This window comes from Fringilla coelebs (assembly GCF_963513975.1).
Source record: "Fringilla coelebs genome assembly, chromosome: 1".
In the NCBI taxonomy this organism is placed as follows: domain Eukaryota; kingdom Metazoa; phylum Chordata; class Aves; order Passeriformes; family Fringillidae; genus Fringilla; species Fringilla coelebs.
Genome location: NC_140028.1, coordinates 152,250,253 through 152,377,714, shown reverse-complemented (window position 1 = coordinate 152,377,714; position 127,462 = coordinate 152,250,253). Strand labels below are relative to the sequence as shown.

Here is a 127,462-nt window from a genome sequence, read left to right as displayed (position 1 = left end):
TGCTTTTCCCAGCACAGAACTTTCACCTGGAGAAAAGGATCGTTTGGGATGATTGGCTGAAGGTTCTTAGGAACATCTGAGGATCTGTTGGGTGTTTGGGAAGAGTGGAATCCAAAGGCAGCCGTGCTGGCTGTGGGATGTTTGTGGCTTCCCCTGTTCCGTACCCGCCGCGGGGTGGGATGAGGGGGGACGTGCAGGGTTGGTTTTTTGGGATGAGCTGTTTTTACAGCTCATAATGTTGGGATTGTGCTGCTTGGAGAGGTTTGATCAGAGCCCCGTGAGTCCTCAGGCTCAGCCTTACTTTTCCTGGGAATTATTCACTGGGTGCTTTGGGTGGGAAGGGACCCTAAGGATCATCTCATTCCACCCCTGCCATGGCAGGGACACCTTCCACTGTCCCAGGCTGCTCCAAGCCTGGCCTTGGACACTTCCAGGGATGCTGCTGAGCTGGAGCTCCAGGCTGGCTGGAGAAGGTGGATGCTGAGCTGGGAGCCGAACGATGGCGTGTCCGTGCTGATGGCTTTGACTGGAATTTCCCTGTAGGAAAGGAACTCTGGCTCACTTTTACCTCGTGGGTCACTCTCCGTGTCCACTTGTCAACCAGAGCTCGCATTCCTGGGAGCTTCGGTGTCCAGCAGAACCAGGTCTCCTTGACTCTTTGGATGCTTAAATGTGGAACAACCCAATTCCCAGAGCTCAGAGCTGCCACCACATTCCACATGGAGCTTCTCCATGGAGCTGCGCATGCCAGCGTGGACCTGCTTAGAATCCCAGACTGGTTTGGGTTGGAAGGGACCTCAAAACCCACCCAATGCCACCCCTGCCATGGGCAAGGACACCTCCCACTGTCCCAGGCTGCTCCAAGCCCCAGTGTCCAGTCTGGCCTGGGACACTGCCAGGGATCCAGGGGCAGCCACAGTTTCTCTGGACAAGCTGTTCCTGATGGACATGGATGGATGTTTGTATCCTGCTGTGAGCAGAAGCCACTTCATCTCTTGGTGCTGCTGTTTCCTGGAAGAAGATTCCAAGATTGTCCCCATCCTGAGGGTGCAGGAACCTCTTGGACCAGCGACATCTCTGTGACAGAACGGAATTCAGACTCCAAGGATTTCTTTTCCTCATGCCCTTCTGTCATTATGGAAACTCCATTTATCCATCTGCTTCTGGAGACCTCCCCAGCAGGAATTCAGCTCCCTTTTGGGGGAAGAAGCTTTTCCAGCCATCCTGGTGATCCTGGTGGGGCTTGCTGGGTGGTTTGGAAGGTTGGGATTTAGGATCAGAGTATGGAATATTCCATTGGTTTTGTTAATGTGACCCCATATGGATTCAGACAGTCTGGAACTCCAGGTTTTTGGTTGTGGCTGTTCCCAAGGATTTTTTTTTAATGTTCATTGGAACTGTAGAATCTCTCAGGCCTGTTCCATGTTGGTGTCACTTTGGGATGGTATTTTCTGGGAGTCTGGATTCTATTTTCTGCCTTTCCCTAAGGAAAACCATCCATGAGGTTGGTTCCCTCAGCACAAGCTCCTGGCAAAAGTGCTGTGGTTAAACACCCACATTTGGGTCCTGAAGCACTTTCCAATCCACCTGGGAGATGCTGAGGGGAGGGAAAGGCTGAGTTTTCCACCTGCATTTCCCTTGGAATGCTCCTCCCCTTTATTAAGGAGATTAATGATGGTCCCAGGGGTGTGGGATGGGGAGAGGGAGAAACTTGACTCTCATTTCCTGAGTGTATCCATGGATTTTCCAGCTTTAATGTGTCTGGAAAGTTGGATTATTTAAGGAAAATTCACTTTATATGTTTGGCTTTGGGAGCCTGAATGGGGAATTAGGGATCCTGACTTGGGACATTTCCAGGAATGGGGCAGCTGGAGCTTCTTGGGGCAGCCTGTTCCCAGATCTGCTGGAATTTTGGATATGCTTTGTTTGGATATTTAGAAGGGAAGAGAGGATTTATTGACACCTGTTTTTAATAGGCATTTTTCCTTCCAGAATTTTATAACTCCTCAAGGAAAAGTCTTGAGGACATCCAAGTGTGGCTCTGGTTGATGGAATGTTACTAGAACAGGTTATTTTCTTTTTCCTTGATTTTTTCCCTGACTTTTCCCATTTTTTGGAGGCAAACTTCCCTAGAAATGCTCCCTCCCTGCAGCTTCAACTCTCCTGTGAGCTTCAGTTTTTTGGGATCCACCCCAGAGGCTGCAGTCCCTGGGAAAGATGTGGAGCTGGACATCAAATTCAGGAGAATATGAGCTAGGAGTCAAAATCTGATCCCAAAATATTGATGTAAGGAAGAGGCTGGATCAGGAAGGAGCTGGAGCTCCTTGTGGAGCCTCATTTCCAGTGGATTCCCTCTGGATTGCTGCAAGATATTACAGCTTCCCCAGCATCTTTGTAATTCCATTTTTCCCTTCCTGTTTGAAATGCACCAGTGGAAGTTTTCCAGCTGGAAATCCAAAGTGTGTCATTCCCAGGTAGCAGGAAATAATTATAATAATTTCCAGCTTTTTGCAGCTGGAAATCCACCAGGGAAAATCTCCAGAGCCTGGTGCTTGGTGTTCTCCTGCACAACCCATTCCCAGTTTGGAATTTTATGGCAAATTTCTGGTGTAAAGGAGCATGAAAGGGATTTATTCTCTCCTGTGGAATTGAGAGCAATTCCCAAGGTGTCCCTGCTCCTGCTGGGCAAAATCCCAGGACATTAGCCTTCAGCTATAATTAGGTAAGAAATAAATCCTTGGATAATTTCTATTTATTTCTATTTATTTTTATTTATTTCTATTTACTTCCATTTATTTCTATCAAGGGAGTGACTCTGAGCTCAGCCAGGGCCTTGTAACGTTCTGGTTTATATTTTTTGGCTTGCAGGTTGCAGCTGCTCCCCTTTGGAATGGGATTTTAGGGTCACCTCATGATTGGGAATTGCCTTCCTGTTAAATTTGGGATGAGTTTGGGCTCAGAATGGGATATTTGGGCCTTTGATCTGGTGAATTTGGGGAATATTTGGTGTTGCACGTGTGTGGAGTAGGAGGTGTGGCACTAAAATTTCGTGGTTTTGCCTCAGTGGGACTCTTGGCTCGGAGGGGACAGGATGGCTTCTATGATTGGGGATGTTGGGAGTGGGTGCCAGCATCCATCTGTGTCCCAAAGAGAGAATTCCTTGTTTTCCAGGCATTTTGGGAGACAAAGGTGCCGTGCAGTGCCTGGGGGGTGATGTCATTCAGGCTCCGTAAAATCCCAGTTGGAATTTGCTGCCCCATTCAGGGAAAATCCCCCGGGATGGGATGGGGATACCTGATAGGTCAGGGAGGTGATGGAGGGCTGGAAATCCCTGGATTTCCCGGGACAGCAGCAAGTGCTGGGTGCTGGGGGCCATTCCTAAACCCTCCCCCTCTGAGGGAGGGGCTTGCTTTGCTGCTCCACCAGTTCTTTCCCTGATTTTTAGCACAAATCCCAAATTCTTTGCTCAGCTCAGGTGGAGCCTCAGCACCTCTGCATGTCCAGGTGCTGGGAATGAGTCCCAATCCCTTGGAATGAATTCTCATCCTTGGGAATCAGTCCCTGGTAGCAGCAATTGTAAGTAAACTGGGATTTTCCTGATTATTTCTTTTATTTTAAAATTCAGAAATTCCTCAAGTTTTCAGGTTCTAGGACTCCCTCCTGAAATCCTTTCCTGCTCAAACCCCTTTAAACTCAAATTGAGGAATTTACAAAGAGCAAATTAAAAAAAGCAACTTGAACATTGGACCTTTATCTGGGCACAGATAATTTTGGGATTTGAGCAAAATGATAAAAATTGGGGATTTTCCACCTACTATTCCCACTAATTTAATTTTCAGTCCTGGAAGTGGCTTTGTAGTGGTAGGGGAAATGTTTTGGTGGTGGAACTGAGCCTGAGCTTTAAATCTGGCCTAACTTTGGCTTTAGGACACTTTTAATTTGAATCAGGAATTGTTAATTTGGGGGGAAAATCTAGAATGAAATGATGCCCTTGGCTGTTCTGATCCCAGGAATGTCCCACACCTGTGTCCGAAGTTAACATAGAATTTTGGATGTAGTGTGGATTTGGGGGGGTCTTTGTACAGTTGGGTTTTAATGTGGATTTGGGGGGTTCTTTGTACAGCTGGGTTTGAATGTGGATTTAGGGGGTTCAGTTCCTGCCTGTCCATCCCTCCCGTGGCATTCCACAGGGAGAGATCCATGGGAACCCACCCTGGAGGAGCTGAGCTGCATTTGTGTGTGGATCCAGGCTCATCCTTCCCTCTGCACCCTGGATGGACTCAGGGATGTGCCCAGATTTTGGGATTTCAGTTGGGAAAATGCACTTCCAGCTCCCTTTTCCCTTTTTGTGGGATTTTTCCTTGGAAGGCTCTTTGTGCCCCAGGAGGGATTTGGGGCAGTGATTACCTGGGAAGTGGCCATGTGATTTATGGGAAGGTGCTGACTCCCAAAGCTGCTGCTGGAATCTCCTTCCCTGCTCGAAGAGGAGGAGGGGAAAGTTTTCCAAGAGCCATGCTTTGAATTCCAGTGGGGATTTGTGCCTCTATTTTGGGTCCCATCCCACTTCCACCCCCATCCTCATCCTCACCCTTCCATCCTCCTCCTCTCCCTCCCTGTGCCAGGTGAATGCCTTTCCCCTCTTCCATGGGAGCAGTTTCTTTTTCCCGATTCCCGTCAGGATTTCAAGTGGAATTTCTTCCTTAGGTGTGCCCTGAGCAGAAAGGGAAAAGCAGGATTTGGGGGGAGTTTGGGAATTCTCAGGCAGTGGGGGAAGGAGCAGAGAAACTGGATAGTTTTTTCTTTACTGAATTTTTTTCCTAGAGCCCATCTTGACTTCTCGAAAATCCTAGAATAATAGAATAATTCCATTATGGAATAAATCCTAGATAAATTAAGGAATAATTAATAAATGAAGTCACTTGGCCTCTTCTCATTTTTATAAATGAAGGGATAAATCCCTATTTTCAATATTTCAATATGTATTTTCAGTCTTTCCCTGGAATATCCAATCCTCCCTGTTCTTTCCTGTTCCAGCACAGGAGAAACAATGTCACTTCCCTTGCTCCAAACTTCCAGCTCCAAACCCTCAGTGGGAATGTCTAAACTAGGAAATGGGGATTTTGGGGAACAGCACAGCAGGATTTGGGGATTTTGGGAGGTACCTTGACCTCATTTTCCAGGAAACTCAGCTTGGATTCCACCTCGTGGTTAAATAATATTTTTTTCCAGAGATTTTTCCTCTTCATGTGAGTGCTTCTGCCTATCAATTTTCCATGTTTTTTGGTTTTTTTTGGGAAGGAGCAGGATTCCCTGGTACCTTTTCAGCTTTTTTTCCTGCTCTCCATTCTCCATTTGCAGTGTGGTGTTTTTGGGATATTAAAAGCCCAGGGCTCTGCACAAAAGCCTTCCCAGGAATTCCTCCCAATATTCCATTAATATTCCATTAAACACAGGGACAGCTGCACTTCTGTCCTTGGTTTTTATCCCACCTTAGGGATTCATAAACAGAGGAGCAAAGGCACTTCAGGCCTGGGAGTGTTCCAGCAATTCCTTCAGTCTGGAGGATGGAAATTGAGGGGAAAATTGGGATAGACATGTGGAAGGAATTCCTGGCTGTGTGGGGAGTGAGGCACTGGAGCAGTTTTCCCAGAGAAACTGGGGATGCTCCGTCCCTGGAGGTGTCCAAGGGCTGGGAACAGCCTGGGGAAGTGGAAGGAGCTCCTGGCAGGGCTGGGAATGGGATGAGCTTGAGGAGGGTCCCTTCCATTCTGGAATTCTGGGATTCTGTTCATGAGAGCAGCAGAGAGGGAATTTCCTCCCCAGCTTCCAGGGAATTGCATTCCCAGCGGAAACCCATGGGTGCAGCTCTCCATCAGCATCCAGGAAAAATGGTAAAAAATTCCTTTTGGGCTTCAGGATCCTGTTGAAATCCCAAATTTCCATCTGAAATTTGGTTTGGTGTTGTTGCCTTCCAGTTTCCTTTGCCCTGCTGTGGATGAGGGTGATGATCCATGGAATTCCAGCTGCATCCAGGATATTTCTGGCTAACCCAGCCTGAACAAAACAGGTTAAATCCCAATTTCCTGAGCTGAGCTTCCCTTTCTTTGGACATTGTGGTGGCTTTCAGATGGATCTCTGTGAATTCCTGAGCTGAATTCCTGCTGGGAATGGGCCTTTTCAGCTCCCAGGGCTGTTAGGCTGCTGATACTTAGATAAGAAAAGCCCCAAGCTTCCAGATTTTCCTCTTTTAAAGGGAAGAAAAGAAAAAAACCTCAGGATTTAGGGGAGATGAGGCTCCTAAAGTTTTGTCTTTTAGACTTTAGAAGCCTGAGGGCATTTTTCTGGCTCCTTTTGCATAAGGAAAACCAGGATAAAATTCCAATTATTGTGTGGGTTGCACTTAAAAAAGAGAAAAATCTTCAGCTCAACCTGTTGAAGCACCAAGAAATGCTGGAGCTGCTGAACTCTGGAATTAAAATAAAATTTTACTTTTTATCACCATTCCTGTGACAAAATTGGGATGTTTCCATCAGGAGAGAAGCTGATAAAGTTTAAATAGGAAAAGTTTTGGTCAAAATATATGTAAGGAGAATTCCATGTAAGGAATTTTGGTGGAAATGTGGCCTCAGATAAATAATTTTGGTTGAAATGTGAGTTGATAGAAATGTGACCCATGTAAAGGATTTTGATATAAATGTGGTTCTGTAGCCTTAGAAAAGCTTTTCCTGGGATTTAATTGGTGTTTAATTTTTGTTTTTTAACAAAATTAGTGCATCAAGCTGCTGGAACCAGATCAAAGGTGGCAAAGCTTCCTGGTGGTGGGGTTATTTTTTTGTTCTTTGGTTGAACTTTGTGGTTCTTTAGGTTATTTTTAAAATTTATTCAGCACTTCTTGGGGCATTCAGTTTAATTTTGGGTTTTACCAACTCTTTTCTCCTGAGTTTCCCAGGAAGGAGCCACAAAAGTGCAGGAATTCCGTGCTCACTTTCAGCCCAGTTGTATTTTTGGTGCCTGCAGGGAGCAAGGTGCAGCTGAGGGAATTGTTCCAAACCTGTGGAGCTGGAATAGTGCTGGAGAAGCCCTGGGTGATGTGTTGGGGTGGATCCTGAGCTTGGAGCAGGGGGATTTTATGTAACTTCATCCCAGCGTGGGAGGAATTTGGCACAAGGCTCCAGAGGGAACGGCAGTGCCTTCCCTAATTCTGGAATTCTATTTTTATGGGTTTTTGTTTTTTTTTTTTTTTTTTAATATGGGGAGGAGGAAGAGGCTGGGAAGGAAATGGGGTTCATAACCCTGCTTTTAGGAAGGTCAGCACCTTTTCTTTTAATTGATGGAATCTCAGAATCCCAAATGGTTTGGGTGGGAATGGGATCATCCTGTCCCACCCAGGGACACCTTCCACTATCCCAGGTTACTCCAAGCCCTGTCCAGCCTGGCCTTGGACACTTCCAGGCATAGGGATCACCTGTTTACTCTCTTTTTCCTGCGGGATTTTTCTGGATTGGAAGGATCCTGACTCTCTTTTCTCCTTATCATTAATTATCCTTGTTATTAACTATAAATACAAAATTTAATTACCTCTCTCCCAATATACAGCTGATTAAAGATGGATTTTTATGTATAAAGATAGTTATTTTTGCCTTAGAACCCTCAACTTCTACCTGGTGGTCGTCATTCTCTGCTGCATCTGCTTAGGAAGTCTGGAAAATCTTCCTGGAATCTCTGAGGTTGGGACAGGTCCTTAAATCACCAAACGCGAGGTTTTTGTTGAGTGTTGACCCCACAAAACTTCAAACCCAAACCTGAAAGTCCCAAACTCCTCTCTTGGTGATCCTGAAATTGAAAGCTCCTTTTGGGCCTTAATTCCAGTGGGAGTGGTGCCCTTGGAGAGCTCCTGCACCTGTGGGGTTTGGAATTCCTGCCTCCTCCTGCCTGGGGTTTCCTTGATGCAATCCAACCCCCTTGGTGCTGCTCCGGGAATAATTTATGGTCTTTTAACAAGCTGGATCAATTGGATGGGAACCTTTGGAGGGGCAGGAGAGTATTCCTGAGGGGAAGGTTCTTCCCAGCCCTTCCCTTTGCTCCCAGTTCCCAGCTGGGGATGGTTTCAGTAGGGACCTGGGTGGTTCTTGTGCCGTCACCGCGTCCACGTTGCTCTGAAACGAAAATTTTTACTTTTTCTTCCAAAATTGGGTATTTCTCATTGAGCTGATGCTTGAGGTGGAATCTGTGAACTTATCTGTGGGGAATCTTTGGCTTTGTCACCACAACAGTGCTGAATAAAAGCCGGTGAAATGTAGGAGAATTCCAGCTCTGGGCTATGTCGGAGTGCTGGAGAGGGTTTGGGATCTGTGGTAGATCCATGACAGAGGAACTGTTGATGTCTTGGCTGAGGTTGGGTGTTGGTAGGGCCAAAACATTCCCTGACACTCTCCAGGGGATTGAGCAAAGCAAGGAGAGGGAGACGTGCTCCTGTTCCTTCTCCTTCCCTGAGGAGAAATGACTTCGCTGTGGGATCAGAGCAGAGAACTTGGGAAGAGTGGAAAGCTGGGAAAACCCAGCTTTCCTGTTGCCTCAGCATGGAGAATGATCCTAATTAATTCATTTTCAAGCTGCCAAAATTGGGATTAATTATGCAAATGGCCAGGGCAGATGCACAGCAGTCAGACCTTCATTAATATCTTAAATTTCTGTCAATGAGAGGCAGAAACTTTCAATTATTCAGGAAAGTATTCAAATGGAAAGAATCCCAAATCCACCTTTTTAATTCACATTTTTGAGGCTTTTATTCCTGCAGCATGTTGAAATAACTGGAGACACCACCAAGCCAGCAGTTCTCTCCAAAAAGGTTTGCTCTGTCCTGATCCATGTGGGTTTTCCAGGGAATTTTGGGGCGTCCCAACTGTGCCGTGCTCCCCTCAGAGCTGGGTTTGTGTCCAGGTGCTGTCGGTGTTTCCCTCACTCCATGTCCCAAGTCCTTCCCATTCCAAATCCAGATGTCCAATGTTCCATTTCTTGTTCCTACCTGCTGTTCACACCTTCTTTTCCTGTTTTTTTTCCATGTTTCCCCGGCTGGATTGCAATAGAGAAGAAGAAAATGAGGTGAGTAAAACCAATTCCAACATTCCTGGATCTCCTGTGAACCCAGCTTGGGTCAGTTTGATCAAGGCATTCCATGAATCCAGAGCCACTGAGGGGCTGGGTAAAGCAAATGGGTGCTTTTGTGGGATCCCTCTGGTTCACTTTGGGAAGGAGGGGCAATAATTCCCATTGAATTTGGGAAGGTGGGGCAATAATTCCCATTGAATTTGGGAAGGAGGGGCAATAATTCCCATTGAATTTGGGAAGGAGGGGCAGTAATTCTCATTGAATTTGGGAGGGAAAGGCAATAATTCTCATTAAATTTGGGGAGGAAGGGCAGTAATTCCCATTAAATTTGGGGAGGAAGGGCAGTAATTCCCATTAAATTTGGGAAGGAGGGGCAGTAATTTCCATTGAATTTGGAAATGAGGGACAGTAATTCTCATTAAATTTGGAAATGAGGGGTAATAATTCTCATTAAATTTGGGGAGGAAGGGCAGTAATTCTCATTAAATTTGGGAAGAAAGGGCAGTAATTCCAGTACCACTCGTGCCACAAGCACACAGGAGGTGATGGCACAGCTTGGTGTGGGTTGGTGCTGATTATTTAAAGACTTAATTTGTAAAAATAATGAGCTTTGCTGCCTGTGAGTCAATGAATTTGTTGGGAGAAGAGAAAACTTGGAGGCCTGGGATAGATTTTAATCTGGCTTTGGAATGAGGGCTGGTAACCATTTTGGATGTGCTTTTTTTTTTCCATTTTGGGTAATGTTCCCTCTCTGTAAAACAGGAGAGGAAGGAGAGTTCCTCTCCTCCTGGAGAGCTTTTCACTAATTCCCACCTGTTACATTTACCACGTTACCTGTGGAGTGTGTTTCAAATTCTGGGAATCGTGTTTTGTTCAAGTTGCTGTTATTTAAGGAAAAAAATCCCTGGAAGGGTGAACTCATGAGGGGAAATATCCTGGAATGTGTCAGCTCTGCTGAGCTGGCTGTGGGAAGGGGAGGAATGGAAATGTGGCAGCTCTTTTTTGCCTGCAGATCCCATATTTGGGAAAAGGTGGATCTTTCCAAAGCCCCTTATTCCCTTTATTTTGGAGCTGTTGTGCTTGAAATTAGAAGGATTTTGATCAAAGCATTGACACTTAAAATAATGGCATCAAAGAGGTAGCAAGAAGGAAAACTCTGAAATGCTGATTCCCTGAATTTCCCTGAGTAGTATTTTTATCTATATATTTCTTAATTTATTATTACTTATTTATAGTTGATATGATTAAAAAATCCTATCCTTGATAAGAATTTGGGTTCAGACCTGTGGAGATCCTTCAGGGTGTGGTTGGAGAGGAATCTGCTCCCTTCTCTTGTCTCAGGTTGGAGTAAAAAAATTGGGAATTTCTGGTTGTAAGGATGACAGTTGATCCAGGAATTCCCCACAATGCTGTTCCCTCACTCTTCAAGAGGCTGAACTCCTACAGGAGGATGGTCTCAGTAGGGTTCATTTTGTCCTTCATTCTCCCATGAATTAATGTGGATTAATCCCAGGATCACTTGTGATGTGTGGATTCTCTGGAAAACAGGGATGGCATTTCCAGCAGGACTTTGTGGAGATGGTTGTGAGTTGTGGTGAGAGGAGCTCATTTCAGAGCTGGAGAATCTCCTTTTTTCCAAAGTCAGTGTTTTGGGTTCCCTTTTAGCCATGAAACTCCTTTAAAGTCGTCCCTGAAATGTCCCCTCATAAAAACCATGGATTTCAAGGAAATGCTTTGGGTTTTGCTCCCAGTTTTCCCACAGTGAAGGGAATTTGCTGCTGCAGATCCGGAGTGATGCTGGGTTGGGTCACCAGGATGAGTCATGGATAGACCATTAACAGGTGCTCACAATGAAACCCCCAGAGAGTTGAAAAAGAGCAGTTTTTGGGATATGTGATGTCCCAGGGTGCAGAAAACAGGATTTCCAATCCACCAATGTCTCATTTAATCATTTACTCTGGTGCCTTGATCCTGGGCAGCTCCACGTTGTTTTCCATGAGTTAAAGGATAACAAAATCCTTAATAATTCACAGAGGGCTGCAGGAAACGGCTGCTCCTGCCAAAAATGTGCTCATGGCACAGCTACAGCAGCAAAACCCTGCTCTGGACAATTTGGAAATGACTCTTTCCATTGAAATTAGGGTTAACACAGAAAATGTAATATCCAGAGCAGCTGTGGCTGCCCCTGGATCCCTGGAAGTGTCCAAGGCCAGGTTGGACAGGGCTTGGAGCAACCTGAGATAGTGGAAGGTGTTCCCTGCCATGGCAGGATTGAAGCAGGATAATCCTGAGGGTCCCTTCAACCCAAACCATTCTGGAATTCCATGATTCTGATGCAATTTGGATTTTTGGGGCTGTTGACAACAAAGCCCTTTTCCCACTTTATCTTCTCCAGGATTTTATTTCTGGGGCACAGATGAGCTCTGAGATTTAAAACAGAGGGAGAAATGCCCAAGTGGGTGAATATAGGGTGCTGTGTGCTCTGAAAATTCCTGGGTTTGGGCTTGGAAGGTGCTAAACAAGCTCCTGGGCTGGGGGCAGCCAGAAGCTCCTGGTGGGAAAGACATGGAGCTTGGAGCAGTTGGTTGATCCAGAGATGGCAGATTCATCATGCACCACTGGGTCCTGATGGGAATTCTTGGGGAGTTGTTGATTAATGCTGGTCTAGGCCTGAGCCTGGGAACTTGCAGGAATTAGTGATGACCAGGATGAAGTCTGTTGGGGGGAGGTGGGAAAGGATGGGGTTTAAATTCCTGATGTAATTGTTGGTCTGGTTTATGCTGGGACCAAATTCCAGAATCCCAGACTGGTTTAGGTGGGAAGGGACCCTCAGGATCATCCAGTGCCACCCCTGCCATAGCAGGGACACCTTCCACTGTCCCAGGCTGCTCCCAGCCCCAGTGTCCAACCTGGCCTTGGGCACTGCCAGGGATCCAGGGGCAGCCCCAGCTGCTCTGGGAATTCCATCCCAGTCCTTCCCCACCCTCCCAGCCAGGAATTCCTAATTTCCAGTACCCATCCATCCCTGCCCTCTGGCAGTGGGAGCCATTCCCTGTGTCCTGTCCCTCCATCCCTTGTCCCCAGTCCCTCTCCAGCTCTCCTGGAGCCCCTTCAAGCCCTGCCAGGGGCTCTGAGCTCTCCCTGGAGCCTTTTCCAGTACTGGAAGTCTGCATCCAGGTGAATTCACATAAACAAATGCACTTTAAACTTAAAACCCAGGATCTTTTGTAGCATGGGACCACAGAAACAGCATAAAAAAGCAGATTTTTGCCCTCAATTAACTTTGTAAGCCGAACTCTATTTTTTAAAAATAAGAATTAAATGATAAAAGGACTTTGAGCTTGGTCATTAATAAGTCAGATAAAAAGCCTCAGCCCAAACCTCAGAGGAGGCTTAGTTTCAAGCTGGAGAAGTCTGAGGAATTGATTTTTTTCAGGACAGAGCCAAGCAATAAAGACAGACCCAGAGTATGCATTTCTCTTTTATCATCATGAAAAATTCACCAGGTGAAAGAAAATGCTGCAGAACTGAGTTCAAACCCCCCAAAATCCAATTCCTCCAACTCCATCTTATTTTTCTTCCACAGGGCAAACCTGAAACGGTGCCGAGAGCTGGTTTTATCAAAGGCCCAGTGTTCAAAGGCGTCGCCTCGAGCCGCTTTTTGCCCAAAGGCACCAAAACCAAGGTTAACCTTGAGGAGCAGGGAAGACAAAAAGTGTCTTTCAGCTTTAGTTTAACCAAGAAAACTTTACCCAATCGATTCCTGACTGCTCTGGGAAACGAGAAACAAAATGAAACTCCCACCCCTCCGGCGGTTCCCCTTCCGACTGATTTTAACCCCAAAAATAAACTGGACCTGGGGGACACCGCCAGTTCAGCCGAGGAATCTTCACCTCCAAAACCGAAGGTAGAATTGGGGAAGATTCATTTTAAAAAACATTTGCTGAACGTCACGGCAAAGCCACCCCCGGCTCCGGCGGCACTGGTGACGGAACCGGTGGCCTTGGCCGTGGATTTCCCCCCCACGCCGCCGCCTCCCCCGCCCCCGCCGCCACCGCCGGGCTCACCGATGCCGGTTCCCGGAGCCACGGCCCCGCCGCCGCCGCCGGTGACACCGATGCCGGCGCTGCTGCTGTCGCCGCCCGGCGAAGCCGAGGCTCCCGTGCCGAGGGAGCCGAGCCAGGCGCTGCCCAGGGAGGCCTCGGAACCAGACGCCAAGCAGGATCCGGCGTCGCGCGGCTCGGAGGAACGCGGGACTCAACCCGCGCCCGAGCAGACGGAGATAACCCCGCCGAAGGAAGATTCCCATATTGGGAAGGAGGATGAGGTTTCCGACGGCTCGAAGGGTGCTCCCGCGTGCTCCCGGAGGCAGGGGGCCAAGAGGAAGTTCTCCCAGTCGGACGGCGCGCCGCAGGGCTCCGAGTCCGACGAGGATTCCGTGAGGACCTCCTCCAGCCAGCGGTCGCACGAACAGAAGATCTCCAGCACGGAAAAGGAGAGAGATTCCAGACGGAGCTCCGCGTCCCTCCGCGGTGATGACCAGGGCAAGTCCTCGTCGCGCTCCAGGTCGGACAGGGATGAGAAGTACTCGAGCTATTCCAAATCGGAGAGAGACTCGCGGTACTCGTCCTCCCGCTCCCGCTCGGACAGAGAGAGGAGGCGAAGCCGGTCTCATTCCCGTTCCCGCTCCGATCGCAGCTCCCGAACCAGCTCCTCCTACTCGAGGTCGGAGCGCTCGCATTACTACGACTCCGACCGCCGGTACCACCGGAGCTCCCCGTACCGGGAACGGTCGCGCTATTCCCGGTCGTACGCGGACAGCCGGGCGCGGGAGAGCTCGGACTCGGAGGATGAGTACAGGAGGACACATTCCAGGTCCAGCGACTCCAGGCGTACGTCCTCCCATTCCTCCTCCTCCTACAGAGACTCGAGATCCTCTTACTCCAAGTCGGACAGGGACAGCAAAGTGGAGTCGTCTCACGCCGACGTGGACAGGCGAGGGAGGTCGTCTTCGAAAGTGGATCGAGATTCCAAAAGGACTTCTGAAAGTGAAGTATCCAAAAGGTGCTCTCCCCTCGATGAACTGGGCTATCGGAAGGGGACATCCCATTCCAAGCCCGACAGTAATGTGAATTCCTCCCGCTATAAATCCACCCCTTCCAAGGCCCCCGCACCAAAGCCTGATAAATATAAGAGTTCTTTCTGTTGTACAGAATCGATCGAAGAAATCAAGTCCAAGTCTAATTCTCTAGATTTAGAGACCTCTTGTGTAAAGAGCAATGAGATCAGGGTGTCCAGTGTGAAAAAGTTGGAAAGGGAAAAGACGCTTTCTCCGTTAAATCAGTTCAACGATTCTCCCGCTTTGCCAAAGGCTGATGAGTCCAAGACAGGTTTGGCAAACTCAAAATCCGAGGAACTTTCAGCAAACGAAGGCCATGACAGTGTTAAGGAGCAAGAAGTGTTCTTAAAGGCAAAGCACGATCCCTTAAGAGTGTGTTTCCCCACGGAATCGAGCATGAACGGCTCCCCGGAGGGTCAGGATGAGGGTCTGGCAACCTCCAGTGCCTGCAAAGCAGAGGATGTCGCTGCATCCTCTGACCACGGCCCGGGTCCGTCGGAAGCATCGCCTGCCATCAAGACCAGCCCGTCATATCCGTTGCCATCCAATGGGTTTGAGATCATGGATGTGTCCCAAGAACAAGAGCTGGATGATTCCCGGGTCCAGTCCAGCGAGTGCAACAGCCTGTTCCAGGAAGCGGAGGCTCCGGAGCCGCAGCAGCCAGAGGAAGCCACCCCTCTCCCTGCCGTGAATGTAGATCCCACCAACACTGTCCTTAAGAAGCTGGACGAGGAGGTGACTCCGTGTGACAAAACCAAAGAACCTGTTTTTTGCTACATTTCCGATGATGCCACCCCTGGTTTGTACCACTCGGAAGTGGAAATCGAAGCGGAACCTGCGGATTTGAAAGTGACATCCGAGACTTTCCTGGACGTGCAGGTGGAGCCGCAGACGGTGACGTGTGATTATGAGAGCATGGAGGATTCCCATTCCAAGTCTGCTGGGGAGGATGAACACGGCCCTCCTTCCCATAAAATCAGCCTGGCAGCAGAAAGCTCGAGTAGGGATTCCTCCCAGGATGGCTGTTCCCAGAGGCTCCAGTCGGATCATCCCATGCCAGAGGAAAGTGTCTCTTCCAAATGGGATGTGCCCCCGCCAGGTGTGTGCCAAGAGCCGCTCCAGCATTCAGAAGCCGAAGAGATGCTGGAGTTGGATGCTCAGCACGTTGATCTTGGCTCAGCAAAAGGCAAGTTGTCGTTCCAGAATGAACATTCCTACTATTCGGAAGTGCCGCTGGAACACCGCGGCAGAGAGGTCGTGGAAGAAAGTGCTGTTTCCACCGAGGGAGCTGAGCTGGATGAGCTGAGCGTTCAGTGTCCTGGTGTATCGGTCGAGAGGGATGAGGGCAGCAAGCCCTTGGTGGCCTCTGCTTGTCCAGACGCTTTGTATCCCTCCTCTGATGTCATCGTCACTGCAGAGGACACGGAGATGGTGACCCAAGCCCCAACGTGCGACAGCAGCGGCAACGCCTCGGAATTCATTCCTGCCGGCCACGACGATTATTCCGACACGGGGGACAGTGACAGCGAGGGGGGCAGCGAGGACAGCGACACGGAGGACTCGGATTCTGATGACGGGACGCCGCGGAAGAGGCTCCAGTCGGTCGTGGTGGTTCCCAAGAACTCCACCATAGCCATGGAGGAGAACAGCCCGGGCTCCTCCCGGAGCAACCGGCGCTTCTCCGACCACTGGGACGATGATCGGCCCGAGCCCAGCAGGCCCTACTATGAGGAGAGGCCAGAAAATATGGGGAGTAAAGGTGGTCCCCAGGTGGAGAGCAGGTGTTCTCCCAGAGGGATGGAGAAGAGTCCGGCGACCTCCACGGAGCTGAGCAGGAAGGAGCTGGAGGAGCTGCGGGCGGATCCGTGCCAGGCCCAGAGCGACGGCGTGGACAGCACGAGCCAGGCGGACCTGACGGCCGATTGCCACGGCAAAGCCGGCACGGAGGAGAGGATGGTGCTGCCGGACGCGGTGGCCATGGGGAGGCCCATGGGCCGGCCGGAGGAGCAGCCCTTCTGTGTCCCGGAGAGTTTGGAAAGCACCGACGCATCCCGGCACCAGATGAGCTCTTCCAAGCCTGACAGCCGGCAAGGGCAGGGCGGGTTGAACCAGTCCGGCCTCGGAGACTACTCCAGGCTGGACAAAGGTTTCCGTGCCCCGGAGGAGATGGGTGCTGCGGGCTGGGACTTCTCCCAGCCAGAGAAACCCAGCAGCACCTACCAGCAGCCGGACAGCAGCTTTGGGATGTACTCGGGCTACGTTTACCAGCCAGGACCGGGAGCCTATCCCAGCTCCCAGAGCTACTGGCAAGGCAACGGTTACTGGGACGCGAGGGCAGCCAGCAGAGCCGCCGGGGTCAGCTACGAACGCGTCCAAGGGCAGGTGCCGGATTCCCTCACGGAAGATCACGAGGAGTATGAAGAGGATGAGCGTTGGGATGAGGAGTGCAAGCCCCTCTTTCCCAGCCCCTCTGGAAAATCCCAGGTGGCCGGGCAGAAGGAGAAAGGCTCGGTGCAGGCGCACGAGATCAGCAGCAATTCCACCAAGGAGCCGGTGCCGGGCGGGGAGAAGAAGGACGAGGGGAAAGCTTTGGAGAAAAACGACGTGAAGGAACGAGGCCCACCGAAAAAGAGGCGGCCGGAGTTGGAGAGTGACTCTGAGAGCGATGGGGACTCCGGGGAGAAGAGGAAGGGGAAGCTGGAGGGGGAGCAGGTGGAGCCAGCGCCGCAGGATTCCTCCATGGTGGGCAGGTTGTGCATCATGGATGACTTCAGGGACCCCCAGCGCTGGAAGGAGTTTGCCAAGCAGGGAAAGATGCCCTGTTACTTCGACCTCATCGAGGAGAACGTCTACTTGACAGAGAGGTAACTGCTGCTTTATCCTTGTTTTAATTCCTGGGAGCAAGTTTAGGATTTAGCTTCTATTTGGCTCCAGGCTGGTTGGGTTTTTATGGCCAAATTGGTGTCCTTTGGAGGGAGGGGCAGGGATGTTGCATTCTCCACATTTGGCAAAGCCACCCCAGGCGCTTTTCTCCTAAAGAGAATCGCCCAGTTTGCCCCAGACAGTCCCAAGTGCTGAGAAGAGTTGGAAAATGGGAGGATCAGAGGGAAAGGTTGATTTATTTATACCCCTTTTTATAGCTTTACCAGATCCTGCCTGTTTAATGTCCTCAAATGCCAGCTCGGTCCCTTTCTGTTGGCACAGGGAATTCTGTCTGGGTGTGGAAAAGCTTTAGGACAAACGAGGCGCTTTTCCAAAGGCTTTGGTTACTTCCATGTCTTCCTTTATCATCTCAGAGGAGCTTTTTAAAATTTAATGGCTATAATTTGATTTTTTTTTCTTACAGTTTTTTTGCCTTGTTGGGATCTGTGCTCCAGAGCATTCCCCACATCCTTCATGGAAGTTAAAATATGAATTAGTGGATGCCCTGCTTTTAGTCTGCCTCTGATTTTCTCCTCTTTCTCATCCTCTCACTTGACAGCAAAGCAGAAGCTGATGTAACCAAACCCTCCAATTTGCCTGATTAAAATATGGGTGTCCAAATAACCATAGGGAGGAGAAAGGGAAAACAGCTAAACATCCTGGGAATTCTCTTTAAGAAATCACTTTGTCATCACAAAGTCATCACCAAGCCCAGTGTCCTTGGGTGTTCTTTCCTCTAGGGTTATCGATCCATATGTCGAGACATTTATTTTCCGTTTTTTCCAAAAACCACTGATCAGGATTGAGGAGGAGTTTCTCCACCTGGCTGCTGTCTCACCTGTATTTCCATGCCTTGGCTTCCCCAGGAAGAAGAACAAATCCCACCGGGATATCAAGCGGATGCTGTGCGAGTGTCCCCCTCTGTCCAAGGAGGAGCGGGCGCAGGGCGAGGTGGCCTGTGGAGAGGATTGTCTCAATCGCCTGCTCATGATCGAGTGGTGAGCTGGGGTCCATGGATCGGCCTGCAGGTGTCCTGGGAATCCCTCAGATAACTTGGGAATTCCTGGGAGGTGGCAGCGATGTGTCTGTGCTGGTCTGGAGTGACCTTTGGAGCTGCCAGCAGAAGCTGTGGCTGCTCCATCCCTGGAAGGTTTCAGGGGTTGGGTGGGGCTCGGAGCAGCCCGGGACAGTGGGAGGTGTCCCTGCCCATGGCAGGGGTGTGGAATGAGGTGGTCCTTGGGGTCCCTTCCCAACCAAACCATTCCATGATTCCATGATTTAAATCTTTGGGTGATCTGCAGGGCATCAGCCCTCACATCCTCCTGGATCTCCTTTTCCCAGAGCCTCTCCAGCCTACGGCTGGTGTCTCCTTCTCCCTCTGGAAGAAGTTTGCTGCTCCATGGGAGCTGGAGGCAGGGACAGGGTGCTTGGTGGGATTCCCCCCTGGCACGAGGATTGTGGGAGGATTGGAATTACCTGGCAGAATCCCAATTTTTGCTCTTATCTCATAGGCCAGGCGTAGGACAGGAGGAATATCTTGAAGAAATAACCCCCAGAACAAGGGGAGAAGAGCCCAGTTCTCCCCACTGGGATGCCCTGATACAGAAATGCAGCGGGATCAGCATTCCAAATGTTTTTATCTTTCCAGAAATAAACGATCTGCCTTTGCACGCTGACGGTCACGTGGTGGTGCTTTTTATAGCAAACCACATTCGAGGGTTTCACACGGAATTTCTCGTGATTATTTGGGATTTATTTCCCATCTGAGCCCTTCCTGTTGGTGCTGTTTTCCTGCTGGGAATTGATTTGCTCCCTTCCCTTCCCTCAGCTCCTCCCGGTGTCCAAACGGTGACTACTGCTCCAACCGGCGCTTCCAGAAGAAGCAGCACGCGGATGTGGAGGTGATCCTGACTGAGAAGAAGGGCTGGGGGCTCAGAGCTGCCAAGGACCTGCCATCGTAAGCCTTCCCTCTTCCCACAGCCTTTTCCCACCCTCTCACTCCTCCTGAAGGGAAAAGGGTCTGTGGGGTCTGGATTTCCCTGACAGGAGATGGGCTGAGGTTCTTCCAGCTCGTCCTCGTCCCTGCTGGGTGTCCCTCTTCCTCTTTGGCCTCTGCCCATCTATTGTTTGATCTCCCACTCTGGTTTTGCTCTTCCTGGTTTTCCATGGCTTATTCTTGGGATGAATCTGCCTCCCCTTTCCCTGTCCCTATTTCACTCCAGTTGTGTCCATCCTTCTCTTCCCATCTCTGCAAAACTTCTCTTCCTGAGTCCTCCTCCTCTTCCTCCCCTTTGGACAATAAGAGGATCCAGAGGGGATCTTTCCTCCTGTTGTTAATTCAGGATTGTAATTCCAAGTGCTGGGTTAGGTGAGGCTGGGACAGGAGAGCAGTGAGGACACTGAAATCTCCTGAGGCACAAGGGAGGATCAGGATGGGGAGACCAGGATGAGGTTTACTGGGAGAAGGGAACATCCTGGAGCATGTCCAGGGAAGGGAACAGAGCTGGGAAGGGGCTGGAGAATCCCTGAGGAGCTGGGCAGGGGCTCAGCCTGAAGCAAAGGAGGCTCAGGGGGCCCTTGTGGCTCTGCACAGCTCCTGGCAGGAGGGGACAGCCGGGGGGTCGGGCTGTGCTCCAGGGAACAGGGACAGGAGCAGAGGGAACGGCCTCAGGCTGGGCCAGGGCAGGTTTGGGTGGATATTGAGAAAATTCCTCCTGAAAAGTGTTTTCCAGCCCAGGGCAGCAGTGGCTGCCCCTGGATCCCTGGAAGTGTCCAAGGCCAGATTGGACAGGGCTGGGAGCACCCTGGGATAGTGGAAGGTGTCCCTGCCCATGGAATGGTGTTGGAATGGGACAAGCTCAAAGTTCCCTTCCAACCCAAGCCATCCTGTAATTCTACGAATATATTGAATTTATAGAACAAACCCTGCTCCAAGGGGAGCTTCATCCTTCTGTCACCTTCCCATGTGACAGGATAAAATCCCAAATTAATCAGAATTCCCTGAGATTAAGGCACATCATCCTTGCTACAGCACCAGGATGGCCAGGCTGGGAGTCGTGCTCAGAGAATCCACCTGAACAGGGATTATTTTGTGTTTATTAGTGGGTTTTTTGCTAAGAGAATTGATGTTTTTCCCTCTTGCAGCAACACTTTTGTCTTGGAATACTGTGGGGAGGTGCTGGATCACAAGGAATTCAAGGCTCGGGTGAAGGAATATGCCCGGAACAAGAACATCCACTACTATTTCATGGCCCTGAAGAATGATGAGGTGAGCAGTGGGGCTGCTGGGATGGGATTGCTTTGGGAAAGGCTGGATTTAGCTATCACAGCACCAGCTCCTGGGGAATCCATGGAGCAACATCCTGAATCCATTGGGAATGTTTTCCTGAGGAAAGGAAACCTCAAACCTCAGGATTTTAAACCCATTGCTCAGTTACAGCAAAATTCTGGCAGCTTAAATATATCCCAGTGTCCTTAGGGAGGGAAAAGTGTCTTTCCAAAGGAGAAGATGGAGCATGGCTCATTGTTCCATGGGAGAGAAGTTTGGGAACATGCTCCAAGCCAAACTTGCCCTTTTTGGGTGCCCAAATATACCAAAAATCCACATTTCCTTTCACAGTGAACTCCATGAAATTGGGATGTTTAAATCTGGCAGAGTCCCTCTGTGCAGGATTGCCACTGGAATATTTATATATGGGATAAACTTAATTATTTATGGCTGCTTCAGCTCTGAGGGATGTGGAGCTGTTCTCTCTGACTGAGAACAAGGGGGATAAATAGAAATTCCATCTCTTATTCTCCTTGTGTCTCCTGTCAGGACTTTTTGGGTCTGGGGAGCTTGAGAGGAAAGGAGCTAAAAATACTCAGAGTGGTTTTTCCTGGGTGTTTTTCCTCCTAAAATAAGGATTTTTGAGATTGTTGTGTGATTTTAAGTGTCACAAAGGAGCATTTCCAGCTATAAAAGGAGTTTGTATTTCTGGGATGATTTTTCCCTTGGTTTCTGAGGTGTGTGAGAGAAAAATTCACTGTCCCAACCCCTCTGGCTATATCAGAAACAAAATCCAGGATGTGCATCCAGCTGGAGAACTCTGGAAAATGAGGACCCAGTTACCTAAGTGCTCTTTGGGGGGATTTAATATCCTAACAAATCCCAATCTCTAAAATAAAGCTGGGGAATATGAAATAAAAAGTGGGAAAGGAGTTGATTCCCACATGGGTGTGTTTGCAGCTTTTCCCATCCCAAGGAATGAGCCTTTTCCCTGATTTCTTGTCCCTTTTCAGATCATCGATGCCACCCAGAAAGGAAACTGCTCCCGCTTCATGAACCACAGCTGTGAGCCAAACTGTGAGACCCAAAAGGTAAAATGCTGGATCAAATCCAGCAGCTCCTCCCTCTGGAGAGCTCACACTGAAACATTTTCCTTCTTTATTTTGGGGATTTTCGTTGCTGTTGTATCAGTGACACGAAAACACCTGGATTTCACCTGGGCATTTGCCTGGTTTTAAACTCCCCAGTGCTTTTCCAAGGATTGGGGTGTTCAGGGAAAGCAAACCTGGAGCTGAGGCTGGAATAACTCCTGGCATCCTTTTCCCACAGTGGACTGTGAATGGGCAGCTGCGGGTTGGGTTTTTCACCACCAAGCTGGTCCCGTCGGGCTCGGAGCTGACCTTTGATTACCAGTTCCAGAGATATGGGTATGTCCCTTTCCTGGCCCAGCAATTCCTGCTCTTCCCCTCTCCCTCTGCCACTGCTCCTACTCCATTCCTTTCCCAGGTAATTCCCTTCCCTGCTTCTTCCTGTGTGATTATTGATTAAACTTTGCAATATTCCTCGAGAATTCCTGTTCTTCCCTTCCCACTCCTGTTTTATGGCTTTGCTGTAAAACCCCCTGGATAACTCATCCCCTCTTCCTGGCCTAATCCAGGGCTGCAGGGAAAGCTCCAGCCTGGAATTGGGATCCCTTTGCTAAACCTGAGCCTCAGATTCCTCCATTACTCTTTGGTGAAGTATAACTTGAGGAACATTCCTTCCTTTTCCTTCTGGATCCTTCTCCAGGCCCTTCCTGTAAGCAGGAATGAGTTTTAAGTTGCATTTGAAGATTATTCCTCATCCATAGAAATTCCTGGAATTGAGCTTCCCTGCTTCTTACCACTGCAGGGCTGCGTTCCTCCAGTGGGTTCCACATATTTAAAATAAAACCCTACCATTTTCCCAAGAAATTGTGGAATGGAGTTTAAAATGGATGGTGTGTCAAGTGGGAAATACAGAGGCTTGGTAGAAATATTCCTTTGGAATATATTTATTGCATTTATTGTATTTATTGTATTTATTATATGTATTGTATTTATTATCCATAGCTGAACATCCAAAACAAATTTTCCCATGTGGATTTTGCTGCTTCCATGAATGCTGAGCTCATTCTTTATCCTATTTTGAGCTCTAAAATTCAATGTATGAGCTATAAAATGCTATGAAATGCCAGCTTTTCCTAATGGATGTATAATCCTGAGGCTAAATTCCTTAGGAAAATTAGGATGTTGATGGCAGTGTGGGATAAGAAGTTGTCAGCCCCACCAGCTCCACCTTTTCCTCTCTGATTCCTGGTTCTTGACCTGTGGAGAGCCTGGAAGTGAGGCAGGCTTGTCTTTCCAGCTGCCACAGCTGGGGATCAAGATTGGAATAAAGATTGCATTTGGGTTTTCAGAGGCTTTTCCATGCAGAGCCATTCCCATTCCAGCTTTGGAGGGTGCAGAGCTGGCTGTGGCTGGGGTTGGGCTGTTGTTGAACCTGCCTTTGTGTCCCCCAACAGCAAAGAGGCCCAGAAATGTTTTTGTGGCTCCTCCAACTGCCGAGGGTACCTGGGGGGGGAGAACAGGGTCAGCATCCGCGCGGCCGGGGGCAAGATGAAGAAGGAGCGCTCCCGCAAGAAGGACTCGGTGAGTTGGAGGATTGAGCCTCTGGCACTGAGCCCAGGCGTTCCCCAGCGCTGCCAAAACCACCCACGTCCCCAAGTGCCACATCCACGTGGCTTTAAATCCCTCCAGGAGCGGGGATTCCCCCTCCACCAGCCCTTTCCATGAAGGAATTTCCCCACTCTCTGATCTGAGCCTCCTCTGGCGCAGCTTGAGGTCGTTCCCTCTCATCCCATCACTGTTCCTTTGGGAGAAGTTTTCTCCTGATGACCTCAGGGTTCAGTGTCATCAGAGGTTGGACTGATGATCTTGGGGGTCTTTTCCAACTCCATTGATTTTATTTCACAAGGTCCCTCAAGATTTGTGTTTTCTTGGATCTTCAGTTAAATCCAATTTCCTTTCTCCTGGTTATTTAAAGTCACCAGAGAGTGCCTTTCCCAGGTCCAGTATTTACTCATCCATAACTAAACCCCACCATAAATTTCATTTAAAAATGTGGGTTGCTTTCCATGATTTTTAAACATTGATGAAAGATGAACAAGATTGGCTTTGCCATTTAGGGCATCACCTGGAATTTGGCAGCTCCAAGGGCAGAGCTTCACCATTTCCAGGTTGCAAGGTGGAATTTTAGAGACAACACATGGAATTGCAGGGAAGGGTTCATGCCATGTGGAAAAAGTGCAGAGAATCCAGAGCAAGAGGAATTTTTTTTTTTTTTATTAAATCTTCTGCAAGAACCTGCACAGGCTCTTCTTTAATTCCTACAAATTGTAATTATTCCAATCTTTGAAGGGACAAACCTATATTCCTATGGAGAAGATTTATTCCTAATTCTTTTGGGAAGTTTAAAAATGCCAGTTTCATTTTAATGTGCTGTATCAGAGAGGGAGGAAACCAAAAAATAATTCCTAAATCATTTATAAAGAGTGAGTAAGCTAAAAAATAATTCCTAAATCATTTATAGGGTGTTTTAAAACACTAATTAGTTGCTAAATGAGAGGGTGATATTTCAGTGTCCGTGTGCAGAGGGAATCTCTGGTTGTAAGGATTATAAATCTGTTGTAGTTTATAATCCATTAATCATTACAAATTTATAGAGAATTTATACAACTCAGAATATAAAGAATAAGTTTTACCTGCAATTGAAGATAATTTCTTAGTTTGTTTTCCTGCATGAAAAGATAAACTCAGGTCCGGGAGGGTGTTGGTGCAGCCACCTGGAATTTCCAGCAGAGCTGCAAGGTTTTCCTTAGGGAAAAGGGAGCTTGGAGTCAGGGAATTGCCTGGCCTGAGCCTGAGGGTGTTTTGCTTGGCTGTGCAGGTGGATGGGGAGCTGGAGGCGCTGCTGGAGAACGGGGAGGGTCTCTCTGATAAAAACCAGGTGCTGAGCTTGTCCCGGCTCATGGTGCGCATCGAAACCCTGGAGCAGAAACTCACCTGCCTCAAACTCATCCAGGTGAGGAGCGGCCCGGGAAGGGGAGGGATCCACCTCCTGTTCCAGTGACATCCTCAGAGGAACAGGGGGAGTGTGGGAGGCAGGTCCTGCCCTTTTTGCTGCATCCCAAGCTCAGCTGAGCAGCTCCAGGATCCATTGTCCTTCAGTTTTGTTCCCCAGTATGAGCTGTAGTGGTTGGAGCGGTCCTGCTGCTGGATCCCTGCTCCAATCCCAGCAGTTCCAGCCACTCAAATCAGCTTGGGCCTGCTCAGCTGCCAAGTTCTGGCTCTGTCGTGGCTTTGACCATGATCCCAGTAGAGCAGTTTTCCATGTTTTTGCCTGGAAGTGTCTGACTGTTCCCACATCTGGCTCTCCAGAACACGCACTCGCAGTCCTGCCTCAAGTCCTTCCTGGAGTGCCACGGCTTGTCCCTGCTCTGGATCTGGATGACGGAGCTGGGCGATGGCAGAGGAAGCACGGCCAACAACCTGAAGCTGCAGCTGGAGGTCAGTGATTCCCTGGCACTGGGAGCTCTCACGGAATCCTCGAGGTGGCAAAAGCCCTTTAGGATCGAGTCCAACCGTTCCCCAGCACTGCTGAGGCCACCACTCACCCTTGTCCCCAAGTGCCACATCCAGAGGGCCCTTAAATCCCACCAGGAATGGTGACTCCAGCCTCTGCCAGGGCTGGCCAGCCCTTTTTGGGGAAAAGGGTTTTGGCAGCTTTGCTCAATGCTCGAGATCATGAGGATTTTCTTTTCCTTCTCTTTTTTAAAATAAAAATCTGTGCCAGGTGTTCATGGAAAACAACCTCAGGTGCCTCAGAACTACAGGCCTGAAAGTTCTGCCCTCAGGCAGATCCTTAATACATGGAAGGAATTTGCTCCTGTGGTTTTCCTTAGATTCCTGACATAGATTCCATGAGCCAGACTTGAAGGTTGTTGCTGTTGCTGTTTATTCCGTGCTGAAGCACAGGGAGTTTGAGATCCTGACAGTCCGAAGTGGAGCTGGAATGTTTCAGTTTTCCATAAACAATTTGGGATTGGATGCCCAAAGGCTTCTGGAAGTTCATGGTCATTGTGTCCAAGCTGTGCCCGATCCCCACCTTGTCCCCAGCCCAGAGCACTGAGTGCCACCTCCAGGTGTTCCTGGGACACCTCCAGGGATGGGCACTCACAGCCTCCCTGGGCAGCCCCTGCCAATGTTTACCAACCCTTTCCATGAAAATACTCTTTCCAAAATCCATCACCCATGACCTGTGACCATCATTTAATTGATGAGTTCAGATATTTAGATTTTAGATCTTGGGATATTGGGAAGGAATTCTTGGAAAGATTTAGATCAGTGGTTAAGAAAGAATTAATTCCTCCTGTGAAGGTGATGAGGTCCTGGCACAGGTTGTCCAGAGAGGTTGTGGACATCTCATCCCTGGAAGTGTCCAAGGCCGGGTTGGACAGGGCTTGAAGCAACCTGGGGTAGTGGAAGGTGCCACTGCCCATGGCAAGGAGAACTGAATGAGCTTTAAGGTCCTTTCCCACCCAAACCAGGATTTTATGGTCACCTTGATAATTCCAGAGTTAATTCCTCCTGAGAAAAGTGAATTATTCCAGCTTGGACACAGCTTTAAATCCTGCTGGCTCTGACAACGCCCTGCTTGTCCTTGCCCTTAGATCATGAAGACCCTGGAGCTGCTGCCCATCCCCACCAAGAACATGCTGGAGGAGAGCAAGGTGCTGCCCATCATCCAGCGCTGGGCTCAGACCAAGACGGCGGTGCCGCAGCTCAGCGAGGGCGACGGCTACTCCAGCGAGAACACGTCCCGGGCACACACCCCCCTCAACACCCCGGAGCTCTCGGCCAAGCAGGGCGTGGAGGGGGACACGGACACCCCCAAGAAGTTGGTGTTCCGCAGGCTGAAGATCATCAGTGAGAACAGCATGGACAGCGCCATCTCGGACACCACCAGCGAGCTGGAAGGGAAGGAGGGCAAGGAGGACCTGGACCAGCTGGAGGCTGCCCCAATGGAGGTGGCAGAGGAGCAGCAGCAGCAGCAGCAGCAGCAGCAGGAGATCAAAACTGCTGTGGAGGCGCCGGTGGAGAGCAGCAAATCTCAGCCTGCAGAGCTGGAAGCCGAGCCTGAGGCAGAGGTGAAGGAGAGCAATGGAGCGAAGCTGGAGGAGCCCATGGCCATGGAGACACCATCACAGGATGAGGAGGAAGGAGTTTCTGATGTGGAGAGTGAAAGGAGCCAGGAGCAGACAGATAAAATTGTGGATGTGAGCGACTTGGCCACCAGGCTGCTCGACAGCTGGAAGGAGCTCAAGGTAAGAGGCAGCTCTGTGCAGCTCCAGCACCTGGAGCTAAGGAAAACCTGGATTTGGTGGGGGTGTGGTGCAAATGGGGCTGGTTTGACGTCCTTTGGTTAATATTTGGTAACTAAATGGCCTTTTCCACACAAAAATAGCTTTCTGTATAAATCCTCTGGTGGCAGCTGCCCTGGGTGTGACCTGAGAAATGTCCAGGTGCTGGTGAAACCAGCAGCACGCAAGGACACCTCGGTCATCCCCTTAGACTTCCAGGGAAAGGGCGGCTCTGAGGGATTGAGACTCCTATGAGCATTTTGGGTGGAAGTGGCCCACATCCCTCAATGTGGAAACAGATGGATGGACTGTCTGCTCCTGAATTCCATCCTTGGAAGTGTTCAAGGCTACTCCTAAATGGCCCATCCCTGGAAATGTCCAAGGTTGGACAGGGCTTGGAGCAGCCTGGGATAGTGGAAGGTGTCCCTGCCCATGACAGGGAGTGGAATTGGATGATCCTTGAGGTTCCCCCCAACCCGACCATTCTGGGATTCTCTGAACTGAGTTATCCCAACATTCCCAGCTTTTCCTGTCCTTTCAACCTCTGCTTTTGATCTGCACCGTGTGGAGCCTCCAGAGAAGGGTCTGTTGGCCATGCCAAGTTCTCTCAAAGGCAGTGTTGGATCATCCCCTGGGTGTTCACAGTTGGAAGTGCCCAGATTTGGGTGTTATTTGGGACTTCAGTGGTTTCACTCCCATCAAAGTCTTCTGGAGCAGAAAACCTCTTCAAGAGAAGGGCTTGGTGGCTCCCTCTGTCCAGGGAATCATGTCCCTGTCCCATAGGTGGCCAATGGGATCTGCAGCCACCACCAGCTTTTTGGTGGGATGTAGGATGACATTCCAGTAACTGTTCTAAATTAAAAGAGGAAAGATTTAGCTCAGTGGTTAAGAAAGAATTAATTCCTCCTGTGGGGTGGGCAGGCCCTGGCACAGGGTGCCCAGAGCAGCTGTGGCTGTCCCTGGATCCCTGGCAGTGTCCAAGGCCAGGCTGGAGCTTGGGGCACCCTGGGACACTGGAAGGTGTCCCTGCCTGTGGCAGGGGGTGGCACTGGATGTCCTTTAAGGTCCCTCCCCATCCACACCATTCCATGGCTCTGTGGATCTCGCTCTCCACTCAACACTTCAGCCATTCCTTGGGTTTCTTTAGATCTTTGGAAACTCCTCATGGATCTGCTGCTCCTGCTGCATTCCATGTATTATTTCATATTCCTTACATTCATGGGCAGGAGGGCTGGCAGCCTCTTTAGTAAGTCCAAACCTAGTGATTCCTGAGGATCCAGCAGGAATTGATGGCACTGCCACAATTCCAGCTTCTTGTGGGCTTGGTGGGACTTGGAGGTTCTTCTGCCCTTCTCTTAATCAACCACCAGCTCAGCTTTAATTACTGGAAGTAGTTTTGAGCAAATTCATGTTTTCGGATGCATCATGGAGCTGAGGAGTTTATTTACCCATTGACTTTGATAATGAGTAATGATTAAAAGAGGTTAATTAAAATAATGGGTGTTAATTGTGCTGTGGCACCAGCACAGGTGGAGGAGATCTCACCTTAAGCTCTGCTTGTGCCATTTCTGGAGCTGCAAACACCAGGATTTAGAAATGCAGAGATTCCCAGGAGAATTCAGGGACATTTTACCTCAGTCTGAATTTTTCAGGAGGATCAGATACTCCTGAACCTGCACAGATTTTGGGCACAATCATTTGTGACACAAATCCTAGAGGGGAAGGAGTGAGGTAAAACATATTTCTATAGAGAGGTTGGGTTGTGGTTTGGTATTCTCCTTCCTTTTTTCCAAGTGGATCTGATCATTTACCAGATTTGAATTTGCAGACTCTTGGTGTGGTTTTCCTCTCAAAGCGACACCGTCAGGTTGAGTTTGTGGTTCAGTGATGAAAAAGTCCTTTTCCATCTTTGCCAAGAGAATTGTTAAGGTTGGAAAAGACTGCTGAGATCAAGTCCAACCTGTTTTAAACTAAAAGTTAAGTCAGGCCTTAGTCCTGCTCTGCTTTGGAGACTTGTTTTGGGTATCCAGACTGGAACAGCTGTGTTCCCTTCCTCACTCATGTTCACAGAACAGCACAGAGAAAATGATAAAATATTAATAAAATGTGTGAAATTTCACATAGCTCCCCCAAAACGTTGGTTTAAGACCAAATTTGATCTGATGGTGTCGTTTTATGCCCAGGATTTGTGTTTTCTTTGGAGCTTGGAGAAGCTCAGCTTGGAAATCTACAGAATTTTGTTGAAGTTGTGGTGGGACCATGGAGTCCCGACTCATTCCCATATTTTAGATGTGGATTCTCATCCTTTCTGTGTATTTATTAATGAACCTCAGGTCGTGGTCTGGTTGTAAGGATGGGGTTGGATCTCATGAGCTTGGAGTAATCCCAGCAAATCCACCCCAAAAAAGCAGGATTATGACACGGGGCTGTGACAATTCATTTCTCTCCCATAAAACAATTGTAGGGAAACTGGGAGCTGGGAATTTATCCTGTCCTGGACTTTTTCATGGCTCCAGGAGTTAACTGCCTCTGTCCAACTCTCACCTCATAAGGTGCCACCAAAGCCCACCCCGGCTGTCTAAAAGACAAATCCAAGCTGGAAGGGGGATGGATAATTCACCCCCAGGTGCCTTTCCCAGCACATCCAAGCTCTGGAAAAGCCGGGATTTTGGAGTGGTGGAACACCTGGCCCTGTCTGGGGGGTGGGAGGGTCGGAAACGTGGTGACTTAAGCGCTGTCCTCTCCAGCCTTGCTGATGACCCCCTTGTAATTTCCACCGTTTCCATCCAGCTTCTCCGGGCAGCCAGAGCTGACCAAGGGGCTCCTTTTCTCCAACTCCGTGCGGAAGAAGGGAGAGGACATAGCGCCAAGAGCCGGGAAGATGGTTGGGAAGCTGGCTGATGCATGAGCAGTGTGATAGGTGAAAGGAGGACAGAGGTGGTTAACTCGGGGATGCCGACGTTATTTTGGAGCGTCCATTGCCGGCAATGGACGTCGCTCCGGGGAAATCCCAGCTCCTGGCCTGAAAGGATTAAGTGAGCTTAATTTTTTTCTCTACCTCTACACACAGGACTTGTAAGTCCTTCCAGGGCTCCGTGGGGAGTGCTGGCCACGGCCACGCCCCTGTCACGACACACACTCACATTCCCGGCGGGATGAGTTTTCAGCCCGGGCTCGTGGGCGCCGTTCCCGCTCTCCGAGGGAGCGCTGCATGGCTTCTCCCGGGCTGAAAACTCCCTCCCAGTGCCAGAACACTGGCAAGGGCACAGCTGGTGGTTCCACGTGGTTCTTCCAGGTGGATTGTGCTCAGGTAAGGCTCCGTGGGCTGATCCGTGCGGAGAGGCCCGTGCTGGAGGTGACACCGGTGTGATGGCCAACAGACCTCATGGAGTCACCGGAACACGCAGCAGGGACGAGCTTGGGAAGCTCTTCCCAACGTCCTCTTGAGGGCTGAGGTTGAGTAGCTGAGCTGAGGGACAGAGAGGACGTTTTGGTGCTGCTCTGCCTCACGTGGGACCGAGCTTTGGGAATCTTCCCCACCCCAGAGGAGGCTCTCACCTTGTGGGAAAGGGCAGATGGGAGTTGTGGCTCTGAGGATCCACAGGTCCTTTCCTTGTGACTTGGAGAAGGTCTTGGTTTTAGGAGAAATCTTTTGGAAGAGCCAGTCTTGGGTTTAAAAGGTTTTAGTTTGATACTTCTGGCCTTGCGAGCGTTTGTGGTGACTTGGAGCTCAAGGCTGAGTCCTCACCCTGACTTGGGCCAAAGTGGACTTTATTTTTGCACTTAATAATCATGGAATCAGGGAATTGGTGAGGTTGATAAAGCCCTCAGAGATGACTGAGTCCAACCATCCCCAGCACTGCCAAGGCCACCCCCGCTCCCTGTGCCCAAGTGCCACATCCACAGGGCTTTTAAATCCCTCCAGGGATGGGGACTCCCCCTGCCCTGGGCAGCCTGTTCACTGCTGGACAACCCTTTCCCTAAGGAATTTTCCCAATATCCAACCTGAACCTCTCCTGGAGGCCGTTTCACCCTGCATGGGACATCTTGGGTGACCAAAGGCAGCTGAGCTTCCATCTTCCCCTGGGCTGATCTTTCCAAGTCTCCTCTGATTTATCCTGGTAAAGCCCCTTGAAGCTGCTCTTGCCTGTCCTTTCTCAGTGGAGCCATCCTGGAGTGCCTGGCTCTGGCTCCAGCACGCACATCCTGTGCTTTAATCGGGAATTTTATAATTTGTTATAACTTAGAGCAAGGAATAGCTGGGGAAAACAATAGGATTGGGGAGCAGCCAGGCCGTGGTTTGCTGTGGGATCTTCTGGCCTTCAAGCAGGGATTTCGTGGTGTTGGTCCTTCCTCTTGGGGTCACGTTGGAGCTGCAGGGGAAAAAGAGGAGAGGAGAGAGGAAGGGAGGGAAGAGGATCCAGCCTGGTAGGGGATGGATTTGGTTGCGTTGTTCCTTCAACAAGTCAACAGAAATTCAGAGAATGATAGGATAAACTCATGGAATCATTCAGGTTGGAAAAGACCTCCAAGGTCATCAGGTCCAGCTGTTAATTGAGGAATGACTGGCAGCTGAGGGACAGATTTGTGGAGAAGGTTCCATCAAGACACAATCTTCCTTTCCCACTGCGGAATCCTTTGAGCCGTGACTCCATCCTGCAGCTCTCTTCCCTTTCCCAAGCCAAGGCTGGGGCGTGCCTGAGGCTGGACAGCCTAAATCCCATTTTCCCCCCTCTTTTGTGTCGAACAGACTCGTGTCACTTTTCCTTCTGCCTTCAATTTTCCGTGCAGTCCTTCAAAGTTGTGCTGGGAGCTCGGGAGCCATTTGGAGCCCGTTAGCGGCGGTCGCGCTGATTGAGGAATTCTGCAGCTCCCGGCCAGCAGCTTCCGTTTCCAAAAATAAAACCGGCTTTTCTTGGGAGTTTCCCCAGCCTGGTCTGACCACCATCTGCTTTTCATGGAGCAATTTGGACAAATCCCTCCGTTTGTTCCTGGTTCAAAGCCTTTGCTGCCTCCATCTTCCCACATGGAATGGATGCTGGAGGCTCCGTTGAGCGGAGCTGGAGTTTCTCTCCACCGGCACGGAGCTCACTCCCTGCTCATAATCACCTTGGATTTTGGGCTTCCTGGGCCTTGTAGGGCTGGCCAGTTTGTTGGGGTGGATCCTGGAGCAGGCACCCCAATGTCCTGGTGAAGCTAGAGCAAGGCATGGCAGTGTGGCAATGCCAGGATTGCCAAGTCCCCTTACTCCAGGTGCTCCTTATCCCCATCTTCCCACTGAGCCTTTTCCCAGTGATTTCCATTCCCCATCCTGCTCTTAATTGGGACAGGTCTTTTTTAGGAGCTGGGGGCTTGGTGTGGTTTAGCTCTTCCCAACACTTGTGTTGTCCTTCTGGACATCCATGGTGTTCATCCATGATCCCATTCTGCTCCAGTTCATCCATGATCTCATTCCTTGGTGGCTCCTCATTCCCCCTGGACATCCCTGATGTTCATCCTTGATCCCATTCCTTGGTGGCTCCTCATTCCTCCCTGGACATCCCTGATGTTCATCCTTGATCCCATTCCTTGGTGGCTCCTCATTCCTCCCTGGACATCTCTGATGTTCATCCATGATCCCATTCCTTGGTGGCTCCTCATTCCTCCCTGGACATCCAGGTTCATCCATGATCCCATTCCTTGGTGGCTCCTCATTCCTCTTTGGACATCCCTGATGTTCATCCATGATCCCATTCCTTGGTGGCTCCTCATTCCCCCCTGGACATCCCTGATGTTCATCCATGATCCCATTCCTTGGTGGCTCCTCATTCCCCCCTGGGAACAGCCAGGGCAGACTTGGAGGGATTTTTTGGATGTGCTGCTCTGAAAATGAACATTTTTAGGAGTTTAATGTGGGAAAGAAAGAAAAAAACCCTGGCAAGACCCATTGGTGGAAGGTGATTTTGGGGCTTTGGATCCTGCCCCTGTGGTCACCTCTGTCCCACACGAGGTAGGGAGAGGCAAAGTCATCCCTGCCATCCATAGCTATGGAATTCTGTAGGAAAATAAAATTAAATCCAGGGATGATGGCTGGATGGGGCTTGGAGCACCCTGGCCTGGTGGGAGGTTCCCTGCACGTGGTAGGGGTTGGAAGTGGATGAGCTCCAAGATCCTTCCAGCCCAAACCATTCCATGATTCCATGATCAGACATTATATGGATTACACATTTGCAAATATATAAATTCTATATAATTATGGGTTCATCCTGCATCCATCCCCACCCAAACATGGAGCTGCTGTTTTGTTTCTTTACATTTCATCTGAAAAAACTGGATTTGGAGTATTGTAGCCCATAGCAAACACATAAATAAATTTTAAAAACTTTATTTGAAGGGTATTTTTTGGGAATTTCAATGCCTCTCTTTTTTTGTAGAGGCTTCAAACTCCATGTGGTGTGTTTGAGCTCCACAGAAAAGCAAAAATATCTTTAAAAACCTAAAAATCTTGGCCCAAATCCCATTTTTTTTAGCCAGCAGCAGCACTTTTGAAGTGGTTTTGCCTCATGGACAAACCATAGCAGGGTTTCTTCTCCTTCCCTTTTTTTTGCTAAAGGAAATTCTCATTTTTAGCCCATCCAGTGCTGGGGGTGGACACGTTGCTAATGAGCCCCCTGAGCCACCCGTTAATTAATTCCCAAACAGCTTTAAAAACTCGAGGAATTTAAATAAAAGAGGATATTCTGTAAAATCTAAGAGTCAAGTCAAGGTAAACTCCACATTTCTGAGCATGTGGAAGCTTTAAATTCCCAGCTGGAGCAGCCTTCACCCCCCCAGGAAATGTCAAATCCATCTTTTTTCCCACTCCGCCTCATCCAGGGCCTAAATGAAAGGATGTTTTAGGGAAGGGGCTCTGGGAAAGATGGAATGTCAGCACAGCTCCCCAGAACAATTTATTTGTGTTAAACTGAGCATCTCCTTTATCATTTAATGGGGTTTTTTTTTGGGGATGCAGCTGCTGCTCCAGCAGGGATGCTCCATCAGGCACAAACCAGCTGGTTCCTCACACCCTGCTGGAAATGACTGGGAATTCTTGGGAATACTGTATTCCTTCAGGGAGGGAACAGAGAAAGGCCTTCATAGAAGCTGGAATTAAACAAAAATGAGCTTTCTTCCCCAATCTTCCAGCACTTGGACAGTCAGGAATGCTGTAAAACCTCTGTAGGATCATGAGCATCACAGAGGTAAAATGGGATTTGCCCTGGGAACGACTGAATATTCCAGTTACAATACAGTGGAGCACGGAAAGGTGCAAATAAACCTCATTTCTTACTTGGGGGGATGCACAGTTGGTTCCAGTGACATGGGAAGGGCTGTTCCTGCCCAATCCAGGGGTTTAACAAGGACATCGTGCTAAACCTGGACTTTAGGGAAGTTCTGATCCTCATTCCCAGCTCCTCTTCCCTCTTTTCCCACGGTGCCATCTCCATCTGGAGTTGCCAGGACCTTTGGGACCATCCAGTGCCACCCTGCCATGACAGGGACACCTCCCACTGTCCCAGGCTGCTCCAGCCTGGCCCTGGGCACTGCCAGGGATCCAGGAGCACCCACAGCTGCCCTGGGGATTCCATCCCAAACCCTCCCCACCCTCCCAGCCAGGAATTCCCAATCTCCCACCCACCCCTGCCCTCTGGCAGTGGGAGCCATTCCCTGTGTCCTGTCCCTCCATCCCTTGTCCCCAGTCCCTCTCCAGCTCTCCTGGAGCCCCTTCAGGCCCTGGCAGGGGCTCTGAGCTCTCCCTGGATCCTTCTCCTCTCCAGGGGAACATTCCCAGCTCTCCAGCCTGGCTCCAGCCCTGCAGCAGCTCCAGCTTGCCCTGTGCTGAGGAGGAGCTGGATGAGCAGAGGGTTTGGGCTTTGCTGCTGCTGAAGGCGTGGTGGGTGTTGGGGTCTGATCTCAGCAGCTTCAGCAGCCCCTTGCTCAAAGAGGTCACTCAGAGCTGCTCCTGCTCATTTCCCTTGGGATGCTCCCCCAGCAAACATCAGACCTTGGGGACATCATGGAAATGTGACCTTGTCCCCAGGGAGGCTGTTGGGAGCTGGGAGAAGCCAGGGGTGGTCCAGGAGCAGGGGGAGCAGATGTTGGCCAGCAGAGCCAGGATCACAGAGCCATGGAGGGATCTGTTGGGGTCACCCAGCCCAACTCCCTGCTCCTTGCTGCCTTGGGGACCAGGACAGGGACAACAGGAGCTGCTGCTGGGACACTCTTCCATCACCTTGGAAGGTGTAGGACCCTACAGCTCTTTGCCCAAAATTCCACTGAAATCCATGAAAAATCAAACACTGAGCAGAGGAAATATCTGGAAAGCACCACAAAATCCCCCCCCAGAACTTTTCCTTCAAGAGACCCTTTTTTGGTGGTTTATTGTAAATGTATGATTTATGGGATTTTTGGCTGTTTGGGGTGGTTTTGGGAGCAGCTGGAATTCTGACCCTGCTCGTGGCTTTTCCACAGGAGGTCTATCGCATCCCAAAGAAGAGCCAGGCAGAGAAGGAAAGCAGTGGTAAGTGCTCAGCTTCTCCATGTTTTCCTCTGCTCCCATGAAACTGCTTCATTTTCCCAGCTGGGAATGTCAGGGGATGTTCTGCCCCCACAGCTCCAACTCCTGGGAAGCAGCTCCTGGGAATAGGGAGGATAATCTGAGTGGTGGGTGAGGAGAGATGGGGCCCTGAGGGTGAAGGGAGCAACCTAGAATTAAACTCATGGAATTGGTGAGCTTGGAAAAGCCCTCCAAGTCTGAGTCCAACCATCCCCCAGCACTGCCAAGGCCACCACTGATCCATGTCCCCAAGTGTCACCTCCACGTGGCTTTTAAATCCCTTCAGGGATGGGGACTCCACCTTTGCCCTGTTCCTGGCCATCCTTTTCCATGAGAAATATTCCCAATATCCAACCTGAACCTCCCCTGGCACCACTTGAGGCCGTTTCTAAGAGAGGGGAGCTCTTAACACCCAAATTACCAAAATTCCCTCCCTTCTTTCCCTGTTTTCCCAACAGCTGACCGTGGCAGAGACCCAGCCGGGCTGCGGGATCAGACCCCCACTCCCAAGAACCCCATCCTGAGCCGGGAGCGGGATCCAGAGCGGCAGAGCCAGAGCAAGGAGAGGAAGAGACGCAGGGATTCCCTGTCCCCTCCGTCCTCAGCCTACGAGAGGGGGACAAAGAGGCCAGAGGACAGGCAAGTGGTGGCAGGGAGCTGCCATATTACAGGGGTCTGCCACATTCCTGGGTAAAACCTCCAGGAAAAACGGGCCTGGAGATCTTTGGAATCCCCCCAGGAAGGGGATGGGAGTTTTCTTCCGGAGGAATCCTGGTGGTGAGATTCAATCCTGGTGGGAGTTGGGTGGTTCCTTGGTGTTGGTGGCTTCTTCTCTGGGATAACCTGCACCTCCATCCTCAGGTGTGTTTTGGGAATGAGGTGGGAAATGAGGGAAGCTGTGCCAGCTCCTGCACAGAAATTAGGGATCATGGAATGCTTTGGGTTGGAAGGACCTTAAAGCCCATCCAGTTCCACCCTGTGCTCTGGGGACACCTTCTACTGTCCCAGGGGGCTCCCAGCCCTGTCCATCCCGGCCTGGGACACTTCCAGGGATGGGGAATCCAGGAATTCCAGGATGCAGCCCTCCTAATGCAAAGAGCTCCCTGGATCCTTCAAAACCCATTCCCTTCTCCTGCTCCATCTCTTCCTAATGTGCTGGGGATTGTTCTGAACTTGGAGCAATCCCTGCCTGTACAGGTGGGAGCAGTGCCCAAACCAGGATTTCTGACTCCAAAACTTCCTTGACTGAGTGGTTATTCCCTAAAAATACCTGTAAGGACAGCAGTCCAGGGGGTGTGATCCCAGCAGGCTGCTGCCAGGGCTCCTGCCTTTCCTTGGGAATGGTGGCATCGCTGCCACGGCTGAGCACGCGATTCCTCATGAAGAGAAGGAAAATATTCCATGTCTTGCAGTTCAGAGAGATTGGATATAGTGTTAAAGGCAGCAGGAATACCATGGAATTTCCTTTAAAGAAGTCACTTCTCTGTTGTCCCTCTCAAAGCCACTCCATAATTAGGGAACAATTGGTGCCGAGTCAGCCAGACGAGGAAACCTCGTGTTGAGCTGAGCTGGGAAAGTTGGAAACATCTGGATGAAAAATACAGATGTAAATCTATCCCTCTGTAACAAGGCTGGAAACATCCCCAGGAAGTAAAACCTGCATTTTTGGGGTTGTTTTAAACAGAACAAGCATTTTTTGTGTGAGCAGCTGCTGCTCTGGCTCTTCTCCCTGTGCCGTGTCCGTGTCAGTGAAGGACCAAATTCCTTCTCTGGGAATGTTCTCCCCACTCTGAGCATCCCTCTTTGTTATTCCAAGGATTTGATGTTTTGATTTAAAATAATCAAATAGATGGAGAAAGGAACGCTAAACCCTCGGTTTCCTTCTTCCCACTCCCTCCATGGCAGCTGCTTCTCTTCCAAACTCTGCAGGCAGTGCCAGGAAAGACTTTAATTAGGGAAATCAAACTCCTCCTGGCAATGAGGTTCCCATTAACGGATCCTGCATCTCCTCTGGGAATGCCTGGAAACGGCTCCAGCAGATCTGTTGGTAGCAATGTGCTTTTGATATGTAAATGGATCCCAGGAACACAGAATATATGGAGAATATCCTGGATGCTTTGTAGAATCCATTATATTAAGGCTACAGAGCATTTCTCCTTGTAATCCCTGTTTTACCACACTCATAACGTCTGGAAATATCCACCTTTGATCTGAAATTTTCCTTGGTTGGGCTTTGATCAAAGTCCTTAGGCTTTTTTTTTCCCTCCTCCTTTAATTCCCTGGAAAAATCCCTCCAGCTGCTGCGGGTTTTGGGATGAAAACTCTTAAGGAATTAAAAAAAAAAAATCCACAACATTATTTTTTGAAGCTGAAGCTGCGGTCTGGGAATGAGCAGAATTCCAAACAGGAATGTGCTGCTTGTGATTCCCTTGTTCTTTGCTGTGTCTGCAGCTCCCTTGGGGGGTTCTGGACTGGAAGGATGGAATTCTCACCCCAGCACTGGAATTTGGGGGGGAAGGTGCTGCCTTGTGAGTTGCTCCTGTTTGGGAGCCTCTTCCAAATTCCTTGCTTCCCCACTCTGCCTGGGGAAAACATGGCAGAGTGTTTCCAGCAGGGCCTGTTTGGGATACCCTGCAGATTGTGACCTTTCCTTGGGTTCTCTTGGAGATGTTCCCTCTCTCTCCAGGTATCCCAGAGCAGCTCCTCCAGACAACTTCTGTGGCATCCTTGCATCTCCATCACCACCAGGCTGACGTTGGCCAATCCTCTGGGATTGCTCATCCTCTGCCCTGGCTCCCTGTGGATGAGCAGGACCAGCGGGTGTTCCTCTTGAGTTGGTCAAACAGCTGGAAAAAAAGGGAATGTTTTTAGGAATTCATGCTGTTGTTGGGCATTCCAGGTTTTCCGTGTTCCTTTTGCTGCTGGAGCCCTGGGCCTGCAGCTTCCTGAGGCCTCACAGGTGCTTTCCCTGTTCCCTCTCTCCAGGTACGACACCCCAGCGTCTTCCAAGAAGAAAGTCCGGCCCAAGGACCGCAACAAGCTGTCCACGGAGGAGCGCCGGAAGCTCTTCGAGCAGGAGGTGGCCCAGCGGGAAGCCCAGAAACAGCAACAGCAGCTCCAAAACCTGGGAATGACGTCCCCGCTTCCCTACGACTCCATGGGCTACGGAACTCCCCACCACAGCTTCATGGGATACCCCCCCGGGTACCCCATGCAGGCCTACGTGGATCCCAGCAACCCCAACGCCGGCAAGGTGCTGCTGCCCACGCCCAGCATGGACTCCATGTGCTCCCCGGCGGGATACCCCGAGCACTCCCAGACTTTGGTGGGGCACGCGGCGGAGCCGGCCCTGAGCACCCCGCAGCCGGTGCCCGTGGTGCAGCACGTGGCGGCCGCCATGGAGGTGACGGCGCCGCAGTACGTGGCGCAGGGCGACGCCGCCGTGGTGCACCAGGAGGCCAACGTGGCCGTGCTGCCGGTGGCCGCGGCCGGGGCGGTGCAGAGCCAGAGCTACGGGGTGTGGGATTCCGGCCAGCAGCCCGCCGTGGCTGTCCAGCAGCCCTACTCCCCCGCCCAGTCCCAGCCTGCCATCTACTACCAGGGCCAGACCTGCCAGACCGTCTACGGAGTGACCTCGCCCTACTCGCAGACCACCCCGCCCATCGTCCAGGTAATTCCGGCTGGGAGCACCCACGGAACCAGGGGAGCCAGCTGGGAAAACACTCGAGTTACTCTGTGCTTCTCGTATTGGAGCATCTTCTTAGCTCTTCCCAGGGAGCTTCCTACCCAGGAGTAGGAGGAAAGCACATTCCAGGGTATTTTCTGTCTACAAATGGCATAAATTGGAGAATCGTGGAATCCTGGAATGCATGGGGTGGGAATGAACCTTAAAGAGTGTCCAGTGCCACCCCCTGCCATGGCAGGAAGACCTTCTGTTATCCCAGATTGCTCCAAGCCCTGTTCAGCCTGGCCTTGGACATTCCAAGGGATGGGGGATGCTGAGCACATCCAGGGATGGGGGATACTGAGCACATCCAGGGATGGGGGATACTGAGCACATCCAGGGATGGGGGATACTGAGCACATCCAGGGATGAGGGATACTGAGCACATCCAGGGATTGGGGATACTGGGAACATCCAGGGATGGGGAACATTGAACACATCCAGGGGTGATGATTCCACAGTTGTTGGGGACAATCAGGAATTTGCAGCTTGCAGGATTATTTTGGTATTTTTACTGAATGGAGATTTGTGGATAAAAGCTGAGGAAATGAGTAAAACATGGAAGCGGGAGCTCAGCTTCCACCGGCTTTAGAAGTAGATTCTGGAGCTAACAGAATCAACGATAATAGAAAAATCTGAGGATAGTATTAGGAAGGAATTTCTGGCTGTGACGATGAGGAGCTGTGGCTGCCCCTGGATCTCTGGAGGTGTCCAAGGCCAGGTTGGACGGGGCTTGGAGCACCTGGTCTGGTGGAAACTGCTCTCCTGCGGTGCAGGTGTTTTTGAGAACAGCAGCTGAGTGTGATTCCCTGTTGCAGAGTTATGCCCAGCCAGGTCTCCAGTACATCCAGGGCCAGCAGATCTACACGGCTCATCCGCAGGGAGTCATCGTGCAGCCCCCCACGGCCGTCACCACCATCGTGGCGGCCGGGCAGCCCCAGCCCATCCAGCAGGTGAGCATCCAAAGGGATGGGGAGGGTTTTCCCGTGGGATAAAGAGCTGCCAGGGCACCTTTCGTGGCCCCTCATAACTTTCTGTTCATCCCTTCCCTGCTGTCTGCAGCCAGAGCTGGTGGTCACCAACAACCTCCTGGATCTGCCTCCGCCTTCCCCTCCCAAGCCCAAAACCATCGTCCTCCCTCCCAACTGGAAAACAGCCCGGGATCCTGAGGGAAAGATCTACTACTACCACGTGGTCACCAGGTGGGTGTGGACATCGCTGACCCCTGTCCCCAAGTGCCACATCCACAGGGCCTGGAGGTCCCTCTGTGATGGTCACTGCACCCCTTTCCACAAGGGAGTTTTCCCAATATCCAGCCTGAACATCCCCTGGTACAACTTGAGGCTGTTCCCTCTTGTCCTGTTCCTTGTTTTTTGGGTGAAGAGCCAGCTCCCACCTCCGTGGGAAGAGACATGATTTTTCCAATGTTTTTCCTACACCTTTCCCATCAGACTTGAAAGAATCAGGTTTTTGATCAATCACTCTGAATTTACCTGAAATTAAAATGCATGTTAAGCTTCTAAAAAGAACTTCTTTAAAATTTACCTCCATGGGAGGTGTGGATGAGGATCCACCTTTGAAAGAATAAGCAGGAATATTTTCTTCCATATCCATTTCCTGCTGTCAGTTCTTGTTCCTGGCACACATTTCTCTGCATCCATAAATCTTTTCCACCTCCCTCTTGGATTCCTCCCTACTTCCTGGCACACAGCAGAGCAGGAGATCTTCAAAGACCTGAAATTCAAACCAGTGGAGCAGGAATTGGTGAACTGTGTTGTTTGGAAGTCCCAGGATGAGATGAGGAGACCCCAGGGAGCCTTGGTGGAGGCTGAACCTTCCCTGGGCTCTCTGCTGGGATGTTCCCACCTTTCCATGCTGGGAATTCATCCTGGTGATGAACATCCTTGATCCCACAGTGTCACCATGGTAGAAAATGGTGCAGATTCCCTTTTTTTCTGTTCTTCCTGCTTGGTTTTAACCTTCTCCAGCTTGGAAATCTTCAAATCAAGAGCAAGGCCGTGAATTCTACGTGTCAGGAATTCTGATGGAATCTGGATGGGATAATCTGTGAGCAGGTCCCAGTTTCTCTGAGGAGGTGACAATGGTGTGTTTTCCATCCTCCAGACAAACCCAGTGGGATCCTCCAACCTGGGACAGCCCTGGGGACGACGCCAGCCTGGAGCACGAGGCCGAGATGGACCTCGGCACCCCCACGTACGACGAGAACCCCATGAAGGTGAGGGGGACAAATCTTTGGGATAGACCATGGGATATGGAGGGTCTGTGGGATATGGATATATGGGCCCATGGGATATGGAGGGTCACTGTGGAGCTGGGAGGTGGCAGGGGGACAGAAGTGACCCCGGATCCTTTGGAGTGGCTCCGTTGGCCACACTCAGGGCTCGGCTGTTCTGGTGTCAAATGGACACCAGACTTCCCAGAAGTTCTGCCCTGGATTCCAGCCTCTGTGTGGAGCTGGCCAGAGAAGTGGGAATGAGGGGGAGTAACTTTGGAAAAGGACAAACTAAGGGTGTAGCTCAGGAGCCTTCCCCATACCTTTCTCATTCCTTAACAAGCTGGAGAAAATCCATTTAAAGAGAGGAGTCAATTCTGCTGCTGCTCCGGTGCTCCCACCTTCCCAGGGTTTTCCTGGAGGTGTTCTCCATCCTGCAGCACCCAGGAACATCCCACGTGGCTGCTGTTGCCTTTTCCATGTGCTGCCAGGATGCCAAGAGTTAATCCCATTCCCAGAATGCCTCTGAGTGCTCCAGCCAGGAATCCTGGCAAGTTCACTCTGATGAAATTATGGACAAATATTTATCTCCCTGGAAAAAAGTTAATTGGAAAATGAGCTCAGAGCTGGCACTCCCGACTCAGCTAAGGGGCTGTTGCTTCCACAGAGGAATCCAGGGAAGCCTTTTCAAGGATTTTTATCCCTGGATCAGTGTCGCATTTATCCCATGACATTCTGGGATCTTGGGGTTGTAAGTATTGTTGAAGGGTATTGGGATTGAGCAGGAAAATGTTAATTGCAGGCTCCAAAGGGAGATTTGAAATTGGAATAGCTGGGAAATGCATCCCTGTGGAGGGATGAGCTGAAGTTCAGTGGTGGAGAGCAGCTTGGAGATGTTTGGGAACATCCCTGGGATGGGAATGAGGTGCTGAGGAGAAGGTTGGGCCCTTCTGAGCAGGGAAATAGGTCTGTGCTGGTGCTTTCCAGCTTGGGATTTGTTTTCCTATGGAATTCTGAGGGTCTCAGTGCTGCCTGCACAGCAGAGGGAGCAGCAGGGGAAGGTGCTTCCATAAATGTGGGCTTTTATCCCAGAAATTGGGAGGGTAAAGAGGAGCTGAGGGCTGAGGTGACCATCCAAGGGCTTCACCTCAGGCTGGACACGAACTGACTGCTCCTTCCAGGTTGTGTTGCTCACTCCAAACCCAAAATCCCTGACTTTCCCTGAATCCCTCATTCCTAAATGAGCCATGGCTCTGGCTGACCTCAGGCTGAGGTGGTTCCTACTCACTCCAGAGCTTTAATTTTTTCTTCTGGGCCAGGATGGCCGGAAGGTCGGGTTTTTCCTGGCTCTGAATTCCCATGGTTGCAGCTCCTGCCTCCAACGCTTCCACCCTGAAATTACAGTCACATTCCTTGGATTTTTTACCCTCCTCCCCACCCCACACCTTTCCCAGATGGATTAAACCCACCCAGGAGGGATTAAACCCACTGGCACCATGTCTGACAGCTGCTGCTGCTATTCCCGGTGTCCCCGGGCCGTGGGGGTGGATTTTGATGGAAAGGCACAAGAGGAGTGGGAAGCCAGGATCACTATTCCCTTTAATGCACACTTGAAATCCTGGTATTCCCTTGGAAAATGGCTTTCCTGAGGGAGTGACCCAGCAGGGACACCAGGCTGGATGCTGAATGTTTTGCATCCTTTTAGATGGAAAAGGTTTGGATTTGGGATGAGTTTGTCTCTGCCCATTGGTTCTCCATGGAAAGGTTGGTGTCAGTGGAGCAGAACCCAGCTACTGCAAAAGAATCCCAAATGTTTGGCTTCTTGATCCCATCCCAGGCTGGTTTTCCCCTCATCTTTGTGGCTTCTCCATTCCCATCTCCTCCAGAGGCTGGAAAATAGGGACAGCACCATTCTGGGGATTTTTCTGTGTTAGTTTTCCTGGGAGCCTTTGGGTTATGGGATTTCACTTTGGAGGGGTGAGGGAGGAAGGCCTTGATATGGAGGATTTGATATTCAAGTACATTTAAAATGGAGTTTTAGCCTAAAATCTAAAGTTAGGAAGAATTCCCCAAGGAGGAATTGGCACCTTGGCACAAGGAGGAACTTGGAAATGAAGTTTTCATTTCTCCTCCTCATCCTTCCTGCCAATTTTGACACTGGTTTTTGCCCTCATCCCATGTGGAGAGCGGTTGGATGGGGAAGGGTTTGGGGGCAGAGAAGGATTTGGGGATGGAGAAGGGATTGGTGGAGAAGGTTTGGGTGGCAGAGAAGGATTTTGGGGAGGAGAATAGATTGGTGGAGAAGGATTTGGGGATGAAGAAGGGATTGCTGATGGAGAAGGGGTTCATCATGTAGAAGGGTTTGGGGGTGAAGGATTTGGAGGGGAAAAAGGTTTGGTGATGGAGAAGGATTTGGGGGTGAAGAAGGGATTGGTTGTGGAGAAGAGTTTAGTGATGGAGAAGGGTTTTGAGGGTGGGGAAGGATTTAATGATGGAGAAGGGACTGCTAGAAGGAGTTTGGGGGTGGAGAAGGATTTGTTGGGGAAAGGTTTGGGGAAAGAGATGGTTCTGGGAGTAGAGAAGGATTTGGAGCAGTTTGGTTTGGGAATGACAAGGGGTTTGGGAAGGGTTTGAGAATGACAAGGGGTTTGGGAATGACAAAGGGTTTGGGAATAATGAGGGGTTTGGGAAGTGTTTGGGAATAACAATGGGTTTGGTAGGGGTTTGAGAAGGGTTTGGAAATCATGAGGGGTTCAGAAATGGAGAAGGGTTTGGGAATGATGAGGGGTTTGGGAATGGGGAAGGGTTTAGAAATGGGGAGGGGTTTGGGAATGACTTTGCTGATGGAGCACTGCAGGGCTTGGTGCTGGAGCCATCTGCTCCCCATTCCCGGCCTTTTGAAGTGGCAGCCGAGCCTGGGGCTGGAGCAGGAGCTTTGATGTCCCTGCTCTGGCCAAGCCTCGGCCATAAAACCTCCCTGGCACGGCTGATTTACACCCTGTCCCTTTGCGCCGGGATTTTGCAGCTCTCCCTACAGCCAGACACATTTTTAGGGATTGAAAGGGATTCTTTTCCTGCTTTTTTTCAGTGTTAAATACTTTTAAAAAGTGGGATTTTTAAAATTAAAAGAAATATCGGGACATCATCAAAGAGCAGAAGAAGAAGGGAAACCTCCCCCAGCTTTCCAAACCTTTAACAAATTCTTTTGTTCTTTCTGTCCTTACAATCCAAGTTGGGATGACCTGGATCCCAGACCTCTCCCAGAAAATGCTGCTGGTGTAGGGATGCTGCTTTTTCCTTCTTAGGCTCCAAGGAGATCACAGAGTTTGGGATGGGAGTGTGTGGGAGGTGGGTGTGGATCCAGTGTGAAGGGATGGGCTCTGGGATGCAGCTGGAGTGGATTCTACTCCATTAGTAAATCAGGGGTCAGTACTCAGGGAAGCAGCCAGAAATTCCTAGGAAATTCCCTTTATCTTGACTGTAGCTAAAGATAATCAATGTGAATGCTTGTGGGGGGCCCCAGCCCTCCCAGGGAATTCCTGAAGGAAAATCCACCACCACAGAACTTATTCCCACTATGTACCAGCCTGACTTCCCCAGGACACACTCCTGCTCTTTTTCCAGCCTTTTTTTCCAAAGAAAACAAGAACAAGGAGTGGTCCCTGTGCCTCCCAGGCCAGGAGTGTGCTGGGAATTGTGCCAGGATTGGGCTGGGAAATGTGTCAGGTCCAAGCTGGGGAGTGCCAGGAGCAAGGCTGGGAAATGCTGGGACTGGGCTGGGGACTGTGCTGGGGTCAGACTGGGAATTGTGCCTGGATTGGGGCAAGGAGTGTGCTGGTATCGGGATGGGGATTGGGCTGGGAAATGCCTGCTTTGGGGTGTGGAGCGTGCTGGGACTGGGCTGGGAAGCTCACCAGGAATCAGCTGGGAAGTGTGCCTGGATCAGACTGGGATTGGGCTGGGCAGTTCACTGGCATGCACTGGGAAGCTCCTCTGAAAGTTCACCAGGATTGAAGTGGGGAATGCACCTGGGCTGGGAACTCTGCTGGGATAAGGCTGGGAAGAGCACCAGGAGAAGGCAGGGAAGTTCATGGGACCAGGCTGGCAAGTCCCCGGTTTGGGGTGGGAGCATGCTGGCATTTGTCTGGGAATTGTACCTAGATCAGACTGGGAAATGTGCTGGCCTTGGGCTGGAAAGGGTGTTGGGAATGGGCTGAGGAGAGCGCTGGAATGGGCCTGGAAGCTCCTCAGAATTGGGCTGAGAATCTCGTTGGGATCACGCTGGGAAGTTCTGGATTGGACTGGGGAGAGTGCTGGCATTGGGCTGGGAATGTCCCTGGGAATGGGCTGGAAGCTCCCTGGGAGTGGGCTGGAGGCTGTGCTGCCCACCCGGCTGTGTGACAGGAGCGCTGTCCCCAAGGCAGAATCAGGGGATCATTTCCATCCCTGTGTTCCCCTCTCCAGTCTTCCAAGAAGCCCAAGACGGCAGAAGCCGACACGTCCAGCGAGCTGGCCAAGAAGAGCAAGGAGGTGTTCAGGAAAGAGGTGAGGGATGGGATGGGATGGGGTTGGGATGGGATGGGATGGGATGGGATGGGATGGGATGGGATGGGATGGGATGGGATGGGATGGGGATGGGGATGGGGATGGGGATGGGGCTGGGGTGGTGGCAGCAGGGAGCTGGATCCAGCGCTGTGTCCCGCAGATGTCCCAGTTCATCGTGCAGTGCCTGAATCCCTACCGGAAACCCGACTGCAAGGTGGGCCGGATCACCACCACCGAGGACTTCAAACACCTGGCACGCAAGGTGGGAATGTGGGGGACACGGGGATGGGGGGACACGGGGGGTACAGGGCCATGGGGATGTGGGAACATGGCGAGTGCAGGGACACATGGATGTATGAACGTGGGGATGTGGAGGGTACAAGGGACATGGGCTACAAGGGCTTGGGAACACGAGGAGTATGGGAACATGGGGACACGGATACAGAGACACAGGGATGTGGTGACACACAGGGTGCGGGGACAAAGGATGTGGAGACATGGAGGGTACAGGGACATGGGGGTGTGGGACAGGGGAGCAGGGACACAGGAACATGGGGACACAGGAATGTGGGGACATAGGGACAATGGGTACGGGGACATGGGGACACAGGAACATGGGGACACAGGAATGTGGGGACATAGGGACAATGGGTACAGGGACATAGAATGTGGGACATGGGAGCATGGGGATGCTGAAACATGAGGACACAGGGACATGGAGGACAGGGACATGAAGATGTAGGTACATGGGGACACAGAGGATAGAGGGATATGGGGACATAGGGTTTAAGGACACGAGGACATGGGAGGTACGGAGACAGTGATGTATGGGGACATGGGGACCAAGGGATGGCCCCAGGAAATGGGATCGTCATTCCAACTGCCTCCAGCTCCTTGGAGGATGAGGGAAGGGAAGGAGAAATGGTGGGGGCATATTGGAAGAACAGTAGGGAATATTTAGGGAATATTTGAGGAATTGCAGGGGAATAACAGGGAATATTTGGGCAATAATAGTGAATAATTGGGGAATAATGGATAAATAACATGGAAGAATAATAGGAAATATTTAGGCAATAACAGAAAATATTTAGGGAATATCTGGGCAATAATAGGAGAATAATTTAGGGAATATTTGGGAATAATGGGAGATATTTGGGGAATAATTGCAAATATTGGCAGAGCAAAACCAAATATTTAGGGAATATTTGGGGAATAGTAGCAAATTGAATATTAGGAATTGTTTGGGGAATATTTGGCAAGTAATAGAAAAATAATTTAGGGAGTATTAGGAAATATTTGGGGAAGAACAGGAAATATTTGGGGAGTAATAGGGAAATAGCTTGGGAATGTTTGGAAATGAACAGGATATGATGTGCTATGGATATGATATTGGGAAAACAATAGTAAATATTTAGGGAATATTTGGGGACTATTTGAGAAATATTTGGGGAATAAGAGGAAAGATTTGAGTGATAATATGACAGCAGCTCAGGGAATAATTGGGGAATAATAGGAAAATAGCTTGGGGAATGTTTGGAAAATACAGCAGATATTTGGGGAACACTACCAAATATTTCAGGAATATTTAGGGAATATTTGAGGTATATTTGGGGAATATTTGGGGAGCATTTGGGAAACATTTGGGGAATAATATAACAATAGCTTGGGCAGTATCTGAAAGTTACAGTGAATATTTGGGGAATAATAGGAAAATAGTTAGGGAATATTTAGAAAATAACAGCTGATGTTGAGGGAACAGTCCCAAATATTTAGAGAATATTTGGGGAGTAAGATGACAGTGGCTCAGGGGTATTTGGGAATAAGAGGAACTATTTGGGAAGTGGGAGCACAGGAGCCTGGGGAGTGGCCGTGCCTGGGCTTGGTGGGAATTCCAGGACTGACTCCAGCATTCCCCCAGCTGACCCACGGAGTGATGAACAAGGAGCTCAAGTACTGCAAGAACCCCGAGGACCTGGAGTGCAACGAGAACGTCAAACACAAAACCAAGGAATACATCAAGAAGTACATGCAGAAATTCGGGATCCTCTACAAGCCCAAAGAGGACACGGAGCTGGAATAGCCCCTGAATAACCCCGGCCCTCGGGAGCCCCGATTCCCGCTGGGATTCGCCCTCCTGAGCCACCAACCTGTGAATTTATTATTATTATTATTATAATTATTATTATTATGACGATGGATTTTTGGTTTTTTAAGGAAAACAAACTTGGTTCCCGTCGCTGAGGATGAGCCGGGCTTTCCCAAGCCTGCTTTTGCTGATCCAGGCTTTGCCAAGCCCGGCTCTCGTGGCGCTGCTCCCAAGCTCTGTATTATATTTTAACGTATATGTGAATATATTGATAATAATTTGCTTTTTTCCCGTTGCTTTCAGCCCCAAACGTGCCGATTCCACGGGAACGTTTGGCAGGAGACTTTGGGGGGTTATTCCCAGATTTTTTTTGATTTTTTTTTTTTGTTGTTTCCTTGGTTTTTCCTTTTGGTTCTGCGAGGTTTCCTCCGTTTCCCTGTAAATACTGCGGATTTCTGGCCATGTTGATAAGATTGATTTTACTGCTTCGAGCATTTTACTTTATCCAATTTTTACGGAACTTTTTATGTAAAAAAAAAAAAGAGCAAAAAAAGAGAAAAAAATAAAAAATCAAAAGAAAAAAAACCAAACCCCAAAATCGACGCCGGGCAGGGCCACAAGGGGGACCTGGTTTGGGATGTCCCCTCTCCCTTGGGGACCTCCTGTCACCCTCAGCATTCCCGGGAATCTGGACCCCCTGGGAAGGGAAGTTTGGGGTGACCTGGGAGCATTTGGGGGTTAATAATGGCTTTTTCTGTCCCCAGTGCCACCTGCCTTGGGGTCTTTGGGGTGTCCCCTCCTCCTCCTAGGGCCAGGTGGGTGTGGGACACATGGATACCCCAGGACAGTCCTGGTGACATGTGGATGCCCAGGGACACAGATCCCAGGGACACAGAGATGCCATGTCCCACCCATTTGGGACATGGCCCTGGGAACATAGGGGACACCTGTGGACACTTGGGAGACCGAAGGGGACACATTCCAGAGACAAACACTGGAAGGGACACCTGGGGGTACTCGGATACCTGAAGGGACACATCCCACACCCAAGGGAACACATTCTGGGGACAAACGGACACCAGAAGGGACACCTGGGAATACTTCAACACCTGAAGGGACACATCCCAGGGACACACGGACACTTGGGGACACTGGGGACACCCAAAGGGACATATCCTGGGAACACACACGGACACACAGACACCTGAGGACACAAACCCTGGTGGCACCCAGTGACACGTTTAATGCCCCCACCCAGGCACCAGCCACCAAAGGTCCCTGTCCCCCCCCCCACCAGAATCCCTACAAAAGTACAAAACGCACATAAAAAATTCCCCAGGAATCCATCGGGAAGCGGGAGCACCGCCGGGAGCAGCCGCCGGCGCGGCCCCGGTGTCGCCGGGGGTGTCACACGGCGGAGGTGATGTCCCCCGGTGCCCCCGCGGGGCCGGGGCCGCGCCGGTCGCTGCCGGGTGCTCCCGGCTCCAGGAGCCGCTCCAGCTCTCCCGGCTCCTCCTGGCGCCGCGGGGACCCCGCGAGCGGGGAGGGACCCTCGGGGGGCGCTGCGGGGAGGGACGGGGTCAGCACCCCGGGAATTCCACCCCGGGACAGACGGAGGGGCGGGGGCGGCTCCTGACCCACCTTGGAAGTGTAGGGGACTCCCGACCCATCCAGGTCCTCCCCGATCCCACTGGGGGCTTTCCGACCCCATCCAAGCGCTCCCTGATCCCATTTAAGGGCTTTCCGACCCCTTTGGGTGCTCCCCAATCCCATTTGGGGGCTCCCCGACCACATCCAAGTGCTCGGTGATCCCATCCCATCCCACCCCATCCACCCCAAAATTCTCAGGTGCCCCCAAACCCTGACCCTCCCCAGGCTTCTGTGTCCCCCCAAACCCTCACTTTCCCCAGGGCTGGGTGTCCCCAAACCCGCGGGTCCCCCTCAAGCCCCCCCAGATTTCGGTGTCCGCAAACCCTGGGGCTGGGGTTCCCAAACCCGTAGATGTCCCCCCAGACACCCCCAGGGCTGGGTGTCCATAAATGCCCAGGGCCGGGTGTCCCCCCCCAATCCCTCCAAAGGCTGAGTGTCCCCAGGGCTGGGTATCCCCAAACCTCCTCAGGCCTGGGTGTCCCCCAGATCTGGGTGTCCCCAAACTCGCGAGTGTCCCCCCAAACCCCCCCAGGGCTGGGTGTCCCCCCCATTCCCCAGATCCGGGTGTCCCCAAACCCCCCCAGGCCCGGCTGCCCCCACACCCGCGGGCCCGGGGCGCTCACGGGGCTGAGGCGGCTCCAGGCCGGCGCCGTCCGCGCAGACGCCGCTGTCCCCCCGCAGCTTCTCCGGGTCCGCGGCCACCGTCGCGTCCCCCGTGTCCCGCGCCTTGTCCAGCTGCCGCTTCTTCCTGCAGGTGTCCCAGCTGCGGGGACACCGGGGTTCACCGGGGGTCCCCAAACGCCCCCGGCCCCCCGGAACCCCTCACTCACCACTTGAAGGCCACGTAGGCCACGAGCCCCACGACGAGGCCGGCCAGGAGGGCGCAGTACAGGGGGATGATGTCCCCGGGGGGCTCGGGGGGGGGCTCCGACACCGGCGGGGTCACTCGGGGGGCCCCCGACACCGGCGGGGTCCCCTCAGCGAGCGGCGCCGTGGCCTCGTCTGTGGGAGCCCCGGAAAGGGGAAGGGAATGAGGACATGGCGGCCCTGCCTCAGCGTCCACCGGGAAAGGCGAGCGAGGAAAGACCCCCGGGTTTGGGGACAGCGCCCCGGCCACCCCCTGAGGGACACGGCGGGAAACTGAGGCACGGTAAGGGAGAAAAGGGGAAACTGAGGCACGGTGAGGGGGGGGGAAAGGGGAAACTGAGGCACGGTGAGGGGGAAAAGGGAAACTGAGGCACAAAAAGGGGGTGAAAGAAAAAATGGAAACAGGCAGAAAAAGAGGAAGGAGGTGAAAAAGAGAAACTGAGGCAAAAAGAGGGAATGGGATAAAACAGGGGAAACTGAGGCACAAAAAAGGGAATGAGGGACAAAGGGGAAACTGAGGGACAAGAGGGAATCTGAGGGAGAAAAAGGGGGAATGAGGCACAAAACGAGGGAATAAGGTAAAAAAAGGGAAACTGAGGCACAACACGAGGAAAATAAAGTAGGACATGGGGAAATTGAGGGGTGACTGGGGAAACTGAGGCACAAAAGGGGAAACTGAGGCAGAACAAGAGGAAACTGAGGCACGAAGGGAGGAAATTGTGAACATTGTGGGGAAACTGAGGCACAATGTGAGGAAAATGAAACAGGACGGGAAACTGAGACACAAAAGGGGACAGTGAGAGAAACAAGAGGAAACTGAGGCACAGTGTGGGGAAATCAAGGAATGACATCAGGAGAGAGGCATGATGAGGGGAAACTGAGGTAGGAAAAGGGGAAATTGAGGAACCACAAGGGGAAACTGAGGCACAAAAGGGGAAATTAAGGAGCAACATAGGGGAACTGACACAAAAGGGGAAATTAGGGAGCAACCTGGGGAAACTGAGGCACAAAAAGGGAAATTGATGCACGAAATAGTGAAATTAGCATGGGGAAACTGAGGCACAAAAGGGGAAATTAAGGACCAGCTTGGGGAAACTGAGGCACAGAAGAGAAACTGAGGCACAAAAAGGTGAAACTGAGGAGCAATAAGGGGAAATTGAGGCTCAAAAGGGAAACTGAGGCATAAAAGGGAAACTGAGGCAGGAAAAGGTGAAACAGGCACAAAAGGGGAAATTAGGGAGCAACATGGGGAAACTGAGGCATGAAAAGGAAACTGAGGCACAAAAAATGGAAACTGAGCAGCAGCATGGGGAAACAAGCACACAAAGAAAAATGAGGCACAAAAGGGGAAATTAGGGAGCAACATGGAGAAACTGAGGCATGAAAAGATGAAATTGAGGCCCAAAAGGGAAACTGAGGCCCAAAAGGGAAACTGAGGCACGAAAAGGGGAAATTAGGTAGCAACATGGGGAAACTGAGGAACAAAGGGGAAACTGAGGAACAAAAGGGAAACTGAGGCACAAAAGGGAAACTGAAGCATGAAAAGGTGAAATTGAGGAGCAACATGGGGAAACTGAGGCTCAAAAGGGAAACTGAGGCACGAAAAGGTGAAATTGAGGCCCAACAAGGGAAAACTGAGGAACAAAGGGGGAAATTAGGGAGCAACATGGGGAAACTAGGGCTCAAAAGGGAAATGAGGCATGAAAAGATGAAATTGAGGCACAGCATGGGGAAACTGAGGCACAAAAGGGAAACTGAGGCACGAAAAGGGGAAATTAGGGAGCAACATGGGGAAACTGAGGAACAAAGGGGAAACTGAGGAACAAAAGGGAAACTGAGGCATGAAAAGGTGAAATTGAGGAGCAACATGGGGAAACTGAGGCACGAAAAGATGAAATTGAGGCCCAGCAAGGGAAAAATGAGGAACAAAGGGGGAAATTAGGGAGCAACATGGGGAAACTGAGGCACAGGAGGGGACCCTTGGCCAGCCCCCCCGTGCCCCCCCGGTGTCCCGGTGCCACTCACGGCTGCAGGGCGGGCAGGGCGGGCACGGCTCCTCCGGCTCCTCCTCCGCGGGGCTCCGCGCTGCGGGGTCGGTGCATTTTGGGGTTTTTGGGGTGGTTTTTGGGGGGTGTTTCTGGGTTCGGGGTGGTTCGGGGGTACTCACTGCGGGCGCAGGGTGGGCAGCGGCTGTCGCAGGGCTCGGGGAGCCCGCGGGGACACGGCGGGCACCCCCCGGCCCGCCCCGGCACCTGCGGGCACAGCGGGTCTGCCTCAGTTTCCCCTCAATCCAATTCCCAGCGGGAGCCACCCAAGCAGGGGAAAGGGGTTTGGAGGGGCAGTAAAAACAACGAGAAAGGGAGAGGAATAAAAGCGGGGAATCATACGGAAAGAGTAAAAAAGGAAATAAATAGTAAATACAAATGAGATAAACAGCATTGAAATGGAAAGGAATGAAGAGAAATCAACGAAATAAACGGAGGAGAAAGGAAGGGAAAAGCTGAACTAAATTAAAGTGGAAGGAAAAGAACGTGAAATGAAGGAAAATAAAGGAAAATAGGATAAGTAAAATCGTGAAGTAGAAAATAAGGAAAGTAAAATAGGAAAAGATGAAATAAGCCAGGGAAATTAAATAGAATTTAAAAGGAAAAGAAAAAAATAAAAGAGGAAAATAAAGTGAGATTCAAAAAAAGAGAATGAAATAAAAGCGGGGGGAAAAAATTAAAAATTAAACAGGATGATAAAAATAAAATTATAAAAAGGAAAATAAAAATAAAATAAACCAGGAAAATAAAAGAAAATGAAAAGAAAAAAATGGAGGAAAATGGAATAAAATGAAAGAAAAGGAACTGAATCGAAATGACCCAAATTTAACCGAACCAAACCCAAAAAAACTTCAACAAAAGCCACGGAGCGAAGTGACCCGGAGCGCCCGGGGGCAGCGGGAGACCTGGCCCGTCCCATCCCGGTCCCGATCCCCTCCCGCTCCCGTCCCGCCCGCACCGGGCTCAGCAGCAGCAGCAGCAGCGGCACCGGGAGCGGCCGCATCGCCGGCACCGGCCCGGGACCCCGCTCCGGGCCGGGCCGAACCGGGGCCGAGCGGCACCGAACTGCTCCGAACCGCTTCGGCCCCGTCCGGCACCGCTCGGCCTCGGTTCGGCCCCGCTCGGTCCCTGTTCTGTCTCGGTCGGTCCCGTTCGGCTCCGCTAGGTCCCGGTTCGGCTTCGCTCGACTCCGCTGGGTCCCGGCTCAGCCCCGTTCGGTCCCGATTCGGCTCCGTTCGGCCCCGCTGGGTTCCGGCTCGGCCCTGTTCGGTCTCGGTTCGATTCCCTTCGGTCCCGGTTCGGCTCCGTTCGGCCCCGCTCGGCTCCGCTCGGCCGCCCCGTCGCGCCTGGGCCGGGCCGGGCTGGGCGTGGCTCCCCCGGGCAGGGCAGGGCGGGGCGCGCTCCCGTTGGCTGCGCGCGGCATGGAGGCGTGGCCAGGCGTGGAGCCCTGCCCCTCACAGCACTGGGGGTCCCGGGTTCGAGTCCCGCCCGTCGGGACGGGTCCAACTTGGACCGGACCGGTCCGAACTGGGATCGAGGGCACCGAAGGGACGGCGTCACCCACTCCTCCCGCCACCTCCCCACGGCTCTTCCCCGCGGGAATAAGCGCCTGGAAGCGGGAGAAGCAGCTTTATTGAGCCCCGGTGTGGGTGCAGCATCTTGGAGTGGGTGCAGAGCGGGAATGGGTGCACAGTGAGAATGGGTGCAGGGTGTGGGAGTGGGTGCAGGGTGTGGGAGCGGGTGCAGAGTGAGAATGGGTGCAGGGTGTGGGAGTGGGTGCAGCACCCCATGTGGGTGCAACACCCTGTTGGGGCTCTGGGACCCCAGCATGGGTGCACAGAGCGACTCGGAGCGGGTGCAGGGTCTCGTTGTAGGTGCAGAGCCTTGGTCCAGGGTGGGTGCAGGGTGCCCGGGTGGGTGCAGGGTTTGGGTGCGGATGCATCCCCCCGCAATCTCCTCTCTCTCCTCTCTACCAGCCGCGCACGGGGCGCCAGAGCTCCACCACCTTGCCGGCAGCGTGCACGAAGTACACGGGGTGCATGGCGGCCGTGGCACAGGCCTGCGACAGAGGGGACACCGAGCTGTGACACGGCGCTGGCACAGAGGGGACACGCGGGGCTGACACTCACGTGGAACGGGATGAGCGCCAAGGTGCTTCCCAGCGGGAATTGCTCGAAATCCAGCTGCCCATCCACGGCCTCCACTTGCCCGTGCTCCTGGGTCAGCCCCACCAGCCTGTGGGGACACGAGGGGCGGGTGTCACCTCCCGCCCTCGCCTGTCCCCCCCCCCCGCTTCCTCGCCCCCCCCGCGGGTGTCACCTGAGCTGGGGGTGGCCCTCGATGGCGGCACAGCCCGGGGGTCCCTGGTCGCGGCCGTGCAGGCTCAGGGCGGCCCAGCCACAGTCCACCAGCAGCTGCCCGCGGTGGGGATAGTGCCCGATGACCCTGGTGAGGACACGGATCGCCACCTCCTCGGGCCGGCACGAGCCCAGCTGGGTCTGCTGCAGGTCTGCGGGGGACAGGAGCTCAGCCTGGCCGTGTCCCACCCTCGGGGGGTCCCTCCCGGCCGGGGGACCCGTCCTGCTCACCGTAGAAGAGGTAATTGCCCGGGTGCACCTCGGTGAGCTGCGACATCTCCGGCACCGGGTGGCTGCAGGACGGGGTGGAGCCGATGGTGGCCTGGGGACACGGGATCCCCGCCTGCCGCAGCCTGGAGACACACGAGGGGGAAACTTCTGGGTCATTGGGGTGGGGGATGTCACCCCTGGGTGGCCAGAAGAGGGGTCTGTCACCCCAAGGCACCACCAGGAACAAGAGCAGAGGTGGGTCCTGCACCTCTGGGTGCCCCAGATGTGCACCAGGGAGCCCCCTAAAAACTCAAGGGAGCCATCCAGGTGTGGCAGAGCCTCCGCCCAGCGTGCCAGGGAGAACGCAAGATCTGCTGGGGACACATCCAGATATGCCCAGGTGCCAGCCAGATGTGCCCAAGAGCCCCCTCAAAGACTCAGGGCTGGTGGGTGTCCCTCCAGATCCCTCCAGATGTGGCAGAGCACCCTCCAGATGTGCCCAACTATCCCCAGATGTGCCAGAGATCCACCCATATGAGCTGGACACCCCCCAGATGTTTTTAAGCACTCCCAGATGTGTCTGAGAGCCCCCAGATGTGCTGGAGGCCCCTCCAGGTGGTTCTGAGAGCCCCCAGATGTGCTGCAGACCTCCCCATGGTGTGTGAGGGTGCCACCAGATGTGCCTGGGAGGCCCCACTTGTGCCAGAGATCAACCAGATGTGCCTGGAATCCCCTCAGCTGTGCCAGGCTGTTCCCAGATGTGCCAGAAATGCCCTCCAGATGTGCCAGGACACCCCCAGTGGCACCTGGGACCCATCCCAGATATTTCTGGTCCCCCAGATGTGCTTGGAACCAGCCCCAGATGTGCCCGGGAGCCCCCAGATTTTGGGGAGGGGTGGGATTGGGGGTTTCCCCACCACAACCTGGTGCCACGACCGGGCTGGGCCGGGCCGGTGGCCCCCAGGACGTGTCCCCAGGCGGGCACATCCCTGTCCCTGGCGTGGTGGGGGGGTGGAAGGTGGAGATTCCTCCCCCTTTTCCCAGCAGGACCCATCCGGCCGCAATTCCCTGCAGGATGCGGACCCCCGCCAGGATGAAAGGGTGACAGGCAGGAGGGAGGGGACAATGCCCCAGGTCACAGCCCGCCGCCGCAGCCACATCAAAGGCCAAAGCGGCGCCGCCACCACCCCTCGATGCCCCCCGGGGGGGCTTTGAAGGCCCCTTTATGGGGGTGATTCGCATTTACAGCCAACAGCCGCGCTTTGGGACGGGGACAGCGGCCGCCTTGACCCTCCCTGTCCCCAGATCCCCGCCGTCCCGCTCATCCCGGCCACTCACGCGGTGACGAATTCCAGCACGGCAGCCGTGGTGTCCCTGGCGATGGCCTGGATGGCCGGGATGTCGCGACAGCCGTAGGTGTTCCCGCAGTGGGCGTAGACCCCCACCAGTGTCACCAGCTCCGGGGAGCCCTGGGCGATGGCCCGAGCCAGGGCCAGCGCCTCGGGATCCGTGGGACGAATCCCGGCTGGGGAGGGGACACAGTGTGGCAGGGGGGTTGAGGTTTGGGGACATGGGTGAGGGGACACCGGGGCGTCGCCCCCATGGAGCATCCTGGCGGTGGGAATGTGGGAATGGGGTCTGAAGGTGCCATGGTGGGGCTTTGGGGCCATTTCTGCTGTGTTTTTCAGGCATGGCTGGGAAAAATGAGTTTGGAAGGGCTGAGATTCTCCATCATGGTTGGGATGGAGATCCCTCCCTATGGAGCACCCTTAAATAGCAATTTTGGGGGGGTTTAGATGCTCCATCATGGTTGGGATGGGGGATCTGGGAGCTTGGAGGGACACAGGACATTGTTCCCTGAGGAACACCCTTGATTAATGACTTTTAGGGGGCTTCAGTGCCCCATCCTGGTTGAGATGCCGGCTTTGGGGGCACTCAGAGCATCCCACCCCACCCCTTGGGACAGCATACAATGTCCCCTCCCTACACCCCAGGATGGGATTTGGGGCTCACCTACCCCGGCCATTCCCGCAGTCCAGCTTGAGCCAGACCAGCCAGCGCTTCCCGCCGGGAAGGGGGTTCTGGAGCAGCATCTCCAGCCCCTGCGGGCTGTCCAGGAGCACCTGGAATTGCTGCAGGCGCTGGGCCAGCGCCGAGCACTCGGCCAGGCGCCAGCGCGGCACCGGGAAGGCGTACAGGATGTCATCGAAGCCCCCGGCCGCGAAGAAGTGAGCCTCGGCCAGCGTGGACACCACGATGCCACGGCGGGTCCCGCCCGTCGCCAGCTCCGCGCCTTCCCTGGGAATGCGGCAGTGAGGAGGAGGACGGAGGAGGGAATGGCGGGGAGTGCTGGGAGGGTGCTGGGAGGGGTTCTCAGGAAGTGCTGGGGTGCTAAGGGAGACCTGGGGGATACTGGGATGGTGGGGGGTTACTGGGAGTGAGGATGGGGGGATACTGGGAGTGAGGATGGGGGGATACTGGGAGTGAGGATGAGGGGATACTGGGAGTGAGGATGGGGGGGATACTGGGAGTGAGGATGGGGGGATACTGGGAGTGAGGATGGGGGATACTGGGAGTTAGGGTGGAGGGATACTGGGAGGGAGGATGGGGGGATGGTGAGAAGGAGGATGAGGAGGCACCTGGTGGGATGCCGGGGGAGAAGCTGGTGCAATGGAGAGGATGGGGGATACTGGGAGGCTGGTGGGGGGATACTGGGGAGGATGGGGAAATACCTGGGGGAAGGGGGGGTGGATGAGGGGGTGGTAGGAGGGATCCTGGGAAGGTGTCTGAGGGAAACTGAGGGGTGCTAAGGGGGGACACTGGGAGGAATCTGTAGGATTAATGGAGGGATACTGGGGAGGGGGGAAGTTGAGGAATGCTGAGAGAGGATATGGGGAATGCTGGAGGGATTCTGTGGGGGAATGTGGGGGGGATGCTGGAGGGATGATGGGGAGAGGCTGGGGGTGAAGCTGGGGGAATACTGAGGAAAACTGGGGCAGGACTGGGAGATGCTGGGTGGGAAGGTGCGGTATCCTGGGGGGAAGAGGGAGGGATGCTGGGAGGGATACTGGGAGGATGCTGGACAAACTGGGGGATCCTGGGGTGGGATGCTGATGGGGAGGGTGGGAAGATGCTGGAGAACGATGTGAGGGTGGGGAGATGCTGGGAGGAAAACTGTGTGAAGGTTGAGGGGTACTGAGGGGACCCAGAGGGATGGGGGGAATTCAGGGGAGACCCTGGGTGGCTCCTGGGGCCTCTGGGGTGGCACTCACAGGGTTTTGTGTGTTTTGACGTGGGGCCGCAGGCGCAGCCCCAGCGCCCGGCAGCGCTCCCGCATCCTCTCGGCGTTCCCGCGCAGCGTGGCCTGGTCCAGGGTCAGCGCCGGGGTGGGCAACTGCTCCAGGGGGGCTCCCAGCCACGAGCTGGGAATGTGGGGAGGGGCGGGAGAGGGGGGAACCTGCTGTGAACCCCTCCCCAACCTAAACCCACCCTGCACGCTCAGAAACCCCTTGTGCCCACCTTACACCACCCTGCACCCCCAGAGGAGGGTGCTGGGGGTCTCTGTCCCCAGGTGGGGGCCACGGGCTCCCCCAGGGATGTCGCCTTGGGGGGGACTTTGGGTGGCGATGGTGCTGGGGCAGCTCCAGAGTGTCCCTTCCTCCTTGGGCACAATCCAGGGGTTTCCTGGAGTAAGGTGGAAGCTGGGACTGGGGTATGGGAGAGTGGGAAACTGAGGAGGGGGACACCTGGGACACCTGGGACAAGGACACTCAGGTCACCTTGGAGAGGGATACTGGCAGCAGGGATGCCTGGGACTGGGATCTATGGAACAGAGACATTTTGGACTGTGACACCTGGGACTTGGACACCTGGGACTGGGAAATATGGCACTGGAACATCTGGGAATGGGTCGTCTGGCGTAGGGACACAGGGCAGGGGGACATCTGGGACTGAGACACCCGGGAAAAGGGACACTTTGGGGGGGCTCCCTGGGACAGGATGCCGGTAGCTGGGTCACCTGGGAGGGAGCCACCTGAGCCAAAATTCGGGAACAGGGACACTAGTCCAATCTCCAGCGGGACAGGAACACCCTCCAGCAGCGCGACCTCGTGGCCCCGCCAGCCCGGTGTCCCCTGCCCCCGCCCGTGTCCCCTCCCTGCCCTGCCCACCTGTCCGTGCGTCCGTCCATGGCTCCGTCCGGCGCCGCGGCTCTCCCGGCTGCGCTGCGGTGGCTCCGGTGGCCGCGCGGGTGCCCTCGGCCCCACGTGACGCCGTGGCACCGCCGCCAGAGCGGGGACAAGGGTCACTGCCAGCCGAGGGGCCTCGCCGGGGTGGCAGGGCCAGGGGAGGACACGCTCGGGAGCCGCGGCCAGGACAGGCTGCCAGCTCCGGGAACAGCCGGATCCGGGAGGGACACGCAGGGAACGCCAGAGCGGGACGGGCTCCGGGAGCGGGGACTGCCGAGACCCCCCATGCTCTGACACGGGACAGAGACCACGGGGGTCTGGGGCCACTCGTGCTCCTGACACGTGTGAGGGGCTGCTGGGGACCCACTGCCCCTGCCTGGGACATGGGGGGACACAACTGATGCTGCTGAGACCCCCGTAAACTCATGCCACGTGTGGAGAGATGCTGGGACCCCCTAAACTCGTGACACATATTTGGGGACCTGCTGGGACCCCCCTAAACTCATGCCACGTGTGGGGAGCTGCTGAGACACCCCTAAACTCGTGACATGTGTGGAGAGCTGCTGAGACACCCCTAAACTCATGACATAGGGGTTGACAGCTGCTGAGATCCCCCAAACTTGTCACACTTATGTACAGCTGCTACTGAGGACCCCCACACTCATGACAGGTGTCTGTACAGCCACGGGGATCCCCCAAACTTGTCACACGTGTGTGTAGAGCTACTGAGACCCCCTAAAATTGTGGCAGGTGGGTACAGAGCTGCTGAGACCCCTCCCAACTCCTGACATGGAGGTTCACAGTGGCTGAGACCCCCCCCCACTTGTCACACCTGGCTACAGAGCACCTGGGACCCCCCAGACTTGTGACATGGGAGTCCAGGGTTGCTGAGACCCCCACACTTGTGACACATGTGTGTGCAGCTGCTGAGCCCCCCCGCCCATAACACGTGGGCACAGAGCTGCTGAGTCCTGCCCCACTGGTGGCACCAGTGTCCCTGTGTGCCACAGCCTGTGCTGGGCCCCCCCATGCAGGACACTGGAGTGGGGGGACACTGGGGGACACACACAGGAAGGGGTATGTCCCCATCTTGGGGCAGCCACGGGCCTCACACCTTGATTTCCCACAGATATATTATTATTATTAATTATTAATAACAATTCTTTTTCTGTAAAACCTCTAAAAATGGATAGAAATAAAAAATAAGGGGGGGACACCCACACGCTGCCGGCTCCTGACCAGCGGGCACGGCGGGGGGGCTGTGCCACCCCCCGTCCCAGCGAGGGGTCCCCACCTCCTCCTGCCCCCCACCCCGCTGCGACAACAGGGGAGGCGTCTCCCGAAAATCCAGGGGGGCTGGACACCCCAGAGGGGCTGGATAAGGCCACGGATGTCGGGCAGGGTGGGGCTCTCTGGGCCCCCCTCAGTGCCCGGGGGTCCCCCAGTCTGTGTGGGGGGCACAGGGCCCCTGGGGATGGGTGGGTGGTGGGTGCCAGCCTAGGCCCTGCCCTCGGCGGGGTTGTATTCCGTCTCTCCAGCCGACACTGACGAGATGCGCCGCGTGGAACGCCACAGCCGCCGGTGGAACTGGCCCGGCCGCACCTGGGGACAGGGGTGAGCGCCTTTCTCATCCCCAAATCCTTTATCCATCCCTTTCCACATCCCCATCCCAGCCCGAGGTCCTCATCCCCTTCTCCATCCCCATCCTCATTCTCTCCATCCCCATCCCATTCCAAGGTCCTCATCCCTCTTTCCATCCCATCCCATCCCATCCCATCCCATCCCATCCCATCCCATCCCATCCCATCCCATCCCATCCCATCCCATCCCATCCCATCCCATCCCATCCCATCCCATCCCATCCTCCTCATCCCCTTCTCCATCCCTATCTCCTCACAGTTTCTCATCGCATTCTTCCTCCTCATTCTTTCCCAGATACTCATCTGTTTCTCCATCCCATCCTCTTCTCCTTCCCCATTTCCATCCTCATCTTATTCCAGATCCTCATCCTTTTCTCCATACCAATCCCCTTCCCAAAACCCTTTATCCAACCCCATCTTCATCCCCTTCTCTATCACCATCTCCTTCCAGACCCTCATCCTCTTCTCCACCCCCATCCCCATCTCCCTCCAACCTCCACCCCCCATCTTTATCCCACATCCCCTTCCCCACCCCACCCTCGTCCCCCTCAGCTCTGGAGAGGACACACCGATGTCCCCACCCTGGGAACACCCAGGGGACACCGAGCCACATCCCCACCTGGCTGGGGGTCCCGCTCACCTCCGCGGGCTGCCCAGCGCCCACCACAATGAGTTTTCCATCCTCCAGCCCCACCAGGATGTGGCTCTTCTCCTTGGTGACGGACACGCTGTGCACGGGCACCCGCATGGGCACGGGGGGCACGGCCGCCCTGAGGCTGGGGACACGAGCCATGACGTGGGACACGAGCCATGGCACGGGACACCATGGCTCAGGACACCACGGCACCAGACACCACGGCACGGGACACCATGGCTCGGGACGCCATGGCTCGGGACGCCCTGAGTGCATGTTGGGGACAGGACAGGGCACAGCCATCCCTCACCTCTGGAGCTCACGGATCTCCAGCCCACACTCCGAGGTCCCCAGCACCACGAAGTCCTCGGTCAGGCACATGGCTGTCACCTCCCGGTCCAGCGGGACAGAGGACAGGAGCTTCCCGTTCACCGAGTACAGGTGCAGCGCGAACCTCTCCTGCAAGGAGCACAGGGGGAGCATGGTGGTGGTGCTGGTGGCTGGGTGGGGACCATGGGGACACCTGGACGTACCTTGGAGCAGGAGGGCTGCCCCACAGCGGTTTGGGCCACCACCTGCCCCTCGGGCCCCACGGCCAGGTGGGACAGGACAGCGGGGGGACAGCTCTCACCGGGCGGCCGCAGGGAGCGGATGAAGAGACCCCGGCGCACAGTGTGGGTGATGATGGTGCCGTCCTGGGGGAGGAAGGGGACACAGGGTGGTGGTGGTGGTGGCACTGTCCGTCCCATGCCCACCCCACAGCACCACCAGCTCACCTTGGAGCCGGACACGGCCATGTCCAGCTCGGTGCTGATGGCCACACATGTCACCTCGGCGTCATGGCCATACAGCACCTGGACGGGTTTGGGAGCCAAGCCACTGGAAAAGCCACCCTGGAATTGGGGATATGGGGACATCAGTGACCTGCTGGCAGCACCCACCATGAGCTCCCCCTGCTCCTCAAGCCCTTACCTGCTGTAGGACCTGCCACACCATGCAGGTGGTGTCCCGTGAGCCAGAAATGAGGTAGATGCCGCACAGGTCGAGAGACAGGCAGGTGACAACATCTGTGACAGCCAGAGGGACACCATGAGGTGCCTGTTCCCTCCCACCATGCTCAGCCCCCTGATTCCATGGGATGGCACCGTGATGTGTTTTTGGAGGTGGAATTGCTGCCAATCCCATTCCAAGATGTATTTTGGGGTGTGAATGCTGCTGCTCCTCACTCCCCTCCAGCTCTGAGGTTGGAACCTGGACTGTCCCCAGGAGATGCAGACACTGGGAGATGCCCCTCATGGTGTCACCTGCCTCCTACCATGGCCCTACAACCCCACCAGGGCATCATCAGATCATCATCACCACAACGGGAGGAGGACGTACCTATGTGCCGGGTGATGTGCCCCACGACCTTGCCTTTGGCCAGGGAGGTGACACGGAGGCTGTTGTCCCAATGTCCCCCGCTGAAGAGCAGCTTCCCATCGGGGGACACGGCCAGCGTGCGGGAGCTCAGGTCGGCCCCGGGGGCGAAGGGGCCCTGCAGGAAGCGCTGGGTCCTGTGAGGAGGATGTGGGATGGTGGTGGTGGATTGGTGGCACCGCCAGGGACCATCCCTGGGGACCCTGTGCCCCAGTGACTCACTTGGCGTTGGTGACAGTGGGGTCTTTGGTGAAGCTGAAGTAGTTGGAGATGTTCTTGTCGTAGGGCAGCCAGTTATGGGTCCCCAACAAGCCATTGGCACTCACAGTGACCTGGACAGAGGGGCAGGGGAGGTGACACCACTCTCCCTGCTGGGATCCTCCCTGGTTTGGTCCTGGACCCACCCTGGGCCAGCAAAACATCCCCGTGCCTCAGTTTCCCCACACTCACCAGGATGTCAGGGGATCCCTGAGTGATGAAGGAATGCGCCTGGTTCTTGGGGACCACAGCCTGCACCAGGGCCACCCCATCGCTGATGCCCTGTGGGGACACAGCAGCTGCTGGGCACCCTCCTGGCCACCCCAGCCCTCCCAGTGCTGCCCAGGGACCCCCGGGGGTGTCCTCACCTCCACAAAGAAGGACTTGAGCTGGCCCAGGTTCTCGAAGACGTTGGGGGAGCGGGTGTCGAGGGTGGCCAGCCTGCGGGCGGCGCTCTCCGCTGACAGCCGGGCGGGGTGCGGCTCCTGGGGGGCAGGGCACCCATCAGAATTGGGGGATCCCCCAAAAGGGGCTGGTTTTGGGGGCTGGGGGTCTGAGCTACCTTGAGCAGCTGGCAGGGCGTCTGCCCGAAGTTGCTGATGATGCCCTCCAGAGCCTTGCGCTGCGTCTCGTCGGTGATGGCATCCAGGTCCACGGCCCCTGTGGGTGGGGACGGTCACAGTCGGGGGGGACACACCCCTGTAGGGTGTCCCCCTCCCTCTGCCCCACAGCTCACCCTCGTAGGTGCAGTAGTAGAAGACGTTGAGGGCCTCCACAGCGGCCGGGCCGCGCTGCTTGTACCCAAAAATGAGGTCGATCCACTCGTGGAGGTGGGCGGAGACATATTCCGACTCCTGTCCAAGGATGGGGTGTCAGGGTGGGGTGGGAATGGCCCCGAACACCCCCAGGGCTGGAGGGGTTCCCCATCTCACCAGGGCTTTGCGGTGCTGCTGGATGAAGTCCTCGCGGGAGTGCGCCCACCGCGGCAGCACCACGTCCCCAACCTTCTCATTGGAGAGCTGGAGGCAGCCCAGGTCAAAGCCTGCGGGCAGGATGAGGACGATGAGGGACACAGACCCCCCTGTGCTCCCCTGTTGGTGACAATGGTGTCCCTTACCATTCTGGTTCTCCAGGAACTCTGGGAAGTAGAAGAACTCTGGGATGAGCTCTTTGACATCCACCGGGTTCTCCATGCGGGCTTGCCACGCCGCCGGCACTGAGTGGAACTGCCGGTCCGAGCAGTCAAACCTGGAAGCAAGGACACCTGGCTGGAGCCTGGCTGTCCCCACGATGTCCCCTCTGCAGGACCCACCTGCCGGGTGCCCACCTGCCACTCTGCAGCTGGATGTGGAGCGTGGTGAAGGGCTCGGTGCGGATCAGGTAATGCATGACCCCGGCGGCGTTGGAGTAGTGAGTGCCGTAGTGGAACTTGTCCACTGTGCCCGTGGGGTCCTCGAAGCTCTCGTACCTGCAGGCCAGGGGGGATGGGGTCCACCAGGAGCCGGCCAGGTGCTCCCTGCATCCCCTGCCCTTGGTTTGTGGGGTACTCACTTCTCCTTGACGTCGCGGGCGTGCCGCTCATTTGCCACCCCGATGGGCTTGGACAGGTCCCGGAACACGGCTGGGTTGGTGAGGTCCAGGGTCTCCGAGACGTAATCCCGCAGGATCCAGGGGAACTGGGTGGGGGTGGGAGGTGGGTGAGGTGGGGGGGCACCGGGTCAGTGTGGGGACAGTGGGGGACACAGGGGCTCACCACGGGGTACTGGGACAGGTCGTTGTAGGTGCGCCCCGCGATGGTGTTCAGCTGCATGAGGTACTCAAAGTTGGAGATCTCCCGCAGGACCCATTTCTGGAGAGAAGGGAGAGGGAGAGGGAGAGGGAGGAGATGGGCTTGGGCTTGGGGAGAGAGGAGTCGGCAGACACCCCTCGCCACATGGCAGTGCCCGTCCCTTGGCCATCGTTGGTTCCAAAGTCGTCCCCAGTCTTATGGCCATCGCAGGTCCCACAGCTGTCCCCAGAACTGTGGCCATGTCCACCCCACAGCCATCCCTGGTTCTACAGCCACCTCTGGTCCAATGGCCACCCCCATTCCACAGCCATCCCCTGTTCCATGGCCATCCCTGTTCTCAGACCATCCTATGTCCCATGGTTGTCCTTTGTCCCATGATTGTCCTCACCCCACTGCCAACCCAGGTCCCATGGCCACTCCCAACAGCCATCCTTTATCCTCTGTCCAAGTCCATGGTCACGGCCATGTCCATACCTGGTCCCATGGCCACTCCCAGATCCACAGCCATCCCTCATTCCCTGTCCATGCCCATCCCTGGTCCCATGGGTATCCCCACGTTGTCACCCTCCCTTTTCCACCTGGGAAGAGGACACACAGAACGTGGATGGGCAGTACCATGGGCAGTGGTGCTGGTACCTGTGTGAGCCCCGAGGCTTTGAGCAGCTCCTGGGGGGACCGGCTGCCAAAATACGTCTGGTTTGGGGGCCGCAGGCCAAGGATGCAGGAATACACCTTGTTCCTCACCTGGAGGGGACAGAAGGATGTGGAGCTGCCAGAGTTCGGGCAGAGCCGTGGCCCTGGGAGGAACCTGGGAGAGGATGAGGAGGTCCCCACCTTCTTTCTGAAGTTGAGGAAGTAGTTGGCCTGGTCGATGAAGAAGAGCTCGAGGGCGGAGCGGCGCAGGTTGTAGCGGCGCAGGTGGACCTCGCGCAGGTGGGACAAGGGGCGCTTGAAGTCGTAGCCGATCCCTGCCGAGGGTGGGGGCACACAGAGCCCCCCAGGGGTCACCATCCTGCCATTCTCGAGGCAGGGATGGGGCTGGGTGGGGGTTCCTCACACCCCTCAAGGAGCGGCCGCTGTTACCTCCTTCCGTCTCCTCCTTCTCGCTGCTGCCGTCGTAGAAATAAACGTGCTGGGTTGTCACCTCCAGGCGCCCAGGGACCACAGCCACGGTCGTGATGAGCTCGCAGTCCTCTGACACCACCAGCTTCTCCCGCTGGTTCTGCTCCTTGGGCTCAGCCCTGCGTGGCACAGCGGGGTGAGGACACTCTGGTGACACCCCCAGCCCGGGTCAGCCGTGCTGTGGCAGGGGTGGGGTCACTCACTGGTTGTCCAGGACAGGGAGGTCCTCCTCAGCCAGCTGGTCATCCTCCAGCTCGCTCACCTTGGCCTCCTTGGCCATGGCGAGCGGGAGGGACTCGGCGGTGTTCTGGAGGTGGTCAGCTCCTGAAATGAGGAGGGGGTCAGCAGGACCCACCACCCCCCTGAGCTGGGGGCAACTCCTGTGAAGGGCCCCCAAATTCAGCGTTGTCCATGTCATCTCCCAGCCCAACCCCACTGGTGACATCCTTGCCCATGGCACAGGAGGACCCACAGGTACCACAGTGCCACCACCTCACCCAGATTGTCCCTTAGGGCGCTGGCCTCCAAGTGTTGGTCAAAATTGAGGTTGGGCACCAGCTTCAGCCTCATCCTGGAGTAGGTCTCAGCACTTGACAGCTTCCAGCGAACCTCCGGTGGGTTCCTGGGGGACAGCTGGGGGTGAGGCACCCTGAGGATGCCCTGGCTGTGCCACCCCTCCCTGGGGACGAGGTGGGGACTCACCGGTCGGCCCAGGCGGAGCGGGGCGAGGTGAGCAGGCGGCACAGGGAGCGCCACTGCTTGAGCACGGTGCTGTGGTGGTTGTTGGCCTGCTTGAGGACGTTGGCGTGCCGCGCGTTCTCCGCCTTGCAGCGCTTCGCCGCTGGCTCCAGCACCAGCTCCTGCCAGGGGGGCACCAGAGTGAGGTGACAACAGGCTGGGGATTGGGGACATCCATAGGGTGACATCCTCAGGGTAAGGAGAACATTGCCAGGATGATGTGGTTGGGATGAGGAGTGCATCCCTGGGATGATATCCCCAGGATGAGGAGCACATCCCCAGGACAAGGTCCCCAGGAGGAGGAGCACTTCCTGAAGGCAATGTCCCCAGAATGGCATCCCTGGGGTGAAGAGCACAATCCCAGGATTAACACCCCAGGGAGAGGAGCACATTCCTAGAATCACATCCCCAGAGTGAGGAGCACATTCCCTGCATGACATCCTTGGGATGAGGAGCTTATTCCCTGGATAACACCCGTGGGGTGAGGAGCCTGTCCCAGGCTGAGGAGAACCCAGAGTGATATCCCTGGGGTGAGGAAGCCTGTCCCCAGGATAAGAAGCACACCCCCTGGATGACATCCTTGGAGTGAGGAGCATGTCCCCAGGATAAGGAGCACGTCCCCTGGATGACATCCTGGGGGTGAGGAACATATCCCCAGGATGAGAAGCACCCAGAGTGGTGAGGAGAGTGTCCCCAGTATAAAGAGCACGCCCCAGGGTGACATCCCGGGGACAAGGAGCAGGCAGTACCTGGAACAACTTGCGGCTGGCCGCCTTCTCTTGCTCCCTGCGCTGGGAGCTGCTCATCATGGCATCGTAACAGGCGTTCCAGAAATTGGACATCAGGTCGTGGCTCCTGGCAAACGTGTCCATCTCAAACTGGGCCATGGTGGGCTGCACCTGCACGAGCAGAGAGGCATTCCCAGGGCTTGGCACCCAACACCCCTCATCCAGGCAACCCCACCACAACCATCCCACCCCACCCCACGGCACCCACGTGCTTCTCGATGAAGCCCCTCCACTCCGGGGTGGTGCAGAAGAGCTGGAAATCCTCGTAGAAGGTGGGGCTGCCGTTGGTGGGGGGCAGCGAGGGCAGGAACTGCTGCAGCTGCAGGGTCTCGTAGCACTGATCCATCAGCGTGCGGATGATGGGCACCAGCCAGGAGAAGGTCTCCGACCTGGAGTCCAGGGAGCGCCGCAGGGGCGTCTCCAGCTTCCCCAGCAGGTAACAGGCCTCGTCCCTGCGTGGGGCCGACGTGGTCTGCAGGAGGCTGTGCAGCTTCACGTAGGCCAGCGAGTGCAGCTGGGGGGACAGGGCACGTCAGGCGGGGCCACCATTTGCTTCTTTTCACTAGAAGCAAGTTTCTCAAAAGAAGGGAGGTCTTAAGAGTTTTTTCACTAGAAGCAAGTTTCTCAAAAGAAGGGAGGTCTTAAGAGTTGAAGCTATAATTAGAGGTAAATTGCTGTCCTAGGGGAAGATTTGTTCCACTTCCTCATTCATTTTCAGTAACATGTACCAGTTAGTAAAGTGTTTTAAGTACACTACATGTTATGCCAGTTTATATTCATTTGTTTTGTGCCTCCCAAGTAATATGAAGAAGGGTAACCCAATTTATTATGACAAACTATGCAGGTAATTAGAACCACGTTTAGATCAAATCTATTACTGCATTAAATCTCCATTTAAAATGAGTAGCAAATGGACTTCACAGGGTGTTCAAATGTACCAGAGAGCGGTGCCCAGGGAGGGGTGACCCACCTGGGGGTCCTGCAGCAGGATGTACCCGATGAGCACCCGCAGCCCCGTCTGCGCCATCTCCTTGAGGTCCGAGGAGCCGTTGGCCAGGTGGTGCCATACGCCCAGCTTGTCCAGCAGGCTGCTGACCCCCTCGTAGATCTGGGGGGACACTGTGAGCCCCGGCCCGGGCAGGAACCCCACCCTTGCCAAGCCATCGGCCCCATCACCCAGCCCTCCTCAGATTTGGGTTTGGGATTAGGGTAGAACCCAACTTGTGGCAAACTAGGCTGGGTTTGGCGTGAGGCTAGGGCTCAGGATTTATGGTCAGGCATCAGGTTTAGAGGTATAGGATTGGAGTAGGGTTGAGCTTTAGGACAAAGATACAGCAGTAAGGTTTAGGATGAGGATGTAGGAAGTACAGTGAAATTACAGGCTGTGAGTTAAGGTTAGGGTTTAGGTTTACAGAAAGAGTTAGGTTAAGATTAGGATTAAGGGTTGGGCTTTATGATTTAGGAGGAACAGTTAAATTGAGAATTAGGGGTTGGAATAAGGTTAAAGGATTAGGATTGGGGTTCAATTTAAGATTACAAATAGAACAGAGGTTATTTCCTAAAATTAGGATTAGGCTTTGATTTAAACCTAGGATTGAGGCTGAGGTTATTTCCCAAGGTTAGGATTAGGCTTTGATTTCAGTTTAGAAATAAATCTGAGGTTATGTTCAAGTTCTGCAGGTGGGGCTGGTTTTAGGGTGAGGGTTGACATTAGGGATTAGCAGAGCTGTGGTTTAGGATCAGGAATTCCTGCTCACTCCCACCCACCTTCTCGCTCCACAGGGCCTGGTTGTTGTGTCCCTCGGAGAAGAGGAAATCCTGGAGCAGCCGCAGCAGCTTCAGGGCGTTGTGGGTGAGCCCGGGCAGCGCGGCCGGGCCCGACTCCTTCAGGTCGGTCAGCGCCGACTCCAGCATCATCTCCAGCAGGCTGTGGGACAGCAGCAGCAGCTCCAGAGGGTGCCCTTCCCTCGGGATCCACCCCGGGATGCGGGCGGGCCTCACCTGCGCTTGATCTCGTCCGGGGGCCGCACCAGCTCGCAGGCTGTGCCCAGCTTGGTGAGCACGGAGAAGACCTGGCCCCGCTCCCTCCAGGCCGCCTCGTCCCAGCCCTCCACCCCGCGCCACGTCACCGAGAAGATGATGTTGGTCAGGAGGTTGCACAGCTCCTCCTCGGGGGTTTGCTGCCGGCGGAGAGCAAGGTGAGAGGCGCCTGGAGCGCCCCAGGATGGTGGGGTGAGGGTTTGGGGCTCACCTGGGGGTTGCTGGTGTTGGAGACGTTGTCACTGGGCAGCACGTCCTGGTAGCTGCTCTCATCCAGGACGTTGGACAGGCTGGAGCTCTTGCGCGCTCGCATTCCCGGGAAGGGCTTGAAGCTCTCCAGGGGTGAGGGGGTGCCGGGGCCGCTGGCCGGGGTCTGGGTGCCGCTCTCGGCCGTGGCCATGGAGCTGGTGCTGGCCAGGTCCAGCCCCAGGTCGAAGGGCGAGGTGGAGAAGGGGGACAGCGGGTGGTAGACGCCGTCGAAGGGGGGACCGTCCCCAGGGTTGGAGGACGAGCGGCTGGCCCGGTCCGAGGAGTCGAAGGACTTGAAGTTGTAGGAGTGGAAGGACTTGGTACGGCCGCTCGGGGAGATGGAGAGGTCGGAGAAGCCCTCGGAGAGCTCCTGGTCCGAGGCCTCATAGCCCAGTGGGAGGAAGACATCGAGCTCCTGGAGCTCGGCGGGCGGCGGGCTCATCCCGCCCGGCTCGGAGAGGCACAGCAGCTCCGGGCAGCCCGCGGGGCTCAGGCTGTGCTGGCGGCACTCGTAGGACTCCTTCACGTAGAGCTTGGTGAGCGTGTCCTGCCAGCCAGCCAACCTGGCCAGCTGCTTCACCAGGTCCTGCTGCGCATAGATCAGGTGGAAGAGCTGCAGGAGAAGGAAAAGGAGATGGAAAATGAAGGACACTGGATGTTGCTGCCCCAGCTCTTCCTCTCCCAGGAACAGAAGCACCCCAGATCCTCCAAAACCATCATGGGGTGCTGGAGCTGCACCATTTCCATGCTGGCAGATCCGTGTCACCACTATCCCCACGGCCACCCTTTTTGGGCACAGCTGGGTGTCCAAGGAGCTCAGCCCCGGGGTGACACCTCTGTCACCTCCCGCTGTGTCCCGGCCCCGCTCACCTTGCGGCAGATGTCGAGTCGGATGCTCAGCTCAGCCTGGTGGGACAGGTACACCACGGCCACCAGGTCCTTGTAGTTGGGAGGGTCTGTGGACAAAGAGAGTCAGCACAGTGGTGGGACACTTCCTGCTGTCCCCAAAAGCCACCGAAGACCCAGCCCAGCTGAGCCTCGTGGGAAGGCACCAGTGATGATCCCATGGCACACGGTTGGGATGGTGGCCTGGTTTCTTTGGCACACGGTACCTGCCCCCAAGACCTGCTCCGAGAGGCAGCGGAAGAGCAGCATGGAGCCGGGAATGTCGCTGAGGTAGGAGATGAGCCCGTGGTACCCGATGTCCTTCAGCTTCAGGCGGCTCTTGCTGCGCTCGGGGACCTTCTCGTACTTCAGCATCTTGTAGAGGACCTGGTGGGACAGCAAGAAGAGGCCACCTGGCTGTGACACCTCTGCTGGGAGCAGCAAGAGGTGGGTGTTGGGGACCTGCCCTACCTTGAACACCCTTTCCCTCACTTCATCCGAGAACCTCTTCTGCACCAACAGGGAGAAGAGCAGCTCCACGTGGCCTGGCTCGAAGAGGAAGGCGAAGAGCTGCTCCTGGGCTGGGGAGCCCTTCAGCAGGCTGTGGATCACCTCCAGCGCCCCACAGACCTGCAGGACACCGGGATGGTTGTCCACTGCCCTCTGAGTGTCCCACTGGGAAGGGACACTCCCACTCCCAATGGCTTTTCCCCAGCCCATGATTCGCTGAGGGGTTTGGGGACCACAGCGTGGCCGGTGACACACCTGCTGCTCATCCTGTGCCCCTGCCAGGTAGTTCAGCAAGCTCTGCATCTCCTCCCCAGAGAAGCTCCTGCAGAAGAAATCCTTCACCAGGCTGAAAAGGGATGTTTGCACCGTCCTGATGTCATCGGTGGCCGTGGTCTTCTCCCTGGAGGTGTTGATCAACAGACACGTGTGGGGATGTGTCCCTTGTCACCCACCACCCACTGCCAGCATCATCCCAAATCCCAACACAAAGCCTGAGGAGCTCCAGGGATCTTCTGCCCCTGGGACATGTCCACCCCACACATTTGGGTCTGCTTGTTGCAGAAGCCACCACACTCTTGGTGGCTGCTGGGGGTGGCTTTTGGAGCTGGGCACAGGCTCAGGGATGGGATATGGAAGGTCCTGCACCCACCACAACACTCCCGCTTTGGAAGGAGAGATAACACCCATAAAAATGGTGTTTAGCCAAGCCCACCCCATCAGCATTCCAGGATTCCAGCCCCGCATGGCAGCTGACCCGTAGTAGGTCCGGATGGAGTCCAGGATGAACTGCACCCCGTACTTCTTGCGGATGCGCTGCTTGTGGTCCTTCACCACGCTGGCCAGGTACTGGATGTGACCTGCAGGGAGAAGGTGTCAGGATCCCATGGGGGCTGGGCAGGACGGACATTCCCAGGTGATCCCTGTCCCCACCTAAGCGCACGGCGAAGTCGCTGTTGCTCCAGATGCGGAAGTCGAAGAGGAGGTGCTGGTAGAGGAGGTGCAGCAGGAACCCGCTGCCCTCGGAAGCCACCTGCTCCATGAGGATCTGCGAGGCCATCAGCGTGCTCATGTCCAGTAGCGTGCCAGGGACCTGCCACGGGTGACAGGGGGACACTTCCAGCCCCTTGGGAACGGCAAGGACCGTGGGATGGGGTTTTGGGAGCCTCCCACACCTTGTGCAGCAGCGCTCCGATGATGGCTGGCCCATGGCACTGCACCAGGCTCTCCTGGTTCACGGCGTGGTTCTGCAGGAAGTTCTTCACCAGCAGCAGGAAGGCGGCCACGCTGTTCCTCTCCAGCCTGCTCTCTGCAGGGCACAGCACCTGTGAGCCCCAGGCCCACCCAAACCCCTGCCTGGAGATCCCACTCAGCTGTCTCTCCAAACTTTTCACCATGTTCTCCTGTTCTCTCCAGATTTAAGGAGATGGAAGTCTCTGCTGCTTACAGCTTGGGAATGGGCAGCTAGATGTCAGGAGAAAGCACGTTCCACCCATGCTAAAGGTTCCTGGAGCCATCCTCAGCAAATCAGTTTGTGATTAACTGGGTGATAACATCCCAAGTGGTTCCTCCACTACCCCATAACTCCTGGAGCCTCAGGCAAGACCTCTCCTGCCTGTGGTGGACACCTGCCAGGTCCAGGAACCCCTCTGTGGTCACCTCCAGCCACCCGAGCAGGACAGCTCCTGCTTCCCATCCCCTGATCTCCTCACCTGAGGACTTTCCCAGTGGGATGAGCATGCCCTGGGTGTTCCTGGAGGACGTCAGCTCTGGCCCCACCAGGTCGTTGGTCTCCTGCTCATCCTCGGGCTCCTCTGTCTTGGACACCACTTGCTCGAGCAGGGGCAGGAGCACCCCCATCCCACCCACGCAGTTGACCACGTCCTGGGGGAGGGAGGGAGGGGAGAGGCTTTGCTGGGTGGTGACAGCAGAGTGGAAAAGGAGGAGGTTCACGGCACCTGGGGTCCCCAAAGGTCACCTGTTCCCCTGTACCACCCCTGGTGTCCACCCTGGATGATGAGGACCCATGGGACAGATGGGTCACGGTGGACCCAATACCACAGGGAGAGAAGAGTCCCTGCAGGGTCCAGGGGACATCTGGGGGTCCTGCCCTGGGACTGTGCCCCAGGAGGGACTCCCTTAACTCCAGGCCATGGGGTGGACAGGTCACCCTGTGCCCAGCCTACCTTGATGTCCCAGTTGACCACCTTGTGTCCTGTCAGCCTCCCATCCAAGCTGTGGCTGGGAGAGAGGTCCAAGCAGATGTTGTTCCTGCAGGCCTGGAAAAGAACACCGTGGGAGCATCCTCATGCTCCTGGACATGTCCCTATTGGCACAGGGTCCACCAGCGCTGTCCCTGTTCCCAGGAGGGTGGGACATCTCTTCTCACCTGGGGGGTGTAGTACAGCAAGAGTTTACTGCTGAGCTCCACCAAGTCACCTTCCAGTGTGAACGGGGATGTGACATTTGGTCCTGGGGGAGAGGGCTGGGGTGAGCTGGCACATGGTGGAGGAGACTCCGGTCACCACCAGCACCCCGGGGACATCCTCCACGTCCCACCCTGACACACCTGCACAGAAGAGAGCCTTGACCTGGGCTTGCTGCAGAGCCTCACAGAAGATGGCCACGGAGCCCAGGTGACCCTCCAGCGATGTGGGGCTGCCCCACTCCGTGTCCTGGCTTCCAGCTGCCGTGGTGGCCACCACCCCCTCCGTGGGCAGCTGGGTGGGGGTCCAAGAGTGGGGACCGAGGGTGGCAGGGACGGACTGGGAGCGTCCCAGCACAGGGTGTTGGGTGAAGACCAGCTCTGGCCCGTGGGGTGCTGGAGGGTGGCTGGCAGCGGTGGTGGCTGTCGTGGTGGTCCGGTGGCCCGCCGAGCCGATGCAGCAGGAGGTGAAGGACTGGGAGGAAGAAGGGATCACACTCAGCCCCCAGTGAGGCCATGCAGAAGGGTCTGAGTGGGTGCTGGGAGGATCCCCCACCTCGTGGAGGGAGGGGAAGCGGAGCTGCGCCGTTTTCCGCAGGTGCCCGTCGGCGTAGATGCTGACGATGTTCTGGCCGAAGGGCCGGCGGCCGGCAACGTGGACGATGTCAACGCAGTGCTGGGGGGACAGAGAGGGACATCAGGGGCATTGTGGTGTCCCTGATGGGGACAGGGACGGGGATGGGGATGATCCTCACCCAAGCAGAGTCGTTGAAGGCAAACTCGGGCAGTGCCACCGTCATGTAGTCCTTCTTGGTGCACACGGCCACCACCAGCACGCCGCCCGCGGTGAAGAACGCCTCAAAGCCCGTCCCACCCGCCGTGAAGAAGCTGATGGAGAAAACCACGGAGAAAACCACGGTGGGGATGGTGCCGCTGCCCCTCCCCACCGTCACCTCACCCCCTCCAAAGAGCATCACCTGTAGAGCTGCCTCCTCTTCGGCCTCACCGGCGGCTCCGGCTCCTCCTCGCTCAGGCACAGCCAGGCATGGAAGGCGAAGGCGCCGCCGGGCCACTTCTGGATGGTGGGCACCATGATGCCGGCCATGCCGGGGCTCAGGTCGAAGCTCTGCAGTGCCCGGGGAGGCCCCTCGCCCCTGGCCATGCCGGACAGCGCCCGGATGACCGGAGCCACGTAGGGATGCGGCCCCCGGCCCCGCTCGCGCCGCAGCAGCCGCAGGAGCTGCCGCAGCTCCCCGGGCCGGATGGAGAGGCTGCCCAAGGAGCGCAGCAGCTCCAGCAGATTTTGGGAGCAGGTGCTTGGAAGAGCTGGCTCGGTGGCCAAGGCGCCCAGCAGGGAGCCCACCATGCCCGCCTTGACGCAGGTGAGGCGGCTGGGCAGGGAGGCCTCGCAGAGGCGCCGCAGCCACGCCGACAGGAACACCTGGAGATCCCGGCATTCCAGCACCGGCAGCCAGGCCAGCAGGATCAGCAGGGGCTGCTCGTTGCGGATGGGACGCACCGGGAAGGAGCTGTGGTCACCCTCCACTGCCTGCAGGGACACAAGAGGGGGTTGGTGCAGCTCCAGCGCTTGGAGAGGGATGGATCCATCCCAGGCCGAGACCTTGTGTAGGCCCTTGTGCATCCAGAATCTTGGAGACTCCCATGCAATCTTGGAGACTTCCAGAATTTGGAGACCCCAGACATCAAGGGGTCTCACGGATTAAAGACCTAGGAGACCCTTGTGCATCAAGTATATCAGAGACCTTTATGCATCAATCCTTTTGGAGATCCCGTGCATGAAGAATTCTGGGGACTCCATGCATCAAGAATCTTAGGTAGCTCCATGCATCAAGGATCTTGGAGATCCTCATGGATTAAGGGTCTTGGAGACTCCCATGCATTAACAGTTTTGCAGATACTGTACATCCAGAATTTTGGGGACCCCAACCATCAAGAATTTTGGAGACCTCTATGTATCAACGAACTTGGAGGCCCTCATGCACCAAGCATTCTGAAGATTCTTGTGCATCCAGAATCTTGGAGCATTAAGAATCTCTGTGCATGAAGTGTCTTGGAGGCCTCCACGAATCAAGGATCTCAGAGACCCTCATGCATGAAGCACCTTGGAGACCCTCCTGTGTCCAGCAGTACCAGAGTGAGCAGTTCCACATCCAAAAGGGCTCAAAACTCCCAAACCCAAGCACAACTCCGAGTGAAAGATGGACCCAGGACCCGTTGGGAGGAAGCTGCTGAGAAACCAGCAGAGTGGAGAGGATGGGGGGGGTTCAGAATGGGGGGCTGAGATCCACAGGAACCCCCCAGTGCCGAGAGCTTTGCCCAGAGTCAGGAAAAGAGGGAATGCTCACCATGTTGAGGAGCTCCTGGAGCAGACGCTGGGTGGGCTGGCCCTGGCTCCTCAGCACCTCGTAGAGGTGGGTGTAGCCAATGCGCTCCTTGAACACCTCCTGGAAGCACAGGGACAGTGCAATTCCAGCTGAGCCCTACCTCGGGCTGAGCCACCTCAACCCAGGTGAAAATACCCAAATCCCTCTGGTTTTGGGGTGTCCTCCTCAGGAGAGGTCCCCTGCCCACCTTGGCTGAGGGCGAGTTGCTCATGATGGCCGTGAGCACCCCGAGGGCGTGGACAGCGATGGCATCGGAGCTGCTGGCACTGACCTACGGGGACACGGGGACGGGGGAGCTGCTGGGACACGGGAACCAGGGGACACAGCCCACCAGGGGTGGTGGCTGGGTCAGGGGGTACCTGCTGCAGTCCATCCCCGTTCCGCGTGGGAACCTCGTCCCGGGCTTCACTCGCCTCCCGCGAGCTGCCGAGGTAGAGCTGTGGGACACGGGTGGGCGTGGGACACCGGGAGGGGGTTCTGGAGGGTCCCCACCCCGTGGGTGTGTCCCAGCATCGTTCAGAGCCAGGAAGGGTGAGGATGGAGATGGAGATGGAGGCGTCACAAAAAGGGACACATCACCCTGCCCCATGGCCATTTAGAACTGGGAAGGGTGAGGGTGGAGGTGAAGGTGCCCAACTGTGGTGTCACCAGACAAAATGCCTGTCTCAGGGTCATTTAAAGTGGAAATGGGGAGGGAGGGAGGAGGGAGGAAAGGAAGGAAAGGAAGGAAAGGAAGGAAAGGAAGGAAAGGAAGGAAAGGAAGGGGTGAGGATGGAGATGAATGTGTCCAAACTTGGTGTCACCCTATCTCAGATTTGTTTAGCATCAGGAAGGTGATGAGGATGGAGATGAGGATAGGGATGAAGGAAATGAGGATGGAGGATGGAGATGAGGATGGAGGATGGAGATGAGGATGGGGATGAGGACACTGAGGTGCCACCCCATACCTTGCTGTTCTGGAGCAGGCGGATGATGTGCTCGAAGCAGTTGTTGCTGAGGAACACGGCCTGGAGCACCGGCCGGTCCTGGCAGCTCAGCATGGCCGGGATGGCATCTACAGACAGACAGACAGCCAGTCTGGCTCAGCCCCATCCCATCCCATCCCATCCCATCCCATCCCATCCCATCCCATCCCATCCCATCCCATCCCATCCCATCCCATCCCACATTCCCAAACCCCACGCTATTCCCAACCTACCCAACATGAGCACCCGCAGGGCGATGAGGCCGCCGGCCGCCTCGGGCTGCAGGGAGGCGGCGGGCAGGTGGGAGTTGAGCACCCTGAAGTATCCGTCCAGGAGGCTCCGCAGGGACACGGGGCCGGCGCCGGGGCTGGAGCCGTGCAGGACGTGCACCGCGGCCACCACGGAGCGCAGGGTCACCTCCAGCAGCGCGGGGCACGGCGCGGCCCCGCTGCCGGCCCGCTGCAGAACCCCCAGCAGCACCTCCAGCGCCGCGGGCGTGATGGCCTGGAGAGCGTTGGGCTGCGGGGGAACGGGTGGGAATTCTGTCACACACCGGGACACGAGCCCTTCACCGACCCCGTCATTTATCGACCCCCACGCCTCCAGCGCTGCAGATTTTACCCCGGGGGGGAATTGCTTTAAAGCCCATTTTGGAGTTATTGATTAAAATGATTTTTGATTGCTGCGGAAGTTAAAAGCGATTTGGGGTCCAAATTATTAATCCAAGGATTTTTCAGCTTCCAGCCCAGAGGTGAACTGGAGGTGAAGCAGCAGCTTCAGCTTAAAAGCTTCCCATAACTTAATTATTTAATTAATTTTAATAATTTCATGTAAAAGTCCAAGAAAATAATTTAATTCCGTCATTTAATTATTATATTTAACTATTTAATAATTTATAAAATAACATCATTCAATATTTTAATCATTCTATATTTTAATGATTTAACTTAATTATTTACATGTTTTGTATTATTTTGTTATTTCTTTTATGTCATTAATTTTATTACTTAATTTACTTATTTTATTTAGTTATTTAGTTTTATTTTATTATTTTATTTGTTCTCTTCAATTCTCTAATTCCTAATTTAATAAGTATTTTCAATAATTTTAAATAATTTTAAAATTATTTTTGTCTACTTTTATTATTTTGTTTTATTTATTATTTTTGTTTTATTTTGTTTGTTTATTACTTTATTTTATTATTTATTTTAATACTTTAATTTAATTCTTCAATTTAATTACTTAATTTAACGTTTCTGAGCTGATCCCACCGAATTTAAGGCTGGAATGTTAAACAGGAGTTTTAAAAGCTTTGGAGAATTCGCTGGTTTAATTCCAGCCTTGGAATGAAGAAAACTTTGGGGTTTATCCCTGGAATTAGGAGCTCCCGAGGGTACCTTGGATCCAGAGAGGATGGCTCCAAAAAGATGGATAATCCGGAGCTGGATGGTTTCTGGGAGCTGCTTCCCTCCTTGGAAACTCTCTGTGAGGATGAGGAGGGAAAGATTTCATCACAGGAGCAAGCAGTAAAATAGAAAACCCAAAACCAAACAGAAAAAGGCCCTTTTCTAGATAAAAATAGGCAAAAAATCCTTTTTTCACCCCCAAAAATAGGGAAAAATCCCTTTCCTGCCCAAATCCATCCCATGGGGGTGCTGGACCCTGCTGGTGATGGAGAGGATGAGGATGCTCCAGGTTTTCCAGCTCTGGTTGTGCCAGGAGTGGGGTTTTGGCCCCAGAAAAGGGGATTTCTGCCAAACTCAGGTTCAGTTGGGGGTTTATGGGGTGGAGTTCTAGGGGATTTTTGCAACGGTGCTGCCTCTAAAAGGGGATTTTTGGGGCTTCCCTGATAAAAACCCCCCTTTGTGTTGATTTTTGTGGGTTCTGCAGGTGGTGCTGGGCTTAATTCCTGCTTTGGGATCCTGTTCCTCTTCCCAGGACACAGGAGCAGGTACAGAATCCTAAATTTCTGGGGCAGGCGTAGGATAACCTGGAACAGCATCCTATATTTTCCTTGGAATCCTACAGTAATCCTGAGATAGGTACAGGATAACCTGGAGCAGGTGTGGGATCCCATATCTCTGGGATAAGTACAGATAACCTGGAGCAGGTGTGGGATCCCATATCTGTGGGATAATACAGGATAACCTGGAGCAGGTGTGGGATCCCATATCTGTGGGATAATACAGGATAACCTGGGGCAGGTGTGGGATCCCATATCTGTGGGATAATACAGGATAACCTGGGGCAGGTGTGGGATCCCATATCTGTGGGATAATACAGGATAACCTGGGGCAGGTGTGGGATCCCATATCTGTGGGATAAGGACAGGATAACCTGGGGCAGGTGTGGGATCCCATATCTGTGGGATAAGTACAGATAACCTGGAGCAGGTGTGGGATCCCATATCTGTGGGATAATACAGGATAACCTGGGGCAGGTGTGGGATCCCATATCTGTGGGATAAGCACAGATAACCTGGAGCAGGTGTGGGATCCTTTAAAGTCCTTGGATCAATGCCTACCCCTGAATACAACATCCCTCCACAAATCCTATAAATAGTCCCTGATCCCACCCCCCCATCCCTGGACACTCTCCCCACTTAGGGATCCCACACCAACCCCCCCATTCCCAAATCCCAATTTTACCTTGGAAAAAGGCACCGAACTCGGGGGGCAGCGGGGCGGGGGCGAACTTGTATTTGCTCTTCTCCTTGGCGCTGATGGATTCCCTGGAAAGAGAGGGGTGAGGGGAGGGATCCAGGAGGGGGGAGGGATTTCGGGGTGCAGGGGGGTCCCTCACCCGCTCAGCTGCCGCCGCCAGGTCTGGTAGGGGTCGAGGAAGCACTCGCAGAGGTGCAGGGCGTGGAGCATCCCGTTTTCCAGCTGTGTCCGGTTTTCCAGCTGTGCCCCATTTTCTGGCCGTGTCCCATTTTCCAGCTGCGTCCCCTTTTCCAGCTGTGCCCCATTCTCCCGGCTCCCCAGCTGTGCCCCATTTTCTGGCCGTGTCCCCTTCTCCAGCTGTGCCCCATTTTCTGGCCGTGTCCCCTTCTCCAGCTGTGCCCCATTTTCCAGCTGTGCCCGGCTCCGCTCGTCTCCCGGGATGCTCCGCAGCTGCCAGGAAAGCCGAGCTTTAATCCCTGACACGCTTCAAAAATGGGATTCATTTTTTGGGGGAAAAACTCTGCTTTGTGGGGAGAATGGAATCATCAATCAATTGATCGATCAATCAATCAATCAATCAATCAATCAATCAGAGGCCAGAGCAGCACAAGCTGGGATGCACTGACCAATCAGCAGCTAGAGTCACACAACCTGTAGGGCTGCTGACCAATCAGAACCCAGAGCTGCATTGACCAATCAGCACCTGGCATTGCAAAGCTCTTGGCCAATCAGCACCATAGTAGCACAAGCTGCGGACTCATGAACCAATCAAATTACAGAGCACACAACCTGGACAGCTCTCAACCAATCAACATCAAGAGTCATACAAGCAATGGACTAATGGACCAATCAGCATCCAGAATCACACAACCTATAGAGACACTGCCCAATCAGAACTCAGTCACACAACCTGTGGACTCACTGACCAATCAAATCCCAGCAAAGCCCAACCTGTAGAGCTCCTGACCAATCAGAGCCCAGACTCACATAACGTATAGACTCAGTGACCAATCAGCACTGAGCCCCTCCCCAGCCAATCAGACCCACCCATTTCCATTCCCAATCCTGTTTCCATTCCCATGATTGTTCCTCTTCCTGTGCCCATTCCTGCCCCTATTCCGATTCCCATCCCCATCCCCCTTCCCACTCCCATTCCATTCCTGTTCCCATTCCCACTCCTGTTCCCATTCCTGTGCCCATTCCCATTACCACTCCCACTCCTGTTCCCGTTCCCATTCCCATTCCTGTTCCCGCTCCCATTCCCATTCCCCTTCCCATCCCCTTCCTGTTCCCATTCCCGCTCCTGTTCCCACTCCCATTCCTGTTGTCATTCCCATTCCCCTTTCCGCTCCCATTCTTGCTCCCGTTCTCATTTCCACTCCTGTTCCCATTCCCGCTCCCATTCCTGCTCTTGTTCCCATTCCTGTTCCCTCTTCCATTCCCATTCCTGTTCCCGTTCTTGCTCCCATTCCTGCTCCCATTCCCATTCTTGCTCCCGTTCCTACTCCCAGTCTTGCTCCTGTTCCCATTCCCATTCCAACTCCCATTCCCGCTCTTGCTCCCGTTCCCATTCCCGTTCCTCCTCCCATTCTCATTCCCTTTCCTGCTCCCGTTCCCATTCCTGCTCCCATTCCCGTTCCCATTTCCACTCCTGTTCTTGTTCCCGCTCCCATTCCCGTTCCTGCTCCCGCTCCTGCTCCCATTCCCATTCCTGCTTCCATTCCCATTCCCATTCCCGCTCCCATTCCCATTCCCGCTCCCATTCCCGCTCCCCCTCCCGCTCCCCCTCCCGCTCCCATTCCCGCTCCCATTCCCGCTCCCGCTCCCATTCCCGCTCCCGTTCCCGCTCCCGTTCCCGCTCCCGCTCCCATTCCCGCTCCCATTCCCGCTCCCGCTCCTGTTCCCGCTCCCATTCCCGTTCCCATTCCCGTTCCCACCTGGCTCCCGCAGAGCCGCAGCAGCCGCAGCACGTGCGGGAGGCAGCCGGGGCTCCGGTCGGGCTGGATGTTCTCCAGGTTCCTGGAACGGAAACCATCGGGAATTCATCCCTCACGGCTGGGGGAGGAAATTTGGGAAGGGGGAAATCTGGGGGGGAATAAAGTGCTTGGGACAGGGAAAATGCCATAAAACATTCTTATATTTTACACTATTTTTGTTATACTATGCTGTATTATTAATTTTTATTATTAATAATAAAAAAATAGATATTTTTTTTAAAGATGTGATGCAGGTTGGGGGGAATGATGGAATTTTGGGGGGAATGATGGTTTTAGATTATTATATTTATATGATATGATATGATATGATATTATTAATAATCACGATTTTCTAATTATTATTTTTAGGGACATGATGCACTTTTGGAGGGGCACTACATTGGGGGAATGGCAGAATTTGGGGGGGGCAATAACCTTATTTTTTATTTATTATATTTTAATTTTTTTTTGTTATTTTGCATTATTATAATTACTGCTAGTATTATTATTATGACTACTGTTATTACTACTATTATTATTAAAATAATAATAATAGTCATAAGAACAATAATAATAATATTTCAAATTTTATAAATTTTTCTAATGCACTTTAGAGGGGATGCTGTGATTTGGGGGGATCCCAGATTTCACAGGGGGTGATTCCCCTCAGGGAGGAATTCTGTAGGGTTTTTTTTTGGGGTGGGGGCCGCACAGCCCCAAAGCCAGCCAACACTTTGGGACAAACCGGGACCTGGGGGGCACACGGGACCCCCACCCTGGGGCTGCTCCGCGCTGGGAACCGGGACCGGGAGGAAGAGGGGGCACGGAGGGATTTGGGGTCACCCACCTGCAGATGATGATGAAGAACTTGAGCAGCAGCAGGGCCTGGCCCAGCCCCGTCCCCCTGTCCCCGTCGCGCGTCCCCAGGGCCACGCAGTGTCCCAGCCTCTGGCTCAGCACCTGCAGCACCTCCCGCGGCAGCGCCGGGATCTCCGAGCCCGGCTCCTCGGGCCTGGGTGCCACCGGGGCGCAGGATGTCACCGCGCTGTCCCCAGGGCCCCCCCGCGCCCCTCCCCGCCCGCAGCACCGGATGGCTCCGACCACGGCGGGCGGATGAGGCGCCACAACCCCCACGGCGGCGGGGCCGGGGCCCCACGGGGGGTTTGGGGACACCCGAGGGCTTTGCGGGGCACTCAGCGGGGCTGGGGACACCTCCAGGGGTCACTCGGGGGGGCTGGGGTCAGCCTGGGGGGCACTCAGGGATGTTGGGGTCATCCAGGGTGGTCACTCACAGGTGCTGGGGTCACCTCCAGGAGTCATTCGGGGGTGTTGGGGTCATTCAGGGGTACTGGGGACACTCAGAGGGGTCACTCAGGGGTGTTGAGGGTCTCCTACAGGGGTCACCCGGGGGTGTTGGGGGGCACGCAGGGGTGTTGGAGGTCATCCAGGGTGGTCACTCACAGGTGCTGGGGTCACCTCCAGGGGTCACTCGGGGGTGTTGGGGTCAGCCAGGGGTGCTGGGGACCACTCAGAGAGGGGTCACTCAGGGGTGCTGGGGGTCATCCCGGGTGGGGTCACTCAGGGCTGTTTGGGTCACTAAAGGGTGTTTGGGTCACTCAAGGGTGTTTGGGGTCACTCAAGGGTGTTTGGGGTCACTCAGCGGGGTCACCTCAGGGCTTTGGGGTCCCACCTGCGGGGCTCCAGCGAGGGCAGGGCGATGACCCTCTCGAAGCTGGTGACGAAGGCCTCCAGCCACTGCTGCAGGTAGGACAGGTCCTTCTGCAAGGGAGGGTGGGGCTGGGGCCTGCAGCCAATAACGGCCCTCCATGGGCCCCGCCCACAGGGATTGGCCAATCACAGCCAGAGAAACCAGCCCCACCCACTCAAGTGTGCGACACACCCCTGGGAGCCAACGGGATGTGTCCAATCACAGAGCAGAACCGCACAACCTGTAACGCCTCTGACCAATCAGAACCTAGAACCGCACAACCTGTAACACCTCTGACCAATCAGAGCCCAGCACAGCATCACCTGTGGACTCGCTGACCAATCAGCACCAGAGCCGCAAAACCTGTGGAGGTGCTGAGCCAATCAGAGCCCAGCACGGCCCAACCTGTGGAACTCACCGGCCAATCAGCTCGCAGAGCACCTGTCCCTGCAGCCAATCAGGGCACAGAGGGCCCTGCCTGGCCCAGCTGGGGTTGTGCAATGGGGACAGGGGGGACAGTGGGGACAGCAGGGTCAGTGGGGGACAGTGGGGGACAGACGGGGACAGTGGGGGATTTACCCAGGCTGGGCACCCCCACCCAGCGCCCCGGGGGCACCCCCAGCCCTGGGCACCCCGAAGTGGCACCTCCAGGTGTCCCATGTCCCCGAGCACCCCGTGGGGCACCTAGGGGTCACCCCAGTCCCCGAGCACCCCAGTGTGGCACTTTTAGGGTCCCTCACGTCCCCAGGCACCCCAGTGTGGCACCTTGGGGTCACCCCAGTCCCCAAGCACCCCAGTGTGGCACCTTGGGGTCACCCCAGTCCCCGAGCACCCCAGTGTGGCACTTTTAGGGTCCCTCATGTCCCTGAGCACCCCAGTGTGGCACTTTTAGGGTCCCTCACATCCCTGAGCACCCAGCGCTGCCCTTTGGGGTCACTCAGCCCCGGCCGCTCCAATTTGGGGTCACCCACGTCCCTCTGCACCCCACTGCGGCACTTTGGGGACCGCCACACCCTGATGCAGCACTGTGGGGTCACCCCAACCCCTGAGCACCCCGAGTCCCCCACCCCGGGGTGTCCCCCCATTCCCACGGGGACCGTCCCCCCTTTTCCGGGATCCCGCCGCTCCGACGGCTCCTCCAGGCACCCCCACAACGCGGGGGGACCCCAAAACCCGCTCCCTCGCGCCTCCCGCTCCATCCCGAGCGTCCCTCGGGACGAGCCGGGGGTGTCCCCATGTCCCCAGAGCCGGTACCTGTCCCCGGGGGTGGCCGTGGCCGTCCATGGCCCCGCAGCCGTGGGAGCGGCGCCGGCGCAGCGGGGCCGGAACGGGCTGTGGGGTGCGGGGAGGGGGTGTTTAGGGGGGCCCCCCCCGTTTCTGTCACCGCTTTGTCGCTTGTGCAAAGCCACCAAAAAAGCCCCAGAGCTCAGGAAATGCCAAGTCACCCGCGGCCCCAACGGCGCTTCCTGCCCCGCCGCCGGCTCCGCTCGGGGACACCGGCCCCGCTTGGGGACACCGCGGTGCCACCGGCGCCCCCGTCCCTGCGCCCAGCGGCGGCTCCGGGACGTCCCCGAGCCCGCGGCGGCGGCACGAGGAGCCGCGTCGGCTCATCCCGGAGCTCCCTGCAGATCCAACCCCGAATCCTGCCCGAGCGTTGAGTTTGCCCCGGAATTCCCGGGGCTCCCACCGGGAGCCGCACCCCGGAATTCCCGGTGGGCCCTCCCGGAGCCGCTGTCCCGGAATTCCCGGCGCGCCCACCTGGAGCTGCTGTTCCAAAACTCCCGGGGCACCCACGCGGAGCCGCATCCCGAACCCGGAGCTGGGCTCCCGGAATTCCCGCTGCGCCCACCGGAGCGGCGGCGCCGAGCTCCCTCCCGGTGTGCCCTCCCGAGGCCGCGGTCCCCGCCGGGGCCGGGGCCGGTGGCGGTGCCACCCCGCGGAGCTGTCGCAGCCGGTTCCCGGCTGGCAGAGCCTGTTCGGCGGCTTCTGGGCTCGGCCGGCGCGGGGCCGCCTGGGAGCGCCGGGAATCCGAGCCGGGAATCCGAACCGGGAATGCCAGAGCGGAATCCGAACCGGGAATGTTGAAGCGGGAATGCCAGAGCGGAATCCGAACCGGGAATGTTGAAGCGGGAATGCCCAACCGGGAATGTCCAGCCCGGAATGCCCAGCCCGGAATCCGAACCGGGAATGCCTGACTGAGAATGCCGAGCAGGGAATGCCCAACCGGGAATGTCGAACCGGGAATGGCAGAGCGGGAATCCGAACCGGGAATGGCCAGCCGGGAATGGCCAGCCGGGAATGCCGCCCCTCCGCCGGGAGCCCCCCAAAAAGTGACAAAAGGCGCGGGGATGTCACCCCTGCACTGAGCGCCACCGGTGACACCGAGTGACCCCGCGGGGACCGGCGCTGGGGTCACGCTCCCGCCGCCCCTCGGAGGGCTGGGACAGCACGGCCACCCCTGGGGACAGCCCTGGCCCCTGGTCCCTGTCCCTGCCAGGCCGGCGACAGCGGCTCTGTCCCGGTTTAAAGCCACCGCAGACACCGCGGCCATGGCCGGGCCGCCGGCTGGGGGGTGGCGACAGGGACAAGGCCATCGAGTGACACTGCCATCGAGGGGACAGGGCCAGTGCCATCGAGTGACACTGCCATCGAGGGGATAGGAACAGTGCCATCGAGGGGACAGGGACACTGCCATCGAGTGACACTGCCATCGAGGGGACAGGGCCAGTGCCATCGAGTGACACTGCCATCCAGGGGATAGGAACAGTGCCATCGAGTGACACTGCCATCGGGGGTGGCAGGGACAGTGCCATCGAGTGACACTGCCATCGAGGGGACACCGCCATCACCTGGGCCGTGTCCCCCCAGCCTTGTCCTCGCCAGGGCCTTGGGGACATGGCTGTGGCCAAGGCCGCAGGGTTTCGCTCTGTGACCTGGCTGGGGAGGTGACACTGGGGTCTGGCCCTGTCCTGGTACCTCAGAGGTGGCACGGCCACCCCACTGGTGTGGCACACCCTGACAAGTGGCACCTGTCCCCTGTGAGTGCCCTGGCTGCACAATGGGACCCTGCAGGGCCATCAGACCCTGGTGGCACCACACGTGTCCCCACGGACATGACAGAGTGACACGTGTCCCCTGCCACCAAACACCCCCATGATGGATGGCACCTGTCCCCATCCATGTCCCCTCTGTGACCACGGGCACCTGGCAGAGTGGCACCTGTCCCCACACAGCCACAGACAGCTGGAGCAGGTGACACCTGTCCCCCTGACACACCTCAACAATGGCACCTGTCCCCACCCAACCACGGCCACCCCAGTGGTGTGGCACCTGTCCCCACATGGCCACCCTGACAATGTGGCACCTGTCCCCACATGGCCACGGTCACCTCGGTGCTGTGGCACCTGTCCCTGTGGGACCACAGCCACCCTGACAATGTGGCACTTGTCCCCAGAGCACCACAGACACCTCAGTGCTGTGGCACTTGTCCCTGCACAACCACGGCCACCTCAGTGACCCCAGGGTCACCCTGACAGTGTGGCACCTGTCCCCACAGGACCACGGCCACCCTGACAGTGTGGCACCTGTCCCTGCACAACCACAGAGACCTCAGTGCTGTGGCACCTGTCCCCGTGGGACCACAGCCACCCCGACAGTGTGGCACTTGTCCCCAGAGCACCACAGAGACCTCAGTGCTGTGGCCCCTGTCCCCACACAGCCACAGCCACCCCGATGCAGTGGCCCCTGTCCCCATGTCCCCCCCGATGTCCCACACGTGGCCCTGTGCCCCCAGAGTGGGGTGTCCCCGTTTTGGGCTGCAGAGGGGGGTGCCAGGTGACACTGCAGGGCCAGCAGAGGTGACAGGCCCCAGGGATGTCCCCAACCCTCCCGCTGTCCCCAGCGGCGTTTTGGGGGGACGGTTTCACCCCCAACCCCACCAGGTGACCCCGAGGCGCGGGGACAGCGCCGGGGGTGACACGGAGGGGGGGTGGTGACGCTCGGGTGCCACCTCTCCTGCCGGACCCGCCCCCACCCGGGGTAATTAAGGACAAAACGACGCCCGAGCGACTTTTGGGGTGGCGCGGGGGGGGGTCCCCACGCAGGGACCCCCTCGGGGACATCCCCAGACTGTCAGGGGTCCCCAAAGCCACCCCCCCGCCGAGCCGCCGTCCCCACCCTCCGCCGCTCCGATGTCACCGCGCACCTGTCGCCGGGCGGTGGCGCCGGCAGCGGGGGGGACACGGGGACCCCAAAAATCCTCCCGGGGGGACCCCAAAGCCCGCGGGGAGGGCCGAGAGGGGCGGGGGGACCTCGAATTGTCCCCGGGAAGGGGGAGCGGGACGGGCGGGGGTCCCCGCGGGATGCGCTGTGCCCGGGGGGGTCACGGGGGGCCGGGTGGCCTTGGGGACACCGCGCGGGTGACAACGGCGTGCGGGGGGAACGCGGTGACAAACGGGGGTGCGGGGCGGGGGGTAGGACACGGGGGTGGCGCGGACACAGCGGGGGGGTTTGGGGTGTGACGGCGACCGGGGGGATGCGACAATGGGGGACAGGAGGGGATGGGGACACGGACACGGGGGGGGTTGGGGAGGGAGGGGGCGCAGCCCGCGGGGTGCGGGGGTGTCCCCGGCGCGGTGGCCGTGCCCGGGGGCGGTGGCGGTGCCCGGGGCCGTGCCCGGGGCCGTGCCCGGCTCACCTTGGCGAAGTAGAGCATCCAGAGCTCGCAGAGGCGCTCCCGGGAAGAAGCCATGCCCGGGGCCGGCCCGGCCGGGAACGAGCGGCGGCTCCGCCCCCCCGAACCCCCCGGTACCTCCCCCAGGTGTGGGGGGCGGGGCCTCCCCTCCCTCCCCTCCACCTGCCGGGGCCGCTCCCCGTCCCCCGCTCCCCCCCGCTGTTCCCGCATCCCCGCGCTCATCACGGGGGGGAGGGAGGCAAAGCCCCACCCCACCCAAAATAATTAACGCTAATTAGTGCGGCTGAGCCCCGCTCGCCCTCGGGGAGATCCCGAACAAACAGAACTCGACGCTTTCGCCTCTTTTTGCCTTTTAATCTCCTTTTAAAGCCTTTCCGAATATTTAATGGAGATTTTTTTTCCTCCCCCCTCCCCAACACCCCCCAATCGATCGCTCGCATCGATACGCTCGGCGCTCGGCGCGCCCGGCCTGCCGCGCATGCGCGCCGCGCGCTGTACGGCAGCGGGGCGCAGGGTACAAGATGGCGGCGCCCGGCGGCGGCATGGCAGGCGCGGAGGAGGCCGAGGGGTTCGTTCTGGGGCGGCTGGAGCAGGAGGCGCTGAAGCGGCGGGAGCGGCTGAAGGCCCTGAGGCAGCGCACGCTGCAGGTCGGGCCGGGCTGGGCGCTGCGAGGGCGGGGGGAGCCTCCGGAGGGGCCCGCGGTGGGGCCGGGGCCGCGGAAGGGGCCTGGGGAGAGGCCTGGGGGTGCCGGGGACAGGCGGAGGATCCTGAGCTTTTTGGGATATTTGGGATCCTCGGGGCTTTGGGTGCGAACGGGGTTTGGGGGTCCTACAGAGCCCCGCGTAGATCCAGAGATTTCGGGGGATTCTCTGTTATTTTTGGGACCCTCTGTTATTTGAGGGTTTTGGGGTCCCGGAGGGGCTGGGGGAGAGTCAGAGGGTCCCACGGGGATCCTGAGATTTTGGGATATTTGGGATCCTCTGTCGTTTGGGTAGGACGGGGTTTGAGGGTTTGGGGTCCCAGGGCGTCTCACGTGCATCATGAGATTTTTGGGATGTGCTGGGACGGGAATTGAGGATTTTGGGGTCCCGGAGGGGCTGGAGTGGGGCTGGGGAAGAGTCAGAGGGTCCCACGTGGATCCTGAGTTATTTGGGATATTTGGAATCCTCTGTTATTTGGGTGGGACAGGATTTGAGGATCCTGAGGTTTTTGGGATATTTGGGATCCTCAGGGCTTTGGGTGGGACAGGATTTAAGGATTTTGGGGTCCCAGAGGGTCTGGGGGTATCAGAGAGTCCCACGTGGATGCTGAGATTTTTGGGATGTGGTGGGATGGGAATTGAGGGTTTTGGGGTCCCAGAGGGGCTGGGGGTGTTGAGGGGAATCAGAACATCCCATGTGGATGCTGAGTTATTTGGGATCCTCAGCGCTTTGGGTGGGACAGGATTTGAGGATCCTGAGATTTTTGGGATATTTGGGATCCTCAGTGCTTTGGGTGGGACAGGATTTGAGGATCCTGAGGTTTTTGGGATATTTGGGATCCTCAGTGCTTTGGGTGGGACAGGATTTGAGGATCCTGAGGTTTTTGGGATATTTGGGATGCTTTGGGTGGGACAGGGTTTGAGGGTTTTGGGATCCTAGAGGGGCTGGGGGTGTCCGAGGGTCCCCCATGGATCCCGATTTTTTTTTGGGATGTGCTGAGACAGGGGATGTGGCCCTTGCCAGCCCTCAGCCCCTCCTTGTGCAGCCTCTGGGGTGTTTGGGGCAGGCTGGAATTCCCAATCCTGGGATGTGGGGCCTGGGTCAGTGCTGGGAACGGTCTCCAGTCCAAAGCTTCTCCAGCCTCGAGAATTCCAGGATTCCAGATCTCTTTTTCCCGTCACCAGTGGAGGCAAAATCTCGGGAAAATCCCCATTCCAGTGATTTTCCTCCTTTTCCTTGAGCAGGATCTCCCTGTTTCCTGCCAGGGAGGGTTAATTCCTAAAGAAAGCTGGCGGAAAATCCCCGGGATGGGATTTCCCTGCTGCCATTCCCATCTCCATGGCGATGGCCATTTCCCTAATTCCCCCTTCTCATCCCTCTCCATTAAAAAAGGATTAAAATCTCCCTGGGATCCCAAAGCCCATCCCTGGCTCCTTTCATCTCCTGCAATTCCAGCTGGATTTGCCCTTTTTGCTGGAGCTTTGGGATGGGATCCGTGGAAATGAGGAGCGACACTTTGGGATGGGGCTGGGGGTGCTGGGCCAGAATTCCCCTTGGGAATTCTCTGGGGCTTCTCCTGCATCATGGGATGCTTTGGTGGGAAGGACCCTCAAGGTCATCCCATTCCTCTAGGGCAGGGAATTCCCAGCAGCTCTTTGGGCTTTCATGGAGAATTCCTGTTTTTTCAGGGGTGGGAAGAGAAGGGCGGGAAAGGAAAAAATGGCAGGAAAGAAATTTTTCCAATTTTTCCACTGGGTGGATCCAGTGTCATTCCAGAGGGATGGACAGCCCCAGGCTCCTGGAAAAGAGCTGGGATATAGAGGGAAACTTTTCCCTCCCTCCTTGAAGGTTCTGGGAGAGCTCAACCATTCCCAGCCCTCAGGGTGAAATTTGGGAATCCTGTCGTGATGTGGAAAAGGTTTGGGTTGAAATTCCTGCTTTATTAAACCTTGGAGAATCCCAGATTTTTTTTGGGAAGGGGCCTTAAAGCTCATCCAGTTCTGTGGGCTGGGAATTCCAATCAGCCCCTGTGGAACTGTTTGGTTTTTAATGGGGAGTTCCTGGTTTTCCAAGGATGGAAAGATGAGAGTGGGAAGAAAAGGGTGGGAAAGGAAAAATGGCAGGAAAGAAAAAGCTGGTGGGAAAGAAATGTTTCCAACTGGGTGGATCCAGTGTCATTCCAGAGGGATGGACAGCCCCAAGCTCCTGGAAAAGAGCTGGGATATAGAGGGGAACTTTCTTCTGCTGGAAGATGCTGGGAGAGCTCAGCCATTCCCAGCCCTCAGGGAAGAAATTTGGGAATTCTGCTGTGATGTGGAAAAAGTTTGGGTTGAAATTCCTGCTTTATTAAACCTTGGAGAATCCCAGAATCCCGGATTTCTTTTGGGGAAGGGCCTTAAAGCTCAGCCAATTCCGTGGGCAGGGAATTCCAAGCAGCTCTTTGGGTTTTAATGGGGAATTCCTGGTTTTCTGAGGGTGGGAAGATGAGGGTGGGAAAGGAAAAATGGTAGAAAAAAAATGGCAGGAAAAGAAATTTTCCAATTGGGAAGATCCACTGTCATTCCAGAGGGATGGAGGATGGCCCCAAGGTCCTGGAAAAGAGCTGGGGAAACTCTGGAAGATTTTGGGAGAGCTCAGCCATTCCCAGCCCTTGGGGAGAAATGTGGGAATTTTGTTGTGATGTGGAAAAGGTTTGGGTTGAAATCTCTGCTTTATTAAACCTTGGAGAATCACGGATTTTTTTTTTTTTTTTGGGAAGGGGCCTTAAAGCTCACCCAGTTCCATGGGCAGGGAATTCCAAGCAGCTCTTTGGGTTTCAGTGGGGAATTCCTGGTTTTCCAAGGATGGAAAGCTGAAGGAAGGAAGAAAATGGTGGGAAAGAAATTTTTCCAACTGGTTGGATTCCAGAGGGATGGAGGATGGCCCCAAGCTCCTGGAAAAGAGCTGGGAATAGAGGGAAACTTTCTTCTGCTGGAAGATTCCAGGGGAGCTCAGCCATTCCCAGCCCTTGGGGAGAAATGTGGGAATTCTGTCGGGATGTTTAAGATTTGGGTTGAAATTCCTGCTTTGTTAAACCTTGGGGAATCCTGGATTTGTTTTGGGAAGGGGCCACAAAGCTCACCCAGTTCCATGGACAGGGAACCCAGAACATTCCGGACCTGAAATCCGTAGGGGAGCAAACCTGAGGCTGTGATCCCAGCAGGAATGCAACTTTTTAACTGGAATAAATGCTGGATATCCCAGGAGGAGACACCCCAGGACAGTCTTGAGCTGGTGAAAATTCCAGCAGTTTTTGTGGAGCAGCTCAAGGTCCTTGAGAAGCTTTTCCTGCTTTTTTTGGGAGCTGTGAGAGGCTTTTCCTGGCTTTTATCCCTTTCCTTTATTCCCAGTTGGTTCCATTCCCTTTGACAGCTCATCCCTTTGTTTTCCAGCCTTAATTCCAGAAATGCAGGGAATGCAAATGATCCTGAGCTTCAGATCTCTGGAAAGTGTTTCAAGGTCAAGGATTTTCACTGGAAGAAAAATCCTTGGAATCCCTTCCCAATCTCCCACCCATCCCTGCCCTCTGGCAGTGGGAGCCATTCCCTGTGTCCTGTCCCTCCATCCTTGTCCCCAGTCCCTCTCCAGCTCTCCTGGAGCCCCTTCAGGCCCTGCCAGGGGCTCTGAGCTCTCCCTGGAGCCTCTTCTTTTCCATGTGGCCATTCCCAGTTTTCCCAGAGCAGAGGGGCTCCAGCCCTGGGAGCAGCTCCGTGGGATCCTCTGGATTTGCTCCAGCAGCTCCGAGCCCTTCCTGCCCTGAGGATCCCACCCCTGGATCTGTGGGATCCCACCTGAGCCATCCAACCCCCCCTCTTATCCCCAACATTCCCCAGCTGGAATTGTTGGGAAGAGCCTCCAGGATGAAGCATTTCCTGTGCTCCAGCCTTTTCTGACTTCCCTAAAAAAGCCTGGACGGGAAGGGATCCCCCAGAGCCTCCGGGTGCTTTATCCTGGCTGGAAAAACTTCCCTGGGCTCTGTTTCCACAGCAACACTTTCCCCAAGCCTTGGGCACTGGATCACGAGGAGCTTTGCTCTGGGAAAAACAAATCCCAGCATGAGAAAAATCCGGGAAAAACAAGGAGAGAAGGAGCCAAAGTGTGGGACTGTCCGGGGCTTTGGGAAAACTGGGAAAGGGTGGAAAAGCAGGAAAAGCCTGAGGAAAGGAGCAGTGCCAGCCCTTCCTCCTGCTGGGGAGGTGTGGAGGAGCAGGGATGTGGCTCTGGAGCAAATCCAGCCAGGAACAAAAGCTTGGGATGCAGCCAGAGGAGTTCTTCCAGCTCGAGGAACAGCGCAGGGAATGAATGCGCCGGAGCTGGGATGAGAAGGAGCAATGGGGGATTCTTCCTTCCCACAAAAACACGGCAGAGCTCTGGCTTCTCAAGGATTTGGGGATAAAAAAGCAGGAGAAGGAGCTGTGGAGGTCTTGGATGAGGAGTGTCGGGGTGGGAGAGGGAATCTGAGCCCGGAATTCCCACAGCGAGCCCACCTGGATTTTGCTGAGGGATCCTTTGGGAAGATCCAGCAGCATCCCCACAGATCTTAAAAGGAGAGGAATTCCCAGGGAATTTCCCTTGTGGATTCCCAGGGGATTTCCTCAGAGTGGGACTTGGAACCATTGAATCCCAGAATTTCACAGCAAGGGCAAAAGGAAAAGGGGAAAAGCTGGAAATCTGGCGTGTGCCCAGTAGGAAATGCCAAATACTGTCCCAGCAGGGAATTGTTTCCTTAAATGATGGGAAAAGTCCCTCATCCCTACAGAAAGAAAGGAAAAGTGGGAATCCCAAAGCAGGAATACCTAAATTCCCAGATTTTCGCTTAAATTCTCTGGATAATCCTGGAATATATTCCCACAAAAAGCTTTCCCACAGGTCAGCCTCTGCTGGATTCCCTCAGGAATCCAACCACTGCAGACAAAGGAGCAGCTTCCCATTTGTCCATGGAATTTCCACGCAGGAATCTCATTATTCCATTGATTTATTCTCCTCTCCCATTATTTTGTCCATGTAAATATTTTTGGAGAATTTTCCTTGAGGGAATCTGATCCAGGAACTGAAGGAGAAGAAATTCCCTTTATCCCTGTTTTTGGTGCCTCCAGCCCCGAGAGAATCCCAAAAAACCTGGATTTTTCCACAGGCAGGACACAATCCAGGTTTCTGCATGAACATTCCCATTGTTTTCAGTGGGAATAACCCAAAATTCCATCCAAGAGACATGGAGTGACAGGAAAACCCCAATTCCTGGCTGGGATGGAATTCCCAGAGCAGCTGTGGCTGCCCCTGGATCCCTGGCAGTGCAATGGGAATTCCTGCCCATGGAATGGGATCATCCTTAGGATCCCTTCCAATCCAGGCCTTTTGTGCCCGTGGGCTCAGGGGATGTTGGGAATTCAGCTCTGGGAATTCAGGAGTGCCACAGTCTCCTTCGTCCCGCCCGTGCTCTGCTCCAAAGGAATAAAACTGGGATCAGTGGAGCTGAGCAGTGTTTGCAGTGCCCGTCCTGCTGCCATTCCTGGGAATCCGGAGCTGTGCCGGCTCCTTTCCCGCCCTTTTTTTCCCCTTTTCCCGCCCTTTTTTTCCCCTTTTCCCCTCCCCTTTTTCCCCTCTTTTTTCCTGCCATTTTTCCCTCATGATTTTTTCCCCCACCATTTTTGTTTCCCTCTGTTTTTTTCCTTCCCTTTTCCCCTTCCCGCCCTTTTTAATTTCCCACCCTCTTTTGTCCCCCCACAGCTTCCCTGGAAATCCTTTGATTTTCTAGGAATATCCCCAAGCCTTTAAAACACTTTGGATTGAATGGGAAGGAAGGAAAGGAGCCAGAATTGGGAATTTTGGGTGAGCTCGTGGCAGGATTGGAATATCCAATATTCCAACAGCCAGGGAACAGCAGGAATCCAACGCTCCAACAGCCAGGGAACAGCCAGGGCTCCTGGGGAATGTTTGTGCCAAGTGTTTCCTTATCTTGGAAGCCTGTGGATAAAATTCCAGCAGGAGTTTGGGGAATGCAGCCCTGGAGCACAAGGAGAGGGAAGGAATGGGAAAGGACTGGGAGTGTGGGAAGGGACTTGGAATTCCACAGATTCAGGGGTGGCTGAACATTACCCAGCTCGGAGCTGCAGCAGGGAATTCCAGAGGGCTCTTCCCAGTTTTTATTGAATTTATGGAGCTGGGAATTCCTGGGAGTATCCCAAGGTTTTAATGGACATAAAACAGGGAATGAAAACAGAATTAAATTGGGATTTTAGGGATGATTATTGTCGGTTTTCATGTGGAAAAAAGGGGAATATTTTCCTTGTCCTCGGAGCAGGAGCTGAACCTGAACAATTCCAGCCCCTGGCTCCCTTCCCTGTTTGCTGGGAATGTAATTTTTAACCTGGATTGTGGGACAGAGTTTGGAAGAAGAGGGATCCAGGGAATGAGTCAGCAGTTTGGGAAACATTCCCAGGCCTGGAAGAGCTCCTGGATAATATCAGGATCCCAGAGCTGGTGTTGGGAGAGGGACTTGGGATAAGGGATGGGAGCCAGGGCATGGATCCCCGTGCCAGAGGGCAGGGAGAGGTGGGATGGTGGGAATTCCCAGGGAATTCCATGGCTGCCTCATCCCTGGCAGTGTCCAAGGCCAGCTTGGAGCAGCAGGGCCAGTGGGAATTCCCTGCCCTTGGAATGGGATCATCCTTAGGATCCCCTCCCATCCAGGCCTTTAGGGAAAGTTGGGAATTCAGCTCTGGCTATGGAAAGGGCTAAAATCTCCTCATTCCCAATCATTTTCCATGGAAATAAAAGTCAGGATCAGTGGAGCTGAGCAGTGTTTGCTGTGTCCATCCCTGCTGCCATTCCTGGGAAATCCAGAGCTGCTCCTGCTTTTTTTGGGAAGTTGGGATGTTCATTTCCTTCCAGGATTCCAGAATTCCATGGCTGCTCCTTCCCAGCTCCTCCTGGGCACCATTCCATCCCTGTTCCTGCCTGGATAGTGAATGGAAGAGGGAATTCCTGCTTTTCCTGGGATCTGGGGCTCCCCATGGAGCCTCTTTCCCTATTCCAGAGAAACTGAATTTTGCTCCAATGTTTTCCTGGAGCTGGAATTCCTTTGTTGTGCTGCTCCCTGTGGGATTCCATGTTTTCCATCCCAAATGATAAATTGGGGAAAAAAGGAATCCTGCTCTGAGAATTCCCAGATTTTTAAGGTTTCTCATCCCAAAAATATCCCCAAAAATATCCCCAAAAATATCCCCAAAAATATCCCCAAAAATATCCCCAAAAATATCCCCAAAAATGTCCCAATCCCAGGGGATTTTGGGGCTGTTTGCTCTCCTGGTTTTCCAGAGAAGCCAAAATCTGACAGATTATCCCTTTTTTTTTTTTTTTCCAGAACAAGGAGGGTGGAGAACCTGAATCCAAAATTCCCAGAGAAGATGAGGAAGAGGAGGCAGTCAAGCACAGGTAATTCCTTCTTTATTCCCACTTTCCCCAGGAGGGTTTTCCCTTGGATCTCTGTGGTTCAATAGGAATTTTCCATGGGAATTTGGTGCAAATAGTTTGGGATGAGGGGATGGGTGGATTCATCTGGGAGGCAAAATTCCATGGATCAAGAGGGAAAACCTGGGGAGTTTCCAGAGGCAGCAGGATTGTTGGGAGCTTCCCTGAATTCCCAGCCATTCCTGCAGGGATTGGTATTTTTCCATGGATTCCTGTGGCTGTTTTTCCTGGTAAATGGGACCTGAGGCAGGTCCAGCTGATTCCCACCAAGACTTTTTTTGGGATCACAGATTTGGGTGGAAAATGTGGAATGTGGCCTATTCCTATGGATTTATCCCTAAAAACCTCCTCTGTGGCAGAAATGAACCAGGAAGAAAATGAGGAAAATCCTCCTTTTAAAAAATATCTTGTTTTTTGGGAATGACTCCTTGGAAAAAGCAAATCCTGGTGGAGAAAATCCCACACGGATTTTGGGCTGGAGGAGCCAAATTTCTTGGGAGAAGGAAATTTCTGTGCTTGGAGTTTGTGCCAGAAAAGGCTCTGGAGGTGAAACCAGAGCTTGGGAGGCTCCTGAAAAATGAATGGATCGGGAGCTCTCGGATTCCAGCGCTGCTACCAGGTCTGGAGCTGATGGAATCCAGGCTGGTGTTCCCACCCCTGTGGATCCAGGCCCAGCTGGAATGAGAAATTCATCCCACAAATCCCAAAAAAATCCTGGATTGGGTTGATTTTTATCCTGGGAATCATCCTCCAAATTCCCCCCAAAAATTGTTTGGGCTAGTTTTCTCCTGGGAATCATTATCCAGATCCCCAAAAGAACCCAGGTTTGGGCTGATTTTATCCTGGGAATCATCCTCCAAATCCCCCAAAAAATCCTGGTTTAGGCTGTTTTGCTCCTGGGAATCATCCTCCAAGCCCTGCTCCTCTCCCAGGAATTCCAGCTGTGAATCCCTGACCCAAACTCTGGAAATTCTCTCTGGAGCTGTGAAAAACTTGGATCCTTTGGATTTTTGTGTGGACCAGGAAATGGAGCTGCCGCTCCACCTTTCCCAGGAAAAGGGTGTGGGAGGAATTCGGTCTTTCTGCCTCATTCCCATGGGGTAAAACTCTGGATTTGGGAATCAGGGACCTGCTGGAGCCTGGAATTCCCATCCCGCGGCTCTGAGCCTTGGGATTGGGCTCCTTGTGCCAACAAAACTCGTCAGAGATGGGGAAAGTGGAGTTAAAAACCCAAGGAAAAGCTTGGAGAGGGATGGGACAAAAATAATCCTCAATTTCCCAGCTTTAGGAGAAGTGAATCCCTGCGGAGCCCTGCCCTTGGACACGGAGTTATCCTTGGAAGTTGCAGCTCCTGGTCTGGGGGAGGAGCGGGCTTGGGAAACCCGATCTCCCTGAGGAATTCCTCCCTCTGGAATGTCACCGGGCAGGTCCGGAGCGCTTTTGTTTGTTAATCCCTGCCTCAAAATCCCCCGGGATTCTGCTCCAGAGGGGGTTGGGCTCGCCAGGGGAATCCAGGACGTGATTTCCTTCATCCCGGAGCCTGGAAATATCAGGGAAGTGGTTTAGGACAAGGAAAAGAATGGAAAAAAAGTCAGGATTGAATGTGGGAGGTGGGAGCTGAGCTGGGGACCCGGGCAGGGTTTGATTGACGCTTCCCAGGATCTGCTCCCTCTTGGACACGGACATGGAGCATCCCAGGGGTCCCTTCCCATCGGGAATGTGCTCAGGAAAAGGAGTGGGAATGGGCAAAGCTGGGAATTGCCACATTTTGCTCCAAGCTGGAAAAGGGAAAACAGGGATTGAATCCAGCTGGAAGCTGAGAGCACCGGGATCCAGCTGGGAACATTCCTGAGCTGGCTCCATCCTGAAGGCTCTGATCCATGTTTGGGGCCTTCCTCCCTCTGGAGCTGGAGGATTTTCCCTCAGGATGGAGCTGATCCATGCCTAAGGAAGGATCCATGGAGCTTCCTGTGGTCCCAAGCTCTGGGTGATCCTGGATTTTCCCTGGGATCGGGATGAGCCTCCAGAGGTGACACCGTGCTCCTCCCAGCCCTTGGCTCCTCCCAGCCCTTGGCTCTTCCCAGGAATCATTCCTGGGAATTCATCCACCCCATGGTGTTTTGGGCATGGATTTCTGGGTGCTCAGACTTCCAGCTGCCCATCCTGGGGGAGAATTCCTGGGAACAGGCACGTGTCTGGAGCATCTTTCTGCTCCCAGTCTTTGTGTTGGCTCTGTGCTGGGATTGTGGGTCTGGTCCCTGGAATTCCAGCTGTTATCCCAGGTGTTATCCCGTGGCCATCTCCCTGCTCCCAGGGTGCCTCCAGGGCTCCTTTTGGTTGAACCTCAAGGGTGGAGGTTGGGTTTGGATCCATCCCAGTGTGGAGGAGCCACAGGAAAACACGGATGAGGTTTGTCCTCGTTCCAGTGTTGGTGTTCCCAGCATGGCTGGGCTGGGAATGGTTTGGAATATCATCCAGCTCCAGCAGGATCCCACGCTCCACACGGAATGTGGGCTTTGTCCCACTTTGATTCACGGATCCTGAAATTCCCAGTGTCCACCTGGAAAAGCTCAGGTGCTTGGGAAAGCCCTGTGGGAAGCAATGGGAATCCTGATTGATTTGGGATCTTCTCCAGCTCTCCTGGAACACCTGGATGTCTCCCAATCCTTGCTCGAGCAGGGAGCACATCCTGGAAAAACAACCAGCCTGGCAAGTTTGGCGTGGAAAGGGGTGGGATTTTTTGGGATTTCTTCCTTCTGGAGCCCTCTGGGAGCAGGACGGGCTTGGACACGCTCGGGAGCTTGGGCAGCAGGAGCAGCTTTTCCAGGGAAGAGCTTTTCCTCAGGGAGGGTTCTCCTGGATCTCTGCCTCTTCCTCCTCTGGTGCCTTGGGTGAGGAATCCGGGAACATCGGCAGCACCTGCTGGAGTCAGTCCAGAGGATCCCATGGAGCTGCTCCCAGGGCTGGAGCCCCTCTGCTCTAGGAAAACTGGGAATGTCCACATGGAGAAGGGAAAGATCCAGGGAGAGCTCAGAGCCCCTGGCAGGGCCTGAAGGGGCTCCAGGAGAGCTGGAGAGGGACTGGGGACAAGGGATGGAGGGACAGGACACAGGGAATGGCTCCCACTGCCAGGGACAGGGATGGGTGGGAGATTGGGAATTGGGAATTCCTGGCTGGGAGGGTGGGGAGGGGCTGGGATGGAATTCCCAGAGCAGCTGTGGCTGCCCCTGGATCCCTGGCAGTGCCCAAGGCCAGGCTGGAGCAGCCTGGGACAGTGGAGGTGTCCCTGCCATGGCAGGGGTGGAATGGGATCCCACCCAGCCCATTCCAGGATGATTCCATGATCTCCATACATTTTTCCTGCTGTTGCTGGAGGTGAAAGCCTCATCCTCATGGAGTGGGATGGGGAAGCTGCTCCTGAAGCAGCTCCAAGTGACTTTTGGGAATGCCGACAGGAGCAAGGAACCTGTGACACCGGAAGAAATCCCTGTTCCAGCTTTTCAGGGCACAGCCATTCCAGGTGCTCCTGCCACAAGGATTCTGACAGCCAGGAGGTTTGGAAGAATCTGTGGAATTGTTTGTTCCATAAAAGCCTTGGGGCTGGAACAGTGAAGCACAAGCCAAGCTCGGAGGGGCCTGGTTTCCATCGGGAACACTCCGGGCATTCCGCGCATTCCCGGCGTGCCGGTGCCAAGGGCCTCCTCCCAAAAAAGCTGGGATCCCTCCTGCTTCCCCAGCCAGGAGCTCTGGGCCTGAGGGAAACATGGATTTGGGATGTTTCCCACCCAACACTGGACACTGCCAGGGGAATGTGCCACCCCTGGCAGTGTCCATCGCTTCCCTCTGGAATGCTGCACTCCCCAAATCCTCCCAGTTCTTTTTTGGGAGGGAATTCCTGGCTGGGAGGGGCTGGGATGGAATTCCCAGAGAAGCTGTGGATGCCCCTGGATCCCTGGAAGTGTCCAAGGATGGGGCTTGGAGCACCCTGGGATCATGGAAGGTGTCCCTGCCATGGCCCTGATCCCAAGGGTCACTTCCATTCTGGAATTCCATAATTTACCTCAGGAACACATCCCAGTGTTCCCAGCACTCCCACGGGGTTGCTCAGACTCTTGGCCAGGAGATTCCCGTGCTGGAGCAGGAATGGGATGGAGTGAGAAGGGCTGGATTTTCCATGTGTCCTCTGGTGACTTCCAAAGTTGGATTTTTGGTGTTTTCCAAAATCCTGATCCTCTGCTTCCCAACCTTCCCAGCTTCTCTTGGAGCCTTAATCCTGATTAATCCCATCCTTGCTGGTTAATGAGCTTCACCTCCCTCGTTATCCCTGTGGGCTGAGCTTTTCCATGGATCCTGCAGCCTCTGGAGTGTCCTGGAGGTGGGATCAGCTCCTGCAAACCGGATTTTCCAGGGTTGTGGCTTTGGGAGTTCCTCTTGAGGCTTGAAGGGTTTGGTTCCAGTGAGGAATCACTCACGGGAATGAGGGTGTCCAATTATAGCCCAAATTAGACGGGAATATCCTGGGATTGTGGCTCAGTCCTGACTCCTGAGCTTCCCTGGAGGAGATGAAAACATGGAAAAACTTCCAGGTGATGTTTGGGTCTTCATTCCCTCAGCTCCACCATCCATTTATTCCAGAACCAGGATTTGCTCCCTAATTTTAGCACTCCCAGAAATGCTTGGATAATCACCTCGTATCCTAAATAATCCTTTTTCTCCCCCTGTCTTTCCCTGAAAGATTTTTTCCCATGATTTTGGATCTTCCCTGGGGTCTCCATCTGGAGTATCCCAGTTTTTAGACCCAAAAGGTTGGAGCCAGGTGGGAATTGGGTTCTTCTGCCAGGGAACAGGGACAGGACAGGAGGGAACGGCCTCAGATTGTGCCGGGGGAGGCTCAGGTTGGATATTGGGAATATTCCTCATGGAATGGGGGATGGGAGTCCCCATTCCTGGTGGGATTTAAAAGCCATGGATGTGGCCCTTGGGGACGTGGATCCCTGGTGGCCTTGGCTGGATTTGATGATCTTGGAGGCTTTTCCAGCCTCAACAATTCCATGATTCCAGCTGCTTCTGGCTCCTGATTCCTGCTTTTCCTGAGTGCCCACTGGGCCATCCCAGACTTTTCTCACTGCTCTTCCCGCTTTCCCCAGGGAGATCAAGCTGCGGAATTACGACCCTGAGGATGAGGAGCTGAAGAAGAGGAAGCTGCCCCCGGCCAAACCAGCCTCAGGTGGGAGAAACTGGGAATGTGGGAAGGGAAACCAGGGCTTGGGAAGGGAAACCAGGGCTTGGGAAGCTCCGTGCTCTTCCCAAGGTGGGAGATCCGCTGGGATGAGGTGTCCATGGAGGGCTTGGAATATCTGATCCTGCCACACTCACACCCAGCATTGCACAAGAGGGGTGGGAGCACTCCCAGCCCAAATCCAAGGATTCATCCTCGGAGGAGCCTCCCTGGAGGAGCCTCCCGGAAATTCCGGCTGTTTTTTGTTGGATTTATCTTGAAGGAAATCTTAGGCAGGAGTTGAGGGCGTTGGGGCTGGAATTTCCTCACCAGGAACTTCCATAAATCACCTGAGGGGGAAGGGAAGGAGTGCCCCAAATCCTGAAATGTGGAGTTTACCTGGATTAAATCCCTTGAAAAGTGCCCTGAATAAAAAGGGAGGGCTGGGAATGGCTGGGAATTCTGGCACTGCCCTTTCCTTGTGTTTTTGTAGGAGCTTAAGTCTTCCATGTGAAAGGAAAGACATAGGAAGGCTGGAGCATGTCCAGGGAAGGGAGTGGAGCTGGGGAATTCCTGAGGGAGCTGGGAATGTTATCCTGGAGAAAAGGAGGCTCTGGGGGAACCTTCTGGCTCTGCACAATTCCCTGACTGGAGCCCAGGGGGAATTGGGATCTGCTCCCAGGGAACAGGGACAGGAGAAGAGGGAATAACCAGGTTGGATACTGGGAAAATTCCAGTTGTCCCACAGTGGTGGAGCTCCATTCCTGGAGGGATTGAAATCCCTGTGGATGTGGCACTTGGGGACATGGGCAGTGCTGGCCTCGGCAATGTTTGCACTCAATCCAAAACCCAAGAGGGCTTTCCCAAGTGAAATTGTCCTTGATTCCATGAAATCCATGTACTGGAGTGGGATGTGCTCCCTGGTGCCGCAGCCCCTCCATGGATGGCGTTTTCCATGAGTGTTTTCCCATTATCCCAGATATCTCCAGAGCTTTCCCCAAGGCTTGAGCTTGAGCCTGACTCCCCAAAAGTGTCCCAGGCCTGGAAATGAGTCAGGGAGAGCAAAATTCCAGACCTTTGGAGCAGCTGATCCCTGCAGGTGTTGGGAAAAGAGGCCTTGATCCAAACCAGCTTCCAGCTGCTGTTGCTGTTTGTGGGATTTCCATCATTCCCAGATAATTGTCAGGAGTCTCCAGAAGGGTTTGGATGCTGAAGGGATGTTCTCAGGTGTGGGTGTCGTGTTTTTTAGTAAAGCTGTGGGAATGGGGTTCCGGGGAAGCTTTTGGGAGCCGAGCCTGGAGCGCTGGTGGAATTCCCGGTTTTCCAACGCTGATCCTGTTTCCCCATCTAGTGGAGGACACGGTGAAGGAGCAGCTGGAAGCGGCCAAGCCAGAGCCCATCATCGATGAGGTGGTAGGTAAAGCTGGAATTCTTGGGAATCCAGAGCTGGGGAATCTGGGCTGGGGAATCCAGAGCTGGGAATCCGGAGCTGGAAATCTGGATCAGGAAATCCGGAACTGTAAATCCGGATTTTGGAATCCAAATCTGGGAAATCCGGAGCTGCAAATCCGGATTGGGAAATCCGGAGCTGGAAATCCAGAGCTGCTCCATGCCAGGTCCAGGCTGGAATGTTGCCTTTGCCTTTCATTCGATGTCCCCTCTCCTTCCCTAGGATTTGGCAAACTTGGCTCCCAGGAAACCCGACTGGTGAGTGCCTATGGAATGCTGCTCCCGGGAAAAGGGGGTTGGAGTCAGCGGGGGGGTTCCAACACCTTGAGGTTGTGCCGGAAATATCCAGGAAAACCTGACCTGAGGGTTAAATGTGCCAGGAAAATCCCGTGGGAGGTTGGAATGAGCTGATCTTTAAGGACCCATCCAACCCTGAGCATTCCATGATTCCATGGAACTGGAAAACCCTCCTGGCTGTGGGGGAAGACACAATTCCCTTTTCCTGCTGATTCTTTGGAATGCTTGTCACCGAGGGATGGGTTGGGTTTGGAGCACTTGGGAGAGAGAAGGAATTTCTGCTGGGAAAGGTGGGCTCTGCCTGGCTGTGGAATTGTCCTGACCCTGTGGCTCTCCCTGCAGGGATTTGAAGCGGGATGTGTCCAAGAAGCTGGAAAAGCTGGAGAAGAGGACCCAGAGAGCCATCGCGGAGCTGATCCGTGCGTTCCGGAGCCGCGGGAGCGGGGTGGCTCATTCCAGAGGGATTCCATGATCCATGCTGGGAGCTCACTGTGGGGGGGGGTTGGTGGGGCTTGATCCCTTCCCAAATGGATCTGGGAAGCTGTTGGTCCCGAGGAGGCTCCAGGAGCACTTGGATTGTGCCAAGGGAGGGGTTGTGGGGTCCTGTGCTGGGTCACTCCCAATCCAACCCCTCCATCCCTTCTCCATGGCTTTTCTCCCGGCAGGAGAGCGCTTGAAAGGGCAGGAGGGGGAGCTGGCATCGGCTGTGGGATCAGCAAAGCAGGAGGGAAGCGACTCCGAGTGAGGAGAATCCATCAGGAATGGGCTCTGGATCTGCCTCCCACCGACCCCGGCTCCCTCAGCCCCTCCCTGCCTGGGACTGCTCATCCCTCTTCCCGAACTTCCCCGTCCTGCTGTGCCTGGAGGAGAGGCAGGTCCAAGGAGCCTGGCTGGCTGCTGAGGAACTTCCATGGAAAAATGTCTGGGATCGTGGAGGGTTGATGGGAGCAGGACAGAGCCCCCCCATTTAGCTGGAACTTCCTTGGAGCAAGGAAAAGTGGGAAAACTCCAGGCTGGGGCTGGAAAGATCAATCCAGACTGGCTGGGAAAGGAGGGGGATGCCAGCACCCCTTGGAAAAGCAGGATCATTTCCCAGGTTTTGGTGCTTCTGTTCCTGTGCAGACACTCCTTGAGGCTCTGAGTGTTTGGGAATATCCATGGCCAGCCCCAGAATCCCTGTGGGAAGGGGCAGTGTGGCTCGGGAATTGTTGGCTGCTCTGCATCTGGCTGAGTTTAATGTGGAATTTGCTTTGCTCCCAAATTTCCTGACCCTCCAGGAGTGTGTCCTGCTCCTCCTCTTGGGGGTTTTTTATTGTTAATGGATCTTTTCCTAATAAAACAATTCCATGTGGAAAAAGTTGTCGCTTGTCCTGTAGAGGAGTGGGAAGAGGAGCAGTGGGATTGAGCCCATGGAAGTTGGAGGAGGAGCAGTGGGATTGAGCTCATGGAAACTGGAGGAGCAGTGGGATTGAGTCCATGGAAGTTGGAGGAGCAGTGGGATTGAGTCCATGGAAGTTGGAGGAGGAGCAGTGGGATTGAGTCCATGGAAGTTGGAGGAGGAGCAGTGGGATTGAGTGCATGGAAGTTGGAGGAGGAGCAGTGGGATTGAGCCCATGGAATTTGGAGGAGGAGCAGTGGGATTGGTTTCATGGAAGTTGGAGGAGGAGCAGTGGGATTGAGCCCATGGAAGTTGGAGGAGGAGCAGTGGGATTGAGCCCATGGAAGTTGGAGGAGGAGCAGTGGGATTGAGCCCATGGAAGTTGGAGGAGGAGCAGTGGGATTGAGCCCATGGAAGTTGGAGGAGGAGCAGTGGGATTGAACCCATGGAAGTTGGAGGAGGAGCAGTGGGATTGAGCCCATGGAAGTTGGAGGTGGCCACAGCAGGTCAAGCACAATGCCTGGGATGGGCTCATCCAGGTTATTGTGTGATCCAGCTTCCTGGGGTGATCCCAACCCTGCGCCTCTGGAAATGGTGAGCAGGTGGGATCTGCCAAGCTGATCCTGCATTTTCCCTGGAAAACTTTATTGTGGCTCTGGGAGATCTTGCAGGATGGTGCCGGAATCCTCTGGGTTTGAAGTTTTGGAGGGGAAACTTGGTACTGCCATGAGATTCCAGCTGGGAAATGAAGAGCTGTTCCTGGTAATTCCCACATCCTGCTGCCTTTGTCCTGCTGGATCATTCCCAGGGCGATGGATCCTTGTCCCTGTGCCAGGATCTGCTGCTTCCCACTGCTCCATGCTCTTCCACCTGCAAGAGCCCCGTTCCTGCTTCCAGGGGATGCCTGGGAGCAAAGAGCAGCTGGAAAATTCCCTGATTCCTCCTCCATTCCCAGCTTCCTTCCTTCTCCTTGGCTCTCCTGTTCCCATTGCTTGCAGCCATTCCTGCTACGTCCTCTCCCCTTGGAGGGGCCGTTCCCAGGTGTGTGGGGACCACTGGAACATTCCATGGAGCAGTGGGAGAGCTGCACCCACCGGGGCTCAGTGTTGGGATATGCCTGTGGATTTTTCCAGCAGAGAATTCCCTCTGGATTCTCTGGTGGAAAAACACCTGGGCTGGTGTCCAACCATCTCCCTGTAGGGTGTTTTGGGTGGTTTTCCCTATTTTTCCTTGGATGGGAGACTTCCAAGTGCCCCTCACCCTTGTCCTGGGGCAAAATATTTCTGGAAAAGCAGTGGGAAGGTTCCATCAGGGAATGCTGTGGTTGTCCCTGGATCCCTGGAAGTGTCCAAGGCCAGGTTGGACAGGGCTTGGAGCAGCCTGGGACAGTGGGAGGTGTCCCGGCTCATGGAAGTGGGATGGATGGGATGATCCTTAAATTTGCTTGCAACCCAAATTGTTCTGGAATTCCCTGATTCCATGGGGCCATGGAATCTCTGGAATGCCCTGTAGATGTCAGCAGATCTCCATGCACAAAACTCTGCTGTGTCCAGCTGTTCCCAACAGCTGGGACCCGGATGAAGTCAGGCTTTGCATCCCTGACTGGGATGCTGCCAGCTGGAATTCCCATCCATCCATCCATCCATCCATCCATCCATCCATCCATCCATCCATCCATCCATCCATCCATCCATCCCTTCCTTCTTTCCCTGGCTGAAACCAGACCAAAGGTGGGAAGCAGCAGAATTTTCCCTCGTTAACTTTCAAGGGAAAAAAATTCCCTTCAACCTGGCTCCAGTTCCAGGCGCAGCTTTTCCCAGTTCCTGAAGGGATAATTTTCACTTTCAGCTCTTCTGGAAAATCTGACTTGGATTTGAAAAATCCCCGTGTTTTTGTTTAGGACAAACCTCAGATGAAATGTCCTGAATTTTCTCTTTCCCGTGTATTTCCCATTTTTTTTCCAGGCTGAAATTAAGCCAGGATCAACCCCAGAGCCCTGGATAGATGTGGGATCCTGGTGTAGGATTGGGATCCCTGCATGGGGCAGGGATCCAAGGATGGGAGCGGGATCCTGGCATGGGATACAGATCTTGGAATGGGGCTGGGGTGCCAAGCACAGGGCAGGGACCGTGAAGTGGGACTGGGATTTCAGTGTGGGACAGGGATCCTGGCATGGGACTGGGATCATGGAGTGGGACAGGGATCCCAGTGTGGGACAGGGATCCTGACAAGGGTCCTGGCATGGGAATGGGGTCCCTGTACAGGAGAGGCATCCTGGCATGGAATAGGGATCCTGGCATGGGACTGTGATCGTGGCATGGGACAATGGTCCTTAAATGGGACAGGGATCCTGGTGTGGTGCTGGGGTTCTGGTGAGGAACAGGGATCCCTGTATGGAAAATCAGGGATTCCTTCATCCACAGGAAAACCCGTTTTCCTTTGGCTGATTTGGAGCCTGATGTTGCTGCCTTTTGTTGGGGAAATGTGAAGAACACCAACACAGCCCCAAACTGACACCGGGGTCAAATCCCTCCCTCAGGATCCTCCTGGCCATTCCCTCTGGGTTACCCCCTGCCAACATTCTGGCCTTTTAAAAGCCGGGATGTTTCCTTCTGCCCTCCTTGGAAATGCCACCTCCTGCCTCTTTTCATTGGCTTCCCTCCTGTGCTCTCCACGCTCCGGCCTTGGAAGTTCTGACATCCCTCTGTCCTATAAAAACCAGGCCCTGGGATGCTCTTGGCTGGGATAAAAGGCACCAGGGTGGGCTGGAATTTGGAGGAGCCTCTGACGGCTCCGTGACACGAAGCAGGAGCGGCCCTGGAGTGCCGGACCGGTTGGGATTCTCCAACCTGCTGGGATGATGGAGAGGAGGCTTCATCCCGAGCCCTCGGCCCTCCAGGCCGTGGTTTTGGAGTGGTCACACCCACGGCCAAGGTCTGGCTTTCAAGTGTCCATCTGCTGCAGGGACATGAAAGGGATTCCCAGTTTTTGACAGCTGCTGAAATTCCTTTTGTGGCGTTCCCGGCCGGACTCTGCCCAAGCCGAGGGTTTGTGCTGCCTCTTCCAGCTCTGGGGGAATTTGGGATCATGGCTGCTCCTGGACACCAATCCCTCTGCTGGGCTGCTGGCCTGATTCTACAGGTCCCAGGCTTCCAAAGCAGGTTCCTGGGATTTTTTCCTTTGGAATGTCTGAGCAGAGCTGTTGGGAATAGTTTTTTTCCTGAAACATTTGGGATGCTTGGAAAATACTTGGCAGGTTCCAAGGGCTCTCTGGTTGATGGACGGGGTCTGGGAGCTCTGGGGGGCCCGTGGCAATGGCAGGGGGAGAGTGGAGGGATTCCATGGGATGTTTCCTACAGCACGGGATACTGGGATGTGGGAATCGGGAATCCACACATCGGAAATGGCCTCGGAGGGGGTGGGGAAGGGCAGCTCTTGGAATTCTTTTGGTACCTTCCAAAGGGATGAGACCCCCCCTGCAGAGCTGCCCCCAGCCCCAGGCCCTGGCCAATGGCTCCAATGAACTTCCAGTCAGGAAAGTTTTCCTGGGACTTTGCCATCCTTTTATCCTCCTGCCCCATTTGTTGTTCAACTCTTCCAGCCAAGGTTGCAGGAATTGCCTTGGGAAGTGTTTCTGTGCCTGTGGTGGGAAGAATGGAAGATTTGGGTGTTGGAGCCCGGAGGCCTGTGCTGGACACAGCCCTTGGGATTTGCTCCTGCACCTGCTCTGAATTCCTGGGAACAGCAATGAGCCCTGGCAGGGAGGAGCACATTCCTGCTGGGATCAGAGTCTGTCACATCCAAAGGGAATTCCTGGCAGGAGAGCTGCTCCTGCTGCCCTTGTCCCACTTCCAGCTGCTTTTCTGCCTCTGGGTACTCCGTGGAAGTTCAGAGAAAGTCATCACTTGGAGCAGGGACAGTTGGAGCAGGATCCTTTCAACCTCTCCTCTGCTCATCCTGTGTCCATCACTAACGGAAGGTGAGTGTGGAACTCGTGTCCCTGTGGCCACGGCAAGGTCATGGAATCATGGAATGCTTTGGGTGGGAAGGGACCTTAAAGCCCATCCAGTGTCACCCCTGCCATGGCAGGGACACCTCCCACTGTCCCAGGGGCACAACCTGGCCTGGGGCACTGCCAGGGATCCAGGGGCAGCCCCAGCTGCTCTGGGAATTCCATCCCAGCCCCTCCCCACCCTCCCAGCCAGGAATTCCCAGTTCCCAATCTCCCACCCATCCCTGCCCCTGGCAGTGGCAGCCATTCCCTGTGTCCTGTCCCTCCATCCCTTGTCCCCAGCCCCTCTCCAGCTCTCCTGGAGTCCCTTCAGGCCCTGCTCTGAGCTCTCCCTGGAGCCTTCCCTTCTCCAGAGGAACATTCCCAGCTCTCCCAGCCTGGCTCCAGCCCTGCAGCAGCTCCAGGTCCCTGTGCTGTTGGATCTGGGCTGGGGCAGCTCTGCAGGTGGGGTCTCACCTGAGGGGGCAGAGGAGCAGAATCCCACCCCTGGATACTCTTTTCCAGCAGAAAATTCCAACTTTACTAGAGAACCCCAATCCCTTTCCTTGGCCCAGCGAGGCTTTTCCTGAAGAGTTTTTGCCATCGGTTCAGAACGGCTCTCCCTGTTAAAATCCCTGTAAAAACAAGAAAACCAGGAGCTGCTTCCAGCTCTGTAGGATTTTTCCCCCCTTGTATTATGATATTTGAAATAAAAACACCCTGGGAGTTCCCATAAAAGTCCTGCTGAATTTATGACGTGATTGTTAGAGAGCAGAAAACGTCCAATAAAAAGGAATTTTCAGCAAGAGCCCAACCTCCCACGGCTCTTCCTGGGCTCCATCTGCGGTAGATGGAGCTGGAAGGAATAAAACATCTTGGAGGCGTTTGGAGATTGTAAGTGTAACTAAAAATAGCAAATCCGCGCCTTTATTAAGGATTTTTCCCTCCGGGGAATCCGAAGGATTGAGGAAAAGTGGAAGCTGGATGAGCTCATCCCACCCAGGTAGCACCAGGAAAGGTTTTTCCCGGGAGTGTTTCCCTTCCAGCTGCCCGGCTGCGGGATTTTGACCTATTGTTCCCAAAAATAATGACATGAAGAGAAAAGAGGGAAGGACTTGGCGTTCCTCCGCGTTTAACGGAGAATTATGGATGTTTGGGAAGCTGAGGGTGGTTCTTGCCCTGGGAATACTTGGCAGAGCCACCCTGGCTTGATGTTTTCCAAAACGCTTCCCGGGGGCACTGGAGCTACTGGGATTGTGTCCTTCAGAAAGCTGAGGAACAGCTGAAGTGTGGAATTTCTGAGGGAGCCGTCCGTGTCTCTGCAGGGAACAAAAGCTGGAGCGCCAAAACACCCCGGCAGCTGGAGATGTAAGGAGAAGGCTCTTCCCAGGCCTGTCAACACTCGGAGTCAGGAAAGAGAAAAGCTTCCCAGTAGGTCCCCGTTGGAGCTGGGGTCGGGATGTGCCTGGAAAGTTTATTAATGGAAATGCCTGGAAGTCTCGGGGAGGCCTGAAATAGCAGGAAGAGCTTCTCTTTCCGTGTTCTCCCAGCCGGAAAATCGGGACAGGTATTTGGGCAGAGGGGTTGTGTTAAAAGGATCTGGAAGGTTCTTCTGAAGGTCCTACTGGGAGGTAAATCCACACCTCAATCCCACGAGGATCCTGCTCTCCTTTATCCCTTTGCTGCCTAAAACTTGTGGAAATCAGGAGGAGCTTGGTTGATGAAGGATCTTTGAGTTTGGGAGGGGAAGGACCTTTGAGTTTGGGAGAGGAAGGACCTTTGAGTTTGGCTGATGAAGGATCTTAGAGTTTGGGAGAGGAAGGACCTTTGAGTTTGGCTGATGAAGAACCTTCAAATTTGGCTGGAGGTCGTGTTTGAACCTTCCCACCTCCCCATGATCCAGTGGGGATTATTTTTTTGCCTCGAGTGAGGGTTGGAAATCTTTCCTCATTCTGTGGGAATAATAAGGCAAAGGAATTTTAACCTTCTTGATGCTTCTTTAATCCCTGTTGGCATTTTGGAGATGGAGATTCCAACCAGGAGTCTCCCTGCAAAGGGATAAAGAGTCTTTGGAAATCCAGGGGAAAAACTTCCACTGACTTAGTGGGTTTGATCCAGATCCATGTGGATCCCATTTCTAAGCAGAGCACGAAGTGGGATGGGAGGTAAAGGAACATAATTGCAAATTAAAGCACAGCTTAATCAATAGGGAATGATTTAATTCCTGGGCTTTTCCTCAAAATCAGCCAGGATGAGCATCAAGGAAAACTGAGGGTTTTGGGCAGCTGACAGGAATTTCCTGCTGTGGTTGTTCATAGGATCATGGAATGATGGAATTCCAGACTGGCTTGGGTTGGAAGGGACCTGAATGGTTTGGGTTGGATGGGGCTTGGAGCAGCCTGGGACAGTGGAAGGTGTCCTTGCCCATGGCAGGGGTGGAAGGGGATAGGGGATGATCCTGATCCATCCCAAACCATTCCCTGATCCTATTCTATGATCATTCCCCTTCCCAAAACACCTCATCCCTTCTTCCCCAGTATCCAACCCATCCTGGGGCGTCACATTTCCCAGACAGCTCCCTATGGAATTAAAAATTCCCTCCAGTTCATCCATGACAACACCAGGGTGACTTGTCCTTCCCTTTCCCGCTCTTATCCCACGGCATTCCAGAGCTCAGGAATCCTGGCATTCAAGGGTCTGTTCCCATTAAAACCTCTCGAGAGGAGCTGTGGATAACGACCAGAGCAATTCCCAAATCCCCCTCGCAGCCGTGCAGGGACGCACGCGCGTTCCCGGGAAGAGCCAGCCAATGTCAGGATGCAAATTTATGCAAAGTGCCTCGTTCTGCCACGGAAAGCTTTTCATTCTTGACTCCTCTCCAAGCAAAATCCCATTAGGTCCTAAAAATTAATTTCAGGCACGTTTCCCCAGTTGTTTACAATTCCCCTCTCCGCTAATTCCAGCCGCATGCCGGGCCCCTCCCGCTGCTCTCCTTGATTTATTCCAGCCTCATCCGCCGCCTCCCCACAGCCACGTTGTGTGTGCTGGAAAAGCACAGGATTCCAGGGAGGGATTGTGTTGGGATGGACTGAAGCTTTATCCCTGGATTCCCCACGGAGCTGTAAAGCAGGGTGGGACGAGGGGCCGGGATGTGCTCGGATTTTGCTGAAGTTTATTCTTCGTCCAACGAGAAGATGGGAGTTGGGAATGTCCTGGAGCGAGTTCTGTTCCACCTCGGTCCTGGCTACACCAGAATTCCAAGGCAGAGTGTCCTTTTTCCATAATCATCATCAAATCATGGAGTGGTTTGGGTGGGAAGGGACCTTCAGGATCATCCTGATCCATGGTCCTCTCCTACTCCAGCCCAATCAATCCCAAATCCTTTGGTGCACCATCAAGCCCAAAACTTCCAAAATTTTACCAGGAGAGCAGGGAATTGCTTTTCACCCCAAAGGCTGATGGGGAAGTGCTGCTCCATGATGAGGTCATGCTGCTGCTGGAGATGTCCCATGGCACCAGGAGAATTCCAGCTGGATCCCCTGGCCCCTGCTCTGGTGTCCCTCTCCCACCTCCTGGGAGGTTTTTAGGAACGGTGGCTTTTCCATGATTTGCTTTTCCAGCTGGAATGGCACCCAAAGGGGTGGGATGTGCTCAGGCTGTTCCCAGACTTTAGGAAAACCCTCTCTGATATTCTGGATATCTTTCCACAAGGAAACCTCTGATTTTTTTCCACTTGTGGCTTCCTTGCTCCCTTCCTGCTCCTGGTTGGAGCTTTGTCCCACCATCCTCATTGTTCCTGACTTTTCCAAGATCCTCTCCTCACCTCCATCAGCTCTTCCTGCTCCACACCCCTGAAATTCCAGGGTTTCCCAGATTTCCTGCTCTCCCTGGCCCAGGGACAGGGAGGTGTTCCCAAGGCTTGAGAAAGTTGGGATGACCCCAGACCCAGGATCCCTGGGCGCCCCTCATTGGGCGGTGCTCAGAAGCCAAGTGGAGAATAATTTCAGTGGAATAATTTAGGTGGAAAGGGAATTTTGGGTTCCTTAATCCATCCTCAGGTATCGTTGGAAATCCCAGGTGGTGCCAGGCACTTCTAGAAGCTTCTGTCCCGATGTCCCCGTGGTGTCCCCTCGTTGTCCTGCTGTTCTGCTCCAGCCTCCACTGCACCAGCTCCATGGGGAATCTGTTTAATTAACTCATTAGCAGGGACAGGAATTCCAGTAGCCCTGGACTGAGGGTTTTATTGGGAATTAACACTGGAGGGGAGGGGAAAGGGCTGGGTTTCCCTGCTCCCATGATTGCAATCCTGGGAACTTCTGATCCCTGCTCCAAACCAGGGGCTGTTGGGGATTGAACCAGCACAGGGGCTCTTCTCCCGGGGCTTAGATGAGGCTTTGGGAAGGAATTCCAGGCTGGGAGGGTGGAGAGACTGGGGTGGAATTCCCAGAGAAGCTGTGGCTGCTCCTGGATCCCTGGAAGTGCCCAAGGCCACTGGATGGGGCTTGCAGCAGCCTGGGACAGTGGGAGGTGTCCCTGCCCATGGACGGAGTGGGATTGTCCTTAAGGTCCCTTCCAAACCATTCCAGGATTTTATGATTCCATGTCTAACCAACAATTTAGGGAGAGCAGAAGGGGATGACGGAAGGAGAATTCACCAAATTCTGGTGCATCCTCAGCCAAAATGAGGAAAAATCTCAGGAAATCCTGGATTTGATTCCTTCTTGCTCCTAAGCCTGGTCAGGTCTCTCCTCCTCCATAAGAGCAGGGAAAAGGTCAGGAAAAGGGGAATCCCATGTCCTGAATGAAACAAACTTGTCCTTGAGGGCTGACCTGGCCTTGGGAAGGGCTGATCCCAGATCCTGGTGTCCAACCCTGCTGCTTTCCCAGAGGTTTTCCTGCAGGAGAAAATGTTCCTTGGAATGTTTCCTGTGAGTGGATGGATTTATCCAGCCATCTGCAGAGGGCTCTCTCCACACAGGGATGGAAAAACTCTGGATTCAATCCCAGGAATTCAGCAGGGTGAAATAACCGAGGCTGGGGCTGCCATCAGCAGCTGGGCTTTTATGATCCTGGGATAATAAAATTTCAGGCATTAATATGGAGTGAAACACGATTCCTAAATCTTGGAGTGAGCTCTGGGAGCGGCCAAGGAGGAGGTGCCAGAACTCCAACGTTATTGAGGAGCTGCTTGGGAAGAGGGGAGGTTGGATCCTGATCTTTTTGGAATCCAGGGATGAGGGAGTTGAAGTGCTGGGGGAAAATTCCCAGCTACAGAAAGGTGGGACTTATTGGGAGAATTGATTTGAGGAGGTAATTTAATTTATTTGGGAAAAACCGCTTTGCACAATCCTGGGATTCCATGAGATCCACCAGGGAAACCAGTCACCAGTTGTTGGGGTGGAAGGGGATGATCCTCCATCCCTGGGATGGAGGGAAATGCCTCTGGCTGGATTCCCTTCCCTGTGGAATGAGGGTTTGTTCCCTCTCCGAAGGTTCCCTCTGAGAGTGAGAAATCCCCACACAAAATGGAAAGGAAAAGAGGAAATAAACGATGTAAGTGAGGAAATGCACGCTGGATTTTGGGAATATTTCCGTTGTTTTCCATAGAATTGCAGAATCCCAAAAAAGGTTGGTTGGAAGGGAAACATTTCCCATTCCAGCCAGGCCAGGGTTTGTGCCTTTCCCAGCACTTCTGTCCCTGCCCCAGCTCCGTGACCCATCCCACAGCAAAACCTGGGAACGACAGGATTCCTCTTTATGTCCATACACACGGGCCATTGATCCCGGGCTCTGTTTTATGGGATGAGGAGGGGGGGAAAATGGAATGGGAACAGGATGGGGGAGACCATGAGGGAATTTCATTTATGAAGTCAAGCCCTGTTCTGGTGGAAATCAAAATTCCTGTTCTTTTTTTTCCCCTTTTCTGTATTAAACTCTCTGTCCTTTTACAGGAAGTCTTAATAAATTCCCTTGGGATCTTTCAAATGGAATTTTCCAAAATCATAATTCCCCCATGGAAGCGTTGGCCTCGGGATCCACCACAGGGGGAGAGCCTGGAGCCAGGGAATGTTTGGAAGCCTGTAAAATCTCCTCGTTAAGCTGGAATTCTGAATGCTTTGCCTATGGAGAAAGTTCTCCAGGAGCTCCTTCCCATCTCTGGAGCAGAGGGAAAAGATGGATTTCCAAGCCTGGGATGGAGGGAGAGCAGCACTTGGAATGGGGGAGGGAAAAACCCTCGCAGACCTTCTGCTCCAAGGATCCCTCTCTCCAAGGATTTCTCTCTCCAAGGATTTCTCTCTCCAAGGATCCCTCCTTTTTCCTGGAGTTCCCCAGGTACCCACAAAGAGACTTTTCCATGGGTGAGGGGGTGGGAAGAGGCCTTGGAGTGCTGGAATTGGGTCAGGAAGGGACCATCCCAGTGGGATTCTGATCTGGGATACAGCGAGGAGGGAACAAACATGGAAAGGCTGGGAAGGGATGATCCCAGAAAGGTGAAAAGCCCGGGGAATGAGCAAGGCAAAATCCAGAGGAATGGGAATAGGAATGGGAATAGGGATAGGCTGTCCAAAACCCTCCAAAATCCCTTCAGGATAATCCCTTTCCTTGTGCCTTCAGCCTGGAGAACAAAGGGAGAGCTCAGAGCCCCTGGCAGGGCCTGGAGGGGCTCCAGGAGAGCTGGAGAGGGACTGGGGACAAGGGATGGAGGGACAGGACACAGGGAATGGCTCCCACTGCCAGGGGCAGGGATGGATGGGAGATTGGGAACTGGGAATTGCTGGCTGGGATGGTGGGGAGGGGCTGGGATGGAATTCCCAGAGCCCCTGGATCCCTGGCAGTGCCCCAGGCCAGGCTGGACACTTGGAGCAGCCTGGGACAGTGGGAGGTGGGAATGGGATGAGCTTTCAGCCCCTTCCATCCCAAACCATTCCAGGATTCTGGGATTCAGCTACTGAGCAGATGCTTCTCCTAATCCTCCATCTAAGTCCAAACTGAAGTTTTTCCTCCAAGTTTATCCTCCAGGTTGTTCCATTTCTTTCCTATCATTACTTATTAATCCATTATTAAACATTAATCCATTATTAATCCCCAGCTTCTCCAGGAAATCCATTCCAGTCCCTCCCCACCCTCCCTGCCAGGAATTCCTTTCCAATATTCCATCTCTCCCTGCTCTCTTTCAGCTCAGATCCAATCCTTTCCAGGCAGTCTGGAGCCATGGAGGCCCTAACTCTGGAATCCTCCTATTCCTGTGTCCCTATTCCTCCTATTCCTCCCAGCCTGGAGGAATTTTTGGGAAGCCAAAACCTCCTGGACCGTGAATTCCCTTTGTGTGGATTAACATCCCCCAATATCTCAGGGATAAAATTCCTCCTCTGTGGAGTGTGTCCCAGTGCCAAGCAGCAGAAGGAAGCTCACACTTCCCACCATTCCCAACCCCATGGAAAATGGAAAACTCCCCCTCATTTCACTGGGATCACTTATTCCACATTTGGGACTCATTCCATGGTTTATTAAAGGACAAGGACAATTCCCCTCCCTCCCAAGACATTTATCATTCCATAGGCTCAACCTTTCCCTTCTTCTTCCTTCCAAAGAGGCTTTCCCAGCAAAAGGATTGAGAGGAAAACCGGGATTTGCAGCTTTTGAGCAGGCAGTGATGCTCCAGGGTGGATTTCCCTTCTCAAAACCCTAAAAGGAGAGTTGGGAAATGTGGATTCCCACTTCCCTGGGCACAGCAGCCTTTAAAATCTGGGAAAAGGGGATTTCAGAGGGATAATTCCATGATTCCCCCATGAGAGGGCATCTCTGCACTTCCTGTGGAGCTCAGATCCCTTAAACCTTCAGCCCCTTCCCAAAAACCTTGGGAGACCTTCTGGAAAAGATGGAATTCTTTTCCCTGCCTCACTTCTCCTCGGAGCAGGGAATGTCCTGGACAGGGCTTTTTTTTTTTTTTTTGGGAGAAAACCAGACTTTTGTGGAGTTTTGTTGTGTTTTTAATCCCTCCTGAGTGTTTTTATGACCCATTATCCAAAGCACAGCAGGGATTCAATTTAGCAGGAGCTCCTCAAAGCTTGGGAAGGCCATTCCAAGGAAAAGAGGGATTTCATCCATCCTTGTCCCAAAAAACAAGACACAAGGGGAGCAGGAAAGTTGTTGCTGTGACTTTGGCTCCAGTTTGGGGATTTTGGGGAGGTTTTCAAAATTGTTTCTTTTTTATTCGTTGGGTGTTTTGACATCCAGGAATTCTGATCATTCCCAATGGAATTTTAATATTTCCCAGTTTCATCTTTCCCCTCCTATTTTTGGTAATTCTCACTCACTCTGGGTTTGGGCTGAGGGTACAGCCCCCAGCTGGGAGGGGACTTCCTTGGCCAAAAGACTGAGAATTCCCAATAAAACCAATTTTCGTCCAGGACCGATCCCATTCCCATCCTCACAATCCCACAGTTGGATCAAACCTTTGTTTCCCCCAGAAATTCCTGCTCCTGCTGGCAGAAGTTAAGGAAAACCAGAGCCAGGATTTTGCTGGTGGAGTCATTAAATAGAAGAATTGGAAATGCTGGGAATGCTCAACCTGGAGAAGAGAAGGATCCAGGGAAAACTCAGGGCTGGAGAGGGACTGGGGACAAGGGATGGAGGGACAGGACACAGGGAATGGCTCCCACTGCCAGGGGCAGGGATGGATGGGAGATTGGGAATTGGGAATTGCTGGCTGGGAGGGTGGGGAGGGGCTGGGGTGAAATTCCCTGGAAGTGTCCAAGGCCAGGTTGGAGCAGCTGGGACCGTGGGACCGGGGAGGGCTGGGAATGGGATCATCCTTCAGATCCCTCCCAACCCAAATTCTGGAATTCCAGGATTGTGCAGCACTTATTTCACACAGATAGCACTAAACGAATTCCAGTGGAATCACAGACTGCCAGGACATGGAGTATTCCCAAGAAACTCTGAGGAAAACCACTCGGATTTTCCTCAAAATGGATCTTCAGCTCCTGCTGGATTAATCCCGTTGTCAGACTTATTTAAATGCCTTTCCCAGAGCTGCAGACACGGAATATCAGGGCAAGGAAAAGCAGAGGGATGCCAAGGAATCTGCTCTGGCTCCTGGTGAGGAGAGTGGGAAGAACCCAAGGATCGTCCCCCACTACAAAGCTGAACTTCCCAACTTTTCTGGGATGGGTCTGGAGCTGGGAAACTCAAGGAAAGGTTCATTCTCCTGCTCCTTGGAGGCTTTAAAGCTCCTGGAGGACGTTTTGCTCTCCCCAATCCCATGGAAAAATGTGGCTGTTCCTGGTGGCTGGGAAGCTGCAGGAACACCCAGAGGTTTTCCTTAAAATCCCTGGGTGTGCTCCAAGCTTGGTAAAACTGCCCATTGGAATCTTTATTGTGGCTTTTCCTGCCTTTAGGCTCCGCTCCTGAATCCTATCCTGAACTGAACATTGGGAACCACCTCCACCAAATCCCGTCCTGCCAGGAGCACGGGAGCCTGGAGGTCGAATTTCATTTGGAAAAGCAGGAAAGGGAAGGCAGAACTCCACAAACCTCTGCCAGAAGAGATTCCTTCAGGACAAAAGGATGTGGAGCTCGAGGTGTTGTGCCAGCTCCACCTGGAGAGGAGATCTGGGATTTGCTGGAGCTGAAGGCCCAGGGTGGCTCAGGTATCCTTGAAATCCTGGGGGAAACCCCAAATCCAACTTTTTGGCCCCGTCCCACTGGCAGGCAATGGTTGTTTTTGGAACAATGGGGTCATATATAACCACCTCTCACCTTCTAGGATATTCTTGGAAGGATTTCTCTGCCTCCCTGGAATTCCAGCTGGCAGGAGGGGCTCCAAAAGGATGGGGGCTCTGTTCCTACAACCCACTGCAAACTGAGTGGGGAAAAAGGGAATAAAGGCAGGGAATGAAAGCTGAGCTTGGTGAGGGGGCACCAAGCAAGGCTTGGAAGCCCCAGGTCTCTCTGGCCATTCCTTTGACTTCCAGACCAGATTCCCACTGGATTTGTTTCATTCCATCCTCAAGTGGCCAAGTTATCCATCATAAAAAAAAATGAGGAAATCCCCTCAAAAGTCACGGATCCAACCTTTGTGCTCTGGGATCATTTCCCCCCTCAATTCCTTCCTAAATCCAGTTTCAAGGTCCTGTAGGAGCCCTCTGGTGTGCCCATCCCAATCCAGGCTCCTCTCTGCCCATCCTTTTCCTCAGCAGTATCCCCAAAACTTGTGGAAACTGGGATGGACTCCAGCCCATCCCCTTCTATCCATCTCTGGCAGGAACTCCCCCCAATCCCTGTGTTCCAGGGAAAAGCTGGATCAGCAGCTCTGCTCAGTCACTTCCAGCTCTGACCGGATTTAGGAGCTGTGGGGAGTTGCCTCACAATTATTCCTCACACCAATCCCAAAGTCTTTCCAGGTGGGAATGTTGTTTCACCCCAATATATTCCGTTTTTCCAACCTCTCCTAACGGGATTTATGCCAAGGTTGGAGATCCCAGGAAAATCAGTGTGGGGCATTTCAAAGAACCTGAATTCCCCACAGCACCCCCTTATTATTATTGTTGTTGTTATTATTATTATTATTATTATTATTATTATTATTATTATTATTATTATTATTATTATTATTATTATTATTATTATTATTTAACAGACTGAAAAAAAATCCCATTTCCAAGGAATTTTCCCTGCTCTCAAGACTGGGCAAGGCAGGACAAGCTGGATTTCCCAGGATGAGCCTGAGGCAAGGCTGGCCCAGACTCCTTGTCCTGTTTTAAGTCCAGCTCAGCATTTTAATCAAGAACAGCTCCAGGGTTTCTCTGTAATCCATGGAAAGCTCAGTCCTACGAGAATTCCGTGCTGGATCATCCTTGGAGCCCGTCTCTTCTCTGAAAGGTGCCACATCTGCCCACAGCTGGTTCCTCACTCCACACCAGTTGCTTTAAGCCAGGAAAGAATAAGCAGGAGCCCAGCCTGTTGCAGCCTTGCAGAATCCATGGATTTATGGCCACATCCCATAAAACCAAGCCATGAAATCCTATCTGTCGCCAAGGGAATGAGCAGTTCCTTGTTCAGCACCTCCTGGCCACGTTCCAGCGGCAGGACAAGGATCCATTGTAACTGCTCCCAGGTTCTCCTGCCCCAATTCCCACCTTCCTTGTTCCCAGCTTCTCCTTTCATTCCATTTCCACTCCGTTGGAATGTCCTTGTTGCAGGAGAATCCAACAGAAAATGAGGTTTGGTCACTTTTTTTTTGTTTTTCCTGGAGGGATTCTGCCCTTCTTTTGTGGATTTGTGCTGGAAAATCAGAGTGGCTGGGCTTGGAAGGCACCTCTGGATATCCTTGGATCCCAATTCTTTGCTTTTAGTGATGTGTCCATCAGAATGTGGGACTTGACTGAATTCCCATCTCTTTTTGGGGTTAAAAAACACAAGAACTGCCCAATCCAACTGGTCATGGAGGGAGAACAAACTGTGTCCACAAGAAGGACGTGGAATATATCCAGGATGAAAGGAATTCTGTCTTCACAGCACCATCATGAGAGGAAAGAAAGGGAAATGGGGATCCCAAGGGGCTGGGTTTGATCCCTGTTTTCTCTCCTCTCAGGAAATCCAAGGCACCAAGGAAGTTTGGCTGGAATTTCTGGAGTGCTGGCTGCACTTGGGGTTCTCCGGAATCAGGAAAATTCCTGCTTTATCCTGCTGGTGGTTTTTCATCTGCATTCCCCACAGCCTGGAATTTGGTGGGGTGGGATCTGCTCTTGGCATCCTCTGGAGCAGCAGGATCCAGGTCTTGCTCCAAGTCCCCTCCCTGTGACAAACTCTGGTGTCACTTTGGAACTCCGGGATGGGGGAAGAACCTGGAGCTGCTGAAGGACTCGGAGCGAAAGTGGAGCTTCCAGCCTTTATCTTGGAAAAAGGGAAAGGTCTGGATATTCAGCACCAATCAGTGGCTCTTAGGGGTGCAGTCCCAGAAATTTCATCCTCTCAGAATCCTGGAATGGTTTGGGTTGGGAGGGGACTTAAAGGTGATCCCATTCCACTCCTGCCATGGCAGGGACACCTCCCACTGTCCCAGGCTGCTCCAGCCTGGCCTTGGGCACTGCCAGGGATCCAGGGGCAGCCACAGCTGCTCTGGGAATTCCATCCCAGCCAGGAATTCCTTCCCAATATCCCATCCAAATCTCCCCTCCTGCAGCTCAAAGCCATTCCCTGTGTCCTGTCCCTCCATGCCTTGTCCCCAGTCCCTCTCCAGCTCTCCTGGAGCCCCTTCAGGCCCTGCCAGGGGCTCTGAGCTCTCCCTGGATCCTTCTCCTCTCCAGAGGAACATTCCCAGCTCTCCAGCCTGGCTCCAGCCCTGCAGCAGCTCCAGGTTTGCCCTGTGCTGCTGGCTCAGGGCTGGGCAGCTCTGCAGGTGGGGTCTCACCTGAGGAGCAGAGGGGCACAATCCCCTCCCTAATCCTGTGTCCCACCCTTGGGATCATCCCTGGGGCAGGGGGGTCTGGCCTGGGCACATCCAGCCCCTCATCCATGAACATCCCAAATCCTTCCCTGCAGGGTTCTCCATCCATTCTCCAGCCAAGCCAGTGGGTTGCTCCCACCTGGGTGCAGGACCTCGCCCTTGTTGAAGCCCATGAGATCCTTCACTATTTCTGAGTTTCTGAGATTTCTGAGTTCCCATTTTAACTGCTCCTTTCTTGTGCATGTATCCGCATACAATTCCCGAAAATCAGGAATGATTCCTGCAAATCAGGAATATTTCCCATGAAATCAGTGACACTCTCAGACAAACCAGGATGATCAGGGCTCCTTGCTGCCGTTTCTGCCCAGGGTTTTCCCCTCCAACCTCCCTCAATGCTCTCTTGTCCACTTCCCATTTCAATTTAGCCCCCAAATCCTCATTTCCTTTCCCGTTTTTCCCTCTGGGCATTCCCAGGGGCAGGAGCTGCAGGATTAACCTACTCTGGCTTGGGCTCTGGACAAAGAGGCTGCACAAGCTCCGGGAGAGCCTGGACAGAGATATTGGATTCAAAGCATTCCCCGGCTCCCTCGGACAGCGGGAAGGTCTCCTCTGTCAGAGAGTTTTTCCCTGTGGCTTCCAGCACACACATAATTTTTGGGAACGAGGCCCCAGGGCCCTGCTGCAGCGGGGAAACTGTTTTGATTGTAACAGGCTTTGATTCAGAGCAGCCAGAAATTATTTATTTTCCCTCCGCTTCCCTCCCCCCCTGCATTCCCAGCCGGGATTGAGGAGCTCTGTTTGCTCGGGGGCTCCTCGCTCCTGGGATGAGCAGAGGGATCCTGCTGGAGCAGGACACCAAACCTTGGAGTTCAGGTGCTCCAAGATGTGTCCCCTCTCCTGTTCCCTGCAGTTCGAGCTGGCAGGAAGGAACGGGAAGCACGGGGAGGTTGGTCCCTCTGTAGGGAATGTCCCTGCCAGGAGTGATTCCCCTGCAGGAATGACAAGGAATTCCACCTGGTCCTGATGTTCCTGCCATGAACTGGTGGGGGATGAGCAAAGCCCTTCCCTGCTCCTCACTTTCCAGAGTATTTTGGGCTGGAAATGTGCCCAAGGAGATGCTGCCGTGGCTGGAGGGAATGTCAGCAGCACCCCAGCCCTTGGATTGGGAATCGTGGATGTTCCATTCCCTCCCTGCAGCACCCCAGGCCCTGCTCCAGCCTGGCTGGATAATGGGATTTCTGCCCCTGGCAGAGGGCTTGGGAGCAGATGATCCTAAAGGTTCTTCCAACCCCACCGCTCCATGGCTTCATGACTCTGTGACTGTCTTTAATTAGGTCCAGCCTTAATTTGGTCTCTCTTGGGAACCACTGGTGATTCCACACGCATCCTGAGGGAGTTTCCAGAGCTTTGCCAAGTGGCTGCTCCTCGTTTATTGCTCCCAGAAGTTTGGAGGTGGATCCCAAAGCTAAATAAAGCACTTGGAGGTCCACGTTTGGGAACCATGACCACCAACTCCTTGATGCTGCAGCTGAGGAGGAGCTCTGGAACATTCCACAGCAGGTAAGACGTGTAGGTAAGGAGGGAGGTGATGGAACACCAGCACAGGTGCCCAGAGCAGCTGGGGCTGCCCCTGGATCCCCCTGGAAGTGCCCAAGGCCAGGCTGGACGGGGCTGGGAGCAGCCTGGCACAGGGGAAGGTGCCCCTGCCCATGGAATGGGAGGATCCTTAGGATCCCTTCCCACCCAAACCATTCCATGACTCAGAGTTTTCCTGCTCCCCGCTACATTTCTGGCTGATTTTTCTGCAGCACAGGGAAGTGACTGGGGATGGGTTTGATCTTTGGCCTGGAATTTTGGGAATATCAGAACCGAAGCTCTGGAGCTCTGCTTGGACTGGCCTCCAGCAGGCAGTGACAGACATCTCATCCCAACACTGGGACAGTCCTGGGATTTCCTGGACATTTCCTGTTACACACAAACACCAGGGATTTCCTGTCCCAACAGACTTGGATAAAACACTGTTTTCCCAAAATCCCCTTTTCCCTTCCCAAATCCTTTCCTGGATACGTTTTTTGGGTCCTTTGCACTGATCCCTTCTGGAGCTGTCACTTCCATGGCTCATCCCGTGTTCTCTCGGATGGGCCCTGGCTCCAGGATCCCATCAGGGATGGAGTGTGGCCTCTTCCCTGGATGGGGGCTCAGAACTCATGGCTGCAGTGACAATGACAAAAAGCCAAACCAGCTCAGCCTGATCCACCTTGTCCTTGCAGGAATTATCCGCTCCCAGGATTTGGGAAGAAGTGTGACACCCCTCCTTCCCACCAGGAGGTCAGGCTGATCCAGGTAATTCTGGCTTCCCCCTTAAATCTCTGATGCCTTGGCAGAAATTTTGGGGTGGAAAAATCCAACATTTCAGCTTCTCCTCCTGCCGAGACAGGAACAAACACGGCCGGGGTGAATCTGGCCATCGGGGTTTCTGTGGCTGTGACTCACCTGCTCAGGGAGAACAGTCTGGGAGGCACCAAACCCTCCCTCAGCCCAGTCTGGGAGAGGCCTTGGAAGGGATCCTGAGACAGCCAAAACTGCAACCTTTCATCCCATGTACATCACCTCCATCCCTGGGTGACTGAGGAGCAGGAGAAGATCCACAGCATTCCTTCTTCCTATCAGCTCCGTGCTCCTAAAAGCAGCAAAATCCCATTCACAAATCCTTTTCTTTTCACTTTGCTCCGTGGGATTCCTTCCAGAACATTGTAAATTATTCTAATTTTGGGTTCCTTTTGAATCCAGGCAGGATTTGGGCTCTGCACAACATTTCCCTGGTTGGCAGAGGCTTTTTGGGGGGAATGCAGAAGGTTATGAAGGCAAACAAAACCTCAGCTGAGTTTTGGTGACTGGAAAAGGAACAATTTGTTTCCGGAGCTGTCAAGGCAGTGTTTTTTTTGTCGACACTTCCTCTCACCAAACTACAGAGCTCATCCCTGAAAAAACACTGTGGATCCATTTCTCTTCCCATTGAGAGTGTGGCTGGCATTCCTGGATGATTTATCTGCCCACTTTTACGGATCACGCATTGGGAGCTAATTTGGGCTGGTGACAGCTGCTTAAAACTCATCCATTTGGAAAAAATTCCTGCTGTCAGAGGAATGAAACCAAGCTGATCTCTGTTTCTTGTAATGCTCAGGATGACAGGGACTCATGAGCTTCAAATGTTTTTTTTCTGATTCTGGCCCAGCTTTTGGGTCATTTTTCTTGGGCTTCATTGCTGCACGCTCAGCTGCAGGAAATCCGAGGTCTTGAGTGGGATGGGTGCATTTATGGATGGAAGGGTTTGGGTTGGAAGGGACCTTAAGGATCATCCCATTCCACCCCTGCCATGGCAGGGACACCTCCACTGTCCCAGGGTGTTCCAGCCTGGCCTTGGGCACTGCCAGGGATCCAGGGACAGCCACAGCTGCTCTGGGAATTCCATCCCAGCCCCTCCCCACCCTCCCGGCCAGGAATTCCCAATTCCAAATCTCCCACCCATCCCTGCCCTCTGGCAGTGGGAGCCATTCCCTGGGTCCTGTCCCTCCATTTCTTGTAACCAGACTCTTCATGTCATTGCTCATCCCTTGTTATTCTTTTGACATTTCTTGGATAACACGGACACTCCAGGAGAGTCCTTTGGCCAGAATGAATTCCCAGGATTTGCCATTGAAATATTTTGCTTCTGTATTTCTGTTCCTTTGAGTTTTCTTTTCACTCTGGGCCCTGCAAATCTTCAAAACCATGGTTGGTTTGGCTGTGCTTTAAAAACAACCACACAGGGACTAAAGAAAGGCATCATTATCATTATCATTATCATTATCATTATCATTATCATTATCATTATCATTATCATCATCATTATTCTTTTTTATTGCTACCTCCCTTCCAACCTTACTTTTTTCCTTTGGGATTCTCTAAGGACCAGAATCACCCCAGGGTTCTTCTGCTTCTCTTGCTCATCCTTAACTCCTTTCAGTCGGTGGCTTTGGGGAGGAGCAGTGGGAAGGTGACGAGCTCCAGGTGCCAGCTCAGCCCCTTGGGAAGAGCTGGGAGAGCTGGAGGGGGTCACATCCCACATTTGGGAAAGGAATCCCTGTGTGATCCCCTCTGGCTGAGAGCAGGAGCCCGAGGCAGGGATCAGCTTTGGGATGAGATGTTAAATATTCCTCCTTTCCCAATCTGAGCATCCCAATGTTCTCCATGGCAGGACCTCGGATTGGGGCTCTCAGGACGCTCAGGGGCCACGCCCAAGATCCAGGCTGGGAGCACCAAGGAGGATCTACCTCCCCTCCCCTTTGGGTGTGGAGCTCTTTGGATCCTTGATAGAATCACGGAATCCTTAAGTTTGGAAAAGATCTCCAATATCAAATGCAACTGTCCCCAGCACTCACCACGTCCCCAAGTGCCACCTCCACATGGATTTCAATCCCTCCAGGAATGGGGCCTGCATTGCTGCCCTGGGCTGCAGAGCTCTTTCCAGGAAGAAATTATCCCAAAATCCAGCCTAAACTCCTCTGGCCCAGCTCGAGTGCAACAGCAGCACGTTCTCAGCCTCCTCGTGCTGTGAGGACATTCCAGGTGCACATTCCTGCTGGATCTCATCTCCAGCAGGACAGGAGATTCCCCAGATAATCCGGGAACAACCTCAGAGGGGCTCAGGCTCTGAGTGGTCCTGTCAGCATCTTCCCAGATCCTGCTGAACTCCTGCTCCTGGCACTGTGAATCACTCCGAAATCCAGGAATACGAGCCGAGGTGATGCGCGATTTATGAAATCCAACACCACAACACCACGGGAGCTGTAAAATCCAGGGAATTCTGGAGTTCATATACACATCAACGCCATGGAGCGAGGAGTCTCAGCAGGGAGGGAAAAAAGGCATCTGGATGTCTTGATACCAACAAAGTGTCAGCAATTTGGAAGGAAAACACGGAAAAACATTGCCCAAAGGGCTCCCTCAGCCCTCAGGAAAATGAAAATAACAAATCCTCTTCAGTTTATTAAATAAACTGCGGATGTTTTCATAGTCATCTGGAATATGTTAAGGGGAAAAGAGATGTCAGAAAGTTGGGAATCAGGATCAAATAGCAGATGACATTTCAATTTCGCATCTCACTTCCGTGAGCATGGGACTCATAAAAATAACCTGGGTATCGGACACGGAACGCGCCGGCACAGGCAATCAGTTCTCCAGGGATTTTGGGAATGAAACACATGGATCATTTAAACTGCCCCTGAGGGAGATCTGAGCAGGACCTGGACCTTGGGAGAAGCCTCCACTTCAGCACTGGAAGAACTCATTTTGAATGACCAGACCTCGGTCTGAATGGCATTTCATATCCTGGAAATGGGAAATGTTTTCCATGGTTGGATAATCTCTGTCCCTGCTCCGATGGGGGCTGGATCCTGCAAGCAGAGTCACAAAGGTTTGCTCGGAAATCTGTGTGGAACATCCCAAGAGATCCAGCTTTTATCTCCTGATCCCGTCATTGGGCGAGAGGGATCATGTCTGGGATCTGGGGAGAGTCAAATTCCAGGCTGGTGCTGACTGCTGGAATCCAGTGAGAGTCCTCATTCCAGGAGGGATTTGATATCCCTGTGGATGTGACCCTTGGGAACATGGTCAGTGGTGGGGAAGGGTTGGACTCGATCTTGAAGGGCATTTCCAACCTCACTGATTCTGTCCTGCTGTCATTCCAAGTCTACCGCTGAGAACTCCATCCCAAATGAGTTTTCCCCTCCTAAAAACAGGGATAATGGCTTGTTCTGGAAGAGACAAAGAGCAGCCCTCCATCTGCACCACTGGGATTATTCAGACATTTCCATGCCTCTTATAAATCCTCATTTCCATGGAATGAAGAGGCACAATCCTTCCCTAGCTGGGATCTGCTTTGCCCTGCTCACCATCCTCATGGTCCTGCTCGGAGCATCAGGAAGAGCTGAGTGCAGGACATTCCCATTCAAGGTTTCCTTGAATTTTTCCAGTGACGTCCTTTGTGGATGTCACCCGTTAACCGAATTAATGGGGAATTTTCTGGGGGTGACAGGGGCTTTTGGAGGGACAAAAGATCTGTTTGTATGAAGAGAACCTCGGAAGGAAGGAAGGAAGGAAGGAAGGAAGGAAGGAAGGAAGGAAGGAAGGAAGGAAGGAAGGAAGGAAGGAAGGAAGGAAGGAAGGAAGGAAGGAAGGAAGGAAGGAAGGA

At 54.1% G+C, this 127,462-nt stretch overlaps 5 protein-coding genes across 6 annotated transcripts; 2 read left to right on the top strand and 3 right to left on the bottom strand.

Annotated features, from left to right (window-relative positions):
- Positions 1 to 8,996: 8,996 nt before the first annotated feature.
- Positions 8,997 to 48,884, top strand: SETD2 (SET domain containing 2, histone lysine methyltransferase; the record flags this gene model as incomplete). The annotated part of the gene is given in 21 exon segments (XM_084207292.1): positions 8,997 to 9,058; positions 9,060 to 9,102; positions 12,695 to 17,091; positions 18,016 to 18,147; positions 18,978 to 19,106; positions 20,294 to 20,417; positions 21,431 to 21,508; positions 21,747 to 21,844; positions 22,960 to 23,086; positions 24,384 to 24,518; positions 24,875 to 25,003; positions 26,167 to 26,820; positions 35,347 to 35,395; positions 35,890 to 36,070; positions 38,417 to 39,101; positions 39,974 to 40,108; positions 40,218 to 40,357; positions 41,280 to 41,391; positions 45,853 to 45,933; positions 46,094 to 46,195; positions 47,852 to 48,884. Coding segments are annotated over 21 exon segments (7,755 nt in total). The 3' UTR covers positions 48,014 to 48,884.
- Positions 48,885 to 49,359: 475 nt separating this feature from the next.
- On the bottom strand, positions 49,360 to 53,664 carry LOC311155218 (uncharacterized protein). The gene is made up of 6 exons (XM_084208207.1): positions 53,540 to 53,664; positions 52,704 to 52,788; positions 52,562 to 52,621; positions 50,500 to 50,671; positions 50,293 to 50,432; positions 49,360 to 49,581 (listed from the first exon to the last, which is right to left on the bottom strand). The coding sequence occupies exons 1-6, from the start codon at positions 53,582 to 53,584 to the stop codon at positions 49,427 to 49,429; spliced, it is 657 nt and encodes a 218-aa protein (XP_084064333.1). The 5' UTR covers positions 53,585 to 53,664; the 3' UTR covers positions 49,360 to 49,426.
- Positions 53,665 to 54,130: 466 nt separating this feature from the next.
- On the bottom strand, positions 54,131 to 59,403 carry LOC311155213 (D-serine dehydratase-like). Of its 2 annotated transcripts, none has more exons than XM_084208178.1 (8): positions 59,318 to 59,403; positions 58,421 to 58,570; positions 57,162 to 57,446; positions 56,487 to 56,673; positions 55,170 to 55,291; positions 54,901 to 55,090; positions 54,711 to 54,816; positions 54,131 to 54,640 (listed from the first exon to the last, which is right to left on the bottom strand). In XM_084208178.1, the coding sequence occupies exons 1-8, from the start codon at positions 59,335 to 59,337 to the stop codon at positions 54,138 to 54,140; spliced, it is 1,563 nt and encodes a 520-aa protein (XP_084064304.1). In that variant the 5' UTR covers positions 59,338 to 59,403; the 3' UTR covers positions 54,131 to 54,137. The 2 variants fall into 2 exon arrangements, with proteins under 2 accessions (XP_084064304.1, XP_084064305.1); XM_084208179.1 differs by having other exon boundaries at positions 54,400 to 54,640; positions 57,166 to 57,446.
- Positions 59,404 to 60,644: 1,241 nt separating this feature from the next.
- Positions 60,645 to 88,293, bottom strand: NBEAL2 (neurobeachin like 2; the record flags this gene model as incomplete). Its single annotated transcript, XM_084202603.1, has 54 exons — positions 60,645 to 60,937; positions 61,616 to 61,751; positions 61,920 to 62,068; positions 62,143 to 62,304; positions 62,386 to 62,502; positions 62,582 to 62,676; positions 62,990 to 63,162; positions 63,248 to 63,357; positions 63,476 to 63,565; positions 63,652 to 63,768; positions 63,846 to 63,943; positions 64,020 to 64,137; positions 64,216 to 64,325; positions 64,401 to 64,531; positions 64,611 to 64,751; positions 64,835 to 64,959; positions 65,037 to 65,132; positions 65,709 to 66,040; positions 66,156 to 66,313; positions 66,398 to 66,518; positions 66,692 to 66,816; positions 66,897 to 67,054; positions 67,682 to 67,831; positions 67,929 to 68,234; positions 68,691 to 68,828; positions 69,488 to 69,647; positions 69,722 to 69,900; positions 69,972 to 70,622; positions 70,880 to 70,965; positions 71,122 to 71,281; positions 71,366 to 71,524; positions 71,660 to 71,804; positions 72,159 to 72,261; positions 72,335 to 72,494; positions 72,577 to 72,710; positions 73,114 to 73,285; positions 73,588 to 73,680; positions 73,791 to 73,873; positions 73,971 to 74,301; positions 74,383 to 74,502; positions 74,582 to 74,714; positions 74,804 to 75,375; positions 76,193 to 76,291; positions 76,419 to 76,502; positions 76,591 to 76,668; positions 77,179 to 77,285; positions 77,430 to 77,715; positions 78,594 to 78,679; positions 79,845 to 79,927; positions 79,999 to 80,309; positions 81,797 to 81,878; positions 82,683 to 82,847; positions 83,526 to 83,614; positions 88,240 to 88,293. 54 exons carry the CDS (start codon positions 88,291 to 88,293, stop codon positions 60,833 to 60,835), a joined length of 8,526 nt encoding a protein of 2,841 aa, XP_084058729.1. The 3' UTR covers positions 60,645 to 60,832.
- Positions 88,294 to 88,749: 456 nt separating this feature from the next.
- CCDC12 (coiled-coil domain containing 12) lies at positions 88,750 to 104,750 on the top strand. Its single transcript, XM_084206826.1, has 7 exons — positions 88,750 to 88,883; positions 96,340 to 96,410; positions 101,594 to 101,673; positions 103,016 to 103,077; positions 103,337 to 103,371; positions 103,753 to 103,829; positions 104,076 to 104,750. Exons 1-7 carry the CDS (start codon positions 88,758 to 88,760, stop codon positions 104,153 to 104,155), a joined length of 531 nt encoding a protein of 176 aa, XP_084062952.1. The 5' UTR covers positions 88,750 to 88,757; the 3' UTR covers positions 104,156 to 104,750.
- Positions 104,751 to 127,462: the final 22,712 nt, after the last annotated feature.

Bases quoted from the DNA above. Each gene is read 5' to 3' on its own strand.
- LOC311155213 (XM_084208178.1), bottom strand. From the start codon at position 59,337: ATGGACGGACGCACGGACAG. The intron at 57,447-58,420 runs GTGAGTGCCACC...CCGCATTCCCAG, and splicing joins GTCAAAACACACAAAACCCT to GGAAGGCGCGGAGCTGGCGA. The intron at 54,817-54,900 runs GTGACACCCGCG...GTGTCCCCACAG, and splicing joins GAGGGCCACCCCCAGCTCAG to GCTGGTGGGGCTGACCCAGG.
- LOC311155218 (XM_084208207.1), bottom strand. From the start codon at position 53,584: ATGCGGCCGCTCCCGGTGCCGCTGCTGCTGCTGCTGCTGAGCCCG. The intron at 52,622-52,703 runs GTGAGTACCCCC...CCGACCCCGCAG, and splicing joins CTGCCCACCCTGCGCCCGCA to CGCGGAGCCCCGCGGAGGAG. The intron at 50,433-50,499 runs GTGAGTGAGGGG...GTGTCCCCGCAG, and splicing joins GCCTACGTGGCCTTCAAGTG to CTGGGACACCTGCAGGAAGA.
- CCDC12 (XM_084206826.1), top strand. From the start codon at position 88,758: ATGGCGGCGCCCGGCGGCGGCATGGCAGGCGCGGAGGAGGCCGAGGGG. The intron at 88,884-96,339 runs GTCGGGCCGGGC...TTTTTTTTCCAG, and splicing joins TGAGGCAGCGCACGCTGCAG to AACAAGGAGGGTGGAGAACC. The intron at 103,830-104,075 runs GTGCGTTCCGGA...TTCTCCCGGCAG, and splicing joins AGCCATCGCGGAGCTGATCC to GAGAGCGCTTGAAAGGGCAG.